Below are 130,928 nucleotides of genomic sequence, written 5' to 3' on the forward strand. Positions count from 1 at the left end.
CTGGTAATGTAACGTCACACACTGTAAGTGTGAACGTTTATCTACGGTTTTCATCACAAATAACTTGTCCAAACCCAACCAGCATGTACTAAACACACATAAAATATGTCTTGTTCAACCAAGTACTTTTTTTATCTGGGGGTAGGCCTAAACTCCTGGGCTGTAGCTTATACTTCAAACGATCTGGAGAAAAAGAATTTGACTGCAATGGAACCAGGACTGTCATGCCAAAGACTGTAATGGCTCATCTAGAACCTTACAGAATTTTCCTTCTGCCACCCTTATCCTTCGCTCCCTCTGTTGTCTACTTTGTCCATTCAAGCCCCCAAAACACACACACACACACACACACACACACACTGCACCCTTGTGCTAAAACCTCTTCAGCTCCAGATATAATCCAAGACAGTCTGGGGGGTTGGCAGTCCATTCTGCACCAAATTGAAGGGTCCCTCCTGCCATCTGGTCTCCCTCTGCCTCCCACGGTCGGCCCCTGGGCCCCGGCCCCTGTGCGGCCGGCTCCCTGCCCCTCTACGTCTCACTGCTGCTGCTGACAGTGCTATTCAAGAAAATCCCTTTTCCTCCTCTTTGAGCTGTTTATGTGATCTGGGAGATCCTTTTTTGAGATAACGTATTGGATGTTTACAGCAAATTTTTGCAATTATCCGAAGATCTCTTTTAATTAATGTAAATGTGGCAGCCATGGTTACGTGTTCACATGACACAACGTGCTGGCTGTGCTGGACATATTTGCAGGTAGATGGAGGCAGGATTAATTGCCTGATGTTAAAAAATGCATTTTTTATGCAGTAAGAACAATAAAAAGTTCTATTTGCATTTGGGCTGAATTGGGCAAAATGACAGAAAACTCACTAAGAAAATTTAGTGTAAATTTTTTTTGTAACTCTGCTCCGCACAGCTGTTTCATCTCCCGTCCGTGCACCTCATTCCTTGCCAAATTAGCAGAAATTCCCATATGGTGGAAATGAGTGGTCCTCTGCATTCCCAACCTGCATACCTGCAACACCTCACAAGTGCCCCTTTACCGATGAAGGTGAGGTGGGCTTCCTGTGACCAAACGCCTGAATTAATTTTAGATGGACAGTTTGCATTAAACAGGCCCCGCCTATCCCACCGGCGCATTCATACACAGAAGCAACGTGTACACACACACGACGAACGGGCTCTGACAGCATGCAGACGAGCGCCATTGTTCTCTATAATCCACGCCACCGCACGGCTGCCGCTAAAGACAATAGCGAGACAGCTGTATGCAGATCTGAGCAGACGCCCACAGACAGCCTCGCTGACTCAGCATGTTTGGGTGGGTGGTGGGGGTCACGTAATTTAATGCATGACATATGCAAATTGCACATGTACAGTAATTCTTATTTTTAGCTCTCCACGGATTGGAGAGGCGTTGTGTACAAATGGCGTGACTAACCGCGGTTGCTTGCAGCAATTATTTATGCCCACAAATTGACTATAAAGCAAGAATAATGTCCAAATTAAATACAGTCATCACCTCCTTTGGGTATAATTCTCGGCGTAACAAAGTGTGGTGTTCCACCAGGGATAATTTAAGACAGAAATCATGTTTGTCCAATAGGAATACCCCTTGTGTAGTATACTGTGACTTAAATGAGTTCGCTTTAGACATCCTGCTTTGTGGGAGAGGTCGTATTTCAGCTCTATCATCAGGACTTCTGCTATATATAATACATAACATAAATTGATGTTGCTGGCTGTCACGTTGTGTGTAATGTAAATGTAATACTGGTCAGGACTGGCCCTCGCTGGCCGCTCCCTTCCACGCCCCTGTCTCTCAAAGATCACGATTCCTGACGTGATGAATGTATGCAGTGCAGGAGGATGCTCCAGATACTTCATAGCAGGCCACAATTATATATGAAAGGGAAAAGTAAGAAAATTATATCAGCTTGTGTGCAGATCTTTAAGGCTAGGGATTTGCTTTAAGCTACAGTCAGGTCCATAAATATTGGGACATCGACACAATGTTAACATTTTTGGCTCTATACACCACCACAATGGATATCAAATGAAACGAACATAGTCGAACATAAGAAATAAAGCAATATATAGGAATGAAACTGAATATGCACGTTAGATGTCCAACAGTACGTGTCTTCCTGGGATGGTGACAACATCAATTAGCTCGTATTATAGTCTCGTCAGTAAAGCTCGCGTTAACAGTAGCAGTTAAATGACTAGATATTAGGGCCACTTTTGTTGGCACAGCTGTTGTCCGCAAACTTTATTAGTCGTGTTTATAGCACATTATTTTTCCCTCATTTTTAAACTATATCTTAAAATATCATACACCTGACCTATTTTTTCATATAAGACAACTGAAAATAGTGTTGTAATTGCTAGTTTTGTTTGTTTCTTTCTTTCTTTCTTTGTATTTCCCCCCCAGAAGTATCACTGGTTTGAAATTCTAGTCTTATGAAACCATATAAGAAACCATATAAGAATTGATGATGTTGGATACGATACAGCAGGAGACCCTCCACTGATGGATCATAGGCATGATGGAAAAAACAGCATGACCATCTTACGAAGGTGGAGTACCGAGTGTGAGCAGGTTAAGGTGCGTTTGCACACTGGCCATACCATCGGAGACCAGTTTCTATCAGGGCCATTTAAGAGGAATTAAAGTGATCAATGTGAAAACAGAATACACAAAGTCACGATGCAATAAATATACACACAAGAAAACTAAAGACAAATGATGACTAAAATCAAATTCAAGATCAATGGTGAAAATTTGTCAGATTGGAAGTGAGTTTTAAATGCAGCAGCTCCCTTCAGATCCCGGATCTCCATCTGAAATCCTGAATCACTACTAATTTCTTCTTCCACTGAGTTTATCTCTGTATTGGACATGGTCACTCATGGTTGTTTTGGAGAAGCATCATGCTGAAAAATCCAGTCACCTATGCTGTCTGTAAAATTTTCACTTAATACACAAGTACAGCAAGTGTCAATGTCTCATGGACTGGATGGGACAGAAGCACCATGACAAGGCTGTTCCAGATGTAATCTTCTTTTCCCAGGCCAAGAAAGACTAATCCTTTGTGCTTGGATCTGCCCCAAAATAAGTTGCATTTAAATGCTGCTGCATTATGAAGTTACAGCTAGAGTTGCTGTAATTACCCATAGGTGAGGCAGCCTGGTTTTACAAGCAAAGGCTTCGGCCTCTGACTAAAACCTGGTTCGTGAAGACCAGACCTTCGTATGGCATGTCCTCCAAAGGATCTGTTCCCCAGTTCAATTAAAATGATGTGCATTCCACTGCCGTGTGCTGATTGGCCAGTCTTTTAAAATCACCCCACAGGTGTTCTATACATTCGCCAATAGGTGGCGACAGAGGCTGCGCGCATAAAGTTCTGTGGGTGTGTTTGTAGAAAAGAAGAAGAAGACAGAAAAGAGTAGATGCAAATACAGATGCACAGTGTTTCCCGGCGTAATAGTACATTTGCATAGGCCACGCCCCGTGGGAGTGTCCAGTGGTTGAGCCGCAAAGAAGAAAAAAAGAGTTTGTTTTTTTCCCCCTATTTTTACATTAAATATTAAAACTGAACATTTTAACCCGTTTTAATTGTTTTCCAGAGTGCTCTTATAAAAATAGTTTTAATTGATTCCCATCATGGGATCATTGATCCCCCTTTCATTGGTTATGAAAGGAATCTCAACAATGAGCCCTGTGGACAAGTTCTATTTATTCTCCGTTTGCACTGATCTTTGGTTCCTTTAGTCTACAGACATGGCTGAAACCGTTCAGGTTCTTAAACAAATTTTGAAAAATTTGACCGTGTCTCTTTGTAAATGTTCAGACTCTACTTCATAGTTCGTCAAGGGTGCCTTCGTGTGCCGTGAACAAGCGCAGGTCTGTTCAGCTCTTATCGTCCCTGTGCAGGACAGCAGTCTTCAGCCACGGCCTGGCCGATCAGACGCCGGTGCTGCGTTAATCAAACGAGACTTCAAACGCACAGACCCGTCTGCCACATCAGATGCAAAAGACGAAGTGAAGACGCCGCAAATACCCCCTGATGTGGTAACGAATGGCGCGCCGCATGCGGCTGCTGCCAGATGTTTTGTGATGCCCGTCACGTCCATTCCACAGCGCATTTCTTAATTATTGTTACTCATGAAAAATCCCAAATGTAGTCCATCAAATTATTTGAATAATTTTACCCATGATCGGTCAATAATGTCACAATTAAGGCGGGGCAGTGGTGGTCTAGCGGGTTCGAATCCTGAACCGCCGAGGCGCCACTGTGGTCCCCTTGATCAAGGCACCGTCCCCACACACTGCCCCCCAGGCGCCTGTCATGGCTGCCCACTGCTCACCAAGGGTGATGGTTAAAAGCAGAGGGTGGTAGTAGCCTAGTGGGTAACACACTCGCCTATGAACCAGAAGACCCGGGTTCGAATCCCACTTACTACCATTGTGTCCCTGAGCAAGACACTTAACCCTAAAATTGCTCCAGGGAGACTGTCCCTGTAACTACTGATTGTAAGTCGTTCTGGATAAGGGCGTCTGATAAATGCTGTAAATGTAAATGTAAGGACACATTGCTCACAATATCCAGTGTGCGGGTGGTACTAGCCTCTAACACACTCGCCTATGAACCAGGAGACCCAGGTTCAAACCCCACTTACTACCACTGTGTCCCTGAGAAAGACACCCTGAGTGTCTCCAGGGGGACTGTCCCTGTAACCACTGACTGTAAGTCGCTATGGTTAAGGGCGTCTGGTAAATGCTGTAAATGTAAATGTGCTTAGATGCTCTAGTGCATTTCATCACATCATTTAAAAAGTATTATTTGTAAATGAACGAGTTTCATCAGCGATGCGATGCTGATCGGAGCTGATAATCATCCAGCCCCAGCGTCTGACCCACCAGACGCTCAACTTCCTGACGGGGGGAAAGTGAATCTGCTTGGTTTGAACTAATTACGGTGCCCCGTCCGTCACGATGGGCTCTGCCAGCGACACCGGGTCCTCGGCGAGGCGCTGATGGCTTCCGCTGGGCGTAATTACCGAGTATCTCCTCCCCGCTGCAATTTGCAGGATAACACGAGTCCAAAGGGCCCAGATACACGTTCTAATCAAACCGGGGTCTGGATGACCACGCTTCCGGAAAAAACGCAGAGCTCGAACTGGATCCTACAGAACCAATAACACAGAAATTCTACATTTTATAGGGTTCTGGGGTTCTGGGACTTTCTCTTCCTCACGTCCCTGCTTTGGTCGCGTACGCGTGCACGTCTGCAGAGTTCACCGCAGGCCTTGTACAGAGCGTGCCGAGCCCAGAAGCGTTCTGCTCGCATAAATATTGTTGGTCGGTGGCGCGTGTTTACTGTGCGAGTGCACGCAGCCAGGTCCCGTAATTCCACGCTTCTGACGGGTTCATTCCTTAAAAAACGCACACCGAGGGGGCACGGACGAGAAGGTAAAAGTGAAAAAAAGTGAAAATCGTTGCGAAACGCTGCAGCACAGCACACGGTGACACAACGAAATGTGTCCTCTGCTTTAAACCGTCACCCTTGGTGAGCAGCGGGCGGCCATGACAGGTGCCCACATGAATTTACTTGCGTAGCAAAGACGGTTACGTAGTATTAGTAATAATTATAATGATACGTAGGGTGGTAGTAGCCTAGTGGGTTACACACTCGCCTGTGAACCAGAAGACCCAGGTTCAAACCCCACTTACTACCATTGTGTCCCTGAGCAAGACACTTAACTCTGAGTGTCTCCAGGGGGGACTGTCCCTGTAACTACTGACTGTAAGTTGCTCTGGATAAGGGCGTCTGGTAAATGCTGTAAATGTAGCTTTTCCCCCCAACACGTTCACAGCGCGCTTTTAAAGGTAACACATTTTGTTGCTAGAAGACAGCGTAAAAACACCGTAGAAAGCAGTGTTCTAATCACGCCGTCAAGTGTCACCCAGCTTGTGTCAGGGCCGGGCCGGGCCATCGGCGTCCGTTACCACGAATGAATTTCTCTGAGGTCGTATTTTACAGTAACAAGAGTCGTTAAAAATGAGGACATCACGCAAACAGCCTTCCTGGGTTATGTCATGTGGAAAGCTCCACCAAACACGCCGGGCCGGCGGAGCACTCAGTCTTCCACGTCCTGACACCTGCAGGGGACCGCGCTCAGCCCGTCTCATGTCTTTATTTGGGCGTGGAAGGCCGGGGGAGGACGTGCCTGGGACCGGGCCAGAGTCGCCGTATACGCAGAGAGAGCGCAGAGGCGGGATTATTTCACAACACGCAGGAATTTGTCCGGCCTGGGGGGTGGACTCCCTCGGCCGGACCCCCAACGCCGGCCTGCCTCAGTCATGCATGTGACCCTTCACAGCCGTGGAAGGACCAGAGAGACCCACCAAACCACCATCCCCAACCCTGGAGACGGAGGGCGTGGCGCCGCCTAGCGGTCTCCGGCGGGTATTATCACGACCCCGGAGAGGCGGTGGGAGTGGCGAGTGTGTGTGAGCGTGTGAGAGGGAGAAGGAGGGGACACTCGAGTCACTACGAGCTCCGCCGCGACGTCTGTACGTCTCTTCCTATAACATAACGATCATTTAAAATAACAATAACAACTACAACAATAATAATAATAATAATAATAATAATTGCAGCATGTGCGCGCGCTGAGAGGATCCGCTAGATCCCGGTCGGCGGACCTGGTGGAGATGTCGGCCGGACAGACCGAAGTTCCCCGGGCTGCTCGGCGCGTCGCGGCGCGATGAAGGCGTCCGGGACCCGGAGACGGAGACCCTTCCGCCGCTTCTGCGGCTGCGGGGTCGCGCTGCTGGCCGTCGCGTGGCTCGCGCACGTCGCGCACGTCGCGCACCTGACAGGTGAGCGCGCGCACGCCCGGTCGCCGGTGATTCGAGTCGCGTCGCCGGTGATGTTCAGCCACCGCGTTAGGTCGCCGATGTGCAAATGTTTGCTGTACAGGTCGCCGCAGTTTCATTCCTACGTCCCGACGTTATGAAGAAATGTCCCCAAAAAAAGGTGACGCCGAGCAGACACTTAATTAATATTCCGTCAGGATGAAAATAGCCCGGCGGCGTGGCGCAGACAGCGGGGGAGAAAATGGCACTTTTTTTTTTTGGTATTTTTGGCTCCTGGACGTCCATCATGATGAAGCCACACCTGCGTCACGACATTAAAGCACCTTGTTGGTCCTGCGTGTCCGGGTTCTGTGATGGGACGTGGACGCCGGCTCCTTTTAACTGTTTTTTTTTTTTTTTTTTAATCAAGCGTGGATGAAGATTGGTAAAAAAAAAAAAATCAAAGCCAGGAACATGGTTGGTGTGTGTGTGTGTGTGTGTGTGTACAGTCTGTTCTTACCGCTCCCGCTGCTTTCCATTATCGTTCTCTTTAATTAGGAACCAAAAAGGAATCTCAACAATGAATCCACAGGTGATCAGCTTATCCTTTTGATTTAAGGCAGGGAAGGAAAAAATAAGTGTGTGTGTGTGTGTGTGTGTGTGAGAGAGAGAGAGAGAGAGCGAGAGAGAGAGAGGGAGGGTTCGACCGTACATGTGCATTAATAAATCACAGCATTATGCACCTAATAAGAACTATATGACAGTGTGGGGGTCTGATAACCACACACGCACGTATGCTCACTGGGGGGCAGCTCGCCTCCCAGCTGAATTTTAATATTCATCTCAGCCCCCGTTGTTGTCTGCCTCGTTTACGTCTCGGGGTCCCCCCGCCCCGACTCCAGTCATTAGGGTCCTGAGATCCCTGTTCACGGTCTGTCAGCAGCCCGCCGACACACACCAACACACACGTGACACGTCCTCTGATATGCTCCTCGTGTGTCGACAGAGGAGCCGGAATCGTCTCGGTGTGAGGGCGACAGTCGAAGCCTGACAGGAGGAAGTCCTGCGGGTTCCCCCGCTTCCGTAAAACGTCCAGGACATCAAAGCCACTGGACTTTGCGTGTTCCGGCCGCGGTGGCCACCGTTCTGATGGCTTGTGACACACGCCGCCGTCTGTACTGTAGCAGCAACTCATTAGAATTGCTGATTGGCCGCCTCGTCCACATCGCACCCCGACATGAAAGCCTCTTTTTGTTGGCGTCCTCGTGCGCCGCGGGCGCAATAGATAAGGGATGGGGCTGCGAGGAGGCAAGCCAAGGGTCACCTGCTGATCTTTAAACAGATGTGACGCAGGATATGAACATTGGTCTCACGCCACCGCGTGTGTGTGTGTCGCTGAGGTTAAAAGGATATAACTCCACACACCGGCCTCTACGTGTGGCCTGCCCGCAGCCTCACACACTTTTTCCATAGTCAGGGGTCATAAAATGTCTGATACGATCTGAAGATGGACATCTGCTGCTTCTCCACCCAGGACCCAGTAGAGGCCGTTTATAACGTTTGCCAGGTAATCTGCTTTTATTCCAGATAACAACTGCTGGGCTGTCACCAGCTTTAAAAATAACCAGCATTAGTCAATGATGCAATAAATTCTACTGAAAAAAAGGCCTAAATTGGGTATGCCGAGCAACCTAAAACAAACAAAGAAAGTTTTTTTTTTCTTCCAGCTTTTAATCCAAAAACCAGCCTGGAAATTCCTGCTGATATGAATAATTTCATTTTATTTCAATGCCCATAGCATTGGATCTATTTAATGTTCTTCAATGCAAATCAAATGCACACAGATCCTTCTGGCACAAACATTACTATTTATTCAAATTATAGACAAATAATCAGCTGAGGACTGTAATAGGACCATAGTCACATAGTCTGTAATTCCCATCATTTAATTTTTAGGTTAAAAGTCCTCACACACATGTACCAAAAATACCAGGATGAAGCTCAGATAAACTGCCTGTAACTTACATTCATATTCATATTCAAATATCATATTCATTTGCATGTCTTGTATCCCTTATTTGCCCTGTATATCATGCCAAAGTAAATTATGGATTTGGGTTAAAACTTCAAAATGAATTCATTTTGTTGGAACACTCTGTGATTTGACATTTGACGGGCTGTCATTTTTCAAGCGACAGGATGTTTCAGGTTCAAACATGCAGTGCACACTATTATAATTCATTTAATCTCATGCAAAGAATAAAATGACAGTAGATGCTTGCTGGCCACTTTATTAGAGCTGAAGCAACAAACACATGAAATCATTGATATGAATAACAGCCAGCATCCCACAATCATGCATGTTTATATGGATTACATGTAATTAATAAGTAAATTATTTATTTTCCATAAATCTCTTGCCCTGATGCAGTAGCATGTTCTGTTGCATGGAGAACATTACACGTCACTTCCAAACGCAGAACTGATGCATTTGCACCTCTGAGTGAAGTCGTGTTAAACACACACAATTAGAGCCTGGACGCCAAGCCTGTAGTTGCAGTTGGCATGATGGCATGGCACTGATAAAGCAGAATGGCCAAAGCTCTCTATACACCTATACACTGCAGGACTATGGACTAGGCTAGGGGAACTCGTATTAATGTTAAACAATCTCACAACGTGAAATTTCCATGTCGTGGGACCTTTACACCTTGACTCCCTTATTGAGGGTCACCTGTAATGTAACCCTGTATGCTTGTGGTGCTGAAAGCAGCCCAGGAGAATAAAGCATTGATGAAAACGTTTCATGATCAGGTTTTGTTCTTTGTCCTTTGTTCTGTCATGCTGACCTCTCCCTTGCCTTGTCCAACCAGAATCGTCTGAATCCGAGCAAGGAGAAGGATCCAGCCTGGAATGGTCGAGTCGGAGGCTCCTGCAGGAGAACCAGACTGTGGCACAGCACCCGGGAGGTGAGAACCCGCTGAAAACTGAAAGTGCCTTATCGGCTGTGATGGATGTCTCACGCTGTAGCACAGAACTCAGTGTTCCTCTAAATCGAAGCATGATGGGAGGTGATCGCCAGTGGTGACTCTGATGCAAGTCGCAGCCTGAGCCTGATCAAAGTAGGGCGTGTGTGTTGGGCTGGGTCGAATGAAACCTTTGCCTTCCTTACAAAATGCACAGTCCAGCAGTGGTGTTTGGAAGGAATCCCTGCTCTGTAAACGGAGCGTCCTGAACTTGACGGGCCACGACCAGAGTGCTGCAGGAGCCTGCCAGACTTGTGCAATGGAAGAACGAGGGAAATAGATAAACAGTCAGTAAACAGACAGGGGGATATGGGATTGAGAGGGCAGCGGAGGCCCGGCCCGCGACGGAGCGGCTCGCAGATTTTGCAGCAACGATAAGGGTCATAAAGCAGCAGCTTTATCTGCTCTGGAAAATATGACCGTGTTTCCATGAAATGCCACTGCAGCCTTGTTTTCGTTCGATTAACCCGTTGAGGCTTTTTGAGTCCTTATTGTTTTTGATGAGCTCTGAAGACCCCCAATTGATAAGGTTTTAGTATGTTCCAAGGACACTTACTCATTCTTCATGCTCTTTCAAGGTCTAATTCATGGACTTAAGGTCTCCAGTTGAGAAGGTTCCTTCTCAGTGCATCTTCAATTTTGGAAAATGAATGCAGTTAGTTTAATCGAATTTTTATTAATGAAACACGTTCCACTGTATGAAGCCACTAGAAATGCAAATGCATTCATCAAATAGGGAACATTATATTACCAGAAAGCTATCGTAAGAAGCGTGGAAGGCTCTTTCTTCATAGGAACGTAGCATGCCCGATACACCCTGGCTTTTAAGACAGCTGATACAGGTTGGGTACAGGCTGCATTTACTGTTCCATTCTTGAGTTCTGTGAGTTTTTTAAGTACATGGATCAGTATTGTCATGGACATTTATAAAATGGAGACTTGTTAATCTGAAAGTGGAAAGGTTTACATTGTACTGGAGAAAATTGGTTGAATATTTGATGATTTAGTTTTTTATAGGTAGCAGAACTGATCACTCCCAGTATGTATATAGTTCCGCAATTATAATTGTTCAAGTGTGAATGTATACTTTTGTTTCTTAAAAAAAATCATTGTATATATAAAAAAAGAATAATTGACATAAATTACAGAGAAGGATGACAAGTTCTGGACAGGACACCTGAAGTGAAGTGACTGTCATTGTCAGACACTGCAGCACAGCACACTGTGGCACAACGAAATGTGTCCTCTGATTTTAACCCATCACCCTGGGTGAGCAGTGGGCAGCCATGACAGGCGCCCGGGGAGCAGTGTGTGGGGACGGTGCTTTGCTCAGTGTCACCTTGGCAGATCGGGATTCGAGCCTTCTGCAACCTTCTGATTATGGGGCCGCTTCCTTATCCGCTAGGCCACCACTGGCCTACAAGGTGGTATATGATTCATGACATTAGAAATGGACTATTAGAGCATCTGTAGTGCGGACAGGTCTCTTCCTCAGATGCCAATTTTAGAGTAGAAGTAGTTTGGCTGGTGCATCATGGGTGGAGATGGACCTCCAGCAGGTAATTGGCAGTTGGAGATCGAGTACACTTTCTTGAGAGAAAAGTGAAAATGGGAAACTAAAGAGGTGATAAGGTGTTGGAGGAAGCAAAGCCGGTGGAGGAGAATGGAGGAGACGTTGAGGGGCCAGTTCGGTGGCCATTTCTATTCACCAGGGATCACCTGGTGATCTGGTGATTGAAGGTTTATCTTTCAACTATCAATCTGAATGTGCATGAGGAAAAACTGACACCCCCCCCCTGCCACAATCTTCTCATACTAGCATTTTAGGTCCACTGATTATGAGATTAATTTTGTAACATGAGAGTATAAATACATTTTAGAATCATTCCAACGCTGCCTGCAACTTTACCTGCAACTTGAGTAAAATTAACACGTTCTCCCAAATCGGTGTGCTGGAACTTCTTACTCCAGTGTAAATTCATTAAACCACGAGTGCCCACGATGTTAAGAAGAAAACATTTGACCTCAACGTGTATTTTATTGCCTGTAAGATAAGATAAGATAAACCTTTATTAGTCCCACAAGTGGGAAATTGCACTTGTCATGGCAGAAAGTGGACAGAAGCAGAAGGTAATAGCAGCAAAAACAGAGGTAATAGCATCTGTAAATGTTTTTGCTTCATTCTTGTGAATTATGCAACTTAAATTTCCAAGTTTAGGACATCATTAAATAATAATTGCTGTCATCACTATCCCAGTCTCACCGTTATTTTTCTTGGTATCACTACTCCGTAGTGAAAAGTGTGGTAATCTCCACCCCTGCTGAGTAGCTTTACTCCAGGTGATTACGTAGGAAGCGCGGTGGGATCCAGCATCTCATCCCTGTCCTGCAGGATCTTCCTCGTTACTCTTCCTCCCTTCCTTCCCTCTCTCTCGTTCCTGAAAAAAAGAGCAAGACGCCAGACCCCCGTACCCTTTGAGGCCGGTGTTGCTAGGCAACTGAATGCTAAATTTTGAATGTCTGTATTTCGAGCTCAAACTACAGGGGCTGAGACGCGCGCCTCCGTATAGAGAAGCAGAGAAATAAATAAGTGCTATTTTTAGAAGTGTCAATAACGATGGCTCCAGTGTTTCTCTGTCGCCCTCCCGCTCTTTTTTTTTTTTTTTTTGTTCTCGTGCATCTTCGCTTGTTTGTTGTGGCAGACGACACAGCGGCATTTCTCTGAATTGATGAGTTTTCCATGGAGATATTTTTGTACGTACGGGAGTGGAGTGAGGAATAAAAATCCAGTCATTTCCCCCGGGGAGACGTCCATCTACGTTCCCCAGGAAAGCTTTCATCTTAAAAAGGGCCTTAAAAAGGGGCTTTGGCGTTCCAACTGGGCTGAGGAAAAAATGTCAGAGGTCGATTGGGTCAACGTGGCGAGGGCCTGTTCGGGTCCGGTCCATGCGCCTTTCCTGCTGCACATGATGGACGGAGTCGTGATTGGGTCGGCGGCTGCGTTGTGTGAATCGTTTTTTAATTTCACATCAAAGTACCTGGAAATAACGTTTAGGGGGGAAGACATCAGGTCAGGATATTCCATTTTCTCTCAGTACCTGTACCCGAGCTTCCCTCCATCCTTCCTCCTCTCCCTCTCCCCACCACGCGGCTGACATCTTTCCTGCTTTTTCCCCCCTCGCTTTTATTTATCTTCCTAAAATAATCACCGCGGCGAGCCGGTCGCAGGAATAAAAAAACAGAGATTACAACAAATCAGTGGCTGTCTGACCCCCTCCCAGGACCCCTGATTGGATCAACGTGGCAGCGCCAGGCTTTGCCCGGGCGAGCGCCCCAGCGGCAGTATCCGTGGTTACTCCTGTTTTTCCGCTGGGGTGGAACGGCGTGGCTCGGGCAGATGCCCTCGGCCCCAGTGTCCGGAGGGGGGGGGACTGTGGCAGTGATGAGGACGTGACCTGACAGGTGGAGATTGGGGACGTTCCGGTACCTGCGGCCGCCTCGTTTCACCGGGGACCTGAGTCCCGGCCTCTCCTCCGCCTTCGCTCCCTCTCCCAGGACCTCTCCTGAGAGTTTGGCGAGGAAAAATAAATATTTTTAGAAAATTGTGCTCCAGCGCCGCCTGTCATCTCTGTCCATTTTTTCCCCCCATATTCCATAAATCAAGTCCATGGGAAACGGCGCATCTCCCCTCCCACTTTCTCGCTTTCAGACGGACGCCATTGGCTTCGTGCCGCTGCCAATCAGGGGAGGTGTTGCCCCTGGGGAGATGGTCTCCACGGCAACCGGCTTTTGCCGAAGCGACTCGTCAAGTGTTCATCTGAGCCCCGGCGTTTGCCGGCTGAGCTCCGGCTGCCTGACCTGCCAGTCGCGTTTCGGGTTTTTCTGATCGTGAACCAGACCTGGAACGGGTGGCCTGGCAGGAGGCGCTCGGCCAAGATGGCGGGTCTGTGTTTGTACAGAAGGAGGAAGATCTGGGCAGATCTGCAGACCGTACATCACCCCACACGTACAGGAACACACGCAGAAGAATGCTGAACATGGTGGTCCGCGGCCACTTCCCAAGAGCCACGTGACCCAGCCGAGCCCAGACCATCCCCCCTGCCTCTGTCGTAGTATGTCGGATTGCTCAACTTCACACCAGAATTCCAACATCTCCGTGCTTCTCAGCGGCCGGAATCTCAGGGATCTGGTGTGGAGGCGCGGACCCTGAGCCCCAGCAGGGCTATAAATAGATACGGGGTCTGCAGTCGTTAAAGTTCATTTTCCCCTCTGTTTGACTGTGTGATTTGGACCCGTTTTTCCCGAGCGGGTACTGGGGAAGGGAGGAACACACACACACACACACACACACACACACACACCTTCCAGTGCATCAGGTGCAGATGATTAAAGCCGAATGATTAAAACTGAGAACGTGAAGATTCTAAATGAAATATTTTAAACGAATCACAGTGGTACATTTTCTTGAAATAAAAATGTGAAAGTTTTGGCAGAGCTTATATAATAATACTCAGATTGTATGTTCATATCCCCAAGATTTAAGATAAAATCTCGAGGGCCCTTTAAGCTAAATGATCAGCTCACACTGAGTTATATTAAATGTGCGTCGCGTAGATGCATATTGGAACGCTCAAGCCGACAGGGCTTGAAGACGCCGTTCTGGACAAACACACGCATCTGTTGGTGTGAGACTGTGGTTGGCGCGTCTCTGCGATTGATGTTGGTTGGGAGGTGTTTGATCGTCACTCTCCGGTTTTTCCTGGTTAGGCAGCTAATGAACATTGTTCAACATCTGCAAACACGGCATCATGGCCTATACTGGGTTCTGGATTCTTCCGTTCATTACCATGCCCTCAAATGCGCTACTCTAGACCCAGAACATCTCAGCAGGTTACTATGGTTACGTAGGTTCGCTCACTATGGCTAGTGCATTAATTCAGACAATCAGAATCAAGGATTCAGCCAGTCGGGTTTGATTGCAGATTTAAATGAATGCGCCTGCCGTAAAGGAGTAAAGGACGATTTTAACCAACCCTCTTCAAATGGCTGTAAGGTGCCACGCTGTGTGGATGATGCCTCAGTGTGGGGTTGGCGATTAGCTGTTATCCCCACTGTGTGGTTTGTGGTTGCGTGATTTTTATTTTTTTTTTATTACAATTTCATTGTTGTGTAACCTGTTAAAACGAACCTCGAATATGAGCCTAATGGGACTTTATATTGGATCTATGTCGGCTGGATTTTAATTAGGGGTGGAGTTTCTGCTCTCTGGTTATCACCACCGTGGGCCTTTGTGCTTTTACCAGCAGTAATGTCACCGGGGCGACTTAATGTCTGTCCAGAAGTGATCTGGTTGACTTGCCTCCACGAAACGTCATTTTTTTTATGTCCTCAGCCATCCAGGAGTTCCCAGAGGACATCTTTTCCAAGGAGCAGAGGAGGCGTGGCGCCGTGCTGCTGCACGTGCTCTGTGTGAGTTTCACCCGCTGTCTTCCAGCTATAAAGTCTCCTAAAATAATAACAGCCCGCCGTCAGGCTTTATGCCGTTTCTACCCCCATTTTGATGAAATTCTGCGCGCTGCACCATCGGCGTGTGAAAAGGGCACCGCGTCGCCTTGACGAGCACGCCGCTGTCAAGTCACCTGTAGGAAGCGGCCGTCCTCGGGGAGCGCAGTGCCGCAGCACAATGGGCCGCTTTGTCCCCCTCTCAAAATGCCTCCTCTCTCCCCTCACCTACCCAGGCCATCTACATGTTCTACGCCCTGGCAATTGTCTGCGATGATTACTTCGTCCCTTCCCTGGAGAAAATCTCCGAGGTGAGAACCACACTAACCAAGTGCCAAGACGAAAATAGACGGAGCCCATATGGTGGCATTTCGGCTTTAAAAAAAAAAAAGGCAGCGCTTTGTTTTCACGTGTTATTATTCAGGACAGACATCTTCATGTGGCGCTGCCATTTCACATTACCAGCAAAGCACAGTGCTCTCAGCGCAAGGCAGCATGGCGCAGTCTGGGTCCATTCTGGTTCTCCTTCAGCTTCCACTGTGGTATGTTATAGTGAGGATGTTTTCTCTCCGTGGTCAGAACCTGCAGCTCAGTGAGGATGTTGCTGGAGCCACCTTCATGGCAGCAGGGAGCTCCGCCCCAGAGCTTTTCACCTCTCTCATTGGTCAGTATTGGTTTCAAATGGATACTTGTCTTGTAGTATGTCTTGTAGTATTCAACATTTGAGTGTGAAGCCACCCTCTGTACGATTATGACCATACATTATATTATGATCATAATATATTTTTTACACTTTGCACAAACTTGATATGGTCTGAGTGATGGAATCACATTTTTGCTGTATGGTTGATATAGAGATCTCCACACACATTCTTCACCAAAGGAAAGGTACATGTGCGATGAAAGATCCCACATAACACCCCATCTCTGATTATGCCTGGTTACCTGCCACTTTATGATTCCCTCACAGTATTTCAGCTGAATACATTTTCAAGAATTTGTCATTCATCGTCATTTCTGCCCGTGTCAGGTGTGTTCATCACCAAGGGAGATGTGGGAGTGGGAACCATTGTCGGATCTGCCGTCTTCAACATCCTGGTCATCATCGGTGTGTGTGGGATCTTCGCAGGACAGGTATGCTTTGTGAAGGAGTTACACTTGAAACTGTGCTGATAATGCCGGGAGCGTCTGAGTGCATTTTAATTCCACTTCAATACCTGGTGGAGGCGAGGAAAATCATTGGTTTCTATCAGCACTTGAGAAAAGCAGACCTGCTAATGTATGCAGGTGGAGGTCGGCCACTCAGTTGTGTTAATTCAGCCTCACGTGCAGCGAGGGGCAGGTTGAAACTGGATGCCTGGTATGGGGCGGTAGGGAGATCTATATCCATCACACACCCTCTCTTCTCTGTCTATTTCTGAGCAATTGCAGTATGAGAAAGTATTGCAAATCGATTTTCTTCTCATTCGTGTCTGTGTCAATGTAGTAATATTTAGTGTAGTGTATGTTATGCATCTAATAATTAATCATGGTATCCACGGATCCTTAAAAGGTCTTAAATTGGATTTAAAAAAAGACTAGTAATCCTTAAATACAGAGTTATTATATGCAAAAATATGCAGTGAATTTTTAACTGTTAAAATCGGAATAATTTTGTGAATTTGTAATATGTGTTTTTGTGTATGAGATCGGAGGATGTGTTCTGAGAGTGGAAGTTCTCCTAATATTAAAAATGTCTGTGATATTACTGAATCAGGAATAGCCCAGTGAGGAGGAAAAAGTATGTTCCTACATTTATTCTTTTCACAGTGTTCACGGTGCGCTGCGCACCTTCGAGTTTACTAAGTGCAGCGTGCATGGAAATGACTCACAAATAAACCAAAAATTGCTAATAAGGCTTGACAAAGGCTAAAAAAATGACATTTTAAAGGAAAATAAATATATCAAATAATAATGTATTATTTAAGATGAAATACAATCAATATTGTATTTTAGAAGAGCATCTGGCCCTCGCAGTGTGTGCACAGTATTACATTTGATGAAAGTGGCCTCAAAAAGGTCTTTAAAAGTCTTAAATTGGTCTTCCTTAAACCTGCAGATGCCCTGTTAATTGACCTAAAAAACCTAGACATTTAAAAGATATGCATGTAACTGTGTTGTTGACACCAAGGCCTTTATTTTCGAATTGGCTCACAGGCAGCTCTACGTGCTAAGCATGTGTGGTGTAAGGTCAAACGCAAGTCAACTGGAACCTGAAGATGTGTTGGAATTCTCTGCAAATATGTAAACGTCACATACGTAGACACTGGGCACAGATTAAATATTTCTGCTGTTGCAACAGAGATTAAAAAAAAAAGTGCTTTGTGCAAGTTCAACTTTTTTTTTTATGCTTGATCGCTAGCTCACAATATGCTAATTTGCAATCAGGCTACATACATTGGTCAAAGGGCAGGTACGATTTAAATGCAAATGATGTCCTTGCTTACATATGCATAGAGCATCAAGGTTGAGTAGCATGTTCTTAACAAACTGAGCATACTGAGTTGTTGTATGGGTGTATCATGTCTGTTTCCTTGCCCTGCAGACTGTGGTGCTGACATGGTGGTCTCTGTTCAGAGACTCCCTCTACTACATCCTGTCTGTGTTGGCGTTAATCCTGGTGAGTGCCACAATATCGCACCTGTCAATCAGTTCTTCCTTTTTGAAAACATAAAAAAAAAAAAAATTCACATTAGGAAAATGGTTTATAATAAATAGGCTAGGCACAGCGGTTAACCTCTAGCTACACTTTCAGCAAAATACATTGAAATGGTATGCCGTAACCAAGCAATTTCATATTTCTTGCGTGTAAACATCCTGATCATCGTGTAACATTGTGGTTTTCCTCCTTTATTATTTTTCCATCATGCAACAAGCAGATTATTGTGACATCAAATATACTGTGATGTTACTGTTAGGCTGAGGCCCCCTAGTGGCCAAGACCCTGTTGTGCAGCCCTTGGCTAAATATGCGGTTAGCCTCAAGAAGCTCCACGTTCTGTTGCAGTAAGCCAGCGCTAGTGAGGTGTTGAGATTATATTTTGTGACTTGTGGTCTGTTTTTATAGTTGTAAAACCGTATTAGTTGTTAGAGTTATTACTGTTGCAGTCTCATCGAAGATGACTTTTGATCTTTTGCTTTTTATTTTTCCGTCTGTAGGTTATTTACGACGAGCGAGTTGTCTGGTAGGTGAAGGCAGCAGCCGCTTGGTGTCTGATTGGCTGCCTGGTGTGTGTCTCATCCTGTTGTTTTCCCTGCTGCAGGTGGGAGTCGATGTTGCTCATCTCCATGTATGGGGTCTACATTCTCATTATGAAGTGAGTGTGTGTTCGGTGCTTGGCTCGGTGAACGGGTTTATTCAACCCGAGCAGATGCTTGGTGGATTACACACAGCGTAACGGGCCGTGAACCTTCCCAGAAGCCCTGCTGTGGCATTGTTTGTTGAAAATAAATCTTCCTCAGGCCGTTACCTTCGTCTAAGCATTACCTCTCTCCTCCAGGAGAACGTAGTGTTTGTGGGTGTGTGTGTGTTGATAAGCCGATATCTGAAATGGACATAAATGCCTGCAGGTTCAACGCTCCGATCGCTGGGTTCGTGTTACGGAGGTGCAGTGGTCCGGGGCAGTGCTGCAAACGAGGAACTGCACACCGCGAAGACGAGCTGGGAGATGAGGCCGCCAACTGCAACACCTCCATGGTACTCCTGCGGAAAGGTCTGGATCTTCTATCTGTCTAGCCGGTTTATATTGTTGCACAGCTGTGACCTCATGCTATACGTTTTTATTTTCTTTTAGTGACACACACAATGAAATGTGTCCCCTGCCTTTAATGTGCGCTCTGCATTCCATCACCATTTCACGAGCAACTTCATGAGCCACGAACGGCACCCAGCGAGCTGCGTGTGGGGTGGCACCCTTGGCGGTCCAGGATTTGAACTTGCAACCTTTCGGTTTGCGGGTCCGCTTCCTTACACGCTAGGCCACCACTGCCACCGGCACAAAAAGCCATGTGTCTGAACCACCAGTGGTCTAATGTGGCTTTAGCGCCGCCTTCTGATTGCTGCTCAGTGAACTGGTGTCTCAACAGAAGGTCCAGCCAATGCTGCGGACGGGTACGGAGCTTGAGACAGCCGCACTTCGTTCCCATGCGCCATCGACGCCGACTGATTCTGTCCGGAGATTTCGATTCAACTGAACTCATCCTGGTCAAAGATCGCGATACGTTTGTACACGGACACAAATGCTCTACTGTTTCCAGATAGAGATGGTGTGGTAGAACATTTCATGGTAACCGATGTGCCCATATTCTCTACAATTGAGAAAGTCATTACATTTGCGTCATTACAACCACATTGTGTTACAAGCGAAATGTTGGTAACCACTGAAAAGACCGTCATTGTTAAGGCAGCCAGGCTTCATCAGACTAATGGTTATTTATCCTGCGAGGCGACGCCAAGTCCACACAGAAGCTCGATAATGTAAACCAGGAACAGGGTGGACGTGACGTCTGGTAGAGCTCCGGTGCGTTGGTTCGGATTTCAACCTGTGATCCCAGCCGTTATGACACAGGTGTGAACCGGAATAAAATTTGACTTTATGGAGTGACACCATGTCCACATGTCCCGGAGGTAAATGCTGAAGTATTTTTATCAGCCCACCGCATACATTTTAAGACTTTCCGTGTTTACTCGAGCCCGGGTAAGGCGGGGTGGAGAATGTAAACGTCGCGTCCGGGGATTTTCAGACAACCATGTTGAGGGTGTGGCATATAGTTTGTTGTCCTTGTTTAGTGTACAGAACATTTTATAGTCTTTATGGGTATTTAGGTTTAGTTGAATTTTTAAATTCATATTCTATGTAATCTTTTTATTCACATACACAATAAAACACTCTTGAATCTTACATGTTACTAACTGCTGTAGGCATCACAGGACATGCAGATTACCGGCGCTTTAATGGGCGAACTAGTGATTGTGACATCAGTGAATATTCCCGTCTGTTTTCGCCACATCCTGTGTTATACGCGGGTTAAATAATGTTCAGCTCCAGACCTCTTGTATCATGTCTCCTCGTGTCATGTCCGTGCTCGCGGTGCTATGGTGTCGCGGTGTCGACAGGAAGATACATCACACTCTGTATATGCAGCGCGCTTGTAAGCCTCTTTTAGCTTCCCTGCCATTTCCTCCAGTGGCCTTTAAACACTCGTCCATCTGAGTCCTGCACAGTGGATGTCTCCTCTGAAAGTGTGTGTGTGTGTGCGCGCAGCTCAGACTTCAGCTCAGGAATCCCCGGTGGTGATGGTGGACGAGCTGCTGACCCTCAACCCCCACCAGCTGACGTTCTCCGAAGCCGGCCTGCGCATCATGATCACCCCTCACTTCTCGCCGCGCACGCGCCTCAGCATGGCCGGCCGCGTGCTGATCAGCGAGGTACGTCTGCCGCTTCGGGCCCTGTTTTCACGCCGATTTACCCCGACGGCACCGTAGAGTCAAAGGAGGGGAAAAAAAAAGAACTAATAATTTGAACAATCCTAAAATCGACCAGTTTATATAATGCTGTGGTTTTGGAAAATACGTCTTCTGATTGGCTGGATTAAAAGGACTATTGGTCAAGCATGATCACCTGTCCTGCCCTGACACTGCAAAACAAGCGGCGCTGCTGTAGCCACCCGCTGGGAGAGTATCGGAGTTTTTTTTACGAACACGACATGGCTAAGCCACTGCGGTGAAAGCGGAGTAATCCATTTTAGGGTTGAGTGGTTCTTTGCCGCCGCGCCGGGTGTTGAAACCCCTGCAGCACACACCTCGTTGTGGATTATCCCTTACATAAATGTGTAGTGTGGTTTTTTTTTTTTTTTGTTCCAGAAAACAAAACTTCTGTAGCTGCACAGTTTATTGACGGTTACGTAATGAGACGTTTCCTCCATGTTGCGTAAGTCAGCGTTGGTCTCCTCCCCGCTCAGAGGCAGAGGCTGCTGCGCCAGCCGGGGGCTGGGAGCTCCACGGTGAAGGGGCTGGTCTCGGGGGCGGTGGAGAACGGCGGCAGCGTGGAGCGGCAGGCCCCTGATGAGGCTGCGAATGGGGAGAGGGGGGCGAAAGGGGGGAGCGGCCAGCCTGAGGAAGAGGAGGAGGATGGAGGGGACGAGGTCTTCAGGCCGCTTTACATGCCAGGTGAGACAACAGTCATCGAGACCTTCGGGCACCAAACAGCCGAATGGCAGTCATGAATAACGGAGAGACCTCCTAAATTCCAGCACCAACACACCTTGTTCAGCGTGATGAGCTGCTGATTAGATGATCAGAACAACCAAATCTTACCAAAGAAGGAAAGCTGGCAGAAGCACATAACACTCCTGTTTTCACTATTGTTGGATTTTTGTATTTTGATGATATTCCCAATATAAAGAATGTTTTACTCAGTCACAAGACCATCAAATGTTCTAGAGCTCAAAACCAAACAATTAGAAAAATATGATGCAAACTATAAAAAAACTTAAACATAAAAATATGTAGAGTGCAGGCCAAAAGTTATGACACACCTTCTCATTCAATGAGTTTTCTTTATTTTCATGACCATTTACGCTGGTAGATTCTCACTGAAGGCATCAAAACTATGAATGAACACATGTGGAGTTATGTACTTAACAAAAAGTGGAGACCTGACCTCCACAGTCACCGGACCTGAACCCAGTCGAGATGGTTTGGGGTGAGCTGGACCGCAGAGTGAAGGCAAAGGGGCCAACAAGTGCTAAACACCTCTGGGAACTCCTTCAAGACTGTTGGAAAAGCATTTCAGGTGACGACCTCTTGAAGCTCATCGAGAAAATGCCAAGAGTGTGCAAAGCAGTAATCAGAGCAAAGAAACTAGAATATAAAACATGTTTTCAGTTATTTCACCTTTTTTTGTTAAGTACGTAACTCCACATGTGTTGATTCATAGTTCTGATGCCTTCAGTGAGAATCTACCAACGTAAATGGTCATGAAAATAAAGAAAACACACTGAATGAGAAAGTGTGTCCAAACCTTTGGCCTGTACTGTATACTGTGGCATGATGAGATTATGAATACAGCGAGAATAAAGTTCACCAAAATTGCACGGATTATTGTAGTGCAACTGCCACTATGACCCTGATCCATGCATCTACATGATCTTGTAGTGGCAAATTCAGATTCTGCAAATATACTGTAACATACTAATTTCAATATCCAGAATCAGACTGTTCCCTGAAGAACATTTCAAATGCACACTCCAATTCTAATAATTCTAATCAGCCATCTTGTTTTTTTTAATGTTTCTTATTCCACTCTTTACTGCTGTGATGCTTTAAAAAAAAAATGTAATCTTGGGTTATAATCAGCTGCTAATATTAGCCCAGTGATGGAGCAGATTAAAGCCTGCTGCCACGATGTCCGTGTCCCCATTTCTGGCAGACGGCTGTTGTGCCCGGGTGAAGTGGCTGGTCTCGTGGCCGCTGAGCCTGCTACTGTACTACACGGTGCCCAACTGTGTGCTGCCGCACTGGCACCGCTGGTTCATGGTCACCTTTGTGGTCTCCACCCTGTGGATCGCCGTTTTCTCCTACCTCATGGTGTGGATGGTGAGTACAGTACAACCTATGCACGAACGCCCGGGTTCAAGCTGGCTTCTGTCCTGCATCTCGGCTCTGATATTTACTCTTCTCGAGATAAGGAAGTGTGGCTCTTAGAGCGATTCGTTTAAGACACAGGCATGTTATGGAAACTTCCAAGAGACGGATGATGGGGCACTTGAAGCTGTGTTTGGATAAGATCTTCATGCGGCCAAACAGATATTTTTGAAGACTGAAGCTTTAGAAAGTGCGTGCTAGTTTGACGCAGATTTTGATGCAGATTTCCTCAATCTGCCAGGTCACCATAATCAGTGACACACTGGACATCCCGGACTACATCATGGGCATCACCTTCCTTGCTGCGGGCACCAGCGTCCCAGACTGCATGGCCAGTCTCATTGTGGCTCGCCAAGGTGCACAGCGAACACTGTTATCACCTAGCACATCTATAATGTGTACATCTGCAAGTCTGTCATTCTATATACAGTCTAATTCTGTAGTTGGCTCTGAAATAATCCGTTTACATAAAGTTTATTCTTTATTTTTTTCTAGATCATTCTAAAATGTATACATCTGAAATTAGAATAGTGTCTATATTTGGGTCTGGTATGGTAGGGCCCAGTCTGTAAACATTCTATAATATATAGAATATTTATGTGTTGATGTATATATCTGTAATGTCTTCATCTGTCTTTGTTGTTATTTGTCTATAACATGAAGATCTGTAATTGGTTTGGCACAGTCTACAATGGTTGTAAACCTAATTGGGTCTGCTTCTGTCCATTTTGCACATATATATAATTAACAAATGTTAATATGTTATAGTTCTGTTGAAGATGTAGATTTTTTTTTTTTCCTCTGGTGCCTCAGGCATGGGGGACATGGCCGTCTCCAACTCCATTGGTAGCAACATCTTTGACATACTGCTGGGGCTGGGCTTCCCTTGGGCTCTGCGTACCCTGGTGGTGGACCACGGCTCCTCTGTAAGCGTCGCAGCATCTCCTTTCTCTTTCCGCCCTCGTGCCAGAACAGGAAGTGCCGTTATTCAGTCCTTTACTGCGTGACCTTATCAGACAAGCCCTGAAAACCTTTCAAGACTGAGGTGAGGTGGCTGTACTTCATTCTGAGTAGTTCTGCTTCTATCTATCACCTTCAGGTCTCCATTAACAACAAAGGCCTGGTGTACTCAGTCATCCTCCTGCTCGCCTCAGTCTTCCTCACAGTGGGTGTAACACACACACACACACACACACACACACGACAGAGAACTAACTCTTCAGCAGTTTGGTTGTTTTAATTCCAGCCCCAGAGCGCCGCTTCCTGTTCATTATAAACCGTTCTGTTGCTCTGCTAGGTGTCCAGCGTGCACCTGAACCACTGGAAGCTGGACCGCCGCCTGGGCCTGGGGCTCATGCTGCTCTACTCCATTTTCCTGCTCTGCTCCATCCTCTTCGGACAGCTCTAGAGCCAGCCTTCATCACTCTTCTTCCTCCTCAACGCAGGAGCCCTGCCCGCAAGGCAGGGCTTACCGAAAGCCAAAACCAGACCAGAAGTGACGTCCGTCCTGGACTGAAGCCTGACGCTGTATTTATTTACTCCACCCGCGGCCCGGTGACTGTTGAGCTCGGGCATCTTCAGCACAGGTTGCAACGTGGCCTGCATGCACGGCCATCTTCCACTTCCTCCTCGTTTCTCTGTTGTAGTGACGCTGGCGTGGACCCGTGTGTTGGTGGTACGATGTTTGTATTCACTGTGTAGCAATACTGTTAGCGGCGAGTCCAGATCCAGGTGGAGTCCAGGCTTTAAATGTGCAGCGAGGGATTCTAGCCGACTTGCCGTCAAATTCAGCCAATGTCTCCTCACAAGCTAGTTCTCACAATGAAACACTGCTCTGTCCAATCAGCAACTAGGGGCGGAGAATCCCCTCAGTAGTCCCTCACCAATTAGTTCAGGAGAAATTTGCTGAATTTGACTGGAATCGCTTATTTCACATTTGACATGTATGGAAGCGTAAATGTTGACAAGAATAACTTTTTTGGGGGAGGGGGGGGGGGGATGCAGCTTTAAAAAAAAAATGGCAGTATTATAAAGAAAAAAATGGCAAATTGTAAAATCAATTTTTGCTCAATGCTTTTGAAAATGTGTGGTCAGTTGAGAAAAACCAAACCCTAGTTTTTAGACTGTACAGAATTATTACCGTTTGATATGTTCTTTTTTCAGTAACCGTCACCGCGTTTGATAGAAGTTTGTAGGGGTTTTGGTCACCATGATTCTCTATGTTTAGATACAAGCAGCAGAAAATGATAACTGTGTGTATATGGGTGACTGTACACAGAACCACACACACAACTGGGTGTTCAGAAACGCGCCTGTACCGGCGATAAATGTTTACTAAATATCGCACTAGTTTTATAAGGAACGTGTGAATTTAATATGTAAAACAGCTGAAGAATAACATAGTGTGTGTGATATTTTACGAATATCGAGGCATGAATATAACCTTTTAATGGATAACATGTTCTTTGTATTTTGTTACATGATGTACAGTAGGGGAACGCAGATGCTGATAATATTCATTATGAACCACATTGTTTGTATTAGATTGACGCAATAGAGCTATTTTCAGACGTGACTTTAAAAAGAATAGTAATTATATATTATATGTGTATTTGTTTGCCACAAATTCTTCCTGAATCCAAACTGGGGACTTGGTGTATTTATTAATTCCGGTCTTTGTTCAGTGGTTGACGTGTATCCTGTGGTGACATGCCTTGTTTTTATCCCCCCCCCCGCACAATAAAGCGACAGTGGTGGTCACGACGTGCTCCTTGCATGTTCCCCGGCGTCTAAAACCCGAAGGACCATCATTTACAGGCCCGACGCAGGTGGCTGGAAGGGATCACCTGATGCCACGCCCACGGCTGTGATGGGTGCTTGGACGAGGCCACCAACCCCGCCGCTACTTACTCATTTACTGCTGGTTTTGTTTGTTTGCAACCCAGGTTCTAGGTGTGTTCTTTTCCAGAAGTGTGTGTGTTAGCTCAGATGTTCCGTGTTCTTCCGGTTTGGACACCAAGCAGTTAGTGGCAGCAGGAGCTCTGTGTCGTAAAGTGCAATAAACAACTTGTGCAATAATAGTTCTCCGTCGTTTGAATTGATGGGAGTGAATTGGTTCTGCATGAAGCTGGCGGAAATACATTGGACTCTTCCGGAGTTCATTGTTCCCCAAATTGCCAATGAAACCCCACCAGGCAGCCCAAACCTATAGAGCCAATTCTGATCTGATGACGTACCTGGAAAGAATGTTCCAGCAAAGCAGACCCTCCTGCAGGATCAAAGGGCCAGAAGCACTTGTTTGGACGAAAAGCAGGAGAGGCCATGTGGCGGCCATGAACCTCCCATCCACGACTATCTACACGTCAGCACGGGGTCACTGTCCTGCAGAGGAGATCATCAGGGGAAAATGTGTCCTTATCGCCATCGTCCCATGATCTAGAACCAGCAGTAACAGCACCATCAGCTTCGCAGACCTGGATGATGATCTGAAGTCGCTGCAGTCTGATTCTGCCCTCTGCTGGTCACCGACAAAACTGCAGCAGGCTCCGCACACAGGGAGGTTCGTGGCGGTCAAATATTATTCAAATTACACTAAGAATTATTTTTCTAAACGAATAAATGATTTAAAACTAATATAGCTGCAGGGATCAACATAGCGCCTTTCTCAAGAAGGGTGGCAGTAGCCTAGTGGGTAACACACTCGCCTGTAAACCAGAAGACCCAGGTTCAAACCCCACTTACTACCATTGTGTCCCTGAGCAAGACACTTAACCCTGAGTGTCTCCAGGGGGGGACTGTCCCTGTCACTACTGGTTGTAAGTCACATCTGATAATGCTGTAAATGTAAGGAATGAAGACGGGGAGTCTGTGTTTAACTTAGGTTGGTTTTATTTGAAGGTTAAATTTAATTCCATGCTGTGTTTCAGTACGAATACAGACGGTGCGTGTTGGCTCCAGTCAGAATAATCCAGTAGTACAAATCAGATTCAAGTTACACATACTGAATGGAAGAGAGAAAAGAAGGGAAACGGGGAAGGAGAGGAGAATAGAGAAACCAAGCAAAGCACTGAGGTGAGGATGGGGATATGGTGGGGTGGGTTGTATTGGGGGGGTGGGGGTGATCAATAACAATAATAAACCCTCTGATTTCTCTGAAATAAATGAGGATAAAACTCAAAAAGGTTCCCCTTGGTTTAAAAACAGCCTTCCTCCGCAGTGCAACAGAGGAGGAGGCCCATGGCAGGACGCTGGGCCCCACGCCACAGACTACCCACAATGCATCCGCTTCCTCAAAAGAAGGGGGGGGGCTCGGCTGCAGAATCCCCAACACATCCAGCAACCGATGAAGTGAAAGTACCACAGAAAACCATAAAAGCCGTTAATAATAATAATAATAATAATAATAATAAAAAACAAACAAAAATAACATGCATGAGTGAGTCTTGCACCAGGGACTTGATTTGATTCGACTCATTCCTCAATGTCCAGGTTGTTAAATATGTTTAATGCAAGTAGGTGCGTGTGTGTGTATGTGCTGCTGAGCAATTTAAAATGTATGGGTAAAGAAGGGAAAACGGGACGTAAATGATGTAAGTGAGCGAGGAGCTGAGTGTGTGGGTGTGTAGGGATGAGAGAGAGAGAGAGGAGAGGGGGGGGGGGGGGGGGGGGGGGGGGGGGGGGGGGGAGCATAACTGGCTGTACAGCTCTTGCTTACAGACCGGGAAAACTCTGAAGGAAGGAACGGAGGTAGAAGAAAAAAAAAAAAAAAAAAAAAAAAGAGGGAGGAAGAGATGAGAGGAGGACGGGGTGGGGAGGATGGGGTGGGGGGTGCGTGTTGGCTGTGATCTCTCACTGGTTCTCGTCCTCAACGTCTTGCAGTGCTTCTTTATTCTGTTCTTCACCTGGAGGGGGAAAAAAATGTAATTAGATATTATTTGTTTGTTTCTTTGTTGGACATTTCAGTTCCGGCAGTTCAGCCAAAAATTCCCAACATTGCCAGAACCAGTTTCCAGCCTCGACCAGGGTAAAAGTCTATTTCTGTTTTGAAGCAGTGCTGACAAATGCAGAAAAGTGTAGGAGAGTTTCATTTAATAAAATGTGCTACATGTTTTTAAATAAAAAATAAATAAATTAAAAATCACTTATTAATATATATATATATATATATATATATATATATATATATATATATATATATATATATATATATATATATATATATATATAAAAATTTATTTTTTTTAGTGGTGGGCCGTTATCAGTGTTAACGTGCTGCGTTAACGCGAGACTCATCTCGCAATAAAAAATATCGCCGTTAATCTATTCACAAAGTTGTGTTGGGAGCTGGGTCTATACTACGCAAGATATTGTGCCGGAGTTAAATGGTTAGATTTAGTATATTTCTTCTTTCTTGTGTCTTTTAGTTTCTTATAGGGTGGTAATAGCCTAGTGGGTAACACACTCGCCTATGAACCAGAAGACCCAGGTTCAAATCCCGCTTACTACCATTGTGTCCCTGAGCAAGACACTTAACCCTAAGTTGCTCCAGGGAGACTGTCCCTGTAACTACTGATTGTAAGTCGCTCTGGATAAGGGCGTCTGATAAATGCCATAAATGTAAATGTAAAATGTAAATGTTATTTCCTAAAGACTTTTATTTTGTTTTTGAGACCCGGTTCAGGTCTCTTGGACACATGGTGTGAGCTGTGAGAGGTGCGTGGGGTTTGTGTGCAAAAAGTTATTTCTTAATTTATGTACATATTAGGAATATTTTGCATGTGTGTTATTTTGTGAATTTTTTTTATGTTCTTTTAATACTGTATATTGTAGAGAGAGGTGCAGAAAGACGCGATGTGTGACGTGATGTTCTGACGCGACCTTGCTTTTTGTACAGGAAAGCAGTATTGTAAATTGTGAATGCTTTATGTTAATGTTCAGTTCTCTTGGACACATGGCGTGAGTTGTGAGAGTAGAGAGAGGTGCAGAAAGACGTGATGTTCTGATGCGACTTTGCACAGAAAATCTCTTGGGTGTCAGCATATCATTTGTGGTTCAAGAAACGAAATCAAAAAGTTACACAACGCAGAAGAAGAACCGCTACACTATGATGACTTTCACCTTGATATTTTAGCGCGGATGTATACCTAGCCAAATTGCACTGTTCGGGGGAGAGAACGAGTCTTCGAACTGTGAAATTACCACATCAAACGTGACGTGGTAACATGGATGCAGCTATTTCACTGAATAAACAGTTGGTAAACACATCTTATTGAACATAATTTATTTTCATCACCAATTATCATAGTAGAACAGCTTTCTCAAGCAGTTTGTGATGCATTTTGGAAACAGGAGACTGAGTCTACAACACACGCATGTGGCTCAGGTAGTGCAGCTCATCCAGGATGGAACACCAATGTGAGCCGAGGCAAGAAGGTTTGCTGTGTCTGTTAGCATAGCGTCCAGAGCATGGAGTCGCTACCAGGGTGGTGTGAGGGCCCGACGTCCACAGGCGGGGGTCGTGTTTACTGCCCAAATTCACCACTGGCACCCTGTGCTCTACACAGACGAGAGCAGGTTCACACTGAGCACACGTGACAGAAGTGACACAATCTGGAGATGCCATGGAGAACGTTCTGCTGCCTGCAACATCCTTCAGCATGACCGATTTGGGAGCGGGTCAGTAATGGTGAGGTGACAACATTTTTATGACCGTTCCAAGACGTTTCAATTTACGCTTAGACAAATTTTCATGATGATCCATTCTCTGAAATTTCTGTGCAAATGTGAAAAGTTACCAGAAAATTGTTAAACTAAATGAAACCCTTAATAGCTTAACGTAAAAACCACATTGTTTCTGCCTCCAAGTTCACACAGCCTAAGCACAAATGGACCCAATCAGAATTGGGCGCAGATAATCAATTACATGACTTAAAAGGAGATACGCGGCTGCCGGAGGTGCTGGAATATGGAAGCACCACACGCAGTGGCACGTGAGGTGGTTCACTATTTAAAGCCAGCAAAGACACTACAAACCTGTGCTAGTTTTAAAAGTTGCAGTTATAAACATAGAAAAACCTTACACATTCATGTGTTAATCACATTTCAATTAATTTTACATAAATTTGTGGGGGGTTTTTTGCATTCCAAAACTTTAACTTTATGTTTTAATTCTCTATTCAATTTCCAAGACTTTTCCAGGTTTTGAATGACCGTAGGAATGTTCTACACATCTGTTATTCACAGATATACACAGAGGAAGAATTGCCATATTGGATGTAACAAATCTGCATTCAGAAACTTTTCTCCGCTCTTCATGATCAGGAGATTTTAGAAACGCTGGATTTGGGGGCGTTTTGAACACAGGTACAGAGGAACGACAGGAATTAATATACTTCCCACATCCCTATAAAGTGCAGCCATCTGGGCCGCTGCACCACTCACAACTTCAAACGGCCGAGAGGGGAGGCAGATGCCGCAGCCTGGGGGAACACCAGAGGGACTTTGTGGACCAGCACTGGACAGTGTTGCCAATGGTCACCTCAAATCCACTGCAGAGACTGGGTGCCATCTGCCACTTCCACTGAGCATCATGTTGCCATGAAAACACAGCGGATCTGCATCCAGCCAATCATGTTGGACTGAAACGAGCGCTGCTCCTTGCATGATTTGTAGAAGATATATTAGCTCTCTGCATGTGTCTATATGGTAGTAGTAGCCTAGTGGGTAACACACTCGCCTATGAACCAGAAGACCCAGGTTCAAATCCCGCTTACTACCATTGTGTCCCTGAGCAAGACACTTTACCCTGACTGTCCCTGTAACTACTAATTGTAAGTCGCTCTGGATAAGGGCGTCTGGTAAATGCCGTAAATGTAAATGTCTCAGTACTGGGTTGTATTAGCAGCTCTGGTCTGCAGGTTTCTGGTGACCACGGAACCAGCAGAATCAGTCATGTCAAGTGCGGCACAGAACACGGAAAGCTGCCTCCGTGTCAAGTAAGTGAGGAATTAGTAGCACTGGGGTCAAGCAAGCAGGTCACCAAAGAGGAAAAAAAAAAAAAAAAAAAAAACCCAGTGGGTTACGGTCATGCGGCTGAAGGCTGCTTTGTTTCCACCAGGCTCTTCTGAAGGTCCTTCGGTCGGAGAAGTGAACCGACGGTTTGCATTATACACTCACCGGCCCTTTTATTAGGCACACCTACCCGTTATCTTTTCCTTGAACGGTGCACCGTTACAGCCTGTATCGTTCGTCAATTTGACCAATCACAACACAGGAGCGTCACTCCGGTGGTTGTGGGGGTGCAAGTGTCCCTAACGTTGTACACACATGGCGGGCGTACATGCCTGCCGAATAAAGCGGCCAGTCAGTGTAACGTCCTCCGCCCAGATATTTTCATCGTGGTGTAGAAACGGTTGTTCCAACCACGGCGGCAGCAGAGGCCCAGATGGAAACAAAGTCCAGAGAACCGTGGCTGAGGATCTGATGAGACGTGGGTGGATGGGGCAGTGTGTGAGGAAGGTAAGGTTCGGCAGCTCAACATCTCAATGAATCTGACTGACACACACACACACACACACACACACACACGTGTTCCCCGGGCCTCTACCTCTCCTCCAGACACACCCAACAATTAAGGAGCAATTAGGAGGAGTGTAATGAGCTGCCGCTGCTTATTAGGCATTGTGTCATGGAGGTCACTCCAGAACAATGCTGCAGTGCAGTTTAAGTGACAGCCGGAGAAAAACAGAAACAGAGAGAGAGAGAGAGAGAGAGAGAGAGAGAGAGAGAGAGAGAGAGAGAGAGCGAGAGAGAAAGCGAGAGATGACTTACAAAGTACAGTTCGAGAGGGAATGGAGGGGGCTGTCCTTAGGAATCTACATGTGAAAAATGGAAATAGATGACAGATTAGAGCAGGGGACCATGGGTTATGGCTCAGACAGAAAAAGACAAGAAACAGAAACATACAAAGAGTAAAGGAAAAGGTGGAAGAAGAGCAGGAAAATAAATCAGGAGAAAAAAAAAAAAAAAAAAAAAAGAAGACACGCCTTCCTGTGTTGTGGGTCAGAGGTCAGCCAATCAGAAAGCAGCTCTTACCGTCACCCTGCATATCTGAAGTCCATAGTGTCAGGTTGTCGCGTAGCAACTGCATGATGAGTGTGGAGTCTTTGTAGCTCTCCTCGCTCAACGTGTCCAGTTCTGCAATCGCATCATCAAAGGCTGCTTTCGCCAACCTAGGGGACGGGAGAGGGGGGCAGGTCAAATGGCAAAGGACACACGACATGTGCAATCACATGCTCCGGCCACACGTTGTGCTGCACAAAATATAGTCCCAACACACACACAAAGCTGCTGGATGCATAAGGGTTGAGAGCGCCTCAGCACCACACTGGGCACAGATGTCACACCAGCATAACACACACAAAAAAAAAAAAACGAACAATGTACGAAAACGGGAGAAAGGGGTCCAAAAGGAGGGGACATGACATGTATTTATGTAATTAATCACTCATAAGCGGGCAGTAAATTAAAAGGAAATGGAGTGTAAATCTGGAAAAAGACTTTAAATGCAGTATGTTCATTTTTTGAAAATTTGGCTTAGACAAAGATTTCAAAAAAAGCAAAAAGGCGCCTGGCGAGAAGTGATGATTTCAAAGTGACTGTCACTTATGATACACAGCAGCACAGCACACGGTCCTCTGCATTTAACACATCGCCCTTGGTGAGCAGTGGGCAGCCATGACAGGTGCCCGGGGAGCAGTGTGTGGGGACGGTGCTTTGCTCAGTGGCACCTCGGCGGATCGGGATTCGAACCGGCAACCTTCTGATTACGGGGTCGCTTCCTTAACCGCTAGGCCACCACTGAGAACAGCAGGGGGGTGTTCCAAATCTACATCTGCACAGGCGATTCCTGGGTATAGCCCACCTGCACGCACGGTCGGGGGAGTTGAGGATTTCGTAGTAAAATACAGAAAAGTTGAGCGCCAGACCCAGGCGTATGGGGTGCGTTGGTGCCAGCTCCATCATGGCAATGTCACTGGCGGCTTTGTACGCTACCAAACTGTTCTCCGCAGCTTCCTTCCTGTCGTTGCCTGTGGCAAACTCGGCCAGGTACCTATGATAATCACCCTTCCTGTGGTGGAATAGGGGACAGAAAAGAAGTTTCATCACCGTCTGGATGAGACACACAACACGTGACATTATCTTTGTGTTGGCAATAAAATAAATTTTATTTTAAACCCCCCTTTATAAACTGTTTAAAAGCATAATTTAAGTCATTCTTGTGGGCAAAGTTACACCCCAACAAAGGCCAGGTAGAGAATCCAGAAGATATAAGTGCTTTGACACCAGCAAACACCAAAATCGTTTATTCCAATTTGCATAGAATTCTGATCGCGATTCCTCTTGTAGTGGATCAACTGACTAAATTGATATTGTGTGAGATGCGACCCAGCTCGCAGCTGCACGGACGTACATTTTGTAGTAGAAAACCTTAGACTCGCCCGAGCCGGCTGCTGGAATGAGGTGCTTGTCCAGTACATCCAGAATGTCGTTACAGATTGATTTCAATTCGTTCTCAACCTGCACACAGACAAGACAGCAGTCACACAGGGAACACTTCACCTTAAAAAGGTCACAAAGGGGTTGCGCTAAGGCCTAGTTATTCTCTTGGAATTCGTGGTGAAATTAATAAAACAAATTAAAAAAAAAAAAATGGCCAAAGTCTTCCTCGGGGTCTCGTTTTAATACTACTGTATATCAACAGCACGATGAGATACTGCAGCATTTTCACTGCACCAGTGACTGATCAGGACACTGTGTGTGTGTGTGTTGGCCTTATTAAAAACTGATGAGAGACCCCTCGACAGAGCTGGAGGGTCATCATTAAGTGACTGATTAAAGAGATATATCAACACTGCCTCTCTATGGAAAAAAAAGACTATACACACACACACACACCCATACAGCACAATTAACACCTAATTAAACCTGATCGGTGCTGTTGCCACAACCCCACCCAACACATCAACAAGACCAGTACCTGAGACTTTAGGGCGCATGAAAACTGACTACGCAAGTTGCAGACTGCGTTGTGCGATCCTCCTCACCGTTTGCCTGTACTCCCGGATCATCTTTAGTTTGTCCTCTCCTCCCTTGTTCTCCTCCTTCTGTTCGATGCTGCTGATTATCCTCCAGGACGCTCTCCTGGCGCCGATCACGTTCTTGTAGGCCACCGAGAGCAGGTTCCTCTCCTCCACGGTCAGCTCCGTGTCCATGCGCGCCACCTTCTTCATGGACTCCACCATTTCTGGGCAAGAGACTGAGCATGAGAACCCCAAACCACCACTCTACCTGGGGACTATACATCACAGATATCGATACCAAGCTGGTATCAGTTTTGGATCGATACTAAAGTGAAAGTGATTGTCATTGTGATACACTGCAGCACAGCACACGGTGACACAACGAAACGTGACCTCTGTATTTAACCATCACCCTTGGCGAGCAGTGGGCAGCCATGACCGGCACCTTGGCGGCTCGGGATTCGAACCGGCCACCTTCTGATTACGGGGCCACTTCCTGACCCGCCAGGCCACCGCTGCCCCGAACACTTCTGATAGTCTTTTTTTTTTTTGCCTTTGCATTCAGAGAGTCAGAACTAAAGTGCGGTACAGAATTTCCTGTGTGGTAAACTGTAAAAAAAAAGGACCTCACATGACCGTTTCCTGCTGCACACCTCTCCTGCGAGACAGAGACAGCCACCCCGTCCTCCTGGCATCCTCTACTCTGAGACGCACCAAAGCGCAGAGGAACGGGACAACCAGGCCAGCCGAGCTGGGAGTCTGCGCGGACAAGGAGGCGGCCTGATCCCGGATCAGAAAAGCTGCTCCCAGCCCCGCCCAGCCTGGCCCTCCCGGGGAAAATAAGCTCTTTACTGACAGGGAGGAAGTGGAGATTACTGGAGATCCACACTCGTTCACTTTCTACAGCGCTGAGATCAGCGGTGAAATAAACAGCAGCAGCATAACCCTAAAAAGCTTAAACATGTTTCTTCGCGGAGATCGAGTACAATGGACCCCATCGGACTTTTAAAAGGAAAAAAAAAAGGTGCTGGAATATGGAAGCGATGCACACAGCACCACGTGACGTCGTTCACTGCATAAAGCCAGCAAAGATACTACAGACCTGCGCTAGTTTTAAACGTTTTAGTGCTAAAAGTCCACATTCTGCTACTATGAACATTAATAAACTGACAGAAACTGAAACTTGATCCATAACCAGTGTGTCACGTTTACATGTTCATAAGTAGAAGTTCCATTCATTTCAAGAGAAGACCAGTCCTGCAGCTTATGGCAGACAATAATGGTACTAAGGTGGGACAAAACCTGGCGTGCCTCGCCGGAGAGGGGTTCCGCCATCAGAAAGAGACTAGCGCTTTCCCACTCAACATGTCAATAACCCGCCCGCCAATAGAAACAGCATGGATTCATACAGTGGCAGAAGACTGGCCAATCAGAGCACACCAAGAGGTTCGTTCAGCATTCAGACAATTACAAGCTGGTGGGAAAGGGCTCCAGTTTGCCCTGTTCGTCGTCTATATCCGTGGCCCGTTATTTCAGCTCGTAAATAATCCAAAACCAACAATAAAGGCAACAATAGTCACGGGCAACCACAGGTGAGGGGTTTCTCACTCACCCTCATTTGCCTTCAACAACAGGCCTGTAGCAATGCAACCTAAAGGCCAAGCGCTTTCTTTGCCGACGACTAGTCACAAAATGAATGTTCGATTTAAATTAGAAGATAAAATAATGACTCCGCCAACTACAGCTCAGCACTTGAGACGTGATGCCGTTTCAGCACCAGGATATCTAACATCTGGCTAATTCTACCCTCAAGAGGACATCTGGTCACCCTACATGTATTCAAAATTATATGATACATTAAATTCTGCTCTGTTTCTAGCAATAGTTTGCTAGATGTTACATACACACACATGTGTGTGTAATTAATATATATATATATATGTATATATATACACACACACACACCGACTGGAGAGAGAGAATTTTTATATGGTATGGCAATTTATATTTTTTCCTATTTAAAAAAAAAAAAAAAAAAAAAAAAAAAAGTTGGCAACTTGCAAAATTAGTGGGAAAAGTGTAAATCAAAGATGGGCTGTATGCAAATCGATCAAATAGAGCAGGCGTTACACGATCAGCTCAGACCAAAACTATTCCTTCATGTGCACCACTGACCCCAGAGCTGAGCGGAAGTCTGCAGTCGAGGTTATAAACCACCGAGGTTAATAACAATACACACGTTTGTATAAATAACAACTTTACAGTCTTATACAACGCATTATGAAATTAAACAAAGGAGTTCGGCTAATCTTCTCATACAAAAGGCCTATTTTTCCACTGCGTCACCAAGAACTGTGACTTACAAATGGAACTCTGCATTGGGCCAGAGATCATCAATAACCATTATTTTTAACATTCCTCCTAATATCCTGATTGTACCATTAAGGAAACTGAATTTGGATGCAGAATTTGGCCACAAAACGAGTGGAGATTCTTAACGGCATTTCTCCATTCATTTTGAGATGGTAAATGGATTAGAGGTGCCACCGACTCCCTCTCCCTCTCTAATGGGGCTTCTGGGGAGGTGCCAGCTCTCGTCAGACAACGTGGAACAGAACCAGAGACGGCGCAGTGTGGCGAGTCAAACGCAGGACTAACGGGCGCGTTCACAAAGTCGGGCCCGGGCATGAACGGGTGCCCCCCACCCCCCATTCATAATTGATGCCCCGCTAAAAGCTGAGTATCTCCTGACACTCGTGTCACCCAAGAAACGCGGATCAAGGTCAACCCCCCCCCCCCAAGAATAAAAACCCATAACCCTATATGTACAGAATGGACCTTCGGGAAAAACACAACCGGGAAAGAAAGACCGAGATCTGCGCAACACCAGCGGAGTTATTATGATCATCAACGTCGAATGTCACCCTTTTGGGTTGCTAATCATTAAAGGCACTAAAAATATCTTTGGCAAGGCCGAATATGACGAACTCCTGGAATTTTATGCTTCAAACGAAAATACTGAGTAAAAAAAAACACATATCTTAACAGTCACTGTCATTCCTAAAGCAGAGCTGGACTGTATGACTTCATACAGTCCGAGGCACAGGCACATATTCGGTCCATGCCGTATTCTAAACCAATCCGAAGTGGTGAAGGGCGGGGCCCACCTCTGATTGGTTGTGGTCCAGACATTCCTGTAGGTTTGAAAGCACACGTGCTGCAGTCGGAGGGGAGAGCGGCCTGGACCAGTCCGACAGACAAGAGTGGAGGTTTAATCAGGCCTTGAAGTTAGACCCGAGCCTGACAAGCTTTTTAAGAGCCACAACTAGACGCAGTGGCGGCGGATGTCTGCCAACATGACCGTACCAACATGCTTCACGTCCGTCTTTTATACAATTTTCAAACACCTTTGTTCATGGTCATGTTATGTTTTTTTCCACACCGCAGAAACCAGAATATAATTGAACAAAATACATAAATAAATTAAGCATTTATAAAACACATTGTGCTTCAAATAAAGAACTTTATGCCAATCAATATTGCTTCTATAGACAGCAATTTATTAAAAACAAGCAATCTTGTAAAAACTGCTTCGTTGAATACGATACGGTCAAAATAATTGTGCAATTTTCTGTCTTTCTGTAGTGCTCGTGCTTGTTTTAAGTATGCGATTAACATGCATTTATTGCTTGCTGTACTTTCCGGGATATTTTACTGGAATCAGTAATACGAACAGCATTCACCAACAGGCATCATTCACAAATCAGGCATCAAAAAAATAACCGTAAGCCAAATGTAAAAACTAGAATAGAATAGAAGTGATATAATTATGCAATAACTGATGACTAGTAGCCTAGTGGGTAACGCACTGGCCTATGAACCAGAAGACCCAGGTTCAAACCCCACTTACTACCATCGTGTCTCTGAGCAAGACACTTAACCCTGAGTGTCTCCAGGGGGGGGACTGTCCCTGTAACTACTGACCGTAATTCGCTCCGGATAAGGGCGTCTGGTAAATGCTGTAAATGATAACTAGCTAATAACGAATAAAATAACAGGATTAGGCCTAACCTGAAGCACAGTTGAGACGGTCTGCTTTTCAAAAAGCAGGTTAAATGATTGACTTCTCTTAAGCCGAAGTAGACGCTTGGTTCGAGGGCCACAGGGTGACGTGCGGGGTCTTTATGGTAAAGCTGGGTGAGCGGGGGGCGGGTGGGGGGGCATTGGAATTCTTTTAGGTCGGCTGGGTGGCCAGAGACGGGCCGTGCCTCAGACAGAGCGGCCAGTTCACTTTCCTCGTCGAAGGGAGATGAGGAAACAAATTCCCTCTCCCGCCGTGCTCCGAGACGTTAGCGGGAGAGGGACGAAGGCGTTACGTAAGCGAGAACTACCTTTCCCCCGCCTCCCGCACACAGATGGGCCACATGCCTCCCTTGGCTGCATTCCTCTGGACCGAAGGGGGGCTGCGTAAGATTAGAAGAGGCCTGCTGGAGACCAGACCACGCTGGGAGGGGCCGGCTGCATCCTGTTTCGGCACGGCCACAAAGCCGGGGAACCACGTCCTCCTAACACGCATGCATTAAAACCAATTTCGGTCTGCTGAAGCAACGTGGCGTATTGAGCAGTCATTAATACATTAATAACGTATCCCAGGACACGCTTCTGCTGGCGAAGGATCCAACCGCAGTTCGATTAATAAAAGACCTTATCTGTGATTAGAGTCTGTTCGAAAGCTTTACAATCGGAGCGTATGACATCAGAGTACCAGAAGTTGCCAGGGACGAGCGCCAAGAAGAGAGCCACACCCACATCCATTTTTGTGCTTACGAAGAACGGAGTGAAGGAGGAACTATCCCGTAACGTCACGCGCTGCTCTTAAAAACAAACAATTTGCCCAATAAGATGTTTTCTGCCATAAACGTAAAAATAAATAATAATGATTTTAAAAAAAGGGGCGAGGAGAAGGTACGAGATTAGGATTTAGGGGGACGCATCACGAGGGGGATCCCGTTTTCATTTTCCCGTGCCTCCTGGACCCCGCTTCTCTTAAATGAATGAATTGTGGCCAGGGCGTGGCCAAGAGCACAATAGGGCGTGGCTGCACAGTCTCTCGTGGTCTCTACCACCCTGCTGCCAAGCACTACTATGATTTCACAGCCACAATAAAACATTTACGTGATATTATTTTATTTATTATTTTTATAATTGCACACCTTGAATTATCACCCGGTCACCCCATATTCAAACTTCAAACTATCAAACTTAGTGCCGTGCGCTATTTAATTCGCTTTAAAGGTGCCATTCTGGTTCTAGACATGCCATATGATGTAAAGAATGGTCTATTGATTAATAATCCTATATCCAAACTGATGCTGCCATTTATTCAACAGGTGATGGAGCAGAACTATACTGTTCTCAAGATACAGAATTCACTTAAAATCGCAGGAAACATTTTACCGGAGACCTGGACGAATGTCACCCTGTATGTCCGTATTGGGAACGCCGGACGATTAAAAAAAATAATAATAAATCATTTAACCTTTCAAAACGCACACGGATCATCTTTGCCCTTTGTGCGTGTGCATTCGGCGTCCCAGCGAATAATGCACGGATTTCTGGTCATAAAGGATTGAAACCGGACTAAATATTGACTATAAATGTATGCACGCTTTTGTTTTTTCCAGGCTCCGGCAAGCGTGGTCGAAACCCAGCACACCGCTAGCTTGCACCTAGCTAGTAGCCGTTAGCCATCGGTCCCCCCCCGACCGGCCGAATAAACGTTCCCCCGCTCGGACGGACCGGCGCGCCGCAGGGGGGTGTCCGCGGTCGAAGCCGCGGCGGAGCTCCGCGTTAGCCGCCATTTTACCGAGACCCGCGCTAGCCAACCAGCTAACGGCGTCGACTGCCGCCGAGACCCGTCGACTCCGCGTCCCGCCCAGACGCGAAACGCCGCTCCCTCTCAGCCAGGCCCCCGGCGCCGGACGCTTTTGGTCTTTGCTAGGTGGTTAAAAAAAAAAAGGGAAGCGACTAAATAAAAATGGACGCGCGTGGAAAAGACGCGTTTCGCGGCCGGTGAGCAGGAAAGCGGCCCGGCGGGACCTCACGTCCCCCGGGCCGCAAGCGACCCAACAAAATGGGCGTTGCGTCCGCGCTTTGTTTTAGGGGAGCGACGCCGCCGGGTCCTTCATTTACAGGAACACGGCGCTTGGTTTCCGGGCTCCGGGGCCCGCCAGAGCCCCGAAAACGCGGCCGCCGTGGAAAAGCGCGTCTCCGCCGGCAGCACACGAGGGCAGCGGGGCGGTCGCGGTGCTAAGCTAAGGCACCGTTGGGCGCCGGGCCGGCCTTTCGTGGCGAACGCCGCGCCCGGGCGGCCGGATTCCCCGGCTCCCGCCCGCCATTTTGTCCCCGCCGCCGTCTCCCCTCTTCAGTCCCACCAGGTCCCCCGCTGGAGGGAGGGACGGAGGGAGGCGGCCGTGCCCCGCGGTCGCCGTCTGCTTCTCGCCTCGCGGCTCCGGGAGAAGCCGCAGCTACTCACCGTCGTATCGCTCAGCTTGCTCGGCGAGTTTCGCCTGGTACACCAGGTGCTCTCGATCTCCCATGTTGTACGGGGGGCCGGGGCTGGCACTGCTGTACGGGCGGAGGGAAGGAGGCTCGGAGGCGGGCGAGTCCGTCTCAGACTGCGGCTACTGGTGGAGCGACAGCGGCGCGGAGGGTTGCCACTACCGGTACGGCGCTGCTCTAAAGATGGCGGCGGATCTCCATCCGGGAACCCGAGTCGATTCGCTCGGCCGCGCCCCCGTGTCCTCGGAATCGGTGAAATGATCGCGATAATCTACGATACGATATCGCGATATTAATCGAGAAAAAAACAAACTAGCTCCATGAGCTCAAGGAAATATCGGAAAATCACATTGTTGCATTTTATTTACTAGTTATATTAACATTTTACAGCCTCAGAAAATTAAATGTAAACGTGAACGTTAAACATGGTCACATTATAGTAAAATGGCACATTGTAAAATTCATATAGTGGTTTCCTTTTTTCAGTGACTATTTTTCTTACCTCTCCAAACACGCCCAGAGAGGAAGGGGTTAAAATTTTTGGCGAGCTTTGCAAGGTACGTCATGGTGTAAATGTTAACAGGATGTGTAATAAAGTACATGAGCACTGTAGTTACAGGTAAGGTGCATTATTGCATTTAATAGGCCAAGATTGTAATCAGGGATTAACACTGTAGAGGACAAATTTTACATGGGGAATAGGTACAAATGGCTTGACATAACCACTAGAAAGTCCACAACAATGGCAATTTCTGTCATAAATCATTAGAATAAAATAAAATTCTAGACACTGAAGTTATAAAGGCATAGAAGGATTTTGCCACATGAAATGCTTCTGCTGAAGTGATGAAATCCTTTAATCATGGGGCTCAATGTCGTGAATCAATCAAGTCCAATGCCCTTAAACATGTCTGACGCTTGAGAGTAAAAAAAAAAAAAAAAAAAACCCTGGTTATACATGATCCCCAGTAGTAAACAGCAGACCAGCTAGAAGCACAGTGACGTTTTAAGAACCTTTCATATACAAATGGCCAGTGACACTAAACAAACCCGAAAGGACAAATGCAGACAAGGGAGAATGATGTGCATCGCACCCATAATTCCACGGAACACATTCTCCTTTTTGGCCGTCGCAACGCTTTCAGAAAACGTAGTGTCTCCAGGGACGAATAGACGGGCTCCCAGGAGCAGTCATTTGTCTCCCCACTCTGAGGCAGCTTCTTATTTAGTCCCTGGTTCATTTGTGCCGCTCCCATTGAAACCCACACAGGGCCAAGTGTAATCTGGAGACAAAGAGGAGTCCGGGGTGGGTTATAAACCACAGTGTTTACCACAGAGCCATAACGAAAAGGTTTATGGCCGTCTGAAATTAAAGACAGCGTCGGCGTAACTGTATTTTCTTTTTTTTTTTAATAATTGGTTAAAAATACCAGAATACTATAATCTTTTCATCAGGAAGCATCTTAAACGTTTCACCTCTGCAGTTATTGCAATATTATGTTCAGTTTCAAACTACTCATCGCTGTAAGGACGACACTACCGTACATCTATTTCATTAGTGTTTTCTGTTAAAATGCTTAGGTTCGGCAACGCCGCACACAGTGATTCGTGGAGGCCACCGCTCGCTTAGAGCTCCAGTGGAACTTCAAACTACAAGGGCCCGATGTGCAAACATCCAAAAAAACGTGACACGGAGAGAACAAGTAAAATTTGTAAAAGACATTTTCCCAAAAAAAAAAAAAAAAAAAAGGGCGTGTGACTCAACTTATTAAAGCTGTCATTAAATCGTTTTTTGGGGATAAGGAATATTGGAGATTTCCTTGAAAAGTTGGAAGTGGACGTGGCCAGACACGGAGTCCGCGGTCACGTGAACGCCTCGCCGGCGTGCCACCTTCACAGCCAAGGCCGGCCTGCCTTTGACGGCCACATTACGCAATCGCTGCTGTCGACCTCAGCCGCCTGTCACCGGCGCGCGCCAACGGGCACGGCCTCCACCTGTCCCCGTCTGTCTGAACGTCAGGACGAAACCCCCCCCCGCTGGAGGTGCTGCGCTCGACCCCGGTGGTCACGGCAACGGCGAAAACAAAACGATGTCACAACCAGAACAAAAATTTATGCACTATATAATTACATTTCAGGGTTGATTAATAGTTTGCGAGACTACTTTTCCCGGTTTGGCACAACACACTAGGCAAAAACAACGAGGAGCCCGACGGAAGGTGAGAGAATACTGCAATAACAAAAATATAATAATAATAATAATAATAATGCTTTTCACTATGGCTGTGGGTCCATAGAGCGAATGGAAGTCGAGATTTCGCCGCACCGCTGTCAGCACTCCCTCCTGCTCAAGAAGAAGACACCACCCCCTGGCCACGGGGCGAGCACAGAAGGGACATTTCAAACGTTATTTGGCATGAAACGAAATTAATAATAATATTATACACATTGTCATGATTTCAACACTTCAGTATTAAAAAAATAATAACAAAATAAACTTTGAGTGGACAAATTGTAGTGTTGCTTGGACCCGTAGGGGGTGGGTTATGCAGGATTAAATAGTCACTGTTCAGACACACACACGGTCGCATACTGTCCGTTTAAACCCATCTCATTAAAAAAAAAAAAAAAAAAATCGAGTCTTTCGAGGAGTCTGAGTGTTCGTGTGTTTCATGTGGGCAACAGAGACAGTATTGTAGCGTGGGCCGGCGGCGGTCGTATTTCGAATGTGCGCAGGGACACCCCGACGCCGCATTAGGCGCCTGGCGCGGGGTGCGGCCGAGGCAGACGTTCGTGAAGTGCAGCGAGGGGGGAGCGAGTGGCTTTGTGTGCGGCGGCGTACGCGCGTGTCGCTCAGCTCTCGTCCTCCGGGTGTTGCTGGTCCAGCAGGCGGACGTGCGTGAAGGGGAAGTGGCCCCTCTTGCCCTTGCACTCTCCCTCCCACTGACCGTTCACATTGATCTTGGTCACGTTCACCAGGTCCCCCACCTGCACACCAGACACACAGAGAGACGGATGGATTAGACCTGATCTGTAATGCAGTAATGCAGCCACCAACGCGCACCTGACAGAGAAACAGCAGAATGACATGCAGGAGGGGCCACAAAACAGCAACTACTGTTGAAAGTCTAAAGTGAAGTGATTGTCACTTGTGATACACAGCAGCACAGCACACGGTGCACAGAGTGAAATTTGTCCTCTGCATTTATCCCATCACCCTGAGTGAGCAGTGGGCGGCCCTGACAAGCGCCCGGGGAGCAGTGTGTGGGGACGGTGCTTTGCTCAGTGGCACCTTGGCAGATCGGGATTCGAACCTTCTGATTACGGGGCCGCTTCCTTAACCACCACTGTCAGGGTTCCTACACATTTTTACAAAAGACTTTTCAATGACTAAGGCACATTTTCATGGCCAAATGTTCTCTGAAATTTGTGCAAAAAATAAACAAATAAATAAATACGTTAAACTAAACTTTTGACAACCCTGAAAAGCTGAACCTAAACCACAAAATGGGTTCCAAAATTCGAAAGAATACCTGGAAAAATATTTTTTTAATTCCATGACTTTTGCAAGTTTTTAACGATCGTAAGAACCCTGCAAGTTTCTTTATGCTAAAACTGTTCTCTTTCAATACGACTGCAAATCGCATAAACAGTATTTGGTGTTCTGGTCTAAATCAGGGTGGCAAAAACAGAGGAAAACACCAGAGTGGGAGGGGGGGGGGGAGAGAGAGAGAGAGAGAGACTCCTTCCCCACCGGAGGTAGAACGAGCAGTGAAGAGGAAGCGCCCGTGCTCTTCCGCGGCGCCCAGGCGGTGGGTTACGCGGGCATAAGAGCGTGCGTGACCCGGGTGTCGCCATGCATGCGTGACGCCGTAAAAAAAAAAAAAAAAAAAAAAAAAAAAAAAAAAAGACCCCAGCAGCTGGGGGTGAACGGCGGGAGGTACAGTTACAGGAAAGTGAGAGCCGGGGCAAGGGGGTGAGTGACAGAGAGCTATATTTGCTAAAAAGAGTTTTTTTTTTTTTTTTTTTTCTCCTCCTCCCCTTTCCAGGGTGGGAAAGCGACACACAAAAAGGACCAACTCAAGGGAAAAAAAAATTATACTTTGTACCTCCAGAGCAAGAGCCGTTTTATCATACGCATTAGGAACCCTCTTCTGTATCGCCCTGGCATAGACTGGTCCATTCTGGAGGTTGGGCAGAGGGGTGTTGACTACGGGCTGGGCGTAGTCTATGGGATTGGGTGTCTGTGCCCCGGAGCCATCTAGAGCCCCCGGCGCTCCAGGCCCCGCTGAGGCCGAGCCCCCCGAGGCGGGCGAGGCAGGACGGTACCTCTCCACGTAGGGCACCGGGATCATGCCCTGCCGGCCCTCCTGATTGGCCGCGTTCCACCACTGCTCCTCTGGCTTCTCCAGGACCCTCAGCACGTCCCCCTTCCGGAAAGGCAGGTCCTCCTCGTCGTTGCCTGGGAAGTCGAAAAGGGCGCGGACGTACTCCGCCTCCTCGGGCCTCTGGGCGGCGCCGGCGGGAGCCGGGCCGACCAGCGGCACGTGTTTGGCCCTGCTGGTGGGCTCGATGAGAGTGGTGGTGTCCAGGTAGTGGATCTTGTAAAACTCCAGCAGGGCCGGAAGGGCGTCGAACTCCTGGTCGCCGATGCGGAAGCGTGCGGAGGGAGCACCTGCGTGGAAAGCAGAGACGGGCTTTATGGCTGCCGTGTGCCAGGCCGATCAATATCTGCAAAATCTGCAGTGCGCCATTCTGCAGCGTTCAGACATCAGCTCCTCATTAGGCCGAGCGCAACGGGCTCCATCACACAACCATAACATTAGGAACACTGATAAAGTGATAAAGTGAAGTGATTGTCATTGTGGAACACTGCAGCACAGCACACGGTGACACAGTGAAATGTGTCATCTGTTTTTAACCCATCACCCTTGGTGAGCAGCGGGCCGCCATGACAGGCGCCCGGGGAGCAGTGTGTGGGGGCGGTGCTTTGCTGAGTGGCGCCTCGGGATTCGAACCGGCAACCTTCTGACTACGGGGCCGCTTACTTAACCTCTAGGCCACCGCTGCCTTGTCACTGACGGGTCACCAGAGTGACATCAATCAGATTTATTAGGCCACAAGTCCGCAAATGCATTAAAAAGCACCGAAACTGCAGCGAACTGTAGAAAACCGACGTACTGATCACTTTGACCGGGTGTTCTGTGTCCTAGATTGCCCCGCCTGACAACTGAAGAAATGCATTATGGGACCTTACAACCACACATTCCTAACGTGTTAAAAACGGAGCACGTAAAGGCTGTGTCAGCGCGACACCAGGTTCTAAAGCCACGGGCCTTCAGAGGAAGTAGCGCATAACACAACACTCCGCCGGGACGTCCCCGCGGTGAAAGCAGCGGCAAAACAAGGGTCGGGGATCACAGGCATTCCACGGACGCCACGCAAAACAAGTCATCCTGCCCGCGCCACGCCTCTTCCGGCCGACTGTGCTCCGCCCTCCCACACACACACACACACACACACACACACAAACGTTCATCTACTTCAAACGTGAAGTCTTCAGCAGGAGAACGACTGCTGCCGATGGCCTGAAATCCACCCTTGGAGGGCAAACGTGGCCGTCTGGGGTCGCTGTTCTGCCCCGGAACACCGGAACACTGTGCGCTCAGAACAGAATAGGAATCTTTCACCGTTCAAGCCTGAAAGCAGGCTAAACATACACCAAAATAAATGCTCTTTAGACGCTTGCTCGCGTTGAAAGTGAAGTGATTGTGATACACTGCAGCACAGCACATGGCGACACAGAGAAATGTGTCCTCTGTATTTAACCATCACCCTTGGTGAGCAGTGGGCAGCCATGACAGGCGCCCGGGGAGCAGCGTGTGGGGACGGTGCTCAGTGGCATCTTGTTGGCTCAGGATTCCTCCTGATTACGGGCCCGCTTCCTTAACCGCTAGGCCACCACTGCCACCGATAACAAGACAAACATCTAACAGCCACCCAGGAAAACATTTAAATTTAAGGTCTCCAGTCATGAAAACGTGACTTTGTGAGATGATTTAACAATAATTCGAGTTCCCCGAGTCTGTCTATGGTCCTGCCATGGCTATCAGCGGCAGCTCAGACGGTTTGATCTGGAATTTGTCCCGTTATGATGTCATAAGGGGAAAGGTTACCTCCCGTTTCTCTTGTTTTCTCCGCCCATAAAACATTATCTCCACTGACCATCATGGCTTCCGAACGTGCGAAGCATTGCAGCTGCTCGGTGATTGGAGGTAAAAATGAGCACAAATTAGTTGCGTTTTTTTTTTCAGTTCAGTCTTGCGAGACTCTGAAGAGCCAGCGGGTCCATTTTTTTTTTCTCTGGGAAATTCGCCGACACACGTTCCTGTCTGGTGTTTGTGACGTGATTTACGCGAATGCCCGCTCAACTTCTATAGGCCGCTCTCCTCCTCAGTCGCGTCCTGGGAAATCTCATTGTGGGGCTCGCAAAAAAAGTGGCTGTAATTCTGGACCGCGACTGGCTTTTGAAAAGTGACGTCAGATACGGTATTAGGGGACAAATAAAAACACGTCAGGGGACCTTTAAAAATGACAATGAGCTTCTTTTACTGACTTTGTACATCAAAAAATAAACTTCATGGCTTTTCTCGAATCCCCGTATGTTCGACGATAAGTGCGGTTTCCTAACAGTGTTCTTAGGTTGAGAACTTGTTGCTTCTTCCTGCCTTCTCTTCACTCATGTTCATCACGTGAAAATGGGTATGACGACGACGGTGTGCAGAAGCCGCTATGAATGTTAAAAAATAAATTTAAAAAATTAAAAGAAAGACAACGATCCACCCGGCATGAAGCGGACCAGCCTCTGTCCAGCTCTCCGTGAGGAGTCCTGACTCTTGTCGGTAAAAGCGTCTCTCTTGCAGCCGAGCACCGACCGGCACGGGTTCGAGACAACGTCCGCCTAAAACACTCGATAATCCGAGAGATGCCAAGAGCGGAAGTAGGAGAGGCGCATGGGGCACTCTGGAGGAGGGTGCGATTTCTCCAGCGCCTGAACATCAGGGCCCCACTCCAACTGAACTATATACACGATAACCAAAAAATGCTTCTGACCCATCAAATACTAACCAAGACATTTTCTTAGTCCAAACCCCCCGATAATACAGAAAGACCACATTTCTTGAACCTGGAATCCTCCTGCTAGGACGCAGACCCAGCAACGGCCATCTTTACCGGGAAGGAACTGTTACTGCCCGGCGGTAACTAGTGTTAACGCGGCCACTCCAACCGGTTCAGTTTAAAAAAAAAAAAAAAAAAAGCAGGTACCTGGTCCGGACTGCCGGTGGTTGCTGACGCTGTTGATGATGTAGTGCGACACTTTCGAGTTCTCCGACACCGACAGCACGTAGTCGCCGGGGCTGGTGATCGAGTCCCGGACCAGGAAGACCCCGTGCCGCTGGCCCTGCAGCAGGGAGACGGCCTCCTGGCGGCTCAGCTTCCCCCAGTACCAGCTGGCGCGGTCTTCCGCGTCGAAGTTGCCGGCCATGGTCGCCACTGCGCGCCGAGGCTTCGCGGGCCCTGCCCTCGCCTCTCCCAGCCCGCGGCCGGGGTTCAAGTCATGCAAAAAACTTCGGGCCAGAGAGGAGCACACGCGGGGGAGCGGCGCCGCGTCGCGGTTCCGACGGTGCGCACGGAGCGCGGTCGCATAGACACGAGGAGGACGTGCCGCGGGTTACGACGGAACCGCGACGCCACGACTGTCCGAAGCGAAATATCCGCCACATCCAACTAAAACAAAACTGAAATGGCGGAGGCTGGGAGAGACTTGACCTCATTCGCCGGAAGTGACGCAACGAGGTGGCTCCCTCCAGAAACGGCATGAGGTAACGGGGAAAAGTTTTTTTTTTTTATACAATAATATTTAAAAGTAAAAATGAAGACGACCACAACCACGGGACGAATAAATTTTTTTTAAAGAGTAACCGATAGTTTTGAAGTGACCGATTGACACTTACACCATAATGACACCAGGGGGCAGTATGACGACCACTCGTCAAAACTGGGCATTTACAAAGCACAAATAATCTATTTATGCATTTTGACTGGCATTGCCATTTACTGCAGTCTGTCCGTGCATGATAATAAACGATTCATGGGAAACTTATGATTGCATGAACAGTTCCATCCATTGTGTATCAGATGAACTAAATGATAAAATGTTTTTTTTATTACAGTATGAAGAAATTTATTTTTTTCAGTCAACATGAATGCCTGTAACAGTTTATACTGTCTTTTGTTTCAATAAACAGGTGCTTGTTACCACACTGAACTTTCTATATTTTCTATATTGGGAAGTCATAGGGTAAAACCTCACTTGACTGTTTGTGTCACCAGATTTTGCCAGGATTGTGTAGTCTACAAAACAGGTTACACAATTTCTAGCAAGTTTTTTTAAAACCACAACAGTATATTAATGGCATCAACTTGCTGTTTTCATCAGCAGAGACTAGGCATCAAAAAATGGATGGAGCAATATAGAGGGAACGTCCCTCTGTGACCCATTAACAATCTGTGCAATATCTCAAAACTGAAACTGCAGACAGCTACATGCCATCACCCTGGGGCAATGTGGCTGTTGGTGTGAACCAAATGCCCTCCTCAGCAGGAAATTGTGCATGCAGTACACTGTACCCCACCACCATCGTTACAGAAAAGTCTTACTATACCAAGCATTAAACATTATTTTAATCCTAATAATATAGTACAGAATAATAACTTAACTTGCGTGTGTGTGTTTCATTTGAGGATTTAAGTCAATATACAGTTCACTGTTCCCATTTCAATGTCTACATGCATGGACCACAGCAGTGATTTATTTTAAGTGTTTCTGATCTTCGGCATATCTGCTGGAATCCAGTACATGACTATCCATCTTGTCCCACTGTCCACTCTAACAGGTCACCTGATCTGCCCTCAGTCCTGTGCCCACTGCTGCATGGACCCTCTCCTTGTTCCTGGATGGTGGGCAGGTTGCCCTGCTTGGGGCAGCGCTTGCGCAGACCCAACAGGAAGGGCTGTGGCAGGGAGAAGATGTCCACGTTGTTGCCCAGGTCCACCCAGGCAAGGGTGGGGAAGGTGGCCGGGTCCTTGAGGGCATCCGTAAGGTGCCGGAGCACGTGGCAGGTCAGCCGGTTCCCGTTGAGCGAAAGGCTCTCCAGGTGAGGGAGGGCAGAAAGGGTGTCCAACAGAGCCAGCAGGGCTTCGTCCGTCAGCTCAGTGAAAGCCAGCTCCACGCTGCTCACCTCGCCGCTGTGCTGGGACAGGTAGGAGGCGAGCTGCACCACGTCCTGCGGGGAGAGGGGGATCCCGGATATGTCCACCGTCCCACCAGCAGGAGGTGAAGAGACTACCACTTTCAGACTATGGGTGGAGAGAGTGACTTATTAATTGATTAATTCATCATACTAAAAAAAGTAGGATGAATCATCATTATAAAACCACAGTTAAATTCACTCTCTCAAAAACTTTTAGCTTAGTGTTGCTAAGCAACACTAGTCAGTGAGCAATCAGAAGCTTATTGCGTCATGATATGACTAGTACAGGGTAAATAATGCCGAAAGACCATAGAAGAGAAGTGTAGAGTCGAGCTAGAACAGGGTAAAATATATATATATATATATATATGTGTGTGTGTGTGTGTGTGTGTGTGTGTGTGTGTGAACGTACACCATCCATTCCATTCATGCAGGCACAGAGATCCAGTGATAGCGGGCAGTGAAAGGCTGAATAGTCAGCCTGCTGCTCACTACTGACACAGCTAGCAGAGCTCTTCATGGTCTGGAGGCCCTTTGTTCAGAGTAAGGTCTATGGGTTGCGGAGATCCACTGACACTGGTGGTGGAGCCACTCAGAAAGACAATGAAGTTCTTTGCTGGTGAGGAAAGTGTTGGTCGTGTAAAAAAAAAGTGTCTGTATGTAAGGCCATATACCAAGAAAAGCTTACATGTGTTCTATACTTTTCCTCGCATATGTACATGGAATGCTTTTGCACACAGTACGATTTCCTGCATATGTACATTAAATATTTTTGCACACACTACTTTACCCTGTATTTAGGGTGGTAGTAGCCTGGGGGAGGGGGGGACTGTCCCTGTAACTACTGCATTTTTCTGCATCTATATGAAACAAAAATTTCGGCCTGTCTCTCAGACATATCGGCATGGATGTCTGAGCGACACCTCCAACTCAACCTATCCAAAACCGAGATTCTGATCTTTCCAGCCAACAATTCCCCTCAGCAAAACCTTTCCATTCAAATTGGCTCGCTACTGTTAACACCCACGGCATCTGCAAAAAGCCTTGGAGTTTGGATAGATGACAAACTGAGTTTGAACCATCACGTTGCTGCGATCTCCAGATCCTGCAGGTTCAGCTCCTCGTCCAGGCAATGGTCATCTCCAAACTCGACTATTGTTACTCTCTCCTGGCTGGAGCCTCTGCATTCACCATAAAACCACTCCAGATGATCCAAGATATGGCAGCTCGTCTCATCTTCAATCAGCCAAAATACACCCATGTTACACCTCTCCTTACCTCCCTCCACTGGCTCCCGGTAGCTGCTCACATTGAGTTCAAATCCTTGATGCCTACAGGGCTGTAAATGGAACTGCGCCCTCCTACATCAACACAATACTACCTAGATACACTCCTGCACAGAAGCTACAATACTACCTCCTACATCAACATACTACTACCTAGCTACACTCCTGCACAGAAGCTACAATACTACCTCCTACATCAACATACTACTACCTAGCTACACTCCTGCACGCTCTCTCAGATCAGCAAACAGCAGATCAGAAAGGAGACTAAAAATTCCTTCTTCACGGGGTCTCCGACTCCAATCATGTCTGTTCTCCGTTGTTGTCCCTGGCTGGTGGAACAACCTGCCCTCCTCCACACGACTAGCCGAGACTATCACCACTTTTAAGAAGCAGGTGAAAACCCTCTTGTTCAAAAAATATTACAGACAAATCTAACACTTACACACGCACATGCGTACACATTGCACAAACAATACAAAAATGTATAAATACATTATAATTTTTCTTTGTCTAGCACCTAACAATCTCTGAGCATGCTCTTCACTGACAAGTTACGCCTTATCAGGGCTCTTAGTTTGTAAACGCAATATTGTATAGAAATCGAACGAGAATTGCTGGTGTCTTCCTCTTGTAAACTTCCTCAAAAGTAAACTTTTGTGCACACACTACTATTTCTTGCACATGTACATGAAAAGCCTGCAAATAAATTGTCTCACACACATACTTTTTTATTTTTGTTTTGCACACAAACTACTTTCATTTTTTTTACATATAAATTTCCTTTAATTTCTTTATCATTTTTGATGCCATATGTTCTCGTCTCATTACTGATAAGGTCTGATGTTACAGATCCTGTTAATTCTGCCCTCACGTAACATAACATTGCTCCAGGGGAACCGCCTTGTAGTTAGTGAATGAACAATGAAAACACACAGCTGATGGAAATGGCTCTTTAAAAATCACAGAAATAGATGCTAAATGCTGCATCTTTCTCGCTCTCTTTCTCCTTTCACTCATCTGCCCCTCCACTTATTGGCTGTTAACGAGGGGAGGCAACTGTCTTAACAGGGACACTCTGCCTAATGAGGCACTCCAGTGAAACAGGCCCGACACAGCGGATCTAAATGAGATTAGCTCTTTATGAGGGGAAATGGAATCATGATGCAGCTTTGAACTGTTTCATGTGCTCGTCGTCGTGCATATTCTGCTGCTCAGACACTGGATGATAGACAGAGGTCACCGGGCCCCGTAAATCCCGACTGAGGTGGCTCTCCTGACCTATCAAAATGCTAAAAGATTGAAATCTTCCTAAAGTAAAGTTGGCCTGTTAATTGTAACTGTAATGACTGTAATTGGGCTGTAATAAAAAGTAATTCAAATTAATTCTGTTAATTCCATTAATAAATAAATGATCACAGGTACACATCATATCAACACTTGAGGGTGGGCGTGTCTCTTGTGCAGGGAGCACAAGAGGGGCAACCAATCACTGTTTCTAGCTTGCAACAAAATACAACAGGCCGACTGGCCGATTGTGCATAAATGGATTGGACACATGCTTGACACCATTATTCCAACGGTGTCTGAGATGGGCTGAAGATTCTCCTATAAAAACCTGGTGATACCATTCCAACACTGTACATTACACTCCACTGCAGTAACCGTCTGTCTGCCTGTGTGCTGTACTCACTGTTGTTGTCTTGTTTTTGCTTCGTGGGATTCTGCTCATAACTGGATTTAGTGATTTAATTTCACTGTGTTGAGTCCTTAATCTAATTAAAGCAATTTTTCCTCCTTTAAATGGGTTTCCTCTGGCATGTACGTCTTACACTCAGTAAATGATGGTTAAATAAAAAAAAAGATGATGCACAACATGTTTTTATTGAGTTGGAGGTCTTTCAAAGTAAAATAAAACCAATTTAAATGGATGTGCGCTCTAAAAAAAAAAAAAATGCTGAAACGTTCATAGTGAAATGGCCTTCCTGCTAACAATAGCACGGAATGATTGGAATGCTGAGAGGATGCGGAGGGAAGATTCGAGAACGTCCAGAACTTGTGTTTGTCCAAGAAACAAACTTTATGGATAAATATGGACAGACAGCTCTTGAACTGTGGACGAAAAACCAGAGGAAAACCCACAGCAACACAAGGAGAATGTAGGACGGTCAGGACCCTTGTTACAAGGCCCAAGTTTGTATCAGTGCATTATTATTTTCTGTGTGAAGACATCTTCCCTGATGAAACACATATAAGCCCATGTTGTGTTTTAAGCCCATGTTGTGAATGTTATTTCAGATTATATAAATTTAATAAGCGTTGGGACCAGACAGTGTTGGTTTGATGACGTCTTTGTTGGTGAAACGACTGACAACCCTTCACTTCCTTCTAAGTTCTCCTCTGGGACCTGGATCAATACTGTCACGGACTAATGAGGTGGATTGTGAGTGTGTGTGTGGCGGGGTGGTGCAAGTTCATAATTGAGCTCGGTGGCCATCGCAGTGCGGCATCGGCATGAGCTCCGACTCAATCAGGCGTGTTCAGCAACACACCACGGGTCGCCATGAGGACTGAAGCCGATTAGATTCAGTTCGTGCCGGACCGGTGAGACACACCTGACCTGGAGATGGCCTTTGTGATGGCCCGGCTTCCGCCACCGAGAGTGAGGACTCAGGTGATAGGTCAGCTGACGACACACCTTCTCCGTGGCGCTGAGCACGTCCCCCTCCTGCGGTGGAAGAGAAACGCAGAAGCAGTGAGCTGCACAGGTCCCAGAATCGAGTGGTTTTATCTTCATGTCTCGTCAGCCGGAGGGGCCAACAAAAAAAAAATCATCATGTCCATCAGAGGCCAGCAGAACCATGGGAGGTCACAGACAAAGCAAATGTTTTATTGATCACACACACTCCTGACCGGTCTCCTGATGCCCCTGACAGGGTGGTAGACTGCGGAAAAGATGGAAAAATCGAAACAAAACACAGACACGTCCAGTAAAAATACACCACAAAGACACTGAAAATGTAAACTGCTACAAGGATGACTGTGAAGAAGTCAAAAGATGGGAATGATATTTACAGAAAGGTTACAGACTAGAGACCATCTGACATGACAGCGAAATCAGGATAAATGACATAAGCAGATCAGCCGGAACATTAAAACTGTCCGTTAAAATAGATTTATACATTATAGCGAACTTAAGAACTAATTGTCATCAGTCATTTGCAAATAACTGGTTAATTGACTGACATTCCTAGAACTAATATGGGGTCCAGTTAGTTTTTCCCAAGAACGAATCTGCAGCTCACGTTGTTTTAGAGCGTGGACTAATTAGTGTGGACGTTTTGACACACGTAGAGAGCGTGTATGTCACCTCAAGTATGTACTACCAGGTGCAAACCAGGTACATGTTTACATTTACAACAACAACAACATTTATTTCTTATATAGCCCAAAATCACATACAGTATGTCTCAATGGGCTTTGACAGGCCCTACAGTTGACACCCCCCACACTTGACCCTTCTGCACACAAGGAAAAACTCCACACAAAAAAAACTCTAGGAGAGAGAAAAAAAAGAAAGGAAGAAACCTTGGGAAGGAGTGATACAGAGAGGGACCCCCTTCCAGGGTAGAGTGAGCCTGCAAATGGTGTCAGTGCAGGGTTGGATTTACAAAATTTATCAGACGGCCTTATCCAGAGCGACTTACAATCAGTAGTTACAGGGACAGTCCCACCCCTGGAGACACTCAGGGTTAAGTGTCTTGCTCAGGGACACGATGGTAGTAAGTGGGGTTTGAGCCTGGGACTTTGTGGTGTATTGGCTGCCATCACCTTTTACCCCTTGTAATAGGTAGACGATAAAAGACTCGCTGGAAAGTCACATTCTTATCAGATTAGTGGCCAAAGGAAGTATGGTGCATGTGTTTTAGTGTGTATGAAGTAGACGATTGTGGGATTTATTTTTTTTCTTTTCTTTTAGAAACAGAGAAACACAAGAGGCTGTTTCACTGCCCCCTCTGTGTCTCTGATCCCTGCGCTCCTCACATTTGCCACTGACCCCACAGACAGATGCACCAGCCCAGCGAGGACAGACTAGTGTGTTTCCACACCGTGTGTGGACAAAAGTCGTGTACGTGTGCATGAACCGGCCTCAGCTGAGGGAAGTATTCCAGCAGGTTCCACACCAGATCCTCCCTTATTCCAGAAAAAAGGGCACAAATGCAGCAGCAGCAGCATTTCAGGCTTTAACCCAGGACAGCGGTGTCACACCTCATTTAGCTGTAATAGGGCAGATATTTGGGCAGAACTGCACTGTGGGCCAATTCATTTCATCATTTTATCAGCAGCCAATGAACACATATGAAGAACACATATTTTTGTCCTTTTATGTAAACCCTACATAAGTCCTGGACTCCATGAAACTTGACGGGCAGATGTTTCATGGGCCAAGGTTGAGCCCATTCGGTTTTAGAATGGATCCACCAACTTTGTTTCACATAGGCTGTTCACGGCATTTCACGTCATCAAAACTCTTCCCGCCACTGAACTAGAATCCTGCAAAGTTCACCATGTTTTGGATAGAAATGGTGAATATAATAATTGTGGCATATAATAAGTTGTAATATGTTAAGGACGCTCGCAGGTGCAAGACTCACTAGTTCGCCAATCGGAATTACTGAATGATCTGTAATTGATCTGCATTATGATTTTAAAAAGGGGACACAGGAGGAATGGCTGCGGCATGATCTTTTGCTCAGCATTGCCAGATTTGTGTTTTTTGGGAAACATTTTAAGCGCTCAGTCGGTGATATTTTAAGAGTCCAGTTTCTACGTTTGTAGACGCAGCAGTTAAATAGTTCATCGTTTTTTGCCAAAACCGTTTGCACTGCTTTGCATGGGTGACGTATTGAAGGGGGTTTAAATTGTCCAGAATGAGAAAGCAGGATGTGTCAGTCATGCCTGCAGTCTCCTTCCCTTTTCAAAACTCATTATTAAACGTGAGTGCATCGTAATACGTCCATAATAATCGTGAGTAGGAGTCATCTGGGTGGTAGTAGCCTAGTGGGTAACACACTCGCCTATGAACCAGAAGACCCGGGTTCAAATCCCACTTACTACCATTGTGTCCCTGAGCAAGACACTTAACCCTAAGTTGCTCCAGGGAGACTGTCCCTGTAAAATACTGATTGTAAGTCGCTCTGGATAAGGGCGTCTGATAAATGCTGTAAATGTAAATGTATCTGGGATCCTATAGGAATCAGCCGCCTTGGAACATGCTTTATAATAGTGTGCACGATTTAAACCAAGAATTGGGGATCATAGAGGAGTCCTAGTACTACACCCCTCTGTTACCTTAACCTGCTTTTATCTTTAATTCATCTCTGGACCAGCGGGGCTATACGTGTGTCGTTCAGGGTCACGGTTCTGGAAGCATAAGCTTCACTCTGAGTAAGATGGTGGACGACTCGATGAATACCGGGCCAATAACACCCACCACCACCCATTTATTTTCCGCACCACACCTGAGGAGCGTCTCCGCAGTCTTCTGCACGTTGAATAATGAAACCGCTGTGCCAACAAACCCAGAACGGCAACAGACGGCTTCCGCGAAAATGAAAACACATTCGTTTCTCTGAAGCTACCACGGCCGGTTAATGACACCCACGGCCGGACGTATTCCTCACCGTCTTCGGGCAGTGGATGCATCGAGCCAGACCGAGGATGAGGTCGTGCGTGATGGGGTCCACCAGGTTACGGAAGCTGGCGTAGCGGTACAGCACGTCATCCAGCGATGTGGACTCCATCCCCAGATCCTGTGGACAGATACTTCAGCTGTGTGTGCAGACCGCTTTATCACGACTTAATTTAACCTTCCTGCCAATTAAATATGCGCTCAAATACATTTATATTTCTCCAGTGCGTTTGTTCGGGAGTCCAACATGGCAACACAGGCCTACAGTCCAGATGGAGAACCGGTCGATTGGATATTGCGGTGAAATTTCATTCCACAAATCCACTGTGGGACTCACAATCGCACAATAAAGTGGGGTTATTCTTCAAGCGCTGCCAGTGGCCTGAATGGCCCGACTGTTCTCTGATGCTCTGAGGGTGAGAGTCCATGACCAGCAGCGTACATTAAGCATGCATACAGTGGTGTGATTGTTGTCCCTTCAGAAAGGGACAGGCTCTCCTGCTGGACATCTTTAAAAATTCGGTTTCAGAGGATCGAAAAGGTCTTCTGATTCAAGGCTCTGGAAGTGGCAGGGCTTTGATTTGATTTTTTGTGTGTTAAAAGAGCCTTGAATGGCAGAAGGAGGTCTTGTAAACAGAAATATACAGGAAGACGAGTGCATTAAATATTTATGAGCAGGCCGGGCCGAGCGTGTTGTTCTCCACAGGTGAGGAACCGGCCCTCCACAGCTCCATCTGGACCATGTCTCGTCGGTGTCACAGAGACGCGGTGAGCTGTCCCAGCACGCTTCTCTCAGACTCTCAGGGCTCAAAAGTAAGCTTGTGTGAGCCCAAATGTTGGATTGTGCTACTGACCGACAGATCTTTGACCTGAAGGAGAATGCTTCTGGGATTACTCAGCGAGGATGGAAGATGGTGGGATGGATCGATGAACGGGATAATTGGTTTTATTGATCCTGGGATGAACTCCTGATCAGTGCACAGACTCAGTATAGCATCTATGTGCAATAGTGCGACCAAACTGCACGCAGAAAGTGAGCATCAGCGTATACTGGCGAATCTGAAAACTATCTCCTCCACGTTCCTCACCTGTCTGAGAACCTTCAGCAGCTCCGACGCGTCGGCCTGCCTCCCCTGCCTGGCCATCAGCAGGACCTCCTGGACCATCTCCACCCGCCGCTGATAGGGCGCAGGAGTCCCGCAGGAGCCCCGGGGAGCGCCGGCCGGGGCGCGCAGCGGGAGCGCGCACTGCGCCCGTCTCCACGCGCCCTGCCACGGGTTCGATCCCCCGTCGGGTCCGGCGCCCTTAGTTTGTTTGGTGCCCATGGTCCCACCCCCAAAATCCTCACGACGGGATTAAAGATAATAATAATAATAATAATTCAGGTGATGTTAATAAAAAAAAAAGAAAAAGAAGATCCCGCGGGTTAATACCTGCGCGGTTCCATTCCGGAAAGCGCCGCGGACCGCGGGGAGCGGAGAAGTCCACCTTCCCTCCATCGCGCGTCATCTACCGGGACTCGACACCTGTGGCGGCCGGAACAATCTAATGCGGCGTCTCCATCTCACTGTCGCGCTCCTCAAGTTGAGGAAGTAGAGAGAGGGAGAGAGAGAGAGAGAGGGAGGGAGAGAGACAGAGAGAGAGAGGGAGAGAGAGACAGAGAGAGAGAGAGAGAGAGAGAGGAGAGAGAGACAGAGAGAGAGAGGGAGGGAGAGATAGAGAGAGAGAGAGAAAGAGAGAGGGAGGAGAGAGACAGATGAGAGAGGAGGGAGGGAGAGAGAGACAGAGAGAGAGAGGGAGAGAGAGAGAGGGAGGGAGAGAGACAGAGAGAGAGAGAGAGAGGGGGGGGGGGGGTGTCTATGACGCTCCAGACGCAAATCAGAAGCGACCCCATCTGCATCATTTTTTCGTTCGAGCAGACAGGGTTAAACGCACGCGCCAAAAAGTTGCACAATTAAACGATGCAAAAAAAAAAAAAAAAAAAAAAAAATCTATACTTAATTTTTTTATGTTGCTTCCTGCAACACATATGGTGTTTTTTTTTTTTTGTTTTTTTTTAAATAGGTGTCAGTCATAAATTCAGTAAAAAAGATTAGCCATTTTCCTTTATTACACATTGTGCATCACGGTAATCAATTCATGTCTCAAAGAACAAAGACCCTTCCACATGTGCTGCACAACAGACCCACCGGGAAATAACAGTGAACGCTACTGACGGGATTTCCTCGCACTGACCCCTGGTCTGATAACCGGACCTCAACTGCAACATCTGTCCCAGTAAACATGTTCCAAGGTAAAAACGAGCACGACACATATTTTACATTATTGCAAAAAAAAGTGGCACAAGCTCTTCTGCTGTAACACGCCACGGCAGCACCATTTTCAGGAGAGGCGACACTCCAATGACTGATGGCACCTCGTCGGTGTTGAGCTTCAGCCTATCCAAACCCCTGGTGCGTATCCCAGCGTACAAATTCATCATCAACGAGGCTCCCGAAGAGATGAGAATGAAGGACAGTATGCGGAATTTTAACACAAGGTTGCGGGCAGAGTGGACCGAACCATCCACAAGACACCGACACACTTCTTGAACGTCCAACCAGTCGTTCTTTACTGCGGTAAACATTCACTCTTCTTCCGGCATAACCGGCACTCAGGAACAGTTCCACCAACGGCGGCCAAAGTGTATTTCCATCCAAGACGTTCTCCCCCTGGAAGTGTGAGGATCTGCACTGGGAAAAAGAACGGCCGCGTATGGGCCGGGGAAAAAGAGAAAAAAAAAAAAGGAGCTGGAAGACGGCTTGCTGCAGACCCACTATGCATCTTGGGAGGGGGCGGCTACCAGTTGTAGCCTGCGGGGGGCATTTTGTCATCCTTGTTGCTTTCCAGGGAAAAGGGAGGGATTCGCACGTCGAAGTGGGACCCATCGGACTTCTCGAAGCGGAACGTCCCCCTGCACAGACAGTTAAAAGCGATGTTAAGTTATGCTGGTCAAGAACATTATTGGTAAGAGCATGTTCGAGTGATGTTAGTCTGAAAGTTAAAGGTCCCATGACATGTAAATGTGACTTTGTGAGATGATTTAATATGAATTAATACGAGTCCCCCCCCAGCCTGGCTAGAAATGGTGATGGGTATAAAGAGGGCTTTGGCCATTCTGCTTCGCTGTTCAGACATCATAAGGGGAAAGGTTACCTCCCATTTCTCATGGTTTATCCGTCTAGAGAATCCCCCCCCCTAAAAAAGTATCTCCACAGACCATCATGGCTTCCAAATGTGTGGATGTAAAAATGTATTTATAAATGTACACCGATGTATTTTTTTATTTTTTTTGGTTTACTCACGCAAGACCAGCGGGTTGATTTTATTTTTATGAAAAACACTGACACGACTTCCTGTCTGTGCCAGAAATCGTGGTTGGTGAATGGTGTTGATGTCATTTGCTCCTCAGCGTCTATAGGCCGCTCTTCTCCTCGTCCCGTCTATTAAAAGTTCAGACACCAAAACGGCGCCTCCTGGGAATATCTCATTGTGGGACTCACAAAAAAAGGGCTGTAATTCTGTACCACGGCTGAATTAGCGCAATATTACGTATCATAGCAGGCACAGAGGACCAGTGAGGGCTGAGGTTTTGGGGGGGTTTCCTACAATAAGACTATGTTTCAGACTGCAGCAGATAGAGAATGTTTTACAGCACCATACAATAACCCCACGGGAATCTATATATTCAATTTCTTTTTGTTCATTACGTTTTTCAGAATGACACTGAACTTGTGTAATGACACAGCCTCTTATTATTAAATAAAAACAAATGAAGCGTTTAGCCTCTAATCTGTATTGGAAACCAGCGATATATAAACGCATTAAAGTGAGCGGAGACAACTCTCCTCAAAATAATGACACATATACATGTGGCATCAGTTACCATGGTAACTGGCAATAAGAAGACCGGTGGCGAAACCCTGGAAACCTCCGGAAGACCGCAGTCCAGGGAAGTATGGATATTGACAATATATGCAGAATATTACACAGGACACCGTGCATCATGCTGAAGAAGGATAGAATGGGGTTTTTTGCCAGTGCGGGGGCAAGTGATTTAGTTCAGGGTGGTAGTAGCCTAGTGGGTAACACACGCGCCTGTGAACCAGAAGACCCAGGTTCGAATCCCACTTACGACCATTGTGTCCCTGAGCAAGACACTTAACCCTAAATTGCTCCAGGGGGGGACTGTCCCCTGTAACTACTGATTGTAAGTCGCTCTGGATAAGGGCGTCTGATAAATAATGTAAATGTAAATGTAAATGTAAATGAAAAAAAAAAAAAAAGAGGAGGAGCAGATGCTGGCCGCCGGGCACTCCAGATCGGGGTCGGCGTCACGCCGTGGCGAGATGATCGCCTCGACTGACGTGGCAGAGCGGCACAGAGCCGACCCGCTGAGGCTGGCACTGCCAAGCGGCCCTGCAGAGGCACGGAGCAGCGGCGTGGCCAGCGGCAACCGCCAGCAAACATGAAAGGGCAAGGCAGGAAACCTTGATGCATGACTTCCGAACGGACAAGAGTCCTCGCATCCTCGATGGGTCGATCCAATCATGCCGCAACAGAGATCAACTAAGACATCCTGGTCAATGTAAACGTCAATATTAATGTCACAGATCAGAATCCTGAACCACAGTCATTTACACATCTGCAAATGTCGGTGCAGGTAAATGCATGAAATCCCTCCTGGAGTAACAGTGAGTGCTGAACTGGCTCACAAAAAGAGGAAGGACATCAAAGATGTCACCACTGGCCTTCTGGCACAAAAACATCCATTTGCAGCCAAAGATGCCAAGAAAGGACCAAAAAAAAAAAAAAAAAAACCTTCTCAAGTTATGCCATATATAAATGGAAATTTATATATGTATGTGTGTGTGTGTGTTTATCTAGTATATATATCATAACCTAAGGAAAGTTTTACACAATAAAAACAATGATTTATATACATACACACATACATGTTCTGAAGATGTGCGCATGTATTGTATGACGGTATTGTAAATACAGGGATCCATGTTTTTGTGTAATTTGCAGCCTCTTGCAAATGGCTCAATTCCATCCATTCTGAGACAAACATGAACCATCTGAATGACGTCAGCCGCTTTCAAATCACTGCAGTGCATACAACACCAAATGTTCATTAAAATAACTTGGCCACAAACTTCATAAGCTTTAAATTAATTTATTATTTTCAACCCATCCAAAGAGTGCACAATGCCTGTTAAATAAATCTATTACATTCAGCAAAGTGTTATTTAAAATTCCCTGAAATGCTAAGCAAAACCAAACCAAAAAAAAAAAAAATGGTAGGAAACGGTGATCAAGAGACAGTCGCAAGACCTCCGTCAGCAGCAGGAGACACGCGCTGATTTTCAACTCGTCACGTGTCACATTACAGGTGTAATACATACGTCCTAACAGCTGTAAACTACACAACACACACACCCGACCCCGACCCGTCACCCGTCCGAAAAGCGAGTCAACAGCATTACGACGTCACGGCTGCGGACTACTGTCTGAAACAGCCCGGTGAACAGACGTGCAGATCTATATGCCCTTCACACACCGCGTCTGCCTCATCCAGCAGGAAGTGAATAATCTTGCTGGGATATGTGCTGCAGGGGGGACTGTAAACGGGACCTGCTGTGGATATATCGCATTTAAACGTGTTTTTTTTAACACCTGGTCACCTACTTATCTGTCCATGAGTGGAAGAGTGGCAGTGTTTGCTTATCTAAACCGGTCCGAGGTCCGAGGCAAACCGGATAAGGCAGCTTGACAGCTGATCATGTATTGCATAGTGAAATCAGCTTCTGGTCATAGCTTCAGATCAATCAGTTCAGTTCGTCATCAGGTATAATAATAAATGAATAATAAATTAATTTAACATGTCAAACTGCCCCCCCCCCCCCCCCCCCCCCCCCCGATATCAGGATACCATATCTGGAATTTGTACTTTGTGATTCTGGGTGAAAAAAGGGTGAAAAATTCTCATACATTAAGTTCCAATGCTTGTCAATCCCCATCATTAAGAGCTAAAATCACGTAAAACGTAAAAACTGCTTACAAATGAAACGACGAACTAAGCATGGCACCATGTTTCAGTGTGGGCTTCACGTTCTTCACTACGTGCAATTTTTAAACCTGTCCACGGCCACCTGGCATCTTCTGGATTCACCTGGTTAACACCACTTCAGGGTCCCAAAAATGCCGACTGGGCTGGGAACCCGTAAATTACGGTTCTGATAGCAGAAGGAACCTAAAAGGACAGAGGGAGCGACCAGTTTATGGGGCGTAACTGGGTGCAACTGGACCGACACAGAAAGAACTGATTAGCGCGGCGTTAGGAAGGAGAAGACCCCCTACGAGACGGGGGTTAGTCGGCCGGGTTTGTTTGGGTGACAGGCTCAAGTGGCGGCTCTTAGGCCAGGGAGGTGAAGGGCCCGGGCAGGAAGCCGTTGGGAGAATCGTCTTTCTTGCTTTCGAGCGAGAAGGGCGGGATGCGCACGTCGAAGAAGGTGCCATTGGGTCTCTCGAGCCGGTAGGAGCCCCTGCAGGGGCGAGACATACAGGGAGACGCGCCATCAGAGACCTGCCTCACCCCCTCCCCAAACACGCTGGCCATGACTTGAGTCTTCAGATCAAACGAACCACCAGCTACAGGTTTGGGCCCACTAATAATAATTAAGATATTACACTGTCTTTTATTAATACATTCTTGAAAAACAAACACACACACAAAATTCACCTAATGCAGCCTTTACATCGGAACACAGAAACCCACACGATCTAGAAGACAGTGCCAATCAGCCTCATTCTAATTCCACCAGACCGCAAAGCCAAAGCAAGTACAAAACACAGACGCACAGACTCCAGATCGGTGTCATTTTCGTCACACCACAAAGTGAGCCACAATAAAACACGACCACTGTACTTTACCCATCCACATGTGGCACAGTGGGCAGCTATCTACAGCGCAGTTCTCAGTGCCACAGGAGTTCACCAGAAGAGCACCAGTCCCATGTTCAAACTACCATCGTGTCGCTTAACCCTGAGTGTCCCAAAGGGCAACCGTCCCTGTCACTACTGTAAAGCGCTCTGGATTGAGGCATCTGAATAAGAGCTAATAAGTACTAATAGCATATGGCGACTTGACTAAACTCAAACACCACTAATCTCATCTTCACAAACACAATGTGCTTAAATAATAATAATAATATATGAGTTAACTAATATTTTACGCACAGCACACTGCAGTACATTATGGAGGTTCACCATGTGTGTAGAAAGACATGGGGACAACAGAATTCATGCTAGTATTCATTCTACTAGTAACACATCTCACACCCATTTCGTATGGTAGGTTGGAAGGAAATTCAGCACTATTTAAAAACTGAGCACTGATTTATCATTTACATAAAAATAAATTAAAAAGACTCACCACATGTGTCCACTAGGGGCCTGTAGTGAGACATGGCTGCTGTACTGAAAGGCTGGCTGCTCTTTGGACAACACCGGCTCCTGCAAATCGAAATGAAAAAATGTAAACGCTTCTGTTCAGAAAATGTCCCTGTATAGTCACACATTTTGCAGTGAGACATAAAGAGCGCTCTTGCTCACCCTCCCTACGACTCCTCGTCCTCGGACCGTCTCTAGCGTGCCGGAGAGGCTGAAGATCCTCCAGTGGCGCTCCCTGAGCTGCACCACGTCGGCGCCCATGTTCTCCAGGCGGATGCAGTACCGCCACTGCACAGGAAAAAACGGAACATTCCGGCACAGAGTCTCTTGAAGAAGCCAGGACACATCAACCGCCAGAGAAACGGACTCACCCAGTAAACATGGGAGTTCTGAGCTTCCTGGGACCGAGCCCAACATGTTCAGTGGCATGAAAACAAAAATGCAAACCACAAGGTTGAGAAACCATTCTAACAGCAAATTATGGATCATAAAAACATGTACTTTATTTCTGCAGACATTAAAGGTCCCTTATTATGAAAACATTTTTTTGCTTTTATATATAACATTTTATGCATTTTATATATATATATATCCTCTAATCCTGTATCTGAAGTCTCTTTCAGAAACTCTGCCTTGGTGCAGAATTACAGCCACTTTGATCCAGTCCCACCATGAGATTTCCCCCACGACGCGCCGTTCCGGTGTCTGTCACTTTAAATGCTAATGAGGAGGAGAAAGGCGGGACGAGCATGTGCGGAAATCACGTCATCAACACCACAAAGTTTGGTGCAACCAGGAAGTAGCGTCGGCATTTTTTCAGAAAAATTTAATCAACCCACTGGTTCTGCAGAGTCTCGTGGGACCGAACTAAAGCTCAACAAGAACTACATACGTCACACTTGTTCCGTGCATCATGTTGAGAATCGACCTAATTTTTACATCCAATCACCAAGCAACTCCAACATGGCATGTTTGGATGCCATGACGGTCGGTGGAGGAAATGCGTCCTCTGCTTGGGTTTTCCTCTAACGTGTAATTAATGAGTGTGATAAGTAAAGAACTGAAAAAGCCACCACATACCCTCATGCCCATATAGAAGGGAATGACGGTGACACGGATGTTTTCGGTCGTCTCGCGGTGGACGTCGGAAAGCTCCAGCCATGGGTGGTTCTTTTCCTGCCATGCTCGTAGCGTGTCTCTGGGAACAAAGGGGGGCACTGCACAGGTGGACCCACCCAGAGACACCCATTACATAACATTTTCGAAAGAAGGAAAAAAAAAAACTTTACTGACTTTAAGCTGCGTGGACGTTCCCACTCTGCCTACCTTTAGACGCTTTGTACATGAGGAAGCGCTCAAACAGCTCATGATGAATGGGGACCTGGTCAGTAGTGTTATAAGGCAGAATATCTTCGTGACTCACATAGTCCAGACCTTCAAAATAAACACAAGGGATTTAACAACAGAAGGGGCACGACAGCAGCGTCCATTCCTCGACCCAACTCACCTGGAATAGCGTAAAGTGCCCTGCTGTCATCGTGGTTGGCGAGAAACGTGACTGCCTCCGTCTGAGACCTCTGAGACTGAAAAGCAGGTGCCAGTTACACAAAGGCGCTCTGCAGAACACACCAGAGCAAGTGTCTGCCTGCAAGACAACTTACAATGTGGGGACAATCCCTGGTGTCTATCAATACTTGGTAGTATGTGTGCGTTTTTCCCTTCACCTCCTTTGACCCATGGGCCCCAGGAGGCTCTTGCTTACTGGGAGGAAGAAAACAAAAATGCAGGAATATATTAAAATCTCTTTTCTCGGCAAGTGTTTACATAAAATAGAGGTTGCAGCAGCAACAAGGAGATGGCTCTGTGAACAGAAGGTTGCCGGTTTGAATCCCGGTCCACCACACACTGCTCCCTGGGCGCCTGTCATTTTTTTTTTTTTTTTTAGTAATTAAAATTACAATTTTTAGTAATTGTCATTGTGATGCCACAAATGCGTCTTCTGCATTTAACCCATGCTTTGCTCAATGGCACCTCAGTGGTACCCAAAGTAAAGTGAAATGATTGTCACATGTGATACACGGCAGCACAGCACACGATGCACACAGTGAAATTTGTCCTCTGCATTTAACCATCACCCTGAGAGAGCAGTGGGCAGCCATGACAGGCGCCCAGGGAGCAGTGTGTGGGGACGGTGCTTTGCTCAGTGGCACCTTGGTGGATCGGGATTCGAACCGGCAACCTTCTGATTACGGGGCCGCTTCCTTAACCACTGTCATGGCTGCCAACTGCTCACCAAGGATGATGCGTTAAAAGCAGAAAAGCAATTTCTTTCGGGACTAAAAAATAAATAAATAAATAATACAGGGTGCGGCAGAAATAACTCATTTGCAAAAATCACTGTAGGGCCCCCAAAGCAGGTAGAGGGGTGCGGTCCATTCTGTTAGGTAGGGTGCATAATGAGGTTTTTTGTCGTCATGATTCCATGGTCAGGTGTGCATCAGGTCATTGTAGTTGAGGCTTTTTTCTAAATAGTTTGGTTGGGTTAACGCGCTATTGAAAGTGTACCAGACCGGAAAACATGTTGCATAGCAATCTAAAACAGTGTGGAGAGAGGTGTCAGACCCACCTCTCCGTCGTCTGTGGCGCGACGTCCCTGTCGTAGAGTCGAGCGTGCCACGGGAAGAGCACTATCCCTCTGTACCCAAACACGCTGTGCAAGAACAACTGAAGCACACCAGACAGACACACACGTTAATAAGAATAGCCGCAATGCACACGCTTTAAGTAAGACTGCTGCAGACAACGCTTCATCTCCCCGTAATTACCTGTCCAGTCTCGTATTTGCCATGCTGCTTTGGCGCCTCAAAAACCCCAACAGTTTCCAGTACCTTTCCTTCAGGTCTGTTACCGGCCAACAACAGGAGATTCAGATATGGGACGCAGACACACACACAAAAAACATCAATGGTGTTAGAAAAGCTAAATAATAATTGTAACAGCACCAGCTGGGCCGGCCAGTATGACTTTAAATATGCAAATAAAATCAATTTCAATGTCTATCAGCATCATATTATGCTCTATGGTTCATCTTTGTGGCGTGTTGAAAGAACCCCAAATCGGCGCATTCTACTTTTGAGCATCGGAATGCATTTAAACAATTTACTGATGAATGGGTATTTTGTCGGTCCTAATAAAACGGGTCAACGTTCCTTTGTTGAAAAGCTGGATCACGACAAGCTATGAGAATAACTTGTGTGTGGATGTTTTAATGGTGACACATATAAACACGACCTCGCTGGATTCATCTACAGCTGGCCAGAGGCGCGATCCGGAGACCCCCAGATCCGAGTCGGTATTCTGGCGCTCAGCGGGGCTCGTAAACTCAACACCGGTCTTGATCTCAACTTGACCTTGGCGCACCGCTCGGTGCCGCATGCGCTATGAAGAAAGCGCGACGTTTATACGTCGACTTGCAGGTGTGTACATTTTTAGATATCGGAGTTTGGCGGAGCGTGTCTGTAATATCTGCTGGCCAAGATAAAAAAAAAATAAAAATAAAATAAAAACTTTATTACCGTACCGCTCACAGACCTTCTCACCCTCAGCAATTTTAGATTTTCACCCCTATCTCCCGTAAAGGGAGGCCCATTACTTCAACTGTCATCGGCTCAAAGCACGCTTATTTTTGACACGACCGCGGGTCTTGCTGAATTAGCTTAGCATCGTTGCTAACGGAGGGTGAATTAGCTTTAGCTCCGCCAGCTAACCAGGGTCTTACCGTGACGACACCGACCGTTTCTGCTGCGCGTTAACGACGCCGCACGTCGAACACTGTGGTCTGCGCCGGGTCGGGTCGTATCTACTGCTGAGGTCGAAGCACAAGGCGCGAAAGGTCTGCTTTTTACTGCACTTGTTCAGCGTGGCCAGCAGCCCCTGTCGCAGCACGCAGGCCGCCGCCATGTTTGTTTAGATGGGGGCAGTTGGGTGTAATTTCTGAGAATTTCTTGTTTCTTATTCTATAAGAAGAACTAGATAAATTTTAGACTATATATTTTATGGAATGTGCAAACTGTAAAGCTCATTTTAGCTGGCAGACGCCACAAAATGTAAATTTTAAAATAGTCATTTTTAAAATAGTAATTTCCACCACACTGTCATTTTATTGTTAAATTGGGGCAGAATTTGGGGCAGTGGTGGCCTAGTGGTGAAAACGGCCCGATAATCGGAAGGTTGTCGGTTTGAATCCCAATCAGCCAAGGTGCCACTAAGGTGCCACTGAGCAAAACACCGTCCCCACACACTGCTCCCCAGGCGCCTGTCATGGGTGCCCACCAATGGTGGTGTCACAGTGCACACCGTATCACAATCACTTCACTTTAATAAAAAATTATTATTAATCTTAACCATTATCATGATGAGTTTTCTCAAATTTCCGTGTTTAAAAGGGACCGTAGCTGAATTAATTTCCCAAAGGTACATTTAGGTTATTAAGGTGGGACAGGGGACATGTTCTAAATATTTTATCTATATAGCTATATATTTTTATATTCTATTACAAAAAAAAAGTATTGTATTGTAATGCTGATACTGCTGTTATTAATGTTTGACTTGTAGTTAAAAAAAGAATAATCTGCTCTCAGATTTCTAAGCATGCGTTCACATAAACAAGCTTAGTGTCGATGAAATTGCAAGCAAGATTGCAATTCATCAGTTGTTGCTCGGCTAGTATCAATATCTCTGTCCGGCATGCATGTATACACATTTTAATTTATGACTTTCATAAACAAGCACACATTCATTTATTCATAGCCCAGATGAACAGCTGCAGATGCATCTGGAACACACACAGCAAACTTCAGATCTAACACCCAGATTATAGAATATGATTCTGATTTATTTGAAGATTATTTGGCTTTAGGGATGATTATGATATGTAGAGATCAGTGTCCAGCAGGTCAGGCGAACTGCAAGGTCAGTAGTCATATCTTCACAGTAATAATACAGCAATACACCACTATGATACACAATAAACCCAGATGCCGTTTAAGCCCCCCTTAAGCTGATAGAACTTGAGCTTTGCCTTTCAATTTATTTTTTTTTATCTTTTACTTATTGGGTAGTTGACATATCCATCCACATAAGTGGAGGAAAATATTTTGATTGACGGAAAACAATTTCATTGCAACTATATCTTTCATGGAGCCGCTTAATAATTATTATTATACTTCTTAGATAGATAAGTCTCTGCTATATTTAATAATCATGTATCTGTGTGAGACAAACATTTCACCATGTTTTCAATCAGTTTGTATGTGAATAAATGAACACAATGTGAGATGGATAACATGTCTGTGTGAAAAAGAATAAATGCAGACTGTGGAAAAGATGAAAATGTGTATTTTTGACAGAAATTGTTAAGGGAAAACATTTAACATGCGGGTTTCTCAGCACAGAGGGAATAAATAATTACAGAAAATACATGTTGGTTCAGAAATGTAATATGTACAATTTAGTTAGATTGACAGTAATATGACGGGCATGTTTTACAAAAAAGTTTTAGCAAGAAACATCGTAATAAAACGCATGAAAAGCGAGATGCTGCAGAGGCTTCGGTGGTTCTTCAGGATGCGTGAAACGTCAGAATTCCCCCAGGTTAGTAACCACAGCGGCGCTGTGAATCAGCTCGGAAATGTCCCCCAGGGAGGTCTGTGGACGGGCCACTGCTCCCTCCCAGTAGACCTGCTGCTGCGTGGGGACCACCTGGTCCACCGAGACGGAAGCGTACCTGCCCTGGGCGGCGGCGTGGGGCTTCGGCCCGTATCCGGCGGCGCACGCCGGGCCGAAGTCACTCCACGGCTGCTGAGCCTGGTGGAAGTGGCGTCCGGCGGCGGCGGGGGGCAGGAGAAAGGGCCCGGGCTGCTGGGGGGGTCGCGTTGCCCACGGCAGCGCTCCGGGGAGGTCGGGGGAGATCGGTGGAGGCGGGGGCGACGGCTGGGGAAGGTCCAGGCTCCAGGGGCCGAACACCTGATGCGACCAGCTTGGGTTGGGCTGCTGCTGCTGATGTTTGTTTGAAGCACAGCTCCACGCCTCTGGAGCCACGCGGGCCACCTGGCTGGGGTTACATGATGTCGGCACAGCAGAAAGAAGACAGGCGGGACCGGAACTCCGTTTCATCACTGGCCTGCTCAGCCGGCCGCTCTTAATGCTGCGGGCGCGTCTGTTCTGGAACCACACCTGAAGAAGGGATAAAACAGAACGGAAGGAAGTTGACAGGAGAAGATCGATCTGGAAGAGGCTTTGAGCGCCACACTCGAGTCTCACCTGAATCTTGCTTTCGGGCAGGAGCGTGATCGCTGCCAGTCTCTCACGCAGGGTTATGTCGGGGTACGGCGTCACCACAAAAGCTCGCTCGAGCTCGGACAGCTGGGCGCGGCTGAAAATGGTCCTTTTGCGTTTCCTCTGTCCCTCCAAATGTCCCGTCCGGTCGGACTCAGGTGATGTTGTTGCATGGCTTCTAATGGAATCTGCAGAAGTAGAAAACACAGCGCACCTCCTCATAAATCAAAAAAGTAGCGAGTCAAACGGAACGAGCGTTAAACAGGATGCTGAAACAAACGATTTCTACTCTTCAGCTTCTGGAGCTTTTGGCACTAAACTGGGAGAAACTCTGTCCGGCAATGGAAATTGATCTCCCGATACCTCGGGTATCCTGTGGACGTGGGGAGCGCCAAAGCAGACGTCCTCCCACAGATTTACAATATTTTTGATGACTCCTGAGGTCTGGATCCCAGTCCGCAGAAATTCACTGGCCATGAAGAGCAGTATCTCCATCAGATACGTTAGTACACACTCGCCTATGAACCAGAAGACCCAGGTTTCAACCCTGCTTACTACCATTGTGTCCCAGAGCAAGACACTTAACCCTGAGTGTCTCAAGGGGGGGGACTGTCCCTTACTTTACTTTACTTAGCAGACTTTACTTTTATCCAAAGCGATTTACAAGAGGAAGACATCAGCAATTCTCGTACGGTTTCTATAGATTTTGAGTTTACAAAACCAAGAGCCCTGATAAGGCCGAACTTGTCAGAAAAAGAACATGCTCTGAAAAAAAATTTAACTGCTAGACGAAGAATTTTTTTAAAATTTTGTGTAGTGTGTCTGCATGTGTGTGTGTAAGTGTTAGAATCGTCTGAAATACTTTTCTCAAATACTTTTGAACTTTTTGTCCCTGTAACTACTGATTGTAATTCGCTCTGGAATAGGGCCTCTGATAAATGCTGTAAATGTAAAATTAGTTAAAAGACTCGTGTCTATACAGCTTTCAGACCCCATGAAATGTGATAATGGAAGAAAAGGTAGGAAGACCTACCTGCGAGCTCCCTTGCCCCGGCCTGGCGAAGCTCTTGGTCCACGAACAGCTCCATCATCCCCGGTCCTCGCCCAGAGCTCCCTCCGGCTTTATATGGGCCACCTCATCACACCCCTCGGACCTTTGATCCCCGCCCCCTCCCCCCGCCGGCTCAATTGTCCTTCGCACCTTCGGAGAAGATGGTCCAGGCCCAGACAGGAACTGCACCTCAGCCACGCAGCCACCACGCACCTCATACGTCAGAATTAAAACGGCCCCGGCACTTTATTCCCGGGCCAGCGGAGATCCTGGAGATCCCGCGAAATCCGTCTTTCATTCGGGCATTTTTAATATCCAGGAGCAAATTATGATCTGAAGGGATGGGGGGGATTACAGCGAGGTAAACAGCGGAGTCCGATGCATTTCCGACCCCAGATTAGTCCCCTAATCTGCGAGTTCGCGAACTTCCCCGCCGTCCAATTTCGGCAGGACTGCACGATGTTGTAGAAAAAAAACGTCCCCAGTATGGAACACTGACCCACTGGAGGTCTACATATTAAACTCATCCACCAGAAAGTGTCTCTTTTACGAGCCTCTGGAGGTGCAGGTATTGAAATGCGTGAGACCATTTACATAATTAGGCTGAGCCTCGTCCAATACACAGACCAACGGGGACATTAGAGGACAGGGGGCGACAGGACGTCCGTCGTTGACATCAAACGCGAAGCCGCTGTGTTTACAGGAGATGATTTTATATCATCTTACAATAATCTTATAATAGGCAAAGAAAAAGACAACCCCCCCCCCCTTTAATAAAATCCTTTGGACAGATAAGATTAAAAAAAAAAAAAGTTACAACTATTACAAAATAGTTACAACTATTTTATTATCGATGTGGCGTATCTCAGTAGGTAGTAGATTTCCCCGAATCAGTATACAACATGCCAACAAACACTTTACACACAGCCCTGCATTTTAACATTCGGTGGTAGCTGCTTTGCTACGAAGATGTAGACTCAGTGCACACGCCTTTGTACGCTGGATAAATCTCTATGTTAAAACAGGCAATAGTTTATTTTAATTAAACGTGAGCCACATTTGCATTCAGGCGCAGCCCTTTTCGCCCCACTGAGCTCTAACACTTTCATCATTTTCCCCACTTACATCAGCACAGTTCATGTGACTTGGCTTTGGCTGAAACATGATGAGAATCGTGCTCATAAAACAAGAAAACAACCAAACCAACCAATCGCAGCAGTCTTTACTGCTATTTACAAGTTCTGTTGTCCGTTTCTCCCGTCAAACCACTTCGACTTCTTCACTCGAAAATCTTCAGGTGATTGTAGAGGGACTGCACATAGGTGAACACACACATGGGGTCGGGCTTGTACCCCATGGCGAGCATGTCATCGACCTCGATGAGGCGGAGGCAGTCGGCCGCGTTCCTGTCAGGACGTTGGCAGACAGAGAAGAGCGTGTGAACATGGAGGCCGGATCCCACACACACACACACACACACACACTTACTCGGCTGCAGTAAAAGCCACTTCGAAGTTGTGTCTGCGGTTAGCCGGGCTCAGAGCGTTGAAGTCAAACTCATTGGGGAAGAAGGAGTGGACCAAGGCACAGAAGGCCATGCCGTCGCTCCAGCTCGACGAGAAGTTCTGGATGTCTATGTTCTAATTAAAAGAGGCGATGATACAGTCACAGGATATCTTTGTTAGTTTATGTCATTTTATCAATCTATTTGTGCATAAATTTATCAGTTATTTAATTAAATGCCAACTAATGACCACTTTTCAGAGCATTCAGATTTGCAAATTGATTTATAGCTTTCGGAGACAACAAGGATTTCATATATTACACTGTGTACTGACACACATTCTATTTATCTAAACATTGACAATATATCAATAATCACCTAAATATTATAACTAAAATATTTATAGAGTTACTATACAGCTAGTGTGGACTCTTATAATACCTAAAACAATTCCTTATGCATTGAAGTAATTGTTTGAATGTTAATTATTCCCTGTTGACATGTAAAAATTCCATACAATCTAAAATATTATAATACAAAACTATTTATAACATATGACACAACATAACAATAATATAAATAATAGTTGGTTAAGTTACCAATAGTTGGTAAGATGATAATTATGACAAAAACAGTACCTGTAATAATAATACTACGGTGTAATTATGCTCTGGCTAATCTGTTTACTTGCCTGGTACCCAATAGTTTTAGATCGGCACCATTCCAGCAGAGTCTGTTTGATGCTGCTTGCGCTGGACATTCCAAAGCTCTGAGACCGATTCAGCTTGGGTTTTGAAGGTTTTGATCTGCAGTTATAAACCCATCCTGAATTGTGTTCATGCCGCAAACAAATAAAAAAAAAACGTGATTTGCCCACTAGAGGGCAATGCTCACTTGGAGAAGTTTGGCTCGGACTTCTGGAACAGGGCCTGCTTGGCTTGGACGCCAGAGGTGCGCTGCGGCGGGAGAGTCTGGGCCCGGACCAGCTCGGATCGCTTTGTTGTGCTCATGGGTGTGACTCCAGCCCCACCTGGCTTCCTAAAACAGAGTCAAATCCCACTGAGCATCTGACCAAAGTACCTGTGAACATCCGTTACTGAACAAACCTCTCAGTGGACGGACTGCAGCTCGAAAAGGGAACTGGATGGCGTGAAAATGTAGGGGATGACAGGTCTGCACCAAAGCAATAAAAAGCACAAATATCTTTATATAAACATCAAACATATTTGGAAATGCCTGTTGAGGTCACCAGTGACCTTCTGATACATTAACCAGCATCCACCGCTGATTTTACCTATGCTTGGGCTCCTCATAGGACCGGGGTTCCATGACTTTGCTGCAGGCACTAAACATTTGAAAAATGTTCAGAAGCACTGAAAGGAAACAGAGTTAATGTATCTCCCATAATGCTTCACTCACTGGGTTTAATTGCCTGTTCCAGTGCCGGTCTAGGAGTGACATCATCAGAGGTGGGCGAGCTAAATGCCTTTCTCAGTTGAAAAGTGGGAGACTGAGGGGTGTCAAGAGAGGGCCGCGTCACTAACTTGGGGCTCCTGGGAACAGACAGTCCTACAGGCCTGGTCATGGCTGTTACTGGAGCCTGGAGCTGAGGTGGGCCTACTGGAGCTGTGTGCTGCCCATTGACCTTTGACCTCACATACTGCGGCTCTGGTAAATCGTCTGAATGAAGACAAACAACGATGTCAATGTTTAATATCACATTACAAAATGCAAAGCAAGTCCCTGCTGTCATTATGTGTGTGTGTATATATATATATAAATATATTTGAATACATATTTTGTACCTGTTCCAGTTTCATGTCCATTGTGATGCTCCACTGAAGTAACAGATTCCACCTTCACCACTTCTCTCCTCTTAACAACATCCTAATTCATGGCACAGACACTAAAATCAGCACTCAGCAACAGCGGTTTTAGTCCTAAGTAAAATAACATCAAAGATACTTTGATATTTTAACACTTTACTACCATTTGCTACAGACAAAGTACATTTCAAAATAATTTAACATTCAAATAAGTAAAAAATTTAAGCAATTTAAATGTAACATTTTATTGTATATTAAGGGTTAATGATTCCCTCCGTAGAGAATCCAGGTATCCGATCAGCAGTAAACAATAGCAATAAGACCTACTATCAGTGGCGGTAGTGTTCGAAATGCGTCATCAGATGCTAATTTTAGATGCTGCTCAGCTACTGAGACGTCATTAGTCATGGGAAGATTTTGTCACTGATGATTACATTTCAGACCGGACGTGAGCAGATATGTGTGACCCAGGGACCTTAGATGCACCACAGTTGCTCAAAGAACCCAACTGAAGACCACTGGGAAGGATGGTAAAGAGCAGGATTCTAAAAGAAATTCTTCAAAGCAGGAATTCTCACTTAGCTGATAGCTTAATCTGCTTTTCCACTGGTATAATCTGGAACCCATCCCAACAATCATAGCAAGAATGGCAGGGATCACCTGGAGGTTTAGGACTGTGATAGGAAACCAGATCACTCCACGACTTGGACTTTCCCTGCAGTTTTTACTGTGCCACTCAAACCTCATCTGAAAAATCCTTGTCCCGAGACCAACAAGTTGCCCCACTCCCACACAAGGAATCACACTCCAAATCTATTGCCATTATAACTTGTTTTATTTGTTCACTCACTCAACACTAAACAAGGCCATTTCTGATGCACAGAAAAACTTTCCTGCGTGTAGAAAGCTGAGAGTTCAAACAAGTTTTTTTTTATTGTAAAAATGTGTAGGTGAATGAAAAAAACTACATTATTTTGAAACAAATATAAAAAAACATATACAAATGTTCATTCCTTTTCATTCCAAAAATATAGCAAAAAGGGTTAGGGTAAAAAAAAAAAAAAAAAGTCTAAAGATAAGACATAAAAATCTGCTTTAACTAAATCCAGAAATATACTTGCTGTGAGCTGCGTATGCATATGTCCGTACACAGTGAATGTTTGTGCTGATATTGTGATCCGTACAGAGTGCCTTGACCTGTAGTGTGTACTCCTTACCATCAGGGGTCAGTGTTGGGGGCGCAGGCCAAATAAATGAATTAATACCTGTATCTTAAAATCATCATCTGTTGAGTGCAGATCTCGCAATACTGCCCCTATAAACATATGCAGGTATTGCATCTAGTTCAATTTCAAGTATGTGCACAAAAACCGATGCAAAGAATGCAGGATACATAACGTTGCTGTACGTACATACATCCGTATGTAGTTTACAGCGAGTATAGTCCTGCCTTGAGTGTGGATGTTTGTGAAGGGAGACGTAAACCCCAGTTTTGTTGTCTTATGCACTCTACCCAGTTCCTGGTAGAGAAAGCGACTCTAGCTGTGTGGCCACTTGTTTGTGTGATTCAGAAATAACCAAGTCTGGCGAAGCAGGATTTTACGAAAGGCCAAATGTAATGGAAGCTACATGCGAGAGCCCCTGCTGGAGAAATGGGGAATTACAGCCCATTAAAAGGAATATTTCCTGTCGCTCAACTCACTCACTACCCCCGGGATACTGGGTTACAGGCACTTATTTATTTCTGGAGTCGATCTATTTTTAATTTGTGTTTACCCCTGCATTAACATCCGATTAAATCTAGTTCCACATTTAGTCCAAGCCATGAGTTAATGTTTTTCCATTAGCATTTAGTGCTACATTCCCAGCGGGATGCTAAAAGGAGAGGCCAGTGAAACATTACCACGACCAAAATGGTCTACAAGGCTGCAAAGTGCACGTGGTCTTTGGCTCCCAAATACTGTTGGTTGCTTAATGATTAAATCAATTAAATTAAATGTGAAATATTTTCCTTCCCCAAATTTAATACCACTTTATGTCTTGACGATAGACGTGTAGATATTCAATGTACATTATGTCCAGAATCAATCGATCGTTTAGATTCAAACTTTTTAAATGAACCAATTTGCAACCATGGTATATTTTAAACATTTGTGCAACTATATCAACGATAAAAGGCTAATTATTGCTCCATGGTGGCCCAGTGGAACTCTCAATGATCTCAGTCCTAAGGTTCTTTAGTCCTTTTACTTGTATACAATATGATAAACAATACATACAAATACATAGATAGAATATTCTCCCATTTCATAATTCGACTGCATTGTTTCCTTGTTAGTTGCTGTCATGAGGTCACAGTGTGAAACATTGTAACTGTGTGGTATGTTGAATGACAAAATAACTCTATAATAATAATTCAATAATTGGACTAAACACAGCAAAATGCACTATTGCTGGGTGTGGAAGCCACTTTACTTAAACATTTGTTTAATGATGTTTCACTCGCCATTTAATAAAATTACGTCCAAATATCACTATATTGAGAACGTTCTTTTGGGTTTCTCTTATGTTGTCGAGGGTTGTTGAAATGAAGCATTTTTCTGACCAGAAACCGGGAGCGTCCCGCCCAGCGTAAACATGATGCTAGCGGGCCTTTAAAGCCACCTTCTGACATGTTAAGATAGTCGGAGTAAACCATCCCCAACAGCCCCGACTAAAAGTTGGGGAACAGGCAATCAATCAGGCCTCCTAAAAATACATGTGCCCTTTTGGGGGCTGGAAAGACTGGAAAGAGAGATCGGCGAGGGGCAGAACGGTGAGCGGGATCGCCGGGTTACATGGAGTCAGTGCCCCGACGTTACACGCGGGAGGGGTCGAAAGACCACATTCCTGTGCGAAAATCTCCGGCAAGTTGAGGTGCACAGAGCTGGAAATAATATCATAGAACAACTAGGCGGCGAATAGGAGAGAACCCGCGCGCAAGTGTCAAGTTTAAAAACAGGCCATATATGCCGTAATGCTGCTGCGGAAATGTGCGCGTATGTGCATTATTTGGCACGTGAATGGGAGCCTGTGGCGGCAGGACGTATGTCAGGCGCGGGCGTCCACGTTTTCCTTTGGGGGGTTAATGTACAGGCCTAGCCAAATCCGCCCTCCCCGTGACGTTGCGGATTAATGCGCTTCAGACTGCGTAGCGGAATTTTCCCCGCAGCCTCCGAGCTATAAAGCGTTATAAATCACACGCGAAACGTGACTCGCGGCCCCAAGGTCATATCACCGCGATGGGCCGTGAATAATCAGGAGCACTTCCTGTGCGAGGGGAAACTGGCGTGCGATTCCAGCACACACGTGCAGCCATGCAGATATTGCTGCTCGATCGTGCCGCATCCCTCGTTCATAGACGAAGAGCTTTTCGTGTCATGTGTGGAAGGAAGGTCCACGCGCATGGCTTGCATGGTACTTCTAGGAGACGCGTTGGCATGCACGGTTCCGCGTGGTACCTCAACGTTTACTCACTCTGGACTTGGGAGCGTCCATGATCACCGTTTTGAGAGCGTAATCCTGCGTTGACGTGAATGAGGAGGTCAGGACAGAATCACAGATGGAACCAGGGGCTGATTCAGGAGAACCAGTGCTGGGTTCAGGAACAAAACTAAAGGAACCATTGCTGGTGAAGGCTGATGCAACCTCCTGAACATCAGCTGCAGATCCATAGTTGGAATCAGTGACAGAACCCAGGTCAGCATCAGGAATGCAACCAGGAGAGGGTTGAGGAACCCCGCCCGAAGGTTCTGGGCAGTGTTCTTGTGCAGCAGGACTCTGGTTGCCATTCTCAATGTCTTGGTTCAGCGAGCTGGCTAAGATGGAGATGCTCTGGAGCTCGTCCTTCTCCAGGGACCTCTGCTTGATCTGCAACGCGGAGATGGCCTCCACCTGTCCAGCGAGAGCCTCCAGCTGGGCCCTGAGCTGCTGGTTCTCCTGCTGCAGCTGGGCCACGGTGGCGCTCAGCGGCTGGGCGAGGCTGCAGGCCTCGTCCACGCGCCGCTCCACGGAGCGCTTGAAGGTGCCGACGTCCACATGGATCTCGCGGACCACGGCCATCATGGTGCGTTCCAGGCGCTCCAGCGTGACCTGGGCGGCCTCCCCCGAGCCACCCATATCTTCAGCCGGTGGACCGTTCTCCATGAAGGCGGGCCGGAGAGGTGGAGGGGTCCAGGTGTTGGGAGCGCGTCTGCTGCGTGAATGAAGGTCGAACATGCTCCTCTCCAGCACTCCGTCCCGCTGTTTCCTGAGGAGGCTTCAGGGGGGTGAATGAGACAAGCGGGGTGTAGGGGAGGGAGGAAGGGAAAGTAGAGGAGGTCACTCTGTTCTGGGGTGCTGGGGAGGGGTTATTTTTGGACCCAGCGCTAGTCTTACACGCTCACCGTGGGGGCTCTAGGGTAGAGACATGGAGTTCATGGCCAATTAAACCCAGAAGAACTTAAGGGCACTTAGCGGACCAAAATAGTTTCTAACAAGCAGCGTACTGAAAGGCGGATTAATATACCGCAAACGAGAGCTTGAGACTTTTCTAGGCTCCATCTCTGGAAAGACCCGGTTACGTTGCTGATGTGGTGCCACGTGTTCCCATGGGCTCAACGTTCTGCCGCAACCATCACGTTGCTCTACGGAACAATCAGAATTTTCCTTTGTCCTGAACTACGCGTGTGTTCTGCACAGCGTTTGGTTCGGTTTATATTGTAACGGCGCCTCAGTCGTACTATGTGAGGTCAGAATGCTTTTTTTTTTTTTTTTGCCGATCCATGCTTGCTTACCACCCAAATAATTAATATTAAATTTTGATCAAGCATAATCACCAGCTGGTGTGCATTTCTTTCTACCTAGATCTTATAGTTTCTATGTTCTGGTACAGCTCAGCTCCAGCATTCCCTGTTCCAGCCCCAATTGCTTTGAGCCACTGAGGACCGAATACCTTTTATTATGATCCTTGCTCTCCCATAACATGATCGGCCCCCTCCTGGCAGGGTAGAAAGCCTGCCCTCTGTGGGTCAATTAAGGCACAACAACATGCGGTTATTCCAGATTTTACTCTTCACACCCACATTTAACCACTCAGTTTCTAGTGTAATAATAGTCCTATTAAACATCTAAATTAACCAATAAATGACAAACAGGAGTCGTCAAATCGGATTTATTCGTTTCAGATCTGGATTCACAAGTTGCAACAGAATAAATTAATCTCGTTAGTTTCAGCCTTTTAGAAAAGAAAGTTCATAAATCTCACTACAAACAGAAGGGGGCGGGGGGTGAATTTACAACATCAAAGACGATGTAAAATCAGAACAATCTTAGAAAGCAAAAGAACCGGAAGCGGCAACCATGCCTCTGTCAGATAAGAGCAAGGAAATGAAAAGACTTTAAACGCTCGAGGCTGGGGTAACGTACTCTGCAACAGTAAGATGGCTCCAGCCGAGCGAGAGTTATTGCTAATACAACATTTCAGGGACTCGGGTCCCACAGAGAAGTCGGCCTTTTCACAGAAGGATGATTATAAACCTGTTCGTAAAAGTGAGGTTATTGGGGAAGCACTCATCCTGTTCACACAAGGCACTGGGCTGTGTTTCGTTTTAACTTCACAAATTTGAAATTTATCTAAATATAAATTGTGAAAACGTTGTAATGTAAGATGACGTTTTGTAACGCATGACGCACTTCAGTCTGGACCTCCGTTTTTAGGTTAGCCCTAGCAACCTATTCACACAGGTAGTTAATCATGAAGCCAGTGCTTATACACTCCTAACCAAAGTTTATTAAGGATGGAAAGAACTAAAAAAAAGAAAAAGAAATAAAAAACCGGCAGAGGGGAGATTGGAGTGATTGGCTGCTGATATGTAGGTTAAAGTGCCTTGATGATCTTTGGTCTACCGATGCTTAAGACTGCAGTATCACCAGCCATGTCAGGAGAAAAAAAAAACCTCTCAAGGGATTCCAGAAGTTAAAAAAATAAATCTTACTGTGAAAATCTCATCCAAACCCTGAGACACCCCCCTCCCTAAAAAAAAAAAAAAAACACCAAAAAGTCTCTATTGTGCTGAGACTATTAATAAAACATTATCTGCTGGTGTTATAAAAATCTAAAAATAAATGCTATGAAATGTTTAGGGTACATGCATGATACGGCCCCGGTTCAAGGGTCATGATACACAGAGTTTACCTGGATTGGTGTGTGATATGTACCTTAATTCAGTCGAACACATCTGAGATTTGAGACTTGATTATTTGGGGTGCAAACAAGCGACACCTTCAGCTGCAGTCCGATTCCAAAAAAATCCCCCTTTAGGGTCCCGGAAACAAACGGAAAACTCTCGCTGCAAGCCGAAGTTTTCCTGGCAAATCCGCCACATTGACAGTCGGAACCCCTCAAACAAAGACGGGAGGAAACCGGGAGTGACAGGGCCAGACAAAAGGTGGGGGGGGGCAGACAGAAACAGCCCATTCAGCCCAACTCAGCCGTACCAGAATGCACCGCTATGGAGCGTATCCAGGGGCAACGGCACAACAGAGCGCTGCCCTCGTCTAATGAGACAAACCGGCCGAGCCCGGGGGGACAGGGCCATCCGGCATTCACTCGAAACGCAACACGCTCGGCATAAAAGAGAAAGTCGGCCCCTTACCGGTGCCAACAACCCCCCCCCCAAATATAAAGACGGGGAGTCCGGGTACAGTACTTCACATCGCCTTCAGCATTCTGCTCGCTTATCTCTTTTTTTTTTTTTTTTTTATTTCACATCAACCAGTAAATGCAACTTGCAGAATAAAAAAATAAAAACTACATTTGTATCGATTATTCGTCAGTAGAAATAGAAATATAGATTCCTTTTGCCCCTCTATGGGAGGTTCTGAGGTGAACGTTATTATGATTATTATTATCATCATTATTATTATTATTATTATTATCGAGTTCCGTGCTAAACTCCAACGCAGAGAGAGCGGCAGCGAGCACAGTGTTAGAACGACTGGCCTGTAAAAGATTTCGTTTTGTGGAACGAGATCGGGAGGAGGGGGGGGTCAAAAAAAACGACCCGGAGAAGCCACTGCATGCTATTCCACACTGTTCACGACCCCACCCAAATCACCCGCAGCGGCTACGAAACGATACAGAGCACCGGAGGCTGCGGCGCGCGACTCCTCCTGGTGAGGGACAAGCACGTCCTCCCTGCGGCGGAGGGACGTCGCCCAACTTGGCCGCAGCGGCCTCCCATCTATAATGTACGCGCAGAGCAGGTCAAATAGCATGGCAGCGCAAATCTCACACACACACACACACACACACACACACACACACACACACACACACACACACACACACACACACACACACACAGCTGTAAACAAGGAAGAGAAAGAGGTGCTAACAGGAAAACAGCCAGGGCAGAGGAAAGTAAATCAGACGTTAGCGTCTACGCGCGTGTCGGTGGTTTTGATGCGTCCGTGGAACGGATCTGATAAGCGGACACGCGCCGTCTGCAGGGGTGTTGCGTGGAATCGGAAGAACAACGGCGGGATGCAGGAAGTCCGTTTCCCGCCAAAATTAGTAACAGATTCTCCAATCAGTAGTGTACACTGAGGGGTCACGAGAGGGGGGCCCTTGACCTTTCCCTCGGCGGGCGGTCTGTGGGTTTAATCCACTGTCAGCTCCGGTCCCGTCTCCATGGTAACGAGGCGGTAGAGATGGCTGTAGAAGAGTTGAAAGGTGGTAGCAGGAGCAGTGGGGGGGCGGGAATAGTGGAACGTGGTGCTGTAGTAGCAGTCTGATGCCCGCTGGTTGAGTGCTTTGTGGGTAGGGGTGGCTCTACTGGTCTGCGTCGGCGCGGTCCGTCACCGGTTGTGGTGTTTGCGCCGCCCGGGAACGCTTGTAGAGGCGATAGCCTTTGCGGCACAGCAGGACGAACCAGTAGACCTGCGGCGCCAGGATGCAGAGGTTGCCCAGGTTGGCAGAGAGGGGCAGGTGGAAGGGCACCAAGTAGACCGGCAGGCCGTAGTGGGCGCCATACACCCAGTACATGTAGGGGAAGAGTGCAATCCGACACATGAAGAAGGTGAGTAGCACCATTCCACCGTTGACCTTATGAACCCAGGAGCTCTGCAGACCCAGCTGAGACAGGAAAAAATTTATCAGCTTCTATATGTACTTTTGTTAAAACACAATAATAAAAAAAAAAAGATATAAAAACATGCAAAAAAAACCAAACAGGCTGTTTAGAACATTTTGGCCACAAGAGGGCGCAGGTTTATAGACGGGCCCCTCCGAGCTCACAGCTCGCTGCGTTATTGGCGAGTCAGCTGGAAAAAACAAAAAGAGATGCAGAAAGAGTCTAAAAGTGTGCTCCTAAAGGCCGGGTTGCAGTTTTTGGCTTGTCTTGTTTGCACCGAATTCACTTAGGCTGGCAGAAACGGCCTTCGATATCCTGCTGACTAAAAGCATGGCTCAGTGAGGAGTGTGTGTGTGTGTGTGTGTGTGTGTGTGTGTGTGTAGGAGAGAGACTGGGTGCAACAGACTGTAACAGAGGCCATGGAAAGAATTTGTCACCTGTAGTGTGACTCTCTCATTCATAGTTAAGCATGTGTATTAGTGAGGACCCATTAAGTAATTTAAATGTACGAGAGAGAGGACGAGAGGAGTGAGTGGGGAAAAAAAAAACGGAGACCTGTGCCGAAGTGTGCGTCTCACCTGAATCAGAATCTTGCCCAGAGATACAAACGGAGTGCTGACTTCGGTGAGGAAGAGGCAGCCGATGAAGAAATCTCCCTGGTCCTTTCTGAAGAACTGAGTTCCAGAGAGAAGCATAAAATCAGATATGTTGTATACCTCATGAGACCTTTAAAATGGAAATAAAAAAAATAAAAAAAAGTGCTATATGAGATCAGAATCAGAACTGTGTTTATTGGCCAAGTATGGAATACAAGGCACATACAAGGAATTTGATCCTGGTTGATGGTGTCTCTCAAGTACAGAGTAGAAAAAAAAAATTATATCATATGGGGAATGTTTATGAAAGTCTGATTCCGTAATTCACCAAAAAGACTGCTACCAGGCTTGGAATGCATATTTCGTCAGAAAAAAGCAAGCAGATTAACTAACAGCTGTGCAAGGGCTTTTCATAATTATGCGTCATCTAAGAAAGCACCACTAGATGGAGCTGCCCGACCAAGCGGGATTTTATATCTTATATGGGATCGGTGGTTAAACACATGAAAAGGCAAAACATTTTTTTTTTAACAAAAGAAGTTCCATGACTTTTCAATGACTAAGGCAAATCCTCGTGACCTTGAGTTCTCTAAATAAAAAAAAACGTGAAGAAAATTGATACCAGAAAATTAAGACTAAACTTCTGACAACCCTGAAAATGTACAGTGTCCCCCCCTTCAAGTTTGTGCATTTACATTTACAGCATTTATCAGACGCCCTTATCCAGAGCGACTTACAATCAGTAGTTACAGGGACAGTCCCCCCCTGGAGCAACTTAGGGTTAAGTGTCTTGAACCCGGGTCTTCTGGTTCATAGGCGAGTGTTTTACCAGGGCGTCTGATAAATGCTGTAAAAGTAGGTATAGAGAGGTATATGACTGACGAAGCCTGGTAGATACACTGGCTGTGTCCACCGCAAGAACCACGCCCAATTAATATACAGACACAGCCTGGCCCTGCCAGCATCCGACTGCGTAACTAAACCCCGCTCCGTCTGGGCCTCAGACACACACCCGCCAAACCAACAGAGACACGAATGTACACAGACGGACGAGCGAGGTTTAGAACGGGTAGCGGCAGAGGCCCTTCATACCAACTAAATTGTAGGTTGGAGTCACTTTACAATCGAGAGCAAAATGTCCTCAGTAGGCATGTATCTACAGGTTAACATGCACGTGTGTGTGTGTGTGTGTGTGTGCACGGGCGTTATCAGCCTGCGTGAGAGGCGGGCGGGGCGTATCGGCGCAGCAACAGCTGGCGCTCACTGATCGACGCGCGCAGGGCGATAGCATCGCTGCTGACAGCGGCACAAAACGCAGAGCCAGCATTCAGGCGGTGGACGCGCGGCGAAAAGCAAACACGAGCGGCGGAAACAAAGGCCGCCGCCGGCGTCCATTCTCCTCCTCCTCCTCCTCACCAGGGTGATGGGCAGCAGCACGGTCAGCAGGGCGATGTGGTGGAGCACCAGCAGGAACTCGCGCCGCACGAACGAGTTCACCGTCCGCCAGGAGTGGCCCTTGTAGTCTTCGTGCCCTTTGACCCGGAAGCGGTAGTAGTGGCTGAGGTACATGGCGTAGATGTCATAGGCCATATAGGGTACCCCATACCAGATGACAAAGTATTTGGCAAGCCAGTGACTGGGGGAAAAAGATAAATGTACAGTTATTCAATATTTGACAGTGATTGTCACTGTGATACACAGCAGCACAGCACACGGTGCACGCAGTGAAATGTGTCCTCTGCTTATAACCCATCACCCTTGGTAGGCAGTGGGCGGCCATGACAGGCGCCCGGGGAGCAGTGTGGGGGGACGGTGCTTTGCTCAGTGGCACCTTGGTTGGATCGGGATTCGAACCGGCAACCTTCTGATTACGGGGCCGCTTCCTTAACCGCTAGGCCACCAGGAAAAGACGTTGGGAAAAAAGAAAAACGCTAAAAGAGATTTGTTCATAGTCAATCCATAATAAATAATGATGATATGCTACTTCTCTAATGCAATACTAGTAAATTTAATAATATAACTAACGAAAGTGGTGAGGTTAAACTAGAAAACTGAATTTAGTTGTTTGACTTATTCAAACTTTTCTAGTTTCCCACGGCTTTCATCACAACAACAATAAAGCGACTCTAATTCACAAAACACACACCACACACACACACACACACACACACACACACACACACACACACACACACACACACACACACACACACACACACACACACACAGTGTTTAGGAGAGCATCTTACTTTTCCTAAAATGCAGCTTCGGCCCATTTTGAAAGATTGGACCCTGCAAGTAAGCCAATAGTTGACCTTTCTGCGACCTTTCACCTTTAACACCTGTCCCACAGTCTGATCTTTCGAGTCAGACGCTCGACCAATCGAACGCGCTTGACATAGAACTTTTTGTTCCTTTCTGTGGTAGAGCCCCCCACATCCGAGAGACACTTCCTCATGGTCACGCGCTCAGCGCCAGCTTTAAGCCGCGGGGGGGATTAGCGCCGGGCTGCTGGGGGGAAAAAAACGACTGGGGCGGATTAACTTCATTACTCAATTACGCTCTCCTAGCGCAGCCTCTGCGGATCAGGCAGGTGCCGGGTCAAGCCCGGCCCCGCCCACCGAGAACCGCTGTGCGCCCGCCCCCCCCACGAAAGTGGGCCGGCCAGCGCCTGCGCGCTCGCTTCCCTGCACGCCCTGGGCCGTCTGCCAAGAGGAGGACGGGGGGGGGGACGGGGACTGGTGGTCCACCGGGAGACGCCGATTGGTGTGCTGGGGATCAGGTGACCACCTACCTGTCAGCAATCACGTTGCTTCTGCATGAGGACACCACGATAATCCCCGACACGGTGGCCATAACGGCGTGGATGGAGGACACCAGCCTGAGGGAGGGGTGGAAGGGGGACGCCAATTAGATGCAAAAATCACAGATGACATTATAACATCTGAAGAACGATGAACGGACGTCCAGGTTATGCAAAGAAAAAAAAATGGAAATGATCGAATTGCGATTGTAACACGTGGAGAGAATTAATAGGGTGCTAGTAGCCTAGTGGGTAACACACTCGCCTATGAACCAGAAGACCCGTGTTCGAGTCCCACGTACTACCATTGTGTCCCTCAGCAAGACACTTAACCCTAAGTGTCTCCAGGGGGGGACTGTCCCTGTAACTACTGATTGTAAGTCGCTCTGGATAAGGACGTCTGATAAATGCTGTAAATGTAAATTAATAAAATGCATTAGAATGATCATAACTACTGGGTGGTAGTAGCCTAGCGGGTAACACACTCGCCTACGAGCCAGAAGACCCAGGTTCAAACCCCACTTACATTTACCGGACGCCCTTATCCAGAGCGACTTACGATCAGTAGTTACAGGGACAGTCCCCCCCGTGGAGACACTCAGGGTTAAGTGTCTTGCTCAGGGACACAATGGTAGTAAGTGGGGTTTGAACCTGGGTCTTGTGGTGTGTTACCCACCAGGCCTCTACCACCCCTTACTACCATTGTGTCCCTGAGCAAGAGGGGGGGGACTGTCCCTGTCACTACTGACTGTAATTCGGCTCTGATAAATGCTGCAAATGTAAATGTAATTCATACCACCGCCACAAACAAACGTGCCGAGTGAAGCAACTTCGCTCGACACCCCGCCAGTGCTGCTGGTGTAAATACAACACGCACTTCCAATATCATTTATACTCGTTACGGCGTTTCACAACAATTCAATCGGCGCCGCTCTGACGCCATTCGATACGCGCGGTAAAAAGTCCGTCGCTGTGCGACTTCAGGCAAGTCTGGTCCCGCGTCACCCCTTACATCCGAGGAGGACGCAGGGAACCTCGGCCGACAGCAAATGGGCTGCGTGATACCGCGCGGCGTTCTACGTCCGGAACGACCGCAATCCGGATTGTCGCGGTCGAGTGGATCGCGCGTTGTGCTGTTCGGAAAGGGCATCTCCTCAAATCAACTCGGCGCGTCACAGATCTGACGTCCGGCGTCGATCCCCCCCGCCCCGTGACCGCGGCCTCGCACAACGTCGGCCATTCACGAACGCGTAAGAAGATGTGGTGGTGGTGGGGGGGGGGGTTAGGATTGGGGAAATCGGGGAAAGAGCGGATTTGGGAGCGGCACGTGACGGCGGCGCGCCGCTCGGGCCCCCTCGAGACGTGGGGCGGCCGCGGGGCCCGGCCTGAGCCGTAACCGGGGTGACGCTGCCTCGGCATGACAACCGCGGCCACGTGACCCGCCCCCACGACTCACGCCTGAGTCGGCCTGCGAGCGAGCGCCGCTCCAGTCGTCCCCCGGCACAGTGGCGTCTTTGTGCCCGGCGGAGGAGGGACACGAGGGAGGAAGAGAGGAGCGAGGGGGGGGGGGTCGTCTCTGTTGGCTCTCGTTGCCCGGTTCCCGCCCTAAGGTGGCGACGGCGGAGAGGAAGCGCTCAACCTGCCACGCCCCGCCCAGAGGCGACAGAAATCCCTCGCAGGCTTTCCGGAAAAACAAGCAGCCTATTTGGCGGCGGCCGATCGCTATCGCCTCCGCGGTGGTAGTAGCCTAGCGGGTAACACACTCGCCTATGAACCAGAAGACCCGGGTTCGAATCCCACTTACTACCATTGTGTCCCTGAGCAAGACGCTTAACCCTGAGTGTCTCCGGGGAGACTGTCCCTGTAACTACTGACTGTAAGTCGCTCTGGGCAGGGCACCCGTCATGGCCGCCCGCTGCTCACCAAGGGTGACGGTTAAAGGCAGAGGACGCGTTTCGTTGTGTCACCGCGCGCTGTGCTGCGGCGTCTCACAATGACAATCGCTGCACTTTTTGTGTTTTTTGAAGAGCGGCGTCTCTCGCCGTCTTAACTCGAGGTCGTCAGGGAGAACAGGCGCTGGGGGACGGCCGTGCATCGCTCCTGTAACGAGACGCGTCCAGGAGAGACATCTAGGTTAGTGGGTCAGCGGCGCCTCGAGAAGGCCCTTCGTAACCGGCCACGTTTAATAGCGGCCCGCTCATCGGCTCTAGACCTCCGGAACGCTGGAGCGGCCCGGAAAGAGCCGCGATTATTGGCCGGAGGAAACGTCACCCCGGGAGACCACAAGGGCTCCCCGAAGATCAGGTTCCGCAGCACGGCTGCTCTAGGAACTTCGGCGGGGATCGACGGCGCCCTGCGCGGGTTACGGGCGGCGAGCCGTGGGCCAACGCGCTTCCGTTACGAGCGCGAGGTTTTCTGCTGGCCAAGCAGGCGGGGCTTATTAATAAGAATTAAAAGTGATTAAAGCCGCTCGGTCAGGTGCACAGCTGAGCAGCCCAATCCGCCCTCTACGACCCCGAAGGTCACGACCCCATACGGACCACAGCAACGCTTCTGTTTTAGATTTTACATTTACAGCATTTACCAGGCGCCCTTATATAGAGCAACTTACACTCAGTAGTTACAGGGACAGTCCCTGGGTTAAGTGTCCTGCTCAGGGACACAATGGTAGTAAGTGGGGTTCGAACCCGGGTCTTCTGGTTCATAGTATGCTACCCCACTAGGCCACTAGCACCCTGACATTTTATTCGGCAAAAAAAAACAAAAAACAAAACGCCAATAAGCATCGAACACGCGGCAAATTAAGACGAGAAAAATGCGAGGCAGCCTCGCTGCGTTAAAAAAAAAAAAAAAAAAAGAACCGGCACGAAACCGTCCCAAGGTCGGCGTCCCCGCGAACCGGTAGCACAACACGCGCCCCTCGAACGTGACGCGACGCGACGTTTACGTAAACGCGACGTAAACGCGACGTAAGCGCAACGGGCCCCCGCCGGTTAATTTGGCGATTTACTTATATATATATATATATATATATATTATTATTATCTATAAATACACGGCGCGGTTACGTTAACAGAGCGCGCGAATAAAGAGGCATGATTAATAATAATGATGATGGTGATGATGATGGTGGTGGTAATAAGGAGAACGTCCGGCACCCACCTCTCGCTGACCAGCACCACGTCGGCATCGCTCCAGCGGGCGAAGGCGCAGGGCAGAAGTTTGCGGAGGCAGAGGAACAGACCGGGGAAAAGTACGGCGCCGCACGCCAGCGCGTCCAACATCCTCGCACCGCGCGTCCCGCTGCGAAGTCGCCCTCGAGGCGGCGGCGGATTTGGTTGATTTTTTTTTTTTTTTTACCGCGTTTTAAATCTTTAATCGCCGCGATTCGGACGCCGCCGCCGCCGCGCCGGGCCGCCTCCTCCTCCTCCTCCTCCTGCGGGCGAGATCGCGGGAGCCGCCGCTTTTCGACCCCCCCGGAACCAAAATGGAAAAAGAAAAAACGAGGCAGCGGGCGCCGGGGCGACCAACTTTATCCTCACGGGATTACGGAGCGGCGGCGCGGCGCGGCCCGCAGAAAAAGCCGCCGCGCATCGCGCTAAAAACGCTACGCGCTACGCGGCCGAGCGGCGGGGCGGGACGGGGCGGCCGAGCGGGGTCCGCCGTCGAGCCGGAGCGTTTCCTTCTGCCCGGGAGAAGCCTTCCCAGCAGGCATTCCCAATATCGCGTGAAAAGCGACACGACCGTCCCTCCGTCCGTCCGTCAGTCCCTCCGTCCCTCAGGCCGGCCGGCGCGGGAGCAGCGCCACCTGGCGGCCGGGGCCTGCGCCTGCCTATTTAAAAAAAAACACGGCCCGCCGCCTCGGCCGCGACGGTGTCCGGTTACGCGGCGCTGCGGGGCGCGGAGAGAGCGGTCCGGCACCCGGCGGCTGGTCGGGGTCCCGGCTCTCTCTGTTCTAAATAATACTTTTTAATACGGAGCGTAACAAAGCAATAACAAACACCACGGCAGTTGTATCCTGTACGTCTATCATACTCCATATTCTTTTTATATGGACCTATAGTACCCGCAGTGAGAAGAATTTGTTTCAAAAGGCTGGATTTGTAAATGGATGCTCAATTATGAACGGGCCATAAAAGTTTGTGTTAATGACCAACATTCGGCCATTTCTTCTGTAGGGGCTGCCTCTCTGTGATTGGTCGGGACGTGCAGTGGCACGGCGTGGCTCGCTGAGTGGTCGAGAGCCAATGGTGTGACACCCCACCCCAACCCCCAGGGCTCCATACAGGCACCTCATTGTTCGCCTCATGCCGGAGAATGAACACCCAAGCCCGTCTCAGTTTACTGCCCAGAGTTGTCCACCTTGCGTGGGATGGCGTCCAGGCCGCCTGTTAAATGGAACGGCCACACTGTCATCATATCTACAACTTCTCTTTCTGTACTGTTTGTCACATTTTACATTTACGGCATTTACCAGATGCCCTTATCCAGAGTGACTTACAATCAGTAGTTACAGGGACAGTCCCCCCTGGACACACTTGCTCAGGGACACTATGGTAGTAAGCGGGATTTGAACCATGCGCTCTTAAGTTTACACGCCGATGTTCAAATGTGGACTAATAATGTTGGATAGGCTGCACTGGGGGGTGACACCTGGTATTAGCTGCCTTTTGCTAGGCCTCCTGCTTGGCCTCCTGCTTGGCCCTGCTGCAGTTCCACACTTGGCCACAGATTTACGTGGGTAAGCGAGGGGCGCTGTGGAGCAGAGAAACCCTCCCCTCTGGGGAAATTAACCAAGGAGGTGAACAGATGACACACATGGTTGTTGGTGCGCTGCTCCACCCGTCCATACTTCTCTTAACCCTTTAATGCCGTGCATATCATATTTCAGACATGCAATTCTGAGACGCATTACATTACCATGAGATATAAACTACAGCAATTCTCACATATAATGGGAGAGTAAGTGGTGAAGTGAAAGTGAACTGTGTCCTCTGCATTTAACCCGTCCCTGAGGGAGCAGTGGACAGCCATGAAAGGTGGCCGGGAAGCAGTGTGTGGCAGGACAGTGCTTTGCTCAGTGGCACCTTGGCAGTTCAGGATTCAAACCTTCTGATTACGGGTCTGCTGGCTTACCCGCTAGGCCACCACACGGTAAATCCCTAAATGGTCCCTAAATTTTTATATGATATACATTGTCTTCAATAGTCCACAATACAGTGTTTTGATGAATCACACAATTTACAGATTGAAAAGTGATATTTACAGCAAGTAATTAGATTTATATATGCACGATGGCTAATTTAGGAACTGAGCCCCAATGTAGAGCATGATGATGTTTGCCCGAAGTATCAAATACATTTACATTTACAGCATTTATCAGATGCCCTTATCCAGAGCGACTTACAATCAGTAGTTACAGGGACAGTCCCCCCTGGAGCAATTAAGGGGTTAAGTGTCTTGCTCAGGGACACAATGGTTGTAAGTGGGATTTGAACCTGGGTCTTCTGGTTCCTATGCAAGTGTTTTAAGCGCTAGGCTACTACCACCCTAAATACGATACAAACAAAACAGACTTGCAAATTATTTTGTTATTTCTTTTTACTTTTAGGGCCTAATAAAGAATGAGATTCAAGAGAATTTTCTGTCCATTATTTCTTGGTTCAGGCATTAAGGAGTTAATGACAGTTTTGCAACCTGGTCTGACTTTGGCTCAGAACACAATATCTGCTTTTGGATAATGGAGCAGCCGTGGACGGTAAAGTGACTATCTAAAAGTGTAAAACACAAATTGTGTGTGGTGATTCTGTGAGTGAACACGTACAAGGAATTTGACTGCAGTTGAACAATACAAACCAACAATATGTAAGAGGACAATGAACTGGAGCAACATATTATACAGTAATGTACAAATAAAGAGTATAAATGAACAATACTAGAAAATATCTTCTTTTAAGCTAGCTTTTTTCTATAAACCATATTTAAAATACCTCTCTGACTCAAGGACTGCACCTAATTTTGTTGTACTTGTTACAACGACAATAAAGATATTCTGATTCTAAAGAAAGTGTAAAGAAGGTGCGTCCAAAGATTGCGTCCTCATTTTATTCCAGCTACCTGCTCACCCATCATAAGTATCCTGAAATCGAATTAATGGTGCGCATGTGTATGGAGGAAGTGATGTAATGTGTGCGACCAGATGGGAGATACAGAAATACTGCATAAAAATAATAACATGGTTAACGAGAGGAAATCACGTAATCTTGTGAGTGAGTTTAAAATCTTAATTGAGTTTTAAAGTGACATTGACTGATTTTGTTTATTATTTCTGTAAAATCTGGTTAGTTAATAATGAGATGATAAGAGATGAAGGTGCCTGAGTAATACTCGTCACCGTACCTTGATTGACCGCAATGGGGGGGAACAACATGCAGTTGTGGTCTTAATTTCTCATCATAATTGGCGGGGTGGACCTTGTGCGGTGAGAACATTGCTCTCTGGCTCAGGACTTTCCATCTGCTCATCAAATTTGCAGCTACTGACTGTATATCACAGCACTAAAAGCAGCGCCAGTGGCTTTACATCAGCAAATCACAAATAATGTCAGTCCCATTCAGCTCTACTGAGCTGGGCGCCTTTCCGAGCCACCACAAACGGAATTAAACAAGTCCGAAGGATTCCTGGAAAGTGACATTTTATTAAAGACGCGCAAAAACCACTCAGCAGGTCTGGTAAAAAGAAGCCGGAAAGGCAATCCATGGAGCTTGTGTCTGTGCTTAATGTGTCGCGAGTGAGGCCGTGGCACTCAGGTTTCCTAGGTTACCGCACAGCCACTCGTGCAGAGTGGCCTTCACGTGCCAAAGTCCAGCCGGAGACGGAGCCGCAGCGACAGGTAACCGAACATCACCGCCTCCCGCGTCACCCCGACCGAGCAGCGCATCAAATATTTATCCCGCACTGAACAGCTGCCTTCTGCCACAGGATCCCAATTTAATCCGGCACAGCTCCGATAAACCCTACCAGCCCGGGGGAGACAGAGACAAGGCAGCTACCGACCGGCGTTCCGTACCCCGAGGATGATCATCAGAACCATGCGCTCCTAAATCAAGTTGACATCTACACACAGCCACAGATTCATATGCAAATCATCAGAATATTGACCCTCCCTGGTTATTGCACATTCGTGCAGGTTAAACTGAAGAATTTTTCTCAGACTGAGTTGCTTTTTTATTTCACGTCAGACATTTACATTATCCAGAGTGACTTACAATCAGTAGTTACAGGGACAGTCCCCCCCTGGAGACACTCAGGGTTAAGGGTCTTGCTCAGGGACACAATGGTAGTAAGTGGGATTCGAACCTGGGTCTTCTGGTTCATAGGCGAGTGAGTTACCCACCAGGCCACCACCACCAGACAGTGTCTCAAATTCCCATAAATGCGCCGTAGGGGTTTGGAAGTGACATTCTCAACAGTGCACATCTCTGACCGACACCGGCCCCCGGCACAGTCACCGGAGTCGCTTGGCGAGAGAATTCGATCCTTCCCTCACACAAACCGGGCTCCTCTCGGACAGATCATCTGTCTCATCCAGGAAACCCAATCTACAGAGAGTCACCGAAAATACAACACGGGGCAGATAGCACGAAACACACACACACACAAGCCAGTGGATGCGTCACATTTTCATAATGAAAAGTGGCAGTGATTTACACCTTATTAACCAGCCAGAATCGCAACACACGCTTAGATATTTCATTTCACTTTATCAGCACAGACACCGCGACAGGCCGCGAGGGAACGATTGGCAATAGGCACAAACGCCCGCTCTTCCTCACAAAGGTCACAGCGGGATGATCCCTCTCCGAGATGCTCAGGCATCCGAGTAAAGCGTCTGCTAATCACCACCCCCATTGACAGCTTCCCCTTCTGCCTGTACACACACACACACACACACACACACACACTAATGAGATCAGTGACTTAGCCACCAACACGAGAGATGCTGTGGATTCTGATAGAGGAAACAAAGGATGAGAGATAAAAAAAAAGAGAAAAAAGGGAAGATTAGAGAGACGAGAGCGGCTGTCCAATCAGGAAAAAGGCCGTTATATTTAAAGATTCATGCACATTGCAAATCAACAATCGAGTTTGCGTCATTAAGATAAAAGTGAATTGAAACTTTGTACGGTACAGGTTTACGACAGCGAAGTTGAAGTTGGAGTAGCGGCATCTTTAGGGAATTTGCTGTGCCACAGCGCCACCTTGTGTTGAACCTTCTCTAGACCTTTACTGTACAGAGCAGTCTCTGAGAGCCACTGCTCATAAAACTAAAATCTACATTCCACCCGAATGAAAAAGTGTGCGTTCTACAGTTAAGCTGTTAGCTGTTACCAACATCATTCACCACGACACAATTGTTTGGGAACTATGAACACATATGAAGGTTATGATACATGATAAATGATGTACAGCATGCCCAATATGGCTTTCTAACGCCCGGAGCTGGTTCCAAACTGAGGATGTCTAACTCCCATGGTACAACACTGGAGAGATCCCAAAAGAGACACTGGGGGAAACTTATATTTATATGTGGTGCAATGGTGGCCTAGCGTTTATCAGACGCCCTAATCCAGAGCGACTTACAATCAGTAGTTACAGGGACAGCCCCCCTCCTGGAGACACTCAGGGTTAAATGTCTTGCTCAGTAGTAAGTGGGGTTTGAACACGGGACTTCGCGATCTTCCGATTCATAGAAGTCTACCGCACCATCACACATGGAAGACCTGGAGTGGTATGCATGAGAGGAGTGATCCAACGTTCCACAAGAAACTCATTTAGGCTGTAGAGACCACTTAAGGGGCAGTGGTGGCCTAGCAAGTAAAGAAGCGGACTCGTAATCGGAAGGTTGCAGATTCAAATCCCGAACAGCCAAGGTGCCACTGACGTCCCCTTGATGAAGGTACCGTCCCCACACACTGCTCCTCGAGTGCCTTTCATGGCTGCCCACTGCTCACTAAGGGTGATGCAGGGTTAAATGCAGAGGACAGATTTTGTGTTCAGCATGTGCTCTAGTGTCACAATCACTTCCCTTTTTCCCATTTAATACTTTATGTTTCATTTGGTCCTCGATGGTTTTCTGTGTCAGTACACATATTGTCATAATTTTATAGAAGTCTATGTCAGTAGTGCAGGCGCACGACTGCAGAAAAGTTATCTTCCAGGCTTCCACAGCTTAATAATTCACAGAATCAGAGTGATTATTATGTTAAAGAGCCACACATCAAAAAGACTACAAGATTGTTGAAATTGGTTCATTTATTCTTTTGTGTTGACGTACAACCTTGGGTTTTCAAGTCAGGAGGGTTGATACCTTCAGGAGTGACTCGTCGTAGGATCATGAAACATTTCATTAAAAAACAAAAAAAAACATTCACTTCATTGGTAAATGGGTCCCAGACACAAACCAGTCGGGACTTTCACACGTGGGGGTGCAGGGTAGTCACAGGCCTCGACACATTCTTCGTTCTGCAGGACCCTGGTACGGACAAGCTGGGTGATAAAGACTACATTCCCCATGATCCCACGTCCAGTACCCACCACCGGCCACCAGGGGGAGACACACGTCAGGCTGAATAGCCACAGCCAGGGTTTGTAAAGTTTGCTACAGTCGGCAGCATTAAATAACGTAAATAAATAAACATTAGGAAGGAAAGAGGTGATCTGCTGCTGTTGTAGCCACAAGTTACAAAAAGGTCACTGATGTGGCCTTTAAAAAAAAAAAAAGCATCGTCTGCACAGTGCATAGAGTTAGACAACATCAGCATACACACACACACACGCACACACACACTACCCTGCTCATTCATGAGAGATCCACTCTCTCACGTGTCCCAGATGAGGGTTGGAACCCTCCCCACTCCACGGTGAGGGAACCTCCCCCTCGCGGAGTACAAGATTAGGTGCCCCAGTCATCGCGACCTGCAGCAGTTCTGGACGTCCAGGCCGTGGACTCGGGTCTCTAGGCCGTACTTTAGTCCCGACCTCGGGCTCGTGTGGCCCAATGGACTGTGGCTCGGTCTGCGAGTCCGGTACCGCCGAACTGTCACACAGGAAGTCCTGGCGCTGGGCTGGGGCGGAGTCACATGCGCGAAGAAGTTGCGAGCTCGTAGAACAGTACGTACGCGTCACTGCTGCGGACCTGGCTGGAAGACATTGGACTCACCCTGCACAGAGAGACAAAAAAATGTTAAGCCGAGGATCTTAAAAATGTATTTCTTGAATGTGTAATTTCATTCTAGCAGCTTCTTGCCATCTCCTCGTTAGTATAGTGGTTAGGGTTAGCGGGAGACCGGGGTTCGATTCCCTGATGGGGAGGCGATGTTCTTGTGTTTGGGCCAGTGGTGGCCTAGCGGTTAAGGAAGCGGCCCCCGTAATCGAATCCCGATCCACCAAGGTGCCACCGAGGTGCCACTGAGCAAAGCACCGTCCCCACACACTGCTCCCCGGGCGCCTGTCATGGCTGCCCACTGCTCACTCAGGGTGATGGGTTAAATGCAGAGGACAAATTTCACTGTGTGCACCGTGTGCTGTGCATCACATGTCACATTCCCTTCACTTTCACAAATTCATGCTAGTGACCGGTCACAGTTGTGTCTGTTTTTGGGCACGACCGCAGAGGACACGCATGTTATGGTATTTCACTGGTGCGTGCCTGTTGTACAGACCTTGGGGATGGGCAGGGAGAGATCCCAAAATCCCAAAAGTGCCATTATTATAAACTGCGTTATCATCTTTTGCTGTTGGCCGGATCACATGATGCGTGGATTCTTCCGGATTGATGGAAACGCCCTCTATTTAGTTCGCTCGTACTACCATCAGCAAGACGTTGTAGCATGACAGCATGCCTCTGTGGTTTCGGGCCGTACCGGGAGTCGTTGTAGGAATACCACTCGCCCAGGGCAGGATTGCGGCAGTACGCGGTGTAGTGGCCGCCCAGCGTTGTGCCTGAGTGATTGGACACTGCATACAGGCTGTAGACCGCGTTCGCTGCCGAGAGAAAAACAGAGTTCCCGCCTGAATCGGCCCATCTGTCTGCATTCATTTGGATTTACATTTACATTTAGAGCATTTACCAGACGCCCTTATCCAGAGCGACTTACAATCAGTAGTTACAGGGACAGTCCCCCCCTGGAGCAACTTAGGGTTAAGTGTCTTGCTCAGGGACACAATGGTAGTAAGTGGGATTTGAACCCGGGTCTTCTGGTTCATAAGCAAGTGTGTTACCCACTAGGCTACTACCACCCCGATCTATAATTAAGTGGAACGTATCACAATAATATTGTAGCAAAATATCTTTTTCTCATATGATGTTTCTCATATGATGATGATGTTTCCTATCCATTTCATATATTCTTTCATTGCAACATAATTGGAAGTGTGGCTGAAAAAAAGACTCGATGGAGACACTCACTGCAGTTCTCAGAGGCAAATTCCCTGAGGTCCAGCTCTTTCAGAGGGAAAGTTGACAAAGGTGGAGAGCTTGGTGGTTCTGACCCGAGCCGCGTCCGAGAACCGCTTCAGGTCTGATGCAGAGGCTCGGTCAAGGACAACGCGCTAGGACACAACGGCTGCGACTCAGCTGACGCGGGGAAGTTCGGGGGGGGGCGGGGGGCGGGGCATGTGGCAGAGGAAAGGATACGGAGCACCAGGATTTTAGGGAACTTCTGGATGGTGAACTTCTTCGTGCATTTCCGCCTGGATTTACACTTCTGGCACGTCTGATGGAGAGAGAAGGTCAGTCAGGGCCAACTGAAGAAATTATCCATAAACATACACAACACGACACTAGTTCTTGTGTCCATATGGATTTTTATGAGGACACTGCTTCAATCGATCACTTTGGGGAAAATATTTCATGGACGACACCAAAAATGTCAACATGCTTTAACTGTAAAAGGTCAAACAATGTCAGAAAAACACAATTGATCATGACAATTAATCTGAAAAGAAAACACACACACACCGGTTTCTCATCTCCGTCCAGCACGTCCTCTTTGGTGAAAAGGCGGATGCAATCGATCAGACTGACCTCTCCTGAGCTCTTCTGTAGACAGAGCAGGACAGACATCAGACACACACACACACACACACACATTACGCATGCTTTTGTGTGTGTCCATTTCATGCTAGAGCGGGACTCGTGTTAGTGACCGGTCACAGTTACGGCGTTTTGCCGGTGCGTGCCTGTTGTACAGACCTTGGGGATGGGCAGGGAGAGATCCCAGAACGGATCGAACACCGTAGAGCAGAAGCCACACTCGTTGCAAGTGAGCGAACTCTTCAGCTGCCCCACAAACAGATCTACAAACACACACACACACACACACACACACACACGCACGCAAAAAAGAAACAGAGAGAAGAGGGAGGGGTCAGACTCGGAAGCCGCCACGCCCGTAATCGCCAGCGTCGATCAGCTCAGCTGCTCACCCACGACTTTGCTGTCTTCCCTCTCGATGTACCTGCTCCACATCCTCTTCCCCTTCTCGTCATCCCTGTGGGCGGGAGGGCGGCCGTTACCTCGCGTTACAGCGCCGCGCCAGGCCTTTCGCTCCGGCCGCTCTACTCACGGGAGGTGGTCCAGGTCCTCCGCCGGGCCCCGCGGCCGCACCGTCACCCGGTTCACCTCGTTGTGAAGGCCGTCCAGCAGGAAGCGCAGGAACTCCTGAGCGTCCTGCTGACTGTCGCGGGGACAGACGGGGAGGAAGAGGAGCGATGAGTAACCAATGTTCTTGCTGGGGTTGATTACTCGCTGCGCATATGGATTCTAAATCCGGCCAATCGATTCATTTTCAAGCGCCCCACTGATGAAAAGACAACGTGCGATTTGCTGTCGGGGAGCTTTCCACCTACTTGTAGCCCATGAAGCGCGGCGCGTACTTCTGGATCTGGGTTTTGAAGTCAGACGGGCTGATGGCCTCATTACTCGCAGACGTCCACAGGGTCTGGGTGAGCTTGGCGAACTCTGCGGCGAGAGGAAGGAGGAGAGGGCGCGTGGGAATGGAGGTTTTTAGGTAAAAAGCCAGCGGGCGCCTCGGGCCGGTTCCTCACCCTCCATGAGCGCGGCCTTGGCCCTGCAGTTGCCGCCGAGGTCGCCGCGGTGGCAGTTGCGAAGGCAGTAGTCTCTCAGGTCGTGCGTGTTGCTCAGACACTGCAGAATGGAGTTCATGAAACACTGGGGGGACAAAATGGAACGTCACGGTCGCATCACCAACCGCGCTCGCGTGCCACCGTTAATGTGGGCAAAATCTTAATGCTTTACAACAGTTTGGGAATCTCCTCCCACCTAATCCAACAAAACTTTATTTTTTTCTCCCTAAATATTTCCGAAAATGCCACAATCGGATTCGCAAAGCTCCAGACCAAAGATGAAGCCACCACAACATTCTTCACTTGTTTCTCAATTGATAGGCTTGTGTATGTGTAATAATAATAATAATAATAATACATTTACAGCATTTACAGCTTCCAGAGCGACTCACAATCAGTAGCTACAGGGACAGTCCCCCCCCTGGAGACACTCAGGGTTAAGTGTCTTGCTCAGGGACACGATGGTAGTACGTGGGAACCTGGGTCTTCTGGTTCTTAGGCGAGTGTGTTACCCGCTAGGCTACTACAATAATACTAAATCAGGAAGGGATCAACAGTGACTGATTTGATTGATCTGATCAAGTAATCAGCAGCTGATCATGTGTTGCTGTTACATTTTGAACTATTAAAAGCACATGAAGTGGACTTTTTTTGACACGGTTTTTTTGACATTTCTTACAGAGCTGTGTGTGTGTGTGTGTGTGTGTGCGTGTACTCACAGTGTTGCCAAGGTTCCTCAGCCCAACGAGACCCTGAGCATTCTTGGAATTCTGTTGGGAAAAACACAGGAAAAAGGAGTAAAATTCCTGGCACGGCAGCCGACCTGTTTACATTCCCGGGAGCTCGGTGTGGGTGTGAGGAGGGCGCCCGTGAGAACGAGGCCGAGGGAGCGAGCAAATCTCAGCCCCGTTCCGGGGACTCGGATATCCGCGCCGCCGCACAAAGGCCCCGCGTTCCGCGGCCTATTGTGGCCGCGGCGTGAGTTTCACGTTCTACCGGTGGCTCCGGATCACGTGACCGCGCACAGCAGGCACCACACCTGACACCCAGTACAGAAACACCCAGCGTGCGATGTATAGCAATAGCAATATGCTTCACGCCACATCTCCTCGCCGTCCCATTGGCTGAGGCTTAACACACACAAACCTGGTTCAGATGACAGTATTTGGAGCGAAAACACACACACACACACACACACACACACACACGTAATAAGAAAAGGGCAACACCGTGATTTAAAGCTGAAGCCTAATTCTGCAGATGACCTGGTTAATGAGAAGCCACCGGTCCATATGGGGCCAGATCCAAAGATTACCCCCCCCATCCCGGCCCAGAGAGGAGGCGCGGGCGGCGCTTCCCGTGAGCGGAGTCAAAATTTAACGCCGGGACGGTGCCGAAAGCCGCGCCGCTCCGCTGCCTCTGCTGACGGCCGCTCCTCCGGACTCAGGCGACGAAGGTCCAGAGGTCGCCGGGCCGGATGGGACAGCACCCGATTACATCATCGTGGGTCTTCCGCTAGAACGCGAGAGATGCTGCGGTCAGTCCGCGTGGTGCTGCAGGGGGCGGTGGTGGCCCAGCGGTTTAGGAAGCGGCCCCGTAATCAGAAGGTTGACGGTTCGAATCCCGATCCGCCACTGAACCAAAGCACCGTCCCCACACACACCGCTCCCCGGGCGCCTGTCATGGCTGCCCACTGCTCACTCAGGGTGATGGGCTAAATGCAGAGGACAAATTTCACTGTGTGCACCGTGTGCTGTGCTGCAGTGTATCACAATCACTTCACTTTAGGAGAAACTCTTCACGCCTTGTTGCAAGCGACACCCACGGCAGCAACGGCTGGAGGGGACGCGCTCTGCAGGACGCCGGGCCCTGATTGGCCGAGGGGAAGTGGCTGTCGTCACCAGGTACCTCTGTGGCGGGCCGGCAGCTAATTGGCTGGCACGGGATGAAAGAAGCAGAGAGGGGAGAACAGCGTGTCCTAACCTTTCCTTCAGCCACTGGACCAGCACCAAACGGGCACAGAGTCCCCCGCCGACCACCGGCCTGCCGGTCACACGCCCCGACACCCTTCAAGGCACATTCCTGACATCAAGAGACAACTCATCTAACACAAGCGCGCAGATAAAATGTCCCGATCGCTATCAGGAGCCAAGGTTAGCGTGGTCATTAAGGTCGTCAGCTATCTGTGGAACGCTCCCACAGCAGCTCTTCGAAGCTGAGCGTTGCATGGCGGTGCTGTGATAAGGCGCATTCTTACAGACTCTTATCTGGTTGGGTTACGCAACCCTGGACGTTTCGCCGAACTCTTCGTGTATTTCGCACTTGCAGGAGAAACGCGGGCGGCCTGTTGCACCTCACGGTCAGATGACGAGAGGCGTCCTGGTCCTCACTGTGCTCGTTCCATGTCATGACGCGTCGCTTCGAGGGGACGCGATCGTGGGTCGGGACGCTTGGGCTGACGTTAATCACGTGACCGCGTGAACTTAAGGCAGCGTCGGTGGCGCCAAGATGGAACTCTTAACGGGAGCGAGAATCGGAACAAAAAAGGGACAAATGAGCGCTGTTACGCAACGGCGACGGGACGCGTAACGCAAGGTCAGATTTGTGGCACGCGGCGTCACGCAGCCGGACGCGAGGTCCCGTCGAGACACGCGTTACGTAAGCGAAGCGCCCCGCAACTCACCTTCGCCTGGTTGATCAAGAGGCCCACGAAGGTGGAGACCAGCATGGAGCGCGAAATCGGCGGGCTCTTCCTGCGCAGGTCCGCCTTGTGGTGGAAGGGGAAGGCGGCGGCCGGCGGCTCCTCCGGGACGGTGACCGTGTAGGACTGTCGCATGCTGGGCATGGCGACGGCGCGGGGGCGAAAGTCCCTCTCGTGGGTGTCAGCCTCCCCGGGCGGTCACTTCTCAGCCCTTTGCCCTTGAGCGCGGCAGCGGCTGACCGCCGGTCGGGATGGAGAGCAGCGCGACGCTTCGATAATAACGGAACGAACAACTTATTATTAATAATAATAATAATAATCCAGACGCGCGCAAGAGTCGCGGCGTTATTACGCAGCGCCTGCGTGCGTGCGTGCGTCCCCCGGTGCTGGACGGACCGGGCTGCTGCGCGTCGGGCGCGATGTGAATGGACCGGGAAGCCGGGCTCCGAGTCGGTTTTAGCGCACCGCGGACACGCCCCCTTCCACCCCTGCCCGCCGCTCGCGCGGCGCTGACGTCACGACGCGCCTGGAGCGGTGCACGTCAGACGGCAGAGGACGGGACCTTCGCACATTCACCTCCAAGGAGTGGGGGGACTCCACAGCGGCCGAGAGATTTAAATCATACCTGCATTCAAATAAATAATAAAAAAAGGTTTTACGTCAAATTCAGTCGACGTGTGTTGCTCATGGACACAATGGTGCGTTTTTCACGGCTTATGACCAAAGACGGGATAATAAGTTGAGATGGCAATTTATACAGCCCTCTACTGATACTGGTTATCAGAATGCATTATCAGAATGGTGAGTGTTTTTCGAGCATGCTGCTGGACTGAGAAAAGGTCAAACAAGAAGAGGACGTTTCAAGTCAAAATTGGTCAAAGCGAGCGGCCTGTAAGGGGTTTTTAAAAAGGTCCCTTGCTGACAGTCGGTGTCATTGACCACAAATCCGCTACCACGCATCTGAGGAACTGTTGGCATGCAGAGCAGAACATAAACGGCCAAACGTTTCTCTCCGGCAGTGTCGATTAAAGACCTGTCCACACAACGAGTGTTTTTCTCTAAAACGGTAAAATCCCTGTCCGATCTGGCTATGCATTTGTGAAGGTTCTCAGCCGTCCAGGTCATGTTTATCTCTAAAGAGGTTATTTCGTTGGCAACTGGACTTGTTATGGATCCTCGACCTTCCATTCCAGACTTGAGAAAGGATTTCTTGTAGCTGCCGCGGCACGACCACAAAGCCGAGACTTGAGAAAGCCTTCTGGAATGGAAGGGCGAAAGGTGGTCAAGGATCCATAACAAGTCCAATTGCCAGTGAAACAACCTCTGTTCAGATATCCGATCTGGCCCTGCATCCACTCGGAAATGGCGTTTCAGGGGCCCCAGATCAGTTCCAGTGAATTTCTTTCGTTTCCGTGTGGACGGCAAAGTGGATTTTTGCGAAAACGCTGGCGTATTAGTGAAGATTTGACATCAACGCTGACTCAACTCAGCTATATAAAGTAAAACACCGGTGCGTTTTAGTTATGGCCGCCCCGCGTCGCATGTCCTACATACAACAATGGCGGATAACACGCTAAAAGAAATCCACATTTGTAATGAAAAGGCTGGAGAACAACGACGTGTTTAACTCACCGCAGAGGAGGACCACAGGTACAGCGCCACCTACAGGCCACAACAACGCTCGGCGTGGCGCTCTCTCAGCGCTCTCGTGCGAACGGGGCTTAGTCTGGACCACGGCGAGCAGAACCGTGACGCCGTGGGCAGAATAGAAATGCCATTGGCATAGAATGGGATGGCGGTGGCGCATGGAGTGTGACACACACCGGGCCCCGCTGGGCTGCCGAATGAGTCAGCGTGGCAATGAAAAACAAAGGCAAACGGCCACGTTAACGGCCGCTTGCGAAGGAGCAACCCCGAGTGTCCGTGGCGCCGAAACGTGAGTAACTGCAGCCGTGTCCACTTGCGCCTCGTGTAACCGGAGGCCTCGCTTCGTTTCTTCTTCTTATCGCGGCGGGTTTTGGACACGCCTCTCAGATTCTGCACCAAGCTGAATTGCCCCGTTTTTTTTTGCTCTCAACACATTGTTATCGGGTTGAGAACCGGGTGGTGAGAATTTAAATATGCCATTGTCCATGCTTGGTGTATTGCCACTGGCGTTCCTTTCCAATGGTGCCAGTAATTCTTTTATTATTATTCATTTTATTTTTTTTGAATGAGCAGAGCCCCATAAGTCCTCAGATTAGCGCTGAAACTGTACAAGCCTCCGGCGGCTCCAGGGGCCGCCGGCTCTTTTCACCAGCGATTACATAAGCAGCATCGGAAAAAAGCGGCGGGGAGCCGGACCCTTCCGCGGCTATAAGGGCATCCGTCTTATGAACGTCCCCTCCTCTCAATGCACATTATGTACAGCCCGGTGGACGTGGCTGCCAGAGAAGAACGGCATACGCAAGTGATGGGCATTTCTGACCACTGTGCTGCAGACGGCAGATGACAAAACCCTTGGAGGCGGGGCAAGGTGAATGCGCTGTTTATGGTCACATGATTCCGTTCATTTCAGCCCAGTAGTACTCCAACACCGATGCATTTTACAACAGCCAGTAGTACTCAGCCCAACAGCCCAGTAGTACTCCAACGCCGATGCATTTTACAACATTTACATTTACATTTAAGGCATTTTGCAGACGCCCTTATCCAGAGCAACTTATAACATGCTTTCAAGTTACCATCGATGAAGAGATCAATTCTGGTTCACCAACTATGAATTACAAGCAACGCGGACGACCAGAAAGGAGCAAATGATCGATATAATCTGTCTATAACTGGTCATCAAGGCATTGTTTCATGTCAAACATGAGTAATCACGTCACCAATCATTTCGATGTTTTATGGGGAAATAATCTGTGATTAGAAGGCCATTTTTGAGCTCCACCGGACTGCGTGCTGCTGCGGCTTTTTCCTCTACATTATCGTGAGTCACAGATGTTGAATAACCCCCCCCCCACTCTGTTAGTCAGCCACTTGTTCGCAGACTCAGCGGCGGGGCGGACCCGCAGGGAGCGGGGGGGTGCAACAACATACTCTGGAGCCCGGCTCACATGACCGCAGGCGCTGGAGGTGAAGTTGTCGGGAGGGAAGGGGAAAAACTTTCGCCAGCCGCAGGTTCGTGCCGATCCCCTTACGCAACAGCCCAGGCCGACAAAGAGCCTGAATGAAGCTTGTTTACATAAGTGGACTAATTGGAATGCGAGCGTTGCTGCATTGCACAATTGGCTTCCACAATGGAGACCCTACTCGCCGGTCACCGCTCATTAATCTGAGAACACAATGTGGTCAAAAGGTCGAAGCCACAAAGGGCCGGTTTATAAATAGCTCCCTCTCAATAAAAAAAATGAGTTCTTTTACTGAGCATAAATGCCTCAGGGAGGCAGGAGGACCTCTCAGAAGCCTTTTGGGTCTTTGACCTTCATCACACTTGAATTACATGCGAATGTATTCCCATCGCAGCGCTGTCATTGGTGAGCAGGCTTGGGAAAGGGTGAGAAAAGAAGCGCTGTCACTCTCACCACCTGGCATGAGAAAGCATGATGGGCGTCAGGACCGCGGCTATTATAAGCCACACACACAGACGTGATGTCATCAGGATGACTGCGGTGACTCATTCGAGACCACTAATACATGTGCTGTCTAAATGTCACAAACGTCTATATACACTCACTGGCCACTTTATTAGGGACACCTGGCGGATTACGGCTCAGTGCAGTCCAGTTGTGGCCCTGTACAGTTTGTTTCAGTAGCATTTTAGTCTGACCTGATGTTTCAAGCACTCCTACCAAGTAACGTTGTTTTCATCAATGAACCTTTTTTTGACGTGATGAAGACGAGACAAGACGAGACTTAAATGCCGTTCATGTGATGATAACTTTAACAAAATACATCAATATTGTTGACAATTAAAAACTAGACTAAATACGTTTCTTATTTCAGTCAAAATTATCCTTGAATATTTTAGTATAGTTTTAGTCAAAGAAAACTAATGACATTTTAGTATAGTTTTAGTCAATGAAAATTGTATTTAGTTTTTTTTTTTTAATGCAATTCTATTTTACCCAGTCAATATAGTACAAGTAGCTAGTAGAACAGACAAAACATTTTCTTTTAGTCAAACCCATTTCATAATTAAAATAAGGTTATCTTATTATTACATTATTGTTACCTTATAGACTCAGGAATACACTACATCCATTCTGTTTCTTTTCCTCATCATACCACATACCAACACCAAATTACTTAAACAGTAAAACGTTTTCATGTTGTATGGTACTTTTGTACTTTTTAACTTTTTTTTAACACAGCTTTCATGGTTAAAAATGTCTATCAGAAGCATCACCAACAGTAGATATATACAGAAGACCTTAAGTTAGAGATCAGAACATTCCTCCTGGATTAGCCAGGCAAAAAAAAATAATTCTCAGAAAGATTGCGTCACCCTAGAAGAACACAGCAGGGCCTTCGAGGCTCAGATGGTGAGTATGCAAAATATTTGAATGGGCTGTTATGTGCCGAGCAAGAATAGTGCTCTAACGTAACAGGTCATCATAAAATGTGACATAATACTATGTCAATGCATATTATATCAGGTTATTCATTTTGGCAATTTAGAGGAAACCTACTGAAAGTTAACAGTATAATTTAGCCCTTTGACTTCAACCTGAGCTTTGGACTCTCTATAAGTGCTGTTTACTGACAGATGTTGCCGGAGGAAAGTTGAGCGCACAGCTGCTCGTACAGTGCATGTGGAGATGGCTGTAATCCGACGTGGCTGATGTTTATCGAGCAGCCGATCTGTTTGCTGTTCAGAGACTCCTGGGTGCAGCCCAGCGGGGCGGGGGTTAGGAGTCAGATTGGGGCGAACGGAGTCATGAGGCCAAACATGAAGATCAGTAGCTTCTGATCACAATCTAGATGGAACAAATATGCACAAAGAAAATTTTAAATATGCGAGTGCACTTCCTGTCAGTCATCTACTGTACTCTTCAAGATCAGGTCTTGGCCAAGACCAAATTGACCGCGTTGACACAGCGTACAATCGTGGTTCCTGACCTCGGGTTGATAAGAGTTTTAATAAAAACACCCAGCGGGCATCCAGAACACCAGGGGCAGCAGTAGACTTGGCTACAGAAATCTTGGTTACGTAACGTGAAAGGCTTTAACTGCCATGGCAGCTGTTTGAAGACACGCGCCTGGCAAATGGGTAACTACGGGAGGAGGGAGAACGGGACACGGGTGAGACGGGCACATGAGAGGAGAGGGTGCCGGGTTGTGAATGGGAGCTGTACAGAGAAAGTGACTTCCGGACTTCCGGCACTGAGGAAGGAGCAGTCACATGACTGGGCCTGTGCCCACAACAAACAGTTAAAGAACAAACCCGCCGTGACCTGAACACGTGCGTGGGAGCACTGAAATGGTGCAGCGATGTGGAAATTTTTCCAATATTTGTCTGTCTTGTGAATGGATCTTGAAAATAAGGAAATTACACAATATTCTCTTCTATAGAGCTTCCCTTTCACACACATTATTACATAAAACAAGCCACTGGCTTTGAAGGCTGCAGCTCTTGGTTCTTGAGAAAGGTATTATTTCTGTCCTATCCTGGATTGGAACTATACATTACGTCACTGTTATTTTCCCTGGTTGCTGCATGCCTATTTAAATTAAATTCCTTGCACATCATGAGCACTTTGCTAAATACCCAGCAAACAGGGCACATCCTCTGATGGTTGAAAGTTACTGTTATATTACTTACATGTTTACCAGGTTCCCATGTGGTCCTGTTCTGAATGGGACGTAAACCTCAGTAAACATTACTTCAAAGGCATTTTCAGAATTTCCCATTTTGGTCCCACCATAGTGAGGCTGACGAGACTTTTATTTACTATTCCCCTGCATGGCCCACGAGATGAGAAATGCACTTTGGGGTTAACTGTTGATGGTTGATGGTTGATATGCTTATTTCCCCTTCCCCTGACAACAATTCTCATCAATAATGCAACTACAAAATTCACATTAGAAGTAGTACCAGCAAAAGAGATGAATATCGTACCCTGCGCTGCATGGAGTGCATTGTGTACAATACCGCTCTGAGCAGATTTACGTTTTATTTATATTCAGGACATTTAACATGTATGATTTTCAGCAGATAAAAGGAACACCTAATAACACCTAATAACCAGACTCCCGCTGCAATTAAAAGGAGGCATGGTCACAGGTTTGTAAGCCTTACATGAGAAAAATTGAAGAACAATGTGCCTCTTGTTCTAGACTTTGTCGCGGTATCTGAAATTGAAAAAAAAAGTGAAAGTGAAGTGATTGTGATACACGGCACAGCACACGGTGACACAACAAATGTGTCCTCTGCTTTTAACCATCAGTGAGTGAGCAGTTAGTGAGCAGTGGGCATCCATGACAGGCAACCTTCCGATTACGGGTCCGCTTGCTTATCCGCTAGGCCACCACTAAGATTGCATTAGATGTCAGTACGTCTCGTTGGCAATGCAATGAAAAGAAGGAATCAGAAACTCGCTCGGCCTGGCTGCCTCCAGAATAATGAGTCAAAATGCTATATGTTGGTACTGTACTGATTCTCATTGTGCTGGTTATGGCCAATGAGCATGGTGAAACAGAGAGAGAGAGAGGGAGAGAGAGAGACTAGATTTCTGTCTACTGTATTTATGTTTGATTTCACATTCATGAGGGGGGTTTTTATAGAGACAGCTGGAGTTGGGATTATAGGAGTACAGGATATAAAACTGTGTGCTTGAGACTGGCTTAACATTTCGAATGCCCTTGCCACTGTCGGGTGTCCCTGTACACATCAGAAGCACACACGTACACAGCAGGCCAGTGCTGCAGTGTGAGGGTACAGCGGGTACTGTCTGACCTCTCTTTATCTCTTCACTCGTGTCCTGTTTCCTGCTCACGGACTGACGTAATCACTCCGTGTCATTAGTGAAAACAGCGTCCGGTGTGGGACAGGACAGCTTTTGTCCTGATTCACACTTACACGTGAACTGGGCCGGGCCACACAGGCCCATCTAACAAAAAGGTAGAATATTTTATGGCTTATTATACTTCAAAAGCAGGGTTTTATAAAAAACTAATTTTTATGCATAACGTAATGTATTCTACTACTTCCACTGAAAAGCTGCATGAACAGAGAAGTCTGCGTTGATTCTGACACCAAAAGTCTAATTGTGGCACAGATGTGTTAGGCTCAGTTGGGGTGGGGTTGACACACAGAGACGGCTGCCATTTTATCGCAGTTATTTCTGTTCTGTAAAAGAAAGAAGGACATGATAGGGGAAGAGAGACGTCAGCTGACGTCTGGTCCTCTCTCAGGTTGAGAGGAGTCACTGAATAAGGCTCATCCTGTTGCAGGCAGAAAAACGATACACTCAAATCATCCAGGCTGCTAAAAAGCTAAAGATGCATATCTAAAGGAGAGGACAGCCAAATATCCGAAATGCGTGTTTACTTAGAAATGAGTCAATGGAAAGGGACACTGCACATCTGACTCTGGAGAAGATTGTCCACATAGTCCACTTTTGTGTTACATTCCTCTCCGGGTCCTATCCGACCTTTTAATCTGAACTTTTGTGTTTTTAGGGTTAGGAGTTGAAACCTGAAGCAGGAACTCGGGTTGTGTGCTACGCAAACGGCCCGCACAAACGTCTGATGCTTCACAATCAGCCTAGAGATCGTTGCTTTTTCTGCTTTTACGTAACACTTGAACCAATGGCTGTAAAGAAATGCTGAGGACACCGCAGTGACGCGACAGGTCGTCTCTAACAGGTCGGCCCTTCAGTCAGCAGACATGAGAAGAAAGTATCTGATCTCGAGATGCTGATGGAATCAGCATCACCAGGACTCTCGCTTCCACACGCTGTACAATTACGTGCTGTATAACGCATTATTTAAATGCAATGTCCATATTCTCTACACTGGCTCCCAGTTGAGTACAGAATTCTGTTGAAACTTTTAGCGTTTGTTCTTAGTGCTATAAGTGGCCTTGCACTGTCTTATTTAAGTGAGATTTCTACAGTTTCATCAACCAAGCAGGGCCCTGAGCTCGGCTGGACAGCATCTGTTAAAGGTTCCATGGACAAGGTCAAATACATGGGGGATCACTCTTTTGCAGTTGCTGGTTGGAAAGCGGCCCCAGGAGATTTGATGTCACCCCATTTAAAGAGAGTTGGAAACAGCTATGACTTGTCTCTAAAATAGATTTAATTATTATAGCAAGCTTTACTCTTAAGAATTAATCATGTTTAAATATGATATCTGCAAAATGTGCAATTAATTAGTTTTAGATTTATATGTAATCATTGTTGTTCATTGTTGAACGAAATATGCAAATTTAATGATGTCATTTAATGAGAGGACTGGAGCTCTTCACTGCTGTTCTGTGTGTGCGTGTGTGTGTGGTGGGGGACAATTCCAGCCTAATTCACAGTACGTGATTCAGCCCATGGTTCTATCAGGCGTCTGCTGGCTCTTTACATCATGAGCTGGTTTCTGGAAGTCATCTGAGGAGCTCCACATCAAACGGGTGGTTAACCATTCAGGCTTCACGCCCAAGTCTTGATTCTAATTGGGGCGGAGTTTGAGATCGTCCTCAACATCTCTCTGGAGAAGAGGGATACCAGGATAATTGTTTTATCACTACCACTGCATGATAACCTGCAGCCTTAACAGCTCCAGTGTGCTTTAGTGCATTGCAGATGTTCAAAGGTCTGTCAAATTTCAGTCTGATCCTGCGGGAATATAAAACACACATTTTTCGTATCAATCAATAAGGCAATACGCCTACTCAAAATGCACCTACTCATTTATCCACATATAAAATCTGTAGAACAGCTGAACTGAAAACACAGGACTATGAAATAACACATGTGAGGTTATGTAATAATGGCAGCATTTCACTCCTGGCTTCTCTCCACCACCTCAAGTTAGACAACGGGGACGGTTTCCAACAGTCCTGAAGGTTGTTGCTGAACACTTTCTTATCGTTCGTTCAGAGTTCGATTCAGCCAACACATCACCCGAACATACACACACACACATACACACACACACACCACAACCAGCTGCTGTAAAACAATTATGCACTCTTCTGCTCCAGGTCAAGGGCTAGTCACGATAGATAGCACTCATCATGCAAAATGCCTCAGCTTGTTTTGTTGCTATGGGGATGACTGACTTTACTGGGAACGGATTCCCCAGGCAGGGGAATTCTCCTGAAGAGAGGGATGCGTTCTGGAAAGATAATGGAAGTGGATATTCATACAAAACACAAAACTGCCAACAGGTTCACCAGTGCTGGGTGGCGAAATATAAAAATCTAAATTATTAACACGATTAACCCAACTTCCGGATACAGAATATGAACAGACATTCACTGAAAGCTTGAACTACATTGAGTTTTAATGGCTGTGTAAAGGCCAGGCAGCACCCTGGCAGCCAGCATGTGGCTGTAGATTAATCTCTCACTTGCAATAAATTACATAATGCCATGATAAACATCACCCTGCCCTGATTGCAACTAAGGAACATATTTAGGAGAGCAAAGCACGGGTCCCTTTTTTGGCGTCTTCTGTGTGTTCAGTGTAAAGTCATTAGAATTTTTTTTAAATAACTTTTTTTTAAAATAATTTTTAGAGGTCCATTAATATCTTTTTGATCATGAGCTTTCACTTGATATGCACATTTGACCCCAAAAAGATTAGAAAGGCAATTATTTTAAAAATGTTTTCTTGCAAGAGATTCATTGAAAGAATATGGCACTGTGCATTTGCTGATTTCAAATCACCCTAATAGAGGCAAAAAAATGTGACTTGTGAAGCTTGAGCTTGGAAGTCCACAGTGTTGTTTAAAGAACAGTAAGCGCAGTGTAATAGTGTTCGGTCATTGCATGTTATTTACATTGTAAATAAGCAGGTGGAAAGTATGAATACTGATGGGGCAGTAATGGAATTAATTTACATGAATTAATAACCCAGCCCTATTCACTGGTGCTGTGTATGTCTTGATTCTTGCCCAGGTCATAATGCAGTTTATACAAGTGCAGAATGTAAATGACAGAGCTTCATCAATATACTACAGCCCAACCAACGTGACTTCCACTCCCAAAACTGGTATGTGCTGGGAGGACAGGCCAATAGTAATATTTTCACATAAGCAAGAGCCAAGGGGCAGGAAGTAGAGTATGTACAGAATACAAACACACCCAGTTCTGTGCTGGTCTCTAGTGCTCCTAATACACCACGCATTAATCGCACTGACGGGTGAAGTGAATAACTGTGATTATCTGGTTACAGATGGCTAGCAGGTTTTTAGTCAGTACCTAACTAAAGTGGTTCAGTGAAGGACATTCTGCATGATAATACACCCTCTAACACTACAAAATGCTCACAAATGGTTGGAGGAACATTGGACTGGGCTGAATCTGAACGGACATCTGTGACCAGTTTATGAAGGCCTCACAACTTACGGACCTGAAAGCTAGAAGAAAGAGGATCATGACAAAGACAATGTCAAAAAAAATAATCGTGTACGTGTTTTCATGTGGCAGCTAAAAAAATGTCCAAGATAATGGAGGAAAGCTGACAAGGCCTTTCTTAACGCTGATAGAGACACTAAATACATTCTGTTCCTCTTTCCTTTCCTTTTTTTGTTAAAATAAAAACTGGAATATAGTTACTACCTGATTCACCAACCAGGTAACATGCCCGGGCAGAGTCTAACGATAATTTATTGCTTTTGGTCAGAGATTGTGCGTACCTGAACCCCCCATGACTCCAAAGTGTGCTTAATCTGACTCACTGCACAACCAAACTGATGATGTCTGTTTCCAAACATGGTGGTTGACACACTCTGTGATCTGTGGTGTAATGAGCCAGCGGCTCAATGTGGATTTAGATATGAGGAAGTCAGTGGGTTGGAGGGGATGAGAAATAAATGTGGACACTGGCGCCCTCTGGCGACCACAAGGACACATCACACAGGTCAGAAGTGAGGGGCTGGCTGAAGCAAGGAGCAAGAATGAATCACGTGGGTAACCAAGACCAACTCGTTCCTTATGGATTTTCTACATTTACATTTACATTTACAGCATTTACCAGACGCCCTTATGCAGAGTGACTTACAATCAGTAGTTACAGGGACAGTCCCCCCCTGGAGACACTCAGGGTTAAGTGTCTTGCTCAGGGACACAATGGTAGTAAGTGAGATTTGAACCTCTGGATAAGAGCGTCTGATAAATGCCATAAATGTAAATGTCACTGCTTATTTTTTTGTTGTTCTCCATATTGTTTTACAACAGTTTTGTACTAGCTGGTCGTCCTAATACTGAACCTGAATTATATTGCACTGTTGGCTGAAGCATAAATTATATCAATCCTTCTGTGTATGAAGTGTATGAGTGTCTTGGGAATGTTTATATGTACGTGAATATGCATGTGTTCGAGTGCATGTGAGTAAAGATACTATGTGGTTTTATTTGTGTGTTTCACACACCTCAGTGCTCCAGAACAGAGAGCCGGAGTACCCTAATCCCCAACGTTCTGGTCCGTCCCTCTGCCTCCGGCGCAGGCCAGCAGTGAGCGGTGAGAGGGGTTCACTGATGTCCAGCAGAGCCAGCTCCTGCGACAGGTCCGAGTGGCTGACCGAGCGCCGCCGCCACAGCAGCGGCGAGGCGGAGGGGTACATCAGACGAGACGTGGAGCGTCCCCTGACCCCGATCGCCCGTGGGCCCATTACCTGGCCGGCCTTGGCCCTGGGATCCAGCTGTGGGCTAGGTCCTCTCCGCTCGAGCTCCAGAGGATACATGTGGGCCCTGGCCAGGCAAGGGCTGGAAGTGAGGGTAGCGAGATGTTGATGGAGGGTACCTGCTGGAGGGCTGGAGCTGAGGTCGGACGCTGTAGCCCAGGGCCTGGTCAAACGGCCCATAGTGGCTCACCAGAGTGGAGCCCGTCGGGTATTTTGAAGTTGAGGACACAGGAGACATGCTGAGGAACTCTGACGACGGAGGAACATGAGAACAAACACAAACTGGCATCGTTCACACAGAACAGCACAAACGCCGAACCCAAACCACACAATTTCCCATTAAAATGGTACAATGAAGAGCTGGATTATTTGACACGTTTTAAGGTTTTACTCGGTCATGGTGGGTAATTTCTCAGAACGTTGCAGCTCAGTTAATCTCGCTTTACGGCCGATGTCATGTCAGAATGAGAGGGTTTGCACACATTGCCAAGAATTACAGATCGCCAGTAACGTCCCTGCGTAGTCCGCTAAACTTCAAATATCACTTTTGGAAAATAACCCTTTTTTGGGGGCAAAAAAAAAGAACGCAAGCAGCAATGCAGAGGGAAAAGAAACCATTTCATTAATAATATTATAATAATTACGGCAACGGGGAGTGAGAGCATAGCGGAGGAGTGTTACGTAACGAAACTACACCTTGTCGAATCGAATAATTAAAAAAAAAAACCCGTCTTACGGTGCTAGCGTGGTGGCCAGTAATCCGGGGAACGGTCACGGCATTTCCCGCAGTGAGCGGCTCCTGTCGCCCGCACCGGCTCGCTCCATCTCGGCGCCGAAAGGTGGCCGTTCCCCGGCGGCGCCGACACCCCTCCGAATTCGGCCCCGGGGGGCGGGGAGGGTGGAAAAGTTCCGCCGCGGAAATCCTGTCGTCCCGCCGGCGCGGGAATATTTAGGATTTCGGTTTTTTTTCTTTTATTATTTTCTTTTATTTATTTATTTATTTATTTTTTACCTCAAGCCGAACGCAAGGAACCGCCCACCAAGCGGTCGCCTTAGCGACGTGCAACACATACGTCATCACGCACTTCACGCAGGTTACGTGCGCGCCCCGTTAGCATTTCTGTTAGAGGGCAGAAAAGACACATGCAGACTTTGCATATTGAATTATTAGAACGTCTGTGTTTATTATGGAATCGCCGTCCCAGTGGAATGGAAGGGATGCTACCAAAAAAAAAAAAAAAGCAGGAACTTAAAAATCCCCATTTGCTTTAGAAATGGATTCGATGTTAACCAGGTAAACGCACAGGGTGCCGGGCCGCACTCATGACTGTCTTCGTTCCGCGTATGAAAGGTTTGTGTGAAACTCGCAACACGCTCTCTCAGCCAATATTATCGTCACCTACGTCTTCTACTTCAACATCTTGATCATTTTACACCCAACTGAAAATTCCAGCATCCACACGTGGGACCGATATTATTATTAATTACATTAGCCATACGACATATGGCATATGCATGGTTATTTTCGAATATTTAAATATGTTGTACTACAAGATTCAGGTGAATGTTTTATTTGAGCACCTTCCTGCAACATTTAATACTCCGAAATGCGAGTTCTTTGTGTGAATTGAAAGGTGTGTGGAATGTAAAAAAAATAAAATAAAATACAGTACTAGTTAAACAACACGTCAGCATTTCAGTTCTGAGTGTGTTTCACCAACAGTGGCCGACTAGGGAAGAAGTGATTTCAAACAGTTGCACGTTTTAATTTAATTCCTAAGTTGGACATAAATAGAAATCGACCCACAGAATCACAGCTGGCAGTTTCGGCACCAAGGACACAAATCATAAAAACCACTATCGCATATGCAAAGACATAAAACTCTCTAGGTTGAGTAGGTTTTGTTTTTTTTTTTTCTTTTTTTTTTTTTATGTTCATTCGTAAATATACAATTATCCTTGAATTATTCCTTTGCACTCAAACATGTACAATATGGGCCAAAGAGTCTTTTATTTATTTTTTTTGTGTGTGTGTGTTGATGTGCTGGAGTCTTCAGTCCCATGATGTTTCCTCCTAGCGCGAGTGTCTGGTCTCTGTGGTTCCTCTCGGTGGCAGTGGACAGGTGCAGTAGGCGCTCACCCCCTGCTTTTTGGGATGCTGTAGTGCTTGCTGCCCCTTTTTATGCCCAACTTTGCTTTTCTCGTCCTTTATCAGTTGTAGCCCTTTCATTTCTCATTGTTCAGTAAAAAAAAAAAAAAAAACGGTTAGGAGAGTTGAATGGAGCCGTGGGGGTTAACTAGGAATAAACAGCTCACACAAAGGACAAGCAGAGAAACGAGAGGCCGCAGGTCACCACTGGAACTGGTAGCTTTGAGGGAAGAGATAACAACAAGGTGCGTATGAAAAAATGGCAGGAGGATGATGGGCCAAAACACTATGACAATATGCCTCGGTCTTATTTGCGTTGTATGTTGTATGTTTTTACATACCCTCACCTCCCTGCAGGTTTCCTGTAGGCTGCATTTGTGTATGTGAGTGGGTGTGTGCGCGTGCGTGACTCACAAAACCCGATTCTTTGGACAGCATTCCAGTATATCTTACCCCGACAGCTCTTCCCATCTCTCTGCAGCATCCCTGTAACGCAGCTGCACACGGCGCCGTTGTGCTGGCTGGTGCAAATCTGCTCACAGCCTCCATTATTTTCTTCACACCAGTCTGCCTCTGAGGTAGACAGATAAGCTAATCAGTGCTGAATGAACACACACAGATTTGTAGCTGAGATCTAACTTTTGAACGTTATTAGACATTCTTAGATATTCCAGCATTCCATGAGTTCCATGTCTACCAAATTGTGCCACGGCAACGGTAGTTGTGATTGTTTGATCTGCTTCATGGTGTCATTGTCCAGTCAGGGTGAATTTGTGCTTCAAGGATACCGCCCTTGTGGGGACAATTTCAGTTGGAGCTGAAGAGCAGGAATGGAGGTGAGAACTGGAAGGGACTAGCTGGACGTTGGTTTTATTGTTCTGTTCTGCCATTTATGTAAACTTATCCATACTCTATTTGAAACATTTTTTATGGTCATTAACTACTTTTTGTTTCTTGTAATAAATTTCATAATCAAAAGGTCTGCATATGCTTATCATCAGGATGAAATAGAAAAACAGCATAATACACACATAGTTTACCTCTGCGTCTGATAGGTCCCACTGACAGTATATGTTCCTTGTGTTCGCTAGGATCTGAGTACATCCTTCTGTTGTGTGGGCAGTTCTGTAATGTCACGTTTACAAGTTATTATTTTTTTTATTAATCCCCCCACACAGACATGCATTTCATAATTCTATAAATATTTCATGTATTCCACAGTTTCAATATGTATATTAAAATACGGCCTGCATGTCCTTACCACTTTGCATGCGTTGGTTTCGGAGTCACAGAGAGTTACGTCACAGTGGAGATGGACTTCATCGTAGTCACCAATGAACTTGAAGACGGTCACATGGAAACGGCATGTAAGGGAGACGCCGTTTTCAGCCATTCCGATGGTGTTATCTTTAATGTTGGGACATCTGAACAGAAACACATGTGGCTCAAGGAAGTCTGTGCTTGTGCATGTCAACAACTGGTCTTTTTGCAGCTATTACTTTTTTTCTAAAAGGAGAAACTGCAATAATTTTAGTGACTTTAGTGCAGTGATGGTGTGGCAGAAGCGAGCTGGAGGAACTAATGCTTAACATTAATGTAACTATCACAGTCGAACAAATCAAATATATACACAGAATGAGGCAGGATTATGAGCTTGAAATAACTGTTTGTCTGTATTCTTTGCATATTTTAAAATATATATATATATTGCAACGTATACACTGATTATGACTTCAAAGCATTTACGCAAGTCGCTGTTCATGATATAAATACAGTACATATACGTGTGTGTGTTTCACAGTTACCCTCTCTCTATGATGATATAGCGCAGCCTGTCGTTGCTGTAGCGAGATGGCGTAGCCCAGCACATGTTCACAATAAGGATGAGCTGGTGTTCATCAGCCCCTTCCACGAACACACCCACGTAGAGGATGTCCCTTGTGCTCAGAACCACCTCACCCTCGCGGTACGGCTGTCGGTACGAGGCGTTCTTATACAGTGCCATCTTGGTGATGAAGTTCCCCTCTTGAGTGGGCAGGGTGAGGTTAATCACACTATGGAGAAAGAAGGTGACGATGAGTTCTGATAGTTAACTGTAGTAATTATAATAAGAAGAATTTAACAATAGAATATGTATTATAAAGTAACAGTTTATTACTTATTTTTACTTATTACAGTTTATTATGTTTGGCTTTTTACTTTGGTCAAATCTGGGCTTTAGCAACAAATAATAGACCATTTTCTGAGTGAGAAAAATAAATAAATCAAAAATAGAAACAAGTCAGCTCCCTTAATCACGGTTTCCATGGAGCTTTCATTTTCAGTTCAAACTGCCTGGAAAAGCTTTGCCTCTCAGACAAGTTTGGCCTTTCTTTTGTTGAGAATAGTACAGTATGAAGGCTGAGATTTTTTTTTTTAATCAAATGACCTTAGCATGGGCTTCAGCACCGTTTCCAACGAGATCTTGATGTCCAGTTCATATGCACAGGAAAACTCCACATTGATGGTCTTGTCTCGTGTTACTACATTCCCGGTGTTGTTCACACTTTCAATCCACACCGTATTTTTGTACATAATATGTGTTCCGTTGGACTGCATAAAAACACACATATACCACAGTCAAAAATGCATGATGGATTAACAAAAAGCACTGTAAGATTAATAGTTTCCTTTTATCCAATTTTATCCAGGTTCCGTTGGACTGCATAAAAACACACAAATACCACAGTCAAAAATACATGATGGGAACACAAAAATCACTATATGATTAATAGTTTCCTTTTATCCAATTTTATCCAGGTATTATTTAGGAAGTGGTCCATTCTTGCCATCCAACACCCAGAAACTGACCACTTATCAGCCAGAAGATGCTTCACACATACCGCCCATAGCAACAGTTGGGCCTTATACACCCAGAAGGTAATAGTCTGTCCTGCCTACCTGCACGATGGAGCCACAGTGACCCTTTGTGTTGTTGATCCGAAAAGAAATGAAGTCTTCTCCCTCTATCCCCGGGCAGGTGTGGTCATTGACGCGCACGTCCTCCCGCTCAAAGCCCAGCTGAAAGAGCCTGCACTTGGAGATGGAAACCTCCATCTGAGCATGTTTACAGGTCACCTCCGCCTGGATGATATCATCCTCCCCTACATACAGTGCCACAAAGAAGACAGCCGAGAGTTCAGAAGAGGAGAATCCCCTCACTATGTTCAAGCTATGTGTTTTTTCCTTATAAAACACACAATTTAAAACGCAGAACTGCCATCTGTGACTACTGTTGTGAAAGCTGGCTTCAGCTCATCACTTCCTGGAGTAATTTTAGCAACGGATCTAAGTTGTCCACTGGTTAGGCTTTGAAATCTTCTAACCGAGATTAGCCGGGCCTGCTGATCTGGGTTTATCTGGGCCTGTCAGTGTATTTTTGTTGGCCAGAGCAGAACTCTTGAGAACTCTCAATAACTCTCTAAGGCAGCGGTTATCTAATTTGTTCTACATGTTCGCTTGCCTAATTAAGCCCCAGTGATCAATTATAGCCTGACTGTGTACAGTATGTAACAGTTTGGAAGCACAACACGGCACTGAGCGCCACTCTCTTGTGTCCAAAATCCTACTAGAGGTGTCATGCAAGCTCTGGTGCTCACCGATGTCACTGCTGGGCAGCTCAGGGCAGCCACACAGGTCACCGCCGTTCTCCTGCTCACATGTGTTGTTGCTGCAGATCTCTCCTACGCACGGGTCATAGATCCATTCTGCTAAAGGTAGGTCCAGACACTACGTTAGTTGTCTTACAAGATGCCGTCACATACCCATCACACACACTTTGTCAGCTACACCAGCCCCTCCCTGCCCCCTTTGCCATAAGTCTGTGTATCAGGTGGTGCCATCTCCTTACAGCAGTTCTCCTGAGTGATCCACTTGGTGGTGAGTGTGCCAAAAGAGCGGCAGGCCTCGGCGTAGGCAGCCATGGAGCCGCACACTTGGGCCTTGCGGTGGTTGTAGCAGCCATCCAGGTAGCAGGATTGGTAAAATGGCCGAGGGTCCAGCAGGCCGTGGCAGGGCTGGAAGAAGCCTTTCATCTGGGTGAGCTTCAGGCAGCTGTCCTCTCCCTGGAGAGCTGCAACTGCAGTATTCTCGCAGGACTGGGCCCGAGTCACATACTGGGTCTCATCACAGCTGGAGAGAGAGAGTTCTCTGTTGCAACATGATTATCTCTGCACCACTTCACCAAAGCATAATGAATTATCTCACAAATGGCCTCAAGAAGTCCCCAAATCATGTCCATCGAGCCCACACCCACCTGTTTCTGCATGCCATTGGTTTTCCAGCTCTGGGCCAGTTCCAGAGCACTGACAGCAGGCTTGCCACGGGAGGTGATATAGTCATCGGTGGGTCACCGTTGAAGTTCCCACACAGGCCACAAACCTTGTTCTGGAGTCTGGGGCCCATGGTAATGCTTAGTGTGTTGAAGCGGTTGTATCGCACCTGAATGTCCTGCACTGTGTCGATAACAAGGAAGCCCTCAGAGGTGGACAGGCGGTGGTATTGAGACCTGTGACAAAGGGCACTGTGACAGGTGTCCCATTCACCTGAGCAGAACAGGAAGTTCAGATCACTTAATTTATATACTTTAATGCATTCTATACATTTTTACAAAACATAGAGGACACCAAGATCATCTAAGTATTGCAGACATAATCATAAATGAATATCATCATTTATGAATATCTGCATAAAGATATTCTCTTGTATCATGGTATTGTCTGTGATTCCCTACTAGCATATAGCAGTAGGTATGTCTGTAGTAGGTATGACTGGACCTTTTAATTGAATTAAAATTCTAACCTTAACAGTGCTTCCAGAGATGAGGATGTTCTCCTCATTGATGTAGAGGTAGGCATGGGAAATGGTAGTAAGGTTGGGCGTGCTCCACTTATCAAAGTTGGCAATAAGCTGGAACGAAAGCTCAGGCAGCTTGTGGCAGATGGTGGACAAGACGAAGGAGCAGGAGGCAGGAAGACGCAGCGAGGCGCCATCAAAGGTACGGAAAACCCCACCTCCGGACGCCACGCAGTGCTGGTTGCGCCGGGCAAAGCAACCCCGCACACCGTGACGTAAGGCGCACTCTTCCTCTGCCTTACATCGACGTGGGTCACACTGGATCAAATTTCGCCCAATACACTGACATCGCTTTGTACAGTCACTGTTCCAGAACAGCTGTTTTGGCTGCAAGTCAAACCCGAAAGAAAGAATTGGTATTTCCCGTCTCTTTTAATTACGTTACATCATCAGTACATTTGGCGAGCTTTACAGTTCAGTGATGTTGCAAGAATTTTTTTTTTTTTTTAAAATCTGCCCAGGATCCTGGTACAACAAATCCGTCATTACATTACAGAAATGTTATTTTTAGTAAAAATGGTATTACAAATACTACTAAAATATGAAACATTTTGCTTTGCTTTATTTCATAGTTTTGACAGTTTTGTTTTACATTGTAAGAATAGTAAGAAAGTATTTCATAGATTTCAGTGGGCTAGCTAGCATATTTACTCACCTTTTTTATTACTGCACATCTACATAATTTTACTTCTCTAATGCGGTCTTGCCCAATTTTTTAACCGGGAATTATCACGTTTTGCAGCTCACCTCATAGTATTTGCTATCACTGTAACACCCACAGTTCTGGCTGAGAATGCAGCTCTTGCCATTAAGCACGTAGCCTTGGTCACACTGGCAGCCCTCCACGCAATCCTGGTTACAGTCCCGCTGCCCACGGGCAGGGGCACACTGTGGCTGGCACACCATCATACAGCTGGCGTAATGGCTGTTTGGTGGGCATGTCAGTGCTGCAAAAAAACCAAGCACAACAAGAACACAGTTGAACACAGTCTCAGACCGACCCACACGTGAGCCGCTTCCGCGATGGTCCTATCTGTCTCACCACAAGTAGTGGAGCGTCTCTCCAGCCGATAATGGGAACGCCTTGTATCTGGCAGGTTGCTGGGCGTAGATCTGCAGCCAGTTGCATATGGGTCTCTCGTCCCCCCTGATCCAGGCAAGTGTCCTGCAGACAGCTCTGGTAAAAGTATGCTGGTGCTACCTGCTGTGGCACCGGGCAAAGATGCCACCACGATCCACAATTAGTCCACAACAGTCTAACTGCATCAGGCTCCACATACACATACCGCCCCCATCTGATAGGTGGAAGCGGTTGAATGGGTTCCCACTGTCTGTCTCTATATTGCCTGAAGTGTCAACAACCTGAACAGGGCCGTCTGCACCCTATACCTCGCTCTGCAAGTCCACAGCGGGGACAAGCGTCTCCACAGCCCACCTGGCAGAAAGTGTCCCTCTCGGCCATGTCTTGCCCAACTCACTGATTGCTGACAGATGGGCCATACAATGGCATTCCTTGGCACAGCCCACAAGGTCGCATTGTAGTGGCTGCGAGGCAGGGAGATTGGAGGAGGGTGTTCCAGTCAAAGGCCACTTTGAGCCCAAAGTCTGTCTCTAATATAAGCTGTAGGCCGAGGGTGTAGATGTTGACCTGCTGGGGCCCAGCTTCAGTGGTAGGGTACAGACGTTCCTTATTCCCCTGTGTGGGAGAGAGGGAACCACAACGCGTCACACATTCATCGCCTCGGACTGATTCTAAGAGCCTCTTTCTAACGGTGTGCTTGTCTGATCTACAGATTTCTTAGATCTCTGGAGGGGCATTGTGAACCCATTCCAAATGCTGCTCAGGTGGGCAATTCTCTGAGCCAAGTCCAGCACGCTAACAGATGCTGATTGAAATATGAGAGCTCGGACACCATTAAAATGGAATGTCCTCCCTCTTTCCTATTTGGAATTCTTGATTAAAAATAACTATGTCACGTTTATGAAACATTACTGGACCAGCACAGGCTTTGTCCAAATATTTTTAATATCTGAAGTAGTGGAAATCCATGGCATGGAGAGAGAAAGACTGAGAAACGCCAGAGGATTGTAAGAAAACACAATATTTTGTGAATTTTGCCTTTATATGTTACTGCTTGCCCTCTGCACTCTTTTACTCACAGTCACTGTATGTTTGTAGCTCCTCGAAACTTCTATCTCATACCCATACACCTCCAGGACAAAGCCCCTGACCCAGATGGGCCTGGGTCGTGTCCCGCTCCTCATTCCTTAGTAAACAGTTGAATGTTGGAAGCCCTCTTGTTCGGGTGCTGAAGATGCCTTCTGTCATTTCCACCCAGTCTTCATCGGAGTCATCGTGAACCCCACCACACTCAGTAGTGACCAACCTCAGGGGAGCAGCTGCTTTGGAGGTCAAAGGGCATACCCCCGAAAGGCAAAAAATGGCTGTAGCCTGCAACGATGCAAAGGGCCTCGGTGCGCGGCTGGCAGAAGAAGAGACCTCATCCTCCTGGCAGAACTCCTCAGATGGCATGGCGCGAGCTGGCATACACGCTGTTGGTGCGGTTTTGCCATTGCAGAAGCAGCGCTCCTGACATCCCAGTCTGTTCCAGAGGTCTCATGGTAGCCAGCTGCCGACCCATGTACTGGCACCCCACAGTCACTCCGTGCCACACCCTGGACCATCCCTCAGTTGCGTAACCTTCTTCACAACTGGCAGCCTCAGAGCAGGGCAGTGGACATGGCTCATCAGGCTCATCAAGGTTCTCACAGGTCAGAGGACAGGCACTCGTACACTCCTCAAAGTGGCTGTTCTCTGGGCAGGGCAGAGCTATCAGTATGAAAAGGAGAGGTGAAAAAACTGTCAGATAAAGAGGATAAAGGAATGTGAGGAAATATAAGGCATCAAGAGGTTTTTCTAATGTCTCTGGGGTGCTAGTAGCCTAGTGGTTAACACACTCGCCAATGAACCAGAAGACCCAAGTTCAAATCCCACTTATTACCATTGTGTCCCTGAGCAAGACACTAAACCCTGAGTTGCTCCAGGGGGGACTGTGCCCTGTAACTACTGATTGTAAGTTGCTCTGGATAAGGGCGCCTGATAAATGCTGTAAACTGTCTCTCTTCCCACTTTAAGTAGGCATTTATGTTTAATGGAATCCAACAATTCATTTCAGTCTGGAAACAAACTAGATTGAAAGATTCATCCATCAACCATTTATTCAATGAACATTGATTCCACTTAAGAACAAAATGGTAATTTGACACTTGAAAGATGCTTACGGCATGCCAGTGGCTGTTCTCCAGGCCCCCAGACTGATCTGTGCATCCTGGCAGGCAGAGGCATAGGCTTGAAGAGAGGAGCAAGAGGGCTGAGCGATTTCCCTCCCGCACACACATGTTGTACAGGCAGTTTCTGAAGAATGGCGAAGGATTGGACGGCTACGTGACAGGCCAGGAAGGAGCTGTTTCCAGGGTCATTGATGTTTTCCACACAACCAGGGGCTCTGGTAGAGACGTAGGTCCACACACATGCGATACAGGTCCCTCACAGTCCGCCATTACATGTCAGGTCGTCAGCGATGGCTCTCCAACCCCCACAAACAGCTCAGCCGAGTCTGCCTGTCGACCATTAGGCAGCCGGAGGTCATCGTTGGGGTCAGTGTAGAGAAGCCGCATAAGCCGCAAGTTGCATTATAGAAGATGAGTGGAAAGAGTGACATTGACATGGCCTTTGGCGGTTGTAGCGGACTTTCACCAAACCATTCCACTCTACGACGGTGACATTGCCAGGCGCTTTATAGATTATCAACATATCTCCTGAGTACATAAGGCAGGCCAACTGGTTCACCATTCCGCTATGGAGAGTGCAGAAAAAGTTTATTGCCTGAACTGATATGCTGTGTCACATAATGAAGAAAAATTGACAATAGCTAAGTAAGAAGTAAAAACTTTCATACCTTTGCTGCATCAAAATCAGAATCCACACTATTTGAGCTTCAAGGTGACCCACCCGCATCACTACAGGTCGCATCCAAGTCGGTCCTTTATTAACTAGTTTCCTGCCCATTTTTTACTTCCACCACAGACAACATTGGGCGGCAGAGCACCACAACGGCTTCACCAAATAGAAAGAGCTCTCGTCAGGGAGCGGGAGGGTGATGCCATCAAAAGGTGGCCATGGACCTGGGTCTGTGAGAGAAAAACATTACGCTCTCTCTCCGGGGGTAGCAGCCCAGTAGGCCAACCTCTGCCACACACACTTCACCCTCCTTGCAGGAGTCATTAAAGCAGGACAACCTCTCCGGCTGGCCCACACACACATCGCTGGGAGCATTCGCCATGCTCCCCGCTCTCTTCTGCCCAGGAATGTGGCGTTGAGGGGGTAGTAGAGTCCGTCCCTCTCACAGCCGCACTGTTCACGCGAACACAGCGGCTGCCACTCAGAACATACCCGGGGTTGCATTGGCAGCCCTCGGTGCAGGGATGGTTGCAGTATAGGTAGGCGGTTAGGTCTGAGCAGGAGGCAGGGCAGGCACTGGTGCACACCTCATAGCGACTAAACTCTGGACATGTCAAAGCTGTTGGTAAGAGTGATCAGAAGGTTAACCTGTGCTAAAGTTTGTAATTGTGTATGTAATCTATTTTAAGGATCTGATATTTATATGCACTATAGGCCCACATTCTGATTAAAAAAAAACTGTACATTGAAATTTCTATACATATAAGTTTGTAGTCTGTAGTAAATGGCCACAAAAGTATGCTGCAGATATTTTACTGTGATTTCTTGAGAGAACATACCACAGAAAGTGCGTGACCTCCAGGGATGAATGGTGACCCCTAGTGCTTGGCACGCAAGGGCATAAGCCTGTATAGCCTGGCATAGGGTGGTAATGTTGTCACGGTTACTGCACATGTCATAGACACAGCTGTAGACAAAGGCAGTGGGGTCAACGACAGCTCGGCAGTCCCTGAAAGGGCCATCTGTCTTGTTAATGAGGCCACAGTAGTCTGAACGAAAGTAGAAGGCTTCGGTCGCCGGATCGCAAATGCTGCAGTTATGCGTACACCCGTCTGTGCACCTCCAGTCGGTGTCCGCCGCCCGCCAACTTCCTCCTAGTTCTACCACGCTCTCTGCCAGCGATCCATCGGGCAACACAGGGTCATCAGCAGGGTCATCGTTATAGTTACCACACAGCCCACATGTGTTGTTGAAGTAGGGACTGGGCAGCGAGATGGAGGCATAGTGCTGTCCGTCATACGTCACCAGAAGGCCAAAGTCAGTTTCTAGGGCAACTGCCACGCCCGACTGGTATACCCTCACTGCTCCCAACTGGAGGTGGACTGGAAGAGTTCTCACGAGGCCGTCCACCTGAGATCAAGCAAGAGAAACATTTTGAGTAGGAACATTGGACAAACAAGATCTGTTTTCATATTTTCATATTCCTTCGCAGCATCAGTTCGAGCAGAGGATTTATAAATTCACCTGAACAGTTCCCATGCTGCCTTTGGGCAGGTTCACCCGATGGCCATAGACATCAACAGTGACGTCCCTCAACCAGGAGACAGTGGTAGAGCCACGATTCTCATTCTTGGCCTCAACACTGAAGAAAGGGAGCCCTGGTGTTTCCCAGCAAGGCCGGGCCAGGAGGTATGAGCAGGTGCCCTGGAAGTGGTACAGGAACCCATCAAAGGTGTGGTAGTGAGGGTCACCAAACACCACACATGTGCTGGTGCGTGTGGGCTGGCAGTGGTAGGCACCCTCCTGTTGTTCACACGTTTCAAGCTGCCCGCACGGAGCCTCTTGGCAGATGACCTCATTATCCACATCCAGACAGCGACATCGCTGGGAGCACTGCTCTGAGAGCCAAAATACCTCCCCGCGTCGGTAAAAGCGGCCTAAAGCGAGGAAGCCAAGGTGAACTGATGAGCTTTTAAAGAGCTTTTGACAAAGACTGAACAGTGGTGTGCATCACTGCATTTGATTTACCATTGTAGCTGCAACCATTTGCTGGGTCGATCTGCTCAGAGTCTATCCGGAAGAGCCACCTCCCTGGCTGGTTGACGTTAGTGGTTTGTTCAATGTTAACAACATCGTTGGAGCGTGACCCAGGGAGGTTGAAGAAGTGACTAACATCTCCACCATTAAAACCTGACTGAAGGGTACAGCGATGGTCGTGTGAGAGGTCACTTTTTTGTAACATGCTTAGAACTCGGAATGCAACAGGAGAGTCATGTCTAACTTACTTGTGCCGTGGTTCCACCAAGACCAGTCAGTGGGTCCCCCCCACTGGCAGTACCTGTACTCCATGTGATCTCCCCGTAGTTAAACATAGCAAAGAATGCTGCTCCATCTGAGATCAGTATGCACTGAAATGTGTTCACCTGTTTGGGAATAATCAGCTTTTTTTGAGCTAGGTCCTGTGTTTAATTAATCATTTCAATTTAAATGATTAAAAGGTTTTACCGGAGTGGTCTGGCTGCCCCCATAGAAAGTGACTTGATGCCAGGTTGAGATGAAGACCCATGTGGCGGTAAATGTGGGCATGTTCTTGAAGTACTTGCGGACATCCTGGGATGCCCTATCTAGGATGTCTGGCTCTGTGGTTTCACGATAATACACATCCCCACGGATACCGTTGTGCACATCTGCCCAGAGGGGCGCAATGAAGGATCGGCTATCACTGAGAGGGAACGCTTCAGGTGTGAACTGGCTCACCTGGACATTAAAGGAAATCACTCCATTGTTGTTCACCTGCAGAACATTAATGGATGCATGATGGTCATAAATCTTTCATTCAAAGAACAAATAGTTAGATTGAACCAGGAGGCAACACTAAGAACCTCTGACTCTGCTATGTGGTCACATGTAAGGCCATTGAGGACTTACGTAAATGGTGCGGTAAGGAATGGTAAAGAAGACAAATGGGATGAGCAAAGAAATTTCTGGAGAGCTGCCATCATCCATCTTTGGGGTCTCTAAATCCCTATGGGTTGGTCCAAAGGGGTAGAGGATATCCTGAGAAAGAGCTAGGAAGAGAAGAGTGCGACACTGAAGTGCATTGTCATCAGAGCAAAGGGCTACTAGCTGCAAACCAGTCACAATAGTCTGGCCGACTGTCACCTGATACATTGCGAGTAGTCAGTTTTTCCAGATAAAATCACTGAAACGTATGGTAAACGTGAAACAAGACACCAGGGACTCTGTTTGTGACAAATTGGCAGTGGAGGATTTCTCATGTTTGCCTTTTATGAGCTTTTGTTATGTTCCATCCTTATCCTTGCTGATTGCAGTGATAGCTAATGACAGTTGGACTGCAGCAGCCATGCTCTTCCAGTTTGGCTGCATATCAGTGCATAACTGTTGAGTTAAAGGGGCAACGAGGAATTAACTCACATCTTCCAGGAGCAAGGATGCTGAAGAGCTGGAGCAAAGCAAACGAAGTCCCTGCTCGGCCCATCCTAAACATGAAAGACACCAGTAAGCTTAGTGACCTCAGTATTCAACCTTGCTGGTTGAACCAGTGAACCTTGATCCTCTCCATCACCTTACGTCTAATGAAAGGACTGGTATTTTACTACATTAATAATAATAATAATGAGACTGTTAATGCATTACATAATGAATTAGACAAAACCATATACACCATATATTCCTCCATCTTTCTCAGTGCAATTTTGTATTGTGAAAGGTAGACAATTTAACTGATGATTCGGTCACGTCCATATAAAGGCAAGGGGCAAAAATGAACAACATCATGAACAAGATGCAAAGAGAGGAAAAGAAGACTAGCAAAGCCAGCAGGCCAATGACTCCTAATCTTCCCTGTTGTAAAGAACAGTCTCCCAAGTTTCCCCAGGGGCGCTCTCCCCCTTTCTCCCCAACCATACTAGGCCTGCTGGCCAAGCCCTGAAAAGGTCCCATTATGCTTTTTGGAACAATGTGTGAGGGATCACGTTCTCCATTGCGCCCGTGTGAGTGGACCAGAGAGAGGCTGGACCAGGCCACTTTCTGCCAGGCACCCAAAGGCAGCGTCTCTCTGTGAGACCAGGAGTCCATTACCATGTCTGTTTGTGTGCCATGGCTTGTTGGCTACTGAGACAGGCGTAAACAGAGGTAACTAATGGCTTTAATTGAGCAGCCTCGAATTGCCAGGGTCTTAGCAGTGACCCTTCAGGGTAGGACTCAGAGCCATGCTGGCATCACCAGCTTGTCCCTAATCAGGATGTACAGCCATTCTCATGCTTATTTTCTTCAGCGGCATTTGACAGATACATTTGGGAATTGCCAGAAAACCAAAGATTTAACAAAATTTAACTTGATTAAACAGGCACGTTAATCTGTCTCCTTATTTCCCTCAGATCATGTTTCAGTCATTTGGGGTTTCCTTTGACCCAGGAGGCAAGAAGAGAAAAGTCTGTTTGTGTGACATAAATTCATTTCTTTAAAGGATTTAAGAATGTGGTTAAATATTGTCAGCATCCCACACGCTGAACACAAAATTAAGTAATTTAATAACTTTTAGAAAACAACCCTGTTGTACACTCAAACACAAATTAATTAGAGGTCAACAACACTTTCAAATACAGAAGTGAATGTCCTTGACATTATATCATTTCAGGTTTGATTTCATTTCTGTTTTGGGGGGACATCTTTTAAATTCAAAGTTTGTACCCAACCATGGGCATTACGTTCTGTGGGATTCAGCCTTTTTCAGATTACTTAGTTTCTTCTGAGGAACCACTTATAAGATGAAAAGTGACAGTAGCTGATGATAGAGTTCTTTTAGGTTTCTTTTAAGTGCTGATATTGCTGATAGTGAGTCATCATGTAGTCATCACCCATTCATCTGCAGTGAAAGTTACACTCTCAGCCATTCCTTGCACTGGTGCTTGCGTCCAGGGCTGCTTTTATTTCAGACTGTTTCTATTGATCAGCAAGAATAGATCAAAAAGAGTGCAGTGACTCAAGAGAGTGCAGCCCACAGCCTGGTCACCGAAGTCAGTACTTCTCATCCTTCAATGCCAAGCTTGTTAGCTAAATGAAGCACGAGTATCGAATCTGAAGTGTAGCATCCTGTAGTGCCCATGGAAAGTGCAATTACATATTAATACATTTTTTAAAGCCTTGCCATATTTTGCAAGGCTTAATTATGTCATAAAGGAACATACTTTTTTGAATATTTAGTCATTTTATTTAGTAATAATTCATATTGGAGTGAAATTTTTTTCTTTTTCTGTCAATATGGTTTACATTTTAAATGAATCGTTTTGGGAATAGTTTATTTCAGTGCTGAATTTTGACTAATGCAGTGAATGACTAATCAGATTTCAGTGGATATTTGAATGTATGAAGACAAATAACATTCACATGTAATGGAGGTGAATGTATAAAGCTGTGAGAGAGAAAGAGAGATCCACTCACCTGCAGTCAGCAC

At 47.1% G+C, this 130,928-nt stretch overlaps 8 protein-coding genes, 1 long non-coding RNA gene and 3 pseudogenes across 13 annotated transcripts; 2 read left to right on the forward strand and 10 right to left on the reverse strand.

The window, feature by feature from the left end:
- Nucleotides 1-6,504: 6,504 nt before the first annotated feature.
- LOC114792619 (sodium/potassium/calcium exchanger 3) lies at nt 6,505-26,159 on the forward strand. The gene is made up of 18 exons (XM_028983930.1): nt 6,505-6,583; nt 6,671-6,892; nt 9,742-9,837; nt 15,287-15,363; nt 15,633-15,707; nt 15,976-16,060; nt 16,427-16,530; nt 17,981-18,055; nt 18,594-18,619; nt 18,698-18,751; nt 19,005-19,147; nt 20,699-20,862; nt 21,396-21,603; nt 22,865-23,031; nt 23,321-23,435; nt 23,893-24,005; nt 24,179-24,244; nt 24,377-26,159. The coding sequence occupies exons 2-18, from the start codon at nt 6,778-6,780 to the stop codon at nt 24,485-24,487; spliced, it is 1,794 nt and encodes a 597-aa protein (XP_028839763.1). The 5' UTR covers nt 6,505-6,583; nt 6,671-6,777; the 3' UTR covers nt 24,488-26,159.
- A 1,672-nt stretch (nt 26,160-27,831) lies between these two features.
- On the reverse strand, nt 27,832-40,926 carry LOC114791885 (14-3-3 protein epsilon). 4 transcript variants are annotated; one of them, XM_028982411.1, is made up of 7 exons: nt 40,696-40,925; nt 34,185-34,384; nt 33,551-33,657; nt 33,002-33,208; nt 32,173-32,309; nt 31,909-31,952; nt 27,832-27,980 (listed from the first exon to the last, which is right to left on the reverse strand). In XM_028982411.1, the coding sequence occupies exons 1-6, from the start codon at nt 40,757-40,759 to the stop codon at nt 31,945-31,947; spliced, it is 723 nt and encodes a 240-aa protein (XP_028838244.1). In that variant the 5' UTR covers nt 40,760-40,925; the 3' UTR covers nt 27,832-27,980; nt 31,909-31,944. The 4 variants fall into 4 exon arrangements, with proteins under 4 accessions (XP_028838244.1, XP_028838243.1, XP_028838246.1 ...); XM_028982410.1 differs by lacking the exon at nt 31,909-31,952 and having other exon boundaries at nt 27,833-27,980; nt 40,696-40,924; XM_028982413.1 differs by lacking the exons at nt 31,909-31,952; nt 40,696-40,925 and adding an exon at nt 34,792-35,053 and having other exon boundaries at nt 27,833-27,980.
- Nucleotides 40,927-41,653: 727 nt separating this feature from the next.
- On the reverse strand, nt 41,654-48,546 carry LOC114791884 (adapter molecule crk-like). Its single transcript, XM_028982408.1, has 3 exons — nt 48,048-48,546; nt 44,831-45,396; nt 41,654-43,709 (listed from the first exon to the last, which is right to left on the reverse strand). The coding sequence occupies exons 1-3, from the start codon at nt 48,265-48,267 to the stop codon at nt 43,575-43,577; spliced, it is 921 nt and encodes a 306-aa protein (XP_028838241.1). The 5' UTR covers nt 48,268-48,546; the 3' UTR covers nt 41,654-43,574.
- A 565-nt stretch (nt 48,547-49,111) lies between these two features.
- On the reverse strand, nt 49,112-58,586 carry LOC114792638 (leucine-rich repeat-containing protein 75A-like). The gene is made up of 5 exons (XM_028983962.1): nt 58,447-58,586; nt 58,102-58,356; nt 57,006-57,134; nt 53,937-54,049; nt 49,112-50,141 (listed from the first exon to the last, which is right to left on the reverse strand). Exons 1-5 carry the CDS (start codon nt 58,510-58,512, stop codon nt 49,646-49,648), a joined length of 1,059 nt encoding a protein of 352 aa, XP_028839795.1. The 5' UTR covers nt 58,513-58,586; the 3' UTR covers nt 49,112-49,645.
- A 514-nt stretch (nt 58,587-59,100) lies between these two features.
- On the reverse strand, nt 59,101-68,498 carry LOC114792938 (polymerase delta-interacting protein 2-like). Of its 2 annotated transcripts, none has more exons than XM_028984485.1 (11): nt 68,286-68,496; nt 67,333-67,408; nt 67,134-67,231; nt 66,169-66,268; nt 66,015-66,090; nt 65,834-65,941; nt 65,588-65,724; nt 64,879-64,905; nt 64,670-64,795; nt 64,491-64,570; nt 59,101-59,966 (listed from the first exon to the last, which is right to left on the reverse strand). In XM_028984485.1, the coding sequence occupies exons 1-11, from the start codon at nt 68,465-68,467 to the stop codon at nt 59,852-59,854; spliced, it is 1,125 nt and encodes a 374-aa protein (XP_028840318.1). In that variant the 5' UTR covers nt 68,468-68,496; the 3' UTR covers nt 59,101-59,851. The 2 variants fall into 2 exon arrangements, with proteins under 2 accessions (XP_028840318.1, XP_028840317.1); XM_028984484.1 differs by lacking the exon at nt 59,101-59,966 and adding an exon at nt 62,992-63,600 and having other exon boundaries at nt 68,286-68,498.
- A 1,216-nt stretch (nt 68,499-69,714) lies between these two features.
- Nucleotides 69,715-71,474, reverse strand: LOC114792939 (homeobox protein SEBOX-like). Its single transcript, XM_028984487.1, has 2 exons — nt 70,829-71,474; nt 69,715-70,741 (listed from the first exon to the last, which is right to left on the reverse strand). Exons 1-2 carry the CDS (start codon nt 71,063-71,065, stop codon nt 70,145-70,147), a joined length of 834 nt encoding a protein of 277 aa, XP_028840320.1. The 5' UTR covers nt 71,066-71,474; the 3' UTR covers nt 69,715-70,144.
- Nucleotides 71,475-72,724: 1,250 nt separating this feature from the next.
- On the reverse strand, nt 72,725-82,254 carry LOC114793061 (smoothelin-like protein 2). The gene is made up of 9 exons (XM_028984681.1): nt 78,741-82,254; nt 75,204-75,285; nt 74,818-75,078; nt 74,693-74,743; nt 74,505-74,571; nt 74,293-74,436; nt 74,090-74,204; nt 73,383-73,534; nt 72,725-73,300 (listed from the first exon to the last, which is right to left on the reverse strand). The coding sequence occupies exons 1-9, from the start codon at nt 79,479-79,481 to the stop codon at nt 73,174-73,176; spliced, it is 1,740 nt and encodes a 579-aa protein (XP_028840514.1). The 5' UTR covers nt 79,482-82,254; the 3' UTR covers nt 72,725-73,173.
- A 37-nt stretch (nt 82,255-82,291) lies between these two features.
- Nucleotides 82,292-90,558, reverse strand: LOC114792460 (protein FAM57B-like). The gene is made up of 5 exons (XM_028983604.1): nt 89,939-90,558; nt 86,768-86,854; nt 85,390-85,609; nt 83,956-84,051; nt 82,292-83,379 (listed from the first exon to the last, which is right to left on the reverse strand). Exons 1-5 carry the CDS (start codon nt 90,058-90,060, stop codon nt 83,077-83,079), a joined length of 828 nt encoding a protein of 275 aa, XP_028839437.1. The 5' UTR covers nt 90,061-90,558; the 3' UTR covers nt 82,292-83,076.
- A 6,266-nt stretch (nt 90,559-96,824) lies between these two features.
- Nucleotides 96,825-103,870, reverse strand: LOC114791797 (ubiquitin carboxyl-terminal hydrolase 2-like; annotated as a pseudogene).
- Nucleotides 103,871-115,571: 11,701 nt separating this feature from the next.
- Nucleotides 115,572-120,402, forward strand: LOC114791803 (uncharacterized). Its single transcript, XR_003750041.1, has 3 exons — nt 115,572-115,800; nt 119,398-119,517; nt 119,618-120,402. It is a non-coding gene; the product is annotated as an uncharacterized LOC114791803 (long non-coding RNA).
- On the reverse strand, nt 116,849-128,643 carry LOC114791792 (alpha-tectorin-like; annotated as a pseudogene).
- A 1,717-nt stretch (nt 128,644-130,360) lies between these two features.
- LOC114792215 (polymerase delta-interacting protein 2-like) overlaps nt 130,361-130,928 on the reverse strand; it is a 3,620-nt pseudogene continuing 3,052 nt past the window's right edge.

The sequence above is a fragment of the Denticeps clupeoides genome, chromosome 6, assembly GCF_900700375.1.
Source record: "Denticeps clupeoides chromosome 6, fDenClu1.1, whole genome shotgun sequence".
Taxonomy (NCBI): domain Eukaryota; kingdom Metazoa; phylum Chordata; class Actinopteri; order Clupeiformes; family Denticipitidae; genus Denticeps; species Denticeps clupeoides.

Coding starts and splice junctions, on each gene's coding strand:
- LOC114792638 (XM_028983962.1), bottom strand. CDS start 58,512: ATGGAGGGAAGGTGGACTTCTCCGCTCCCCGCGGTCCGCGGCGCTTTC. Junction 58,357..58,446: donor TCCGGAATGGAACCGCGCAG/GTATTAACCCGC, acceptor TCCCGTCGTGAG/GATTTTGGGGGTGGGACCAT. Junction 50,142..53,936: donor AAAGGCCATCTCCAGGTCAG/GTGTGTCTCACC, acceptor CTCCACCCATAG/TCTGAAAGTGGTAGTCTCTT.
- LOC114792460 (XM_028983604.1), bottom strand. CDS start 90,060: ATGTTGGACGCGCTGGCGTGCGGCGCCGTACTTTTCCCCGGTCTGTTC. Junction 86,855..89,938: donor GTGGTGCTGGTCAGCGAGAG/GTGGGTGCCGGA, acceptor CCCCTCCCTCAG/GCTGGTGTCCTCCATCCACG. Junction 83,380..83,955: donor TGGGCAAGATTCTGATTCAG/GTGAGACGCACA, acceptor TTCCTGTCTCAG/CTGGGTCTGCAGAGCTCCTG.
- LOC114791884 (XM_028982408.1), bottom strand. CDS start 48,267: ATGGCCGGCAACTTCGACGCGGAAGACCGCGCCAGCTGGTACTGGGGG. Junction 45,397..48,047: donor CCACCGGCAGTCCGGACCAG/GTACCTGCTTTT, acceptor CTTTCCACGCAG/GTGCTCCCTCCGCACGCTTC. Junction 43,710..44,830: donor AAACGGCTCTTGCTCTGGAG/GTACAAAGTATA, acceptor TCTGGTGTGCAG/GTGGGGGACCTGGTGAACGT.
- LOC114792619 (XM_028983930.1), top strand. CDS start 6,778: ATGAAGGCGTCCGGGACCCGGAGACGGAGACCCTTCCGCCGCTTCTGC. Junction 9,838..15,286: donor TGTGGCACAGCACCCGGGAG/GTGAGAACCCGC, acceptor TTATGTCCTCAG/CCATCCAGGAGTTCCCAGAG. Junction 23,436..23,892: donor TCTCATTGTGGCTCGCCAAG/GTGCACAGCGAA, acceptor CTGGTGCCTCAG/GCATGGGGGACATGGCCGTC.
- LOC114792939 (XM_028984487.1), bottom strand. CDS start 71,065: ATGAGGAGGTGCGCTGTGTTTTCTACTTCTGCAGATTCCATTAGAAGC. Junction 70,742..70,828: donor TGCCCGAAAGCAAGATTCAG/GTGAGACTCGAG, acceptor TCCCTTCTTCAG/GTGTGGTTCCAGAACAGACG.
- LOC114793061 (XM_028984681.1), bottom strand. CDS start 79,481: ATGTTCGACCTTCATTCACGCAGCAGACGCGCTCCCAACACCTGGACC. Junction 74,744..74,817: donor GGAACAGGCAATTAAACCCA/GTGAGTGAAGCA, acceptor TCAAATGTTTAG/TGCCTGCAGCAAAGTCATGG. Junction 74,572..74,692: donor TATGAGGAGCCCAAGCATAG/GTAAAATCAGCG, acceptor GCTTTGGTGCAG/ACCTGTCATCCCCTACATTT.
- LOC114792938 (XM_028984484.1), bottom strand. CDS start 68,467: ATGGCGGCGGCCTGCGTGCTGCGACAGGGGCTGCTGGCCACGCTGAAC. Junction 65,942..66,014: donor GGCACTTTACGCTATTCCAG/GTGAGTTGGGTC, acceptor TTTATTTTGAAG/GTCTGGACTATGTGAGTCAC. Junction 63,601..64,490: donor GCCCCTAGTGGACACATGTG/GTGAGTCTTTTT, acceptor TCGCCCCTGCAG/GGGCTCCTACCGGCTCGAGA.
- LOC114791885 (XM_028982410.1), bottom strand. CDS start 40,759: ATGGGAGATCGAGAGCACCTGGTGTACCAGGCGAAACTCGCCGAGCAA. Junction 34,385..40,695: donor GCAAGCTGAGCGATACGACG/GTGAGTAGCTGC, acceptor TCTCTTGCCCAG/AAATGGTGGAGTCCATGAAG. Junction 32,310..33,001: donor TCCCCCGACCGTGCGTGCAG/GTGGGCTATACC, acceptor CCCGTCCCCTAG/GTTGGCGAAAGCAGCCTTTG.